This window comes from Scyliorhinus canicula, chromosome 10 (genome assembly GCF_902713615.1).
Source record: "Scyliorhinus canicula chromosome 10, sScyCan1.1, whole genome shotgun sequence".
Lineage (NCBI taxonomy): Eukaryota > Metazoa > Chordata > Chondrichthyes > Carcharhiniformes > Scyliorhinidae > Scyliorhinus > Scyliorhinus canicula.
Genome location: NC_052155.1, coordinates 97,904,291 through 98,048,469, shown reverse-complemented (window position 1 = coordinate 98,048,469; position 144,179 = coordinate 97,904,291). Strand labels below are relative to the sequence as shown.

The 144,179-nt window shown below is 45.8% G+C and overlaps 1 protein-coding gene and 1 long non-coding RNA gene across 2 annotated transcripts; one reads left to right on the top strand and one right to left on the bottom strand.

Annotated features, from left to right (window-relative positions):
- Nucleotides 1-62,348: 62,348 nt before the first annotated feature.
- LOC119972538 (inositol monophosphatase 3-like) lies at nucleotides 62,349-91,485 on the top strand. Its single transcript, XM_038809402.1, is given in 6 exon segments — nucleotides 62,349-62,950; nucleotides 79,024-79,185; nucleotides 87,883-87,978; nucleotides 89,418-89,558; nucleotides 89,561-89,578; nucleotides 89,842-91,485. Coding segments are annotated over 6 exon segments (1,044 nt in total). The 5' UTR covers nucleotides 62,349-62,598; the 3' UTR covers nucleotides 90,117-91,485.
- A 2,987-nt stretch (nucleotides 91,486-94,472) lies between these two features.
- Nucleotides 94,473-110,517, bottom strand: LOC119972537. Its single transcript, XR_005462070.1, has 3 exons — nucleotides 110,323-110,517; nucleotides 110,206-110,242; nucleotides 94,473-96,287 (listed from the first exon to the last, which is right to left on the bottom strand). It is a non-coding gene; the product is annotated as an uncharacterized LOC119972537 (long non-coding RNA).
- Nucleotides 110,518-144,179: the final 33,662 nt, after the last annotated feature.

Here is a 144,179-nt window from a genome sequence, read left to right as displayed (position 1 = left end):
GCGGAGCCAGCTGGCAGGGGCTACCGGCGAACCTGTAGTACAGGTCCTACCTTACATCCCCAAATACAGGTGTACAGTGGTTCACCACATTCACCCCCTGTTAAAAATGAGTCCGGCGGGGGTGGTGTGGAACTATATACAGTGTTGAGAATTATGTACAGTGTCTTAGAAAATAATTAGGGGAGGAAAACAAATGTCCATTTTGACGGTCCGGTGCCCGTTAGAGGTTCAGTCGATCAGGTGCTTTGACGATCCGCTGGGAGCGACGTAACGGAAACGGCGATGTCGGTGCTGGCGGTGCCAATGACACCGATGTTAGTGCTGGTGGTGCTGGTGCTGGCCTGCTGTCGGGAGACTCCGGGAGCGTGCCCCAACCGTAGTCTTTGTGCAATTGATCGTGCATCAATTTATTGCAGTCAGATTTTCAACAAGATGGATATCAGAATCAAGCCAGATCTACTGCAGCTGGATTTGTACTCGTCCGACGCCAGAAAGGACTTTAATCACTGGCTAGCTTGCTTCAAGGCTTACATCAACGCAGCGACCCCCACACCGACGGAGGCTCAGAAGATACAGGTCCTGTATTCCAGGTTGAGCTCAAGCGTGTTCCGATTCCGCCTTATGCGGAAGCCATGGCACTCCTAAAAGAGAACTATGCGCAGAAAGCGAACACGCTCTTCGCCAGGCACGTCCTCGCCACTCGCTCTCAACTCCCTGGTGAGTCCATCGAAGACTTCTGGCGGGCCCTAATCCCACTTGTCCGGGACTGTGACTGTCAGGCCATTACGGCCACAGAATATTCTAATCACCTCATCCGTGATGCGTTCGTTACAAAGCAGAGAGACCTTTTTGCTCAGGAGGCAACAATAACCAGCCAATAATTTCATTCAGCACTGTTAAAGGATTATACAGAAGTCAATAGCCACACATCAACATTTCAAAATTAATAGAGTCTTAGATAGCAATGCAGACTTTTAGAGTGAAGGCAATAATGAAGGGGGCATAACTGAAGCATATTTGCTACCCCATCAATGAAGGGCAATCATGGGTTAACAATGCCATTCAGCAGTGACCAAATAGGTTCCACTCATTGACATTGAGCAGCTGAAAGATCGTTTGTGTGCTACTTCAAAGACTGGAGTGCAGACCTACTTTAACCATTTCATTCACAACGTTTTACTCCCCAGATGGGTCCAGGTGTCCCATTTATGGAATGGAATGCTGTTCACCTCTGTGTGTGCTCGAGTCTCAGGGGTAAGGCTGCATCAGGGATAATGTAATCAAGCTACCCAAAATCTTAAGAATGGCATATGATCAGAGGGGTTGGGTTAAATGCAAGATTCCTGCGTACGTGAGCCTTCCCAGAAGGGCCAAAGGATACAGTAAGAGCAACATGATAGATGGGATGTCCACGAGAGAATGAGTGTTGATATGTGACCCCCATTAATGAATGTGTGAGATCTGTGTAGGGAGTAGCCATTTGAGTACATGATGCCAAGACGAGAGTTTGATATTGGAGGGAGCTGAGAGAAGCAGAGCAGATAAGATTGTTCATCTTCTTGCTGCACTGAGTGATGCTTCGGGAGTGGTTGCTAGCCATGCTGGACTCCTGGGCAACGGCCTCCCAGGCCAGAGAGGAGACATTGGGTGCTTTTTAGAGCCATCCCACTGAATAGAGCACCCAGACCCCATGGATCAAGGCATGGAGGGCTGAATGAAGGCATGTGGCTGAATTGGGATGCTGCCTTTTTCTTGAGGCAGGTAGCCTTTTGGTTCTGGCTTCCAGACATCATGGGTGGTTTCCTGGGAACATATGGGCCGGAGAGAATGATATGACTGTATTGGACTGGTGTTTAAATATAGCGCTTGGACCTTCAAAACTGCCAGCTCCAGCTGACAGGGGGGGATGAATCAACTCCTGACTCGGCTGGTAATTCGGAGATACTCACATGTGCATAAACAGTAACATAGTGGTTAGCACTGTTGTTTCACAGCACCAGGAACCCGGGTTCAATTCCCGGCTTGGGTCACTGTCCATGAGGAGTCTGCACGTTCTCCACGTGTCTGCATGGGTTTCCTCCGGTGCTCCGGTTTCCTCCCACATGTCCTGAAAGACGTGTTTGTTAGGTGAATTGGACATTCTGAATTCTTCCTCAGTGTACCCGAACAGGCACTGGAATGTGGTGACTATGGGCTTTTCACAGTAATGTCACTGCAGTGTTAATGTTAATGTAAGCCTGCTTGTGACAATAATAAAGATTATTATTAGTATTATAATTAATGAGGTTCCAAGGTGCGATTTCACTCCATTCCAACCAGCTGGCACGATGCCGCTGGAACCACCCGTCACCATACTGATACAGAAAAATAGAGAATTCTGCCCCTAAAGTGGGAAGATTGATGTGCTGACATCAAACAATGGCCTGGTCGGTTTTCACAATTTTGGGTCAAATTGAAATTCACCATCATTCATTGACTTGCTTCACCTAAAATGCTGTCAGTGCAATCACATCTGGGTGACATAACTTACCTGAAATTAAACATGGCTATCACACTTACAAATAGAATAACATAGTTCATTCACCTAGGGTTTAAATTACCAATGAAAAATTTATGCTGGATGGAAACTTGTTTTTTTTCATAATCTATTATGAACAGAAGATTCACTGCTGGTCCATCAGTGACTTGCTTGGTAAAAGTCAGTAAATTCTAATTTGTAGAGAGCTACACATATGCGTAAACATATATGTTGAATAAGCAAACTGAGTATAATTAGCATTACCTCTCTCTCGAATAGTCAGCTCATTATGAATTTTAGAAGGAAAATGTGGGAGATCTTTATGAAGTAATTTATCTTGATGCATAATCAGCTGCTCTTCAACTCCCACAGCTGAATCTTGTTTTTGTTACAAAAATAAAGCTTGACGCTCACATCCAAAATCTGGATGAAATGATGGCAGTGTTTATAATGAATGACTGCTATAGGTATCTTCTGCCCTCTGGAGGCAGAATAGCTGAAAGTATCAAAGAGATTTCCAGTTTGTGACAATCGTATGCATAGAAATGATCAGCTAGTACATCACTCAATGATGAGATGTTTAGAGATGAGGAAGGCCACTTGGCCTAGCCTAATTCATTCATTCAGAAAGAAACTAAAGCTTCTTCACTAGGGTTAATTGTTAAATGATTTCAGAGTTTTCACTGCCTCTGAAAAAAAAGACAGGCATTTATATTGCACTTTAAGAGCACAAGTCATCTCAAAGCACTTACAGCCAATGAAGTACCTTTCAAATATAGTTACTGGTGCAATGCAGGAAACATGGCAGGCAATTTGTGCACCACAAGTTACCACAGTGATTTCTTCATGAAAGAAAAGTTTGTTTTTTGTAATGTTGACCGAGGGACAAATATAGATCCAGTGGATCCTTTCAGTTGGGAATAGGCAATATTAGTAACATCTCAAAGCTGGTTGTATGTAGACGCTATACATGGCCATGAACATATAAGTTAAATATTTGCCTTCATAGTGAGAGGATTTGAGTATAGGAATAGGACGTTTTACTACAATTGAATAGCGCATTGGTGAGGACACACTTGAGAGTATTGTGTGCATTTTTGGTGTCCTTATCTGAGAAAGGATATTCTTGCTATGGAGGGAGTGCAGCAAAGGTTTATCAGGCTGATTCCTGGAATGGCCGGATTGTCATTTGAGGAGAGACTAAGTCGATTAGAATTATATTCATTGGAGTTGAGAAGAGTGAGAGGGGATCTCATAGAAATTTAGAAAATTCTAACATGATTTGACAGTGTAGATTCAGAAAGAATGTTCCCAATGGTGGGGGAGTCCAGAACTAGGGTTCATTGATTGAGGATAAGAGGTAAAAGCTTTTAGGACTGAGGTAAGAAGAAATATTTTCACCTAGTGAGTGGCAAATCCGTGGAATTCACTATCACTAAAAGTAGTTGAGGCCAAAACGTTATGTAATTTTAAGAAGGAGTTAGATATAGCTCTTGGGTCTAAAGGGATCGAGGGATATGGCGGGTAGGTGGGATCAGGGTATTGAACTCGATTGATTAGCCATGATCATAATGAATGGCGGAGCAAGCTTGAAGGGCCGAATGGCCTCCTCCTTTCTATTTTCTATGTATGTTTCTATGTAACAGTGAAGTTTCAGTGGCACTGTAAGAAGGGAGAAGGGACTTCATCCTCTTCTCCTGAGGAGTAGCAGGATAAAAGGCATTTGGATTCACCAGGGTAGTGGACATCCCTCTGGTTTTGTGGGCCCTCATGTCACTGTGGATTGAAGCAAACACCACAAAGGCTACCATGCTCTGAACGTACAGTCGCTGTGTGACCACACTGCAACATCTGCCCTGTTATCCTGGCAGTACCTAGGATGCATTTACTCTGTGCCGGTCCACAACACGACCTTCTGAGCTACCAAGATCAACTGGAGGATGGCTGCCAAGTGGGGCTGCAATTTACATGCTTGGCTTTCCACCATTATACTAAGGTCAGAGTGTCTTCACTATGAGCCATGGTGTGACCAGCAACACCATGGAGAAAGCCATTAACCTCCTTGAGCAAAGATTCAAATGCTTAGCTCACTCAGGCAACTTCTAGTGTACACGTCTGAGAGGTTGCCCATGTTTGCGACAGTGTGCTCGATGCTCCAGAACCTAGCCACTCTAAGGGCCCAGTCACTTTGTCCTGTGATTCAGGGGCCCTCTCAGGACGGGGAAACGGAGAATGAGGCACATTCATCATGTGCAATGTTTGCTGTGGGACTTTGTTTCAGCCATCTGTAAGAAAATATCCCAACCTAATATGGACAAACAATTCCCCAATTGTACATTCATGGCATGCTCCCTATCATAAAGTGCCCTTGGCCAAAATTAATCAACAAACGCCAACAGCAAAAATCATGACTCAACAACTTTATCCATCAGCAACAATGATAAGTTAATGGGCGGCAGTGTGGCACAGTGGTTTGTTCTGCTGCCTCACAGCTCCAGGGACCCGGGTTCATTTGGGATACTGTCCCTATGGAGTCTGTACACTCTCCCCGTGTCTGCGTTGGCTTCCTCCAGGTGCTCTGGTTTCCTCCCACAGTCCAAAGATAAGCAGGTTAAGTGGATTGGCCATGATAAACTGCCCCCGAGTGTCCAAAGGTTAGGTGGGGTTATGGGGATAGTGCAGGGGTGTGGGCCTAGATAGAGTGCTCTTTCAGAGGGTCGGTGCAGACTCGATGGGCCGGATGGCCTTCTTATGCACTGTAGGAATTCTATGATTAACAAAAAAATCTAGGGCACGATTTAACTTAAAAATTTCTAAGTGTCATTTTGGGCACAATTGGCTGGGTGCTTCTCGATGGCTGGGATGGCAAAATTGTATATTTAATGGCACTTCACCTCAGACGAGAGCTCCAAAGAGACCACCAGTAAGGTATCACAGCTTTCATCCCCACCTTCCACCAACATAGAGACACACAGCTCGGTGGGCAACATTAGTGGAAGCAGGAACATCCAAGTGTGTCAGAAGCCGGAGATCTGCTGGACCCCAGGACTCTGCTCAGTCAGATGTTGAGCATCTGGACAAGGTCACCCCAGAACTGATGCAAATACTAACTCACAGCCGTGAGATACAGGACAAGATGTCAGCGACATCTCAATGAGGGCATAGCTGATTGGAGGAGTCCCAACGGCTACATGCGCAGGAGATGATGCCGACAATGCGTGGTACCGAGGCCAAAAACTTCTAGGGTGGCAATCTCAGTAGAAGGCCTGGAGCACAAGGTCAGCATCTTGAATAGTGGTGTCTGTAATGTTCTCTGTATTCACGGATGGCAAGGTCTTTGTAGTTGAAGTGATCAGAGAACATACAGCTTTGTAAATGAACAAAACTGTTGATTAATTAACTAAAACACAAAAGAGTTTCTATGATGACAACTAAGATGGCAGTTGGATACGACGGCATAATACAAACAACTATGATTAACTATTATTAATTACTGTTGACTCAGGAGCTGTTCGAACTGTGACTGCACTCTGTGCCTGCTGTCCAGCTTGTGCCTCTGTGCTGTCCAGGTTCTGTGTCTTGATGCACAGTCAATTATCACAAGGCGAGAATGGTGGAACAATCGAGGCTTTATTGAACGAGATGTTGTGCCTCCTGTAGCTGGAACCAGAATGGCTGCAACATCGGAGAGCACACACATTTATACACTGCCTGCTGGGCGGAGCCAGCAGGCAGGGATTTACCAATGTACCTCTAATATATGGGCAATGCCATAATACATATAATATGCCACTAGTGGTGTTCACCACATTCACCCCCTGTTAAAAAAGAGTCCGGCAGGGGTGGTGGAAACATAGCAAACTAAGTCTGTCGGGGGCCTTGACCCTACTCCGCGATCGCCTCAGTCCTGGTGGTGATGTGGGCGCCGACGTGGTCACCTGCGACTCCGGGAACGTGTTGTCCTCATCTTCGTCACTCCTAAGTGGATCCAGTGGGGGGATGGATCCTGCTGGGGCGGGGGCTGCGGCGAGGTTCGCTGGAGGGAGGGTGAGTGGCGCAGGGGTGAATGAGGCAACCGGGGTTGGGGGGGGTCGGTGTCAGGTCGGGGGTCGTGGGTGGGGATCCAGAAGGTGCCAGGTCCCGGAAGGAGACTGTGTCTTGGCGCCCGTCGGGGTGTGCCACGTAGGCGTACTGCGGGTTCGCCTGTAAGAGGTGGACTTTTTCGACCAAGGGGTCCGACTTATGGGTCCGCACATACTTCTGACGGAGTACAGGTCCAGGAACTGTCAGCCATGTTGGGAGCGAGACCCCAGAGGTGGACTTCCCGGGGAAGGCAAACACACGTTCGTGAGGGGTCTCATTAGTCGTGGTGCACAGGAGCGACCGGATGGGGTGGAGCGCGTCGGGGAGGACCTCCTGCCAGCGGGTGACCGGGAGATGTTTAGACCGCAGGGCCAGCAGGACGGCCTTCCATACCGTCCCATTCTCCCTCTCCACCTGCCCGTTTCCCCGGGGGTTGCAGCTGGTCGTCCTGCTCGAGGCGATGCCCTTGCTGAGCAGGAACTGACGCAGCTCATCGCTCATGAAAGAGGATCCCCGATCGCTGTGGATGTAGGTGGGGAAACCGAACAGAGTGAAGATGCTATGCAGGGCTTTGATTACCGTGGCATAAGTCATATCGGGGCATGGGATGGCGAAAGGGAACCTGGAGTACTCATCAATCACGTTCAGGAAGTACGTGTTGTGGTCGGTGGAGGGTAGGAGCCCTTTGAAGTCCATGCTGAGGCACTCAAAGGGGCGGGAGGCCTTCACCAGGTGCGCTTTTTCTGGCCGGTAGAAGTGCGGCTTGCACTTTGCGCAGACTTGGCAGTCTCTGGTGACGGTGCTGACCTCCTCAATGGAGTAGGGCAGGTTGCGGGCTTTGATAAAATGGAAGAACCGGGTGACCCCCGGGTTGCAGAGTTCATAGTGGAGAGCCCGGAGTAGGTCCACTTGTGCGCTGGCACATGTACTGTGGGATAGGGCATCAGGGGACTCGTTGAGCTTCCCCGGACAATACAAGATGTCATAATTATAGGTGGCGAGCTCGATCCTCAACCTCAAGATCTTGTCATTTTTGACCTTGCCCCGCTGTGTATTATTAAACATAAAGGCAACCGACCATTGATCAGTGAGAAGAGTGAATCTCATGCCGGCCAGGTAATGCCTCCAATGTCACACAGCTTCCACAATGGCTTGGGCCTCCTTTTCGTCAGAGGAGTGCCGAATTTCGGAGGCATGGAGGGTGCGGGAAAAGAAGGCCACGGGCCTGCCCGCCTGGTTGAGGGTGGCGGCCAAAGCTACGTCCGATGCATCGCTCTCCACTGAAAGGGGAGGGATTCGTCGACCGCGTGCATCGTGGACTTGGCGATGTCTGCCTTGATGCGGTTGAAGGCCTGGTGGGCCTCAGCTGTCAGGGGAAAAACTGTGGACTGAATGAGTGGGTGGGCCTTGTCCGCATAGTTTGGGACCCACTGGGCGTAATAGCAGAAAAACCCCAGACATCGTTTCAGGGCTTTGGGGCAGTGGGGGAGAGTGAGTTCCGTGAGGGGGCACATGCGGTCGGGATCGGGCCCTAGGACTCCATTTTCCACTATGTAGCCAAGGATGGCTAAGCGGTTGGTGCAGAACACGCATTTCTCCTTGTTGTATGTGAGGTTAAGGAGTTCGGTGGTATGCAGGAACTTTTGGAAATTAGCGTCGTGGTCCTGCTGGTCGTGGCAACAGATGGTGACGTTATCTAGGTACGGGAAGGTGGCCCGCAGTCCGTACCAGGCAACCATTCAGTCCATCTCTCGCTGGAAGTCCGAGACCCCATTGGTGACGCTGAAGGGAACCCTAAGGAAGTGATAGAGGCGGCCATCTGCTTCGAACGCAGTGTATTGGCGGTCCTCCGGGCGGATGGGAAGCTGGTGGTAGGTGGACTTCAAGTCTACTGTGGAAAAGACTCAATACTGCGCAATCTGATTGACCATGTCAGATATGCGTGGGAGAGGGTACGTGTCGAGCTGCGTGTACCGATTGATGGTCTGACTGTAGTCAATGACCACCCTGTGCTTCTCCCCAGTCTTCACTACCATTACTTGAGCTCTCCAGGGGCTGTTGCTGGCCTCAATGACCCCTTCCCGCAGAAGCCGTTGGACCCCCGACCTGATGAAGGTCCTGTCCTGGGCACTGTACCGTCTGCTCCTAGTGGCGACGGGTTTGCAATCCAGGGTGAGGTTTACAAACAGGGAAGGTGCATCAACCTTAAGGGTCATGAGGCCGCAGACGGTGAGGGGGGTAGAGATCCACCGAATTTTAAAGTCAGGCTTTGGAGATGGCACTGAAAATCCAGGCCGAGCAACAGGGCAGCTCAGAGGTGGGGGAGGACGTAGAGCCGGAAGTTGCAGAACTCCACACCCTGGACGGTGAAGGTCGCGATACAGTACCCCGGATTTCAACGGAATGGGATCCGGAGGCCAGGGAGATTTTCTGGGTGACAGGGTGTACCAGGAGGGAACAGCGCCTTACCATAGTGGGGTGGATGAAGCTCTCTGAGTTCCCGGAGTCAAAAAGGCAAGTTGTCTTGTGCCCCTTTATCTTCACTGTTGTCGTCGCGGTCGCGAGGTTATGGGGCCGGATCCAGGGTGGTCGAGGCGAGCTGTGGAAGATGCTGGGGGTCCCGGGCTGGTCAGTGGTGGCGGAGGTTGCGGTAGTCGATGAACGGCCAGACGAGCAGAGATCCTGAAGCGCGGTCCAAAATGGTGGTGAAGATGGCGGTGCCCACGGGCGCACATGGCTTGCGGTGAGGAAGATGTCGGCACCCGCAGGCCACACGTGACTTGCGGAGAGGAAGATGGTGGCACCAATGGGCCGCACGTAGATTGCGGTGAGGAAGATGGCGGCGCCCACGGGTCGCACATGGCTTGCTAAAGGGAAGATGGCGGCACCCCCGGATCGCACATGTAGGGTTAGAAATGCCTGGCTTGGAAACAGCAGTGACCGATCGGGTCTGGCAAACAGAAACAAAGTGTCCTTTCTTCCCACACCCATTACAGGTCGCGCTCTGCACCGGGCAGCGCTGCCTGGGGTGTTTGTTTTGGCCCGCCAGAGTTGGCTGGCTGCCGCACGGTGCAGGTTTGCAGTGAGCTGGAGTCGGCAGCTCCTGGGGCCCACAATGCCCACGAGGGTGCCGCGTGGTCGGGGGTGTAGGACTGAACATTACGGGAGGCCACATCTAACAAATTAGCGAGCTGCCTAGTCCCTGCAAGGTTGAGCGTACCCCCTTCCAGGATCCGCTGGCGGACATACGCAGACTTCATGCCCGTGACATAAGTGTCTCTAATTAAAAGTTAGGTGTGCTGGACTGCCGAAACTGCCTGGCAATCACAGATCCTACCTAAGATGTGCAGGGCATGCCAGAAATTGTCCAGAGACTCCCCGGGGAGTTTCTGTCTCGTGGCCAGGAGGTGCCTCGCGTATACTTGATTCATCGGTCAAACGTAATGTCCCTTCAGGAGCACCGTCGCTTCGGAGTAGGTGGGCACATCCCGGATGAGGGGAAAAATATCAGGGCTCACCTGTGAATAGAAGCCTTGGAGCTGCTGCAAGTCCGAGGGTTCTTCAGCGGCTGTTCTGAGGTAGCTTTCAAAGCAGGCTAGCCAGTGGTCGAAGGTGGACGTAGCGTTGGCTGCTTCAGGGCTCAGCTGCAGGCGATCAGGCTTGATCCGGAGATCCATCATTTAAAAAATCTTGTTCAATAAATTGATGCACCGTCAATTACCACAAGGCGAGAATGTGGATCAATCGAGGCTTTATTGAACGAGACGTTATGCCTCCTGTAGCTGGAACCAGAATGGCTGCAGCGCAGGCGAGCACACACATTTATACACCGCCTCTAATATACGGGCAGTGCCGCAATACATATAACATACCACTAGTGGTGTTCACCATATATCTCACATGTGGGTGTCTTCCAGTGACATTCTCCTGTAACCATATCGCCTGTGGGCGGATGCTAGAATTGTAATCTATGCATGCAGGCACAAATGTTTACACATGGTTTGGTTATTATGTTATATACACATATATATTCTACATATTATTACATTGTCCAAGCATATGGCAAAGTCTGTGATGACCATGGCTGACAGTTTCGACATTGTGTCCCAGCACCGACCCCTGAGGTGCACCACTAGTCACCGGCTACCAACCTGAAAAAGGCCCCTTTATCTCCACTCTCTGCCTTCTGTCAGTCAGCCAATCCTCTATCCATGCCTGGATCTTACCGTTAACACCATGGACTCTTAAATTATTTAACAGTCTCCTATGTGGTAGCTTGTCAAAGGCCTTCTGGAACATGTCCCAATCACACTGGAACCAAATCCTGGCATCCACATATTCCACTAGCGCTCAAGGCGCGGTTGAATATCCTTGACTTCTAGCGTGTTTAACCCACGGTGATGTGCTAGTTACGTGTAGTACTCACCACACCAGCAACAAAAACATCAGCCATCTGCAAATGCATTTCTTCAATGGAGTCTGCAGGTGGTCCATTTGGATCAATATCACGCACCAGGTCCCGTAGCGTCTTCTTGCTTCAAACCGGATTGCCTTCTGGACTCATACGTACTTTTGAGCCCAGTGTTCCAGGACAAAGGTGTCTGAGAAATAATTGTCCTTCTTTCTGGCTACAGAAAAGGAAGGAAACAGCAAGAGCAGCATCCAGGCATCTGCAGCCATCAGCAGGAACAAACAGCAAATACAACCTATGAAGGGCTCTCATAACTAACAAGGTCAGTTCCTTATTAGTGATAGCCTTCAGCTGTGAAGCTGGAGGTTGCTCACAGTTAAAGGAGTTAAAATGACCTTCAACATATCACCAAGAACAGGGCTCTGTCCTGGAATATTTTGGTAGGACAGACAGGTAGCAGCTGCCATTGCCCCAGTTACGGGTCTCCATAATATTTAAAAATGGTGTGGAGGCCTCATGAACAAAAAGCCCCTCACCATCCCCCACCTCCTCCCCTGGCCCAGAGCAACCCCCCGACCTGGAACGCTTCAGCCCCCCAACCAAGTCCAACCCTCCTGACATGTCCCCCATGACAACCCCTTCCCCAAGCAGTGGGGCAGCAGATCCAGTGCCCTGGAGCTGCATGCCTGAAAATGGAAATGGCTACTCACCTCGGGTAGCAGAGGTCAAGATCACCGTAGGCCCCACCGCCACGACTGGACAAAGATGCCGGAAGAAATTGCACAACCTCCTCAGGGCGGCCAAGATGAGTAGGCAACACTGTGCCCCCGGCGCCAACCCCTGTCCCACATACCTGTAACCACCACCCAGTTACACCCCCCCCCCCAAGCTGGAGAGCGACCGTACCCCACCCACCAGCATTGTGCCTGCACCCCACCCTGCACCACATACCAGCACTCAAACTGCTCGCCGTGGCCGGTGCCCTTACCACAAAGGCCACCAACTGCCCTCCCACTGTGCTGCACGCGTCCGACTTCCTAACACTTGCGCTTTCTGTCTCCCCACCCTCCCAACAGGAGAAGATGGCGCATAAACGCAGAGATAGTTAGAAAGCCAGATGGGGCCACCGGACCTGCAGCCATCACCATCGCGGAGCGACGGGTATTGGAGCTGGTCAGTGGGCCCAGAGAGCGGGCAGTCGCCAAAGTGGAGGTCAGCATCGAGCACCTGAGTGAGCACCCGTTGTGTTGCGGTATCCATATGGCAAGCATGGCATGACCCCCACACCACCACCCTACACCAGCCACCTCCCCCACACCACCACCCCACACTACCCCACCTCCCCCATACTATCACACTTACCGCACACCACTCCACCTCCCACACGACACCCACACCAGTCCCACACCGCCCACCTCAACCCGCAATACAATCATACTCATGTCTTGTGTCTTGCAGGATCACCTGGGCCATAAGACCATGGAACATAAGAGCAGTATTAGGCCATTCGGCCCATTGAGTCTGCTTCACCATTCAATCATGGCTGATATGTTTCTCATCCCCATTCTCCTGCCTCCTCCCCGTAACCCCTAATCCCCTTATTAATCAAGAACCTATCTATCTCTGTTTTAAAGCCACCCAGTGATGTGGCCGCCACAATTTTTTGCAGCAAAGAGTTCCACAGATACACCACTCTCTGGCTGAAGAAATTCCTGCTCATCTCAGTTTTAAAGGATTGTCCCTTCAGCGTGAGTCTATGCATAAACAATTCTGTATATTAATATGTTGGACCTCCAACCAGCAGGTGGTAGTAGAACAACATCACGTGACACTGCAACCTCGAGGAGTCTGGGTGAGGAGTCGTCGAGGATAGTCTTGCTTTTGTATGAGCTTTCGTATTCTAGTTGTTAATAGTTTACAGTTTGTTAATAGTATTACTATTGTTTTCGACCCACGTTATTGAATTTAATAAATCTTAACTAGTCACCTCTCGATGTTCTTTGGTGCACTGACTCAATCATTGCAATGCACTATAACGTAACATGGTACCAGAAGTGGTGACCCACAAACTGAAGATCTGAAGTAAAGAGCGTGGGAAACGGTACTACTAAAAAAAAATCTACTAATCGATGAAGAGCATCAACAGAACACATCTCAATGCTCAAACGGTCATCGACGGAAAAGATGGATAGCTTGAAAACACCACAAGGTATTCGTGTAACTAGTAATGTAGATGCAAATTGGTGTGCTTTAAAGCAGCCTTTTACCTTGTATATTGCGGCTCTAGGTTTACAAGCACAGCCTGAGGAGCGAAAAAAGCGTCACTGCGCACTGTAGCTACAGATAATCAAAATCTTTAACACGTTTGTATTTGAGCGAGAGGCAGATAGTGAGAACTTTGATGCCATTGTTAAAACATTCGATGAGCATTGTACCCTGAAGAAGAACAAACCTTTTGAAAGGTACATTTTCAGAATGTGCACGCAGCAGACAGGCGAGTCGTTCGACAGTTTCCTCATGGATCTAAAATTAAAAGGTCCTGACTTGTAATTTTGCCACATTAATATCATCAATAATCAGGGATCAAATCCCCTTTGGCATAAAAAAAGCTAAATGCGTGAATGTCTTTTGAGGAAGAATAAGCTGCAACACGAAGATGAAATAAAAATTTGCCATCCCAGAGAGTTAGCAGTGCAGCAAATCAACAAATGAAGTTTAGGCACAGAAATCGGGAAAGAGGCCGACACCATAGTCGTCGTGATACACCCAAAAGGAAAACGTGGGGTTGGATTCTCCAGTCGTCGACGGCGAAATCCCAATCGGCGACTGGCCAGAGATTCTGAGTTCCCAACCAAATCGGGGGTGATGCCACTTACACGATTTCCGCCCCTGATGCTTCGCCCCTGATCTGCTGAGTTCCCGACGGCGTGGCACACGTGTGGTCTCACCCATCGGGAACTTAGCGTGACGGCGCAGACTCAGTCCAGCGCCGGCACAGTTGGGGGAAGGCTGATTCATGGGCGGGGGGGGGCATTATTTGGGGCTGGGGGCACTGTGGGACTGTGGGGGGGGGGGGTCCGGGGCACACAAGCCGACCGAAGCGGCGGACTATTTCACGTGCCGGTGCCATGCAGCACGGTGCGGCCGTTGCAGACCACAGCCTCGCGCATGCGCGGCCACGGACATTTCTCCGGGGCATATCAGCAGCTGGAGCTGGGATCTCTACAGTGTCGCCCTGCTAGCCCCCAGAAAAATGGGGAATCGGTGGCCGTTTTGCGCCATTTCTTCTGGCGTAACACATCACCATTCCCATAGCCCCAGAATCGTTGAATCCAGCCCGGGGTCACAACAGCAGTAGCTATTTTAAGCAATTACCAGATGCCACAAGTTTGTGCAAGCGAAATGGAAATAGGCACTTACAGAGGCAATTTGGGACAATTTCTGTGAAGTGCAAAGGCAGAAACCACTTTGCCAAGCAATGTGTTTCCAACAAAAACGTTGACTCACAAAAATCTATAAACACTGTTGAAGAATACATTCTTCATTGATCTCATTACTAATGAAGACAGAGCCTTCGTAGCTAAGCAAAATGAAAAGTCTTCGACGAACATAAGAAGCGGGAATAATGAAGTATTTCCTGTAAATAAAGATAACTGGACAGTTTCTACACACAGAAATCAAATGTTGAGAAATGTCAAACTTGACACAGGAGCGAGAACAAATATCATCAGTATCATGAATAGAGAGGTGATGGGAATCAAGCCCAAGATTTTGAACAGACCAGTATTTTATAAAGATTACAATGCTCAAAGGATTAATTCTTTAGGCGTGTGTGAGCTTGAAGTTCAAGTCAAAGATATAATCCATAAAGTGAAATTTTCAATTGTAGCTACAGATCGTGAATCGTTACTAGGTGTGGAAGTTTGTGAAATACTTCTATCAGTCAAGACAGTAAAGAGTGCTGAATATGCTTTTAATGGGCACAGTAGATCAGTGGATTCAATAGTACAAGCATTTCTGGAGATTTTTCAGGGTTTCTGTGTCTTGCCATTTACATACTGAATTCAACTAAAGGATAATTCCCAACCCATAGTACATGGTCCTAGGAGAGTACTAGCACCATTAAGGGATCAGTTGAAAGCTGAACTTGATAGAATGACGAATCTGGAGGTCATTAAGAAAATCAAAGAACCAACAGATTGGGTAAATTCAATGGTGTGTGTTAATAAACGCAACAACGATTTAAGAATAAGCATTGATCCTAAAGACCTCAATGCAAACATCAAGTGAGAACACTATTGAATACCAAAATGTGAAGAAATAACAAGCGGAATGTCAGGTGCTTCAGTAAACTGGATGCATCACAGGGTTTTTGGCAACTCCAATTGGATGAAGAGAGTACAAAGTATTGTAAGTTTAACACTCCATTTGGGTGCTTCAGTTTTCTTCGACTGCCTTTTGGGATAATATTCGCATCTGGAATCTTTCACAGGGCAATGGAGCACATTGTGGAAGGTATTCAAGGAGTTTGTCTGTATGTTAATTGTATAATAGTATGGGGTTCTACGAAGGAAGAACACAACGACCAACTCATCAAAGTAGTACAGAGTGTTAAGAAGTATGGGGAAAGGTTGAACAAAGCCAAGTGTCAATTGGGCATTAAAGAAATCACGTTTCTGGGGCTCAAGGTGTGCAGCCCGATCAAATGAAAATACAGGCAATAATGAATGTTTTGCTCCAGCTGCAATACTTATTGGGCCAGATTTTGCAGAAAGAATGTTACTCTGCATTTATCGGGGCACTGTCGGAGCAGCACGGTGGCGTAGTGGTTAGCACTGCTGCCTCACGGTGCCGAGGTCCCTGGTTCGATCCCTGCTCTGGGCCACTGTCCGTGTGGAGTTTGCACATTCTCCCCATGTTTGCGTGGGTTTCGCCCCCACAACCCAAAGATGTGCAGGTTAGGTGGATTGCCATGTTAAATTGCCACTTAATTGGAAAAAATGAATTGGGTACTCTAAATTTATTTTTAAAAATTAATTGTTCACCGTCTGAGTAAGAAGTTGATTGGCAGTCATTAACAATGATCAAATCATTAAAACGGTATTTTTGCTGTGAATTACTAGACTTGACATTATGGACTGGATTCTCTGATCCCCGCCGTTAAAATCGCATTCGGCGACAGGGCGGAGCATCCCCGATGATGTCGAAATCGGGGGCGGCGGCGCTTTCGTGATGCAACAATCCCTGAAAAACGGCATACTCCAGGAGTACGCCACACGCCGTATCCATACCCTCCTTATGTCCCCAACCGGCCGAGTTCCCGACGGGATGGGTCTCTCATGGTCTCACCCATCGGGAACTCAGCGTGGCGGCTGCGGACTCAGTCCAGCGCTGCCACAGTCGGGGGAGGGCCAATCCGCGGGCAGGGGGGGGCATTATTTGGGGCTGGCGGTCTAGGGCGCACAAACCGGCCAAAGGGGGGGACTATTTTTGCTGCAGGCCACCGCCATGTGCATGCGCGGCCATTGCCCGGCAATTCTGCAGGCCGTATCAGCAGCTAGAGCTGGGAGCTCTATGCTGCCTGGCTGCTAGCACTCCTCTCCCCCACACCGGAACAGGGAATCGGTGGCCGTTTTGTTCCAGTTTTCCTGGCATAAAACACCACCGTTTTCCCGTTGGCATGGGGATGGAGAATCCAGCCCTATGTTCTAGGTTTAATGTGCAAAGACAGCAACTTCATGAAAATCACAGGGAAGCTAAGCCAGGGGTTAATTTTCTTGAAGGTAATGGTGAAGCGGTAAATATCAGCAGCAAAATGATTTATCCTCCTGGCTTTAGGACATAGGCCACTTTGCACATTAGTAACAGTGTGCTATACAGACGCTGTTTCCTCTCAGCAAAATCTGGACCATCTCTCCAATTTGATACTTGAATTACCAATTATCTGCTGACAAAATTAAAAATTGCATGGATCCTGATCTTGCTGAGTCACTGAGCTGGGAGCAGAGAATTAGTCACATGTTTCTTTAATTAGTAATACCACAGAAAATCAATTATATTACAATGCACTGTGTGTACCACAGTATCTTGCTCCTTCCATGTATCTGGTTATGACTGCAGGTAATGGCAGCAGGAAGAAAACAATAGATTCTTTGAAAAAAATACAGACTGCTCCATGCATGTCGGCGACATTTATTATAAATTATCTTCTGAAGCACACGGCCATGTTCCTGGTGTGATGAGCAATCAGAAAAGTAAACTAAATAGACTACTTTACAAGTAATAACTGTAATAACTCAACTGTCTGATTGGAATGTGATCCACTGAAATATAGGCAAAAAATAATGGGACCTTTATCCAAAATAGTTCTTTGGCCTTTATTTTAAATTCTTGATGTACTGGAAGCCATGGGGACGCAGTAATGTATGGGAAACCGAAAGCAAGTTTGGTGCGCTTGTCAGTGTTTTTTTTTTAACCCAGCCAATGCATTGCCATTTTATTTCTGTGTTTTCCGACCAATTTGCTTGGGTGGGTGTGATGACAACCCTCATGAGTTGATTTCAACGTCAGTATTTAAAGGGATATTTCAAAACCAAAATTTAATAGAATCTGGATTGGGGAGAAGCACGATGAATTGACAAAATAAGTGCGTACCAGATTTTGGTGACGCCTCCCTGGATTGATGTTGGGCGTTGTAAGGGTCTGAAAGGGGATAGCTGTTCCTGAGAGATGGGAGGACGAAGCCGGCCAATGAAACCAAGAAGGCATCGCTGGAGATTGCACTAGATAAGCATAATGTATGTGGATTCCAGGCCGAAAGCAGTTTAATGGCACTAGAAAGGCAGGAAAGTTGAATAGACTGCAACATTCAGCCAAATTCTTATGTGTGTATCATACCAACTCCCTCACTCTACCTTTTCAAGCCTACACCAGCACATAATTCCAAATACCAACTTACTTGTCGAATACAACTCACCCCTCTAAGTCTATGCACTTCCTCACATCTCCATTTGTTGACCTCAAACTCACAGTCACTCTCCTTTTGCAATGTCATGTCTCTCCCTCATAGTTACTCTAAGTGTTCCCCATCCATCTGTGCAGACATACTGTACTCACTCTCGTGCAGGGTAAAATAACACAGGACATGAGGGAGACGCAGAGAACTGGAGGTGGTATTTAAACCATCTCACCAATCTCAGCTGCAGAAGAGGTGGTATTGAACATCAGTGTAGTCTCAATGTGCATGGGCTTCAGTGATGGCATCCTCCCAGCCACCTGGTGACAGAATACAATAGCAGTCTGCCAATATAGTGAATATTATTAATTTTGACTATTTTGTCATGTTGCCCAGTTTGGGCAAAGTAGGTCGAAACCTTTGCTCCTGCCAAGTGTTCTTTTCACTTGTGATGGATGACCAGCATACATCCCACACAATCCCATTCACAGATAATAATATAAACAGAGAGGATTCTTCACTGTGGTGGATGATTTACTTTCATTATGATGAGTGTTATGACCAGATTAGGAGGGCTGGGTTGGCTTCTCTCTTTGTCCCAGTACTGAGTTGATGCATTTTTTAAAAATGTGATACTGCCAATTGTAAGGGTCCTTTCAGTTTGTTCTTGTTTATTCTCTGTTTATTCCCTTATCTCCCTTTTGTTTTATTTTTGCTGCTATATTTCTCATCCATGGATGTTTAATGGACATGTCTCTTTAAGGCAACGCACCTGTAAGCAGCCTATACCTTTAATTCAAATAGCAGGATACAGAAGGCTGTGTTGTTTTAGACTGAGTGACATCAGTGATGACTCAGTTTGATTGATTTGGCTGGCGGTCAATTAATTGGCCCAAAGGCTGTGCTCTGCCTGGTAACAAGTGGTGATTGGGTGTGATCCCACTGGAATGTTTTAGAGTCATGAGGCTCCTGTTTGGTTTCACTTTTGATTCCTCAGCCTGGATGGAGAGTTCCAATTAATTATCTCTCAAAAGAGCCAGGTAAACTCTCTTCAGAAGGCCACTGTGAGGACCAACTCTCTCTGCAGCAAGACTGGGTGTCGTTCTCTGAAGACTGAAAAGGTTTGAAGTCAAATCACAAGCTGACAGAAATGTTTGATGCGAACTAAAGTGTTTATATGGAAAGACATAGGTCTGAATGTGAACCTTGAGCTGAAGGCCTAGCTTGTTAAGAAATAAAGCATTTCTCCAGAATTACCAGTGAGTACTAAATTTTCTAACCAGAATGAATGACTCTACAAAGAACTCTGTTACCAGCTTTAAACCAGATACTTTAATCTATGAGTGTGCTGTGAGGAAAGTGTGCTAATGAACCACCATTGGAAGCAAAGTCTCTCACACTTTGATCTTCATCCATATCGTTCTTATCCATTTTCCCATCCTTCTGTGTTTGTCTGTCTTATGTGTGTGTTTAGAGGGTGAAAGAGTTAAAGGAGGTAGTAGGTTAGCTTGTTGTTATCCATTTGAATTTACTACATATTTCATCATTATCTTTGGCCCTTGGCTGCTCAATAATTACAGTCACCAGGTTTGTAAGTTGAACAACAATTACTGTTACAATTACAAAGATAATGATGAAATATGTAGTAAATTCAAATGGGTAACATAACACTCCTCAGAAGTGCAGTCCCACTGAAGAGGAAACAGGATATTAGCAGAATTTACCCTAACTAAAGGACATCTGCACCGTGGCTTTTGGACCTCTCCATGGTTCTCCGCCCACTCAGGGCTGAGGCTTTACCGATGACCCCCATCCCCCAGGATCACCAGCTATCTCCTGGTGAAGCTGTCAGTGCTGACTGCCTCTACACCACCTCCCAGGTGCTATTCAGGAGGGTGAGCTTGAGTCTGCATCCACTCTGGAGAAGAGGATGTCCATCTGCTCCTCAGTGGCATGGAGCAGTGGGTTCAGCTCGGACTACTGACTTCGGGAGGCAGGTCTGTCTGCTTTTACTTTCACTTTGGGCTTGCAGCTACAGGGTGTGCTTAGTTTTGGTTTAGATTTGGAGAAGCTGCAGTCAGAGCAAGATGTGTATGAATCTCTGCAAGCTTATGAATGTTCATTTGGTAATTTCAAAGTGGTAACTGTTCTCAGTAGCAAAGTTAAACCTGATGTCTTTCTGTAAAAAGGGTTATTTTTTGTCTTATAGATGTTGCAAGGAAAGATTAAGAGTTACTTAGAGAGTACTGTATTTTTGTGGGATTTATTGGTGTTGATAGTTGTTAAGATGTTTACTGTGGGTTTATAAAGTGTTAACTGGTTTCATAAATAAACATTGTTTTAATTTAAAAGTACTGTAGATTTCTGTTGCATCACACCTGCAGAGTGTGCTCCCCATAACCACAATCTATTAAAAGTTGTGGGTCAGGTGAACTCCATCATACACTTTGGTGTTCTCGAAACCCTGGCCAATAACAATGTATTGTAAGTGGATCGCTTAAAAACAGCTCCAGCTGTCAGGTCCTTTAGGGAAAAGTCTTATCCCAGCAGTATAACACCCACTGGACCAGGAATTGCTTTCAATTTGCGGCAGTGCAGTGCTGGCCCATTTGCATGTCCAGATACACTTATCAAATAGCACCCCGAAAGGATATGCGAATCACACATTAGTATGGCAGAAGGGTGGGAACCAGAATGTGAACTTAGAAGGTGTAATAACTGAAGGGGAAATAGAGAACTAAAATAAAAGAACAACATCACCTTCACGCAGAGCAAAAAAGGTGACAAGTGTGAAAAGGGAGGTGGTCAACGCAAGTTTGAGGGTGTTGTACCTAAATGCGCACAGTATACGGAATAAGGTAAATGAGCTTGTTGTGGACATTGAAATTGCCCGGTACGATGTTGTGGGCAGCACAGAGACATGGCTGCAAGGGGATCAGGGCTGGGATCTAAATATCCAAGCATATGTGTCCTATCGGCAGGACGGGCAGATGGGAAAAGAGGGCAGGGTTGCATTGTGAGTAAGGAATTAAATTAAATTGATAGCAAGGAGCGATATAGGATCAGAAGGCATAGAATCTCTGTGGGTAGAGTTGAGGAATCACAAAGGTACAAAGACCCTGAAGGGAGGTCTGTACAGGCTCCCTAGCAGTAGTCAAGAGGTGGGGTAGAAAATAAATCAGGAAATAGAAAAGGCATGTAAAAAAGGCAAAATTACAATAATCATGGGGGACTTCAATATGCAGGTGGACTGGGAAAATCAGGTTGGTAGTGGATCCCAGGAAAAAGAATTTGTACAATGTCTAAGAGATGGTATTTTTGGAGCAGCTTGTGACAGAGCCGACAAGGGAACATGCAATTCTGGATTTGGTGATGTGTAATGAGGCAGACTTGATTAGGGAACTAAAGGTGAAGAAACACAGTATGGGAAGGTATTTAATTGGGGGAAGGGAAATTATACTGCTATTAGGGTAGCACGGTAGCATGGTGGTTAGCATAAATGCTTCACAGCTCCAGAGTCCCAGGTTCGATTCCCGGCTGGGTCACTGTCTGTGCGGAGTCTGCACGTCCTCCCTGTGTGTACGTGGGTTTCCTCCGGGTGCTCCGGTTTCCTCCCACAGTCCAAAGATGTGCGGGTTAGGTGGATTGGCCATGATAAATTGTCCGTAGTGTCCTGTAAGGTTAGGCGGGGGGGTTGTTGGGTTACGGGTATAGGGTTTGAGTAGGGTGATCATTGCTCGGCACAACATCGAGGGCCGAAGGGCATGTTCTGTGCTGTACTGTTCTATGTTCTATGTTCTAGAGCTGAGGAGCATCAAGTGGGAACAATTGTTGGGGAAATGCACAACAGTAATGTGGGGATTGTTTAAGGAGCACTTGCTGCGAGTGCTGAATTGTTTTGTCCCACTGAGACGAGGAAGGAATGGTAAGGTGAAGGAGCCTTGGATGACAAGAGAAGTGGAGCTTCTAGTCAAGAGGAAGAAGGAAGCTTATGTAAGGTTGAGGAAGCAAGGATCTGACTCGGCTCTAGAGGGTTACAAGGTAGCCAGGAAGGAACTCAACAATGACTGAGGAGAACTAGAAGGGGGTATGAAAAAGTCCTGGCGGGAAGGATTAGGGAAAACCCCAAGGCATTCTACACGTATGTAAGAAATAAGAGGATAATCAGAGTGAGCGTAGGACCGATCAGGGACCATGGAGGGAACTTGTGCCTCGAGTCTGTGGAGATGGGGGAGGCCCTAAATGAATACCTTGCTTCAGTATTCACTGGAGAGAGGGACCTTGTTGCCAATGAGAACAGTGTGAACCAGGTTAATAGACTCATACAGGTTGATATTAAGAAGGAGGACGTGCTGGAAATTTTGAAAAGCATCAGGATAGATAAGTCACCTGGGTCTTATGGGATATACTCCGTCAGATGTTTCAAATGTTCTGTCCATGTCTGGCTGAAAATTATCAGGTGTTTGATGTATACCGCACAATTGGGTAATCCTGAAACTAATTTGTTAGTTAACAGTTGAAATGTGGCTGGGGCGTTTTTCATGCCAAATGGCATAACTTTGAATTGGTATATACCAGCTGGAGTCACAAAAGCTGAACTCTCCTTCGCCCTTTCGGATAAGGGTACCTGGCAGTAATCTTCAAGTAAATCCAGTTTGGAATAAAAGCTGATTGTCCCACTTTCTCAATGCAATCCTCCAAACGTGGGATAAAAGTCAATTCTTGGAACTGCATTAACCTGCCTATAGTGTTGGGTGCCACCTGGTTTAGGCACCATCACTATGGGTGAGCTTCTTTGCCCGCAACCCACTGCCATTTTTAAGCATACTCTCAATCTCTTTGTTAACCTGTGCCAATTTTAAAAGCTTAAGTCTATATGGATGTTGTTTGATTGGAACAGCATTTCCCACATCTACATCATGTATAGCCATTTTAGTACTTCCCAATTTATCTTCACAACTTGCCCATGTGATATCAATAACACTTTCAGGTCAGTTTGTTTTTCCTCTGGAAGGTAACGCAATAATTTATCTCAATTTTTAAGAAATCCTCGTTTTCCAATTTAATTTGAAGTATGTCAAATTCACAGTCATCTGGATTTGGTTCGTCACTTTGAGTTAGAATCATTAAAACCTCCTCCTTTTTCTCTCCTTCCCTTTCAAAGTACCTTTTAAGCATATTCACATGACACACGGTGAGTTTTCCTTCTATCCGGCGTTTTACCACGTAATTCACCTCACTTAATTTCCTTTCACTCTGATAAGTCCACAAAACCTTTATTTTCAAGATTCGCCTACCAGCTTTGTTTGAATCAGTAATACCCACATGTCCTGTGGCCATTTCATTTGTTTAGCCACCTTCTCAAATGAAATGAAAAAGGCTTCTACCTCCTTCTCATCAAACCTTGGCAATGCTTGGATTTATTTAAATAGATTCCCACCAAGCCTTTGACTTTGACATTCTTTCTCACTATCCTCATCACTATCATCCAACTGTAAGTTTCCCTTTAAGTCTGCCAATTTTAACTGACTGTCATGTTTCATGGCCATTTTCTGAAGTTCAAACTTTCTCTGTCTTTTTCCCTGATCTGTATTTCCCTTTCTCTTTCTTTTTGATCTGCTAGGGCTATTCTTTCTTTTCTCCTTTATTCTCTCTCCTTTTCTTTTTCCTCTCTCTTTCTCTTTCTCTTTCCGTTTTATTTCTTTCTCTTTCTTTTTCCTCTCTCTCTCTCTTTCTCTTTCCTCTCTTTCGTATTCAAGCTGCTTTAATTTTTTCTCATGCTCCATTTGTTTAATTTGTAACGGAATTTTTGTCATTTCTAATGAGTCAAACTGTATCTCAGGCAACTTTAAATGCTTAACCACCTCCATAATTACCTCATCTTTTCACATTTTGTCAGGCAATGTTAATTGCAATGTTTTTTGCCAAATCTAACAGTCTGCTTTTAGTCTCTGTCCGTAAGGTACTGTGTGTGACCGTCTCCACCCCCAAAAACTTCTGAGCCTCTGAAAGAGCCATTGTCCACAACACACTCCCCACTTAAACTAAAATACCACACCTGAAAAGCAACCACAATACGCTCACCCCTCATTGTCTTTAAGTTCACTAAGACAATCCAATAAATAGACATTTATCCCAGACGAGCTCCCAATTTGTTATGGGCCAGAGTTTAGAGAACCCCAAAGTGTATCATGGAGTTGACCTGACCCACAACTTTTAATAGATTGTGGTATGGAGAGCACACAGCCCACTCTACAGATGTGGTACAGCAGAAATGGAAAAGTATTTTTTAAAGCAAAATAATGTTTATTCTATGAACTCAAGTTAACCTTCTTAAAACATACAGTGAACATCTTAGCAACCATCAATTCAAATACAACCCCCAAAGACTACAACACTAAGTACTCATTTGAGCTTTCCTTTTAACAGCCATACTACTTAAAAACAAAACCTTTCGCAGAAGCACATCAGGTTAAAGTCACTACTGTTATTAGTTTTAAATCACCAGGATCAATTTACAGTCTTTAGATTACAGAGAGAGATTCATACACATCCTGGCTGTGACTGCAGCTATCCAGCTCTGAACACTAAACGAAAACACACCCTGCAGCTCAAAAACGGAAGTAAAAAGCTGACAGACAGCCCAGTTCCACCCACTCTCTGACATCACTGCAGTAATAAACATCCATTTCTTAAAGGTACTCTCACAACAGATATTTAAATACACACCCATTTATAAACACCCATTTCTTAAAGGTACTCTCACATAAAAACAGGGGGATTGAGTTTGAGAGCTGCGAGGTTTTTCTGCAGCTTTATAAAACTCTAGTCGACCACATTTGGAATATTGTGTCCAGTTCTGGTCACCTCATTATAGGAAGGATGTGGATGCTTTGGAGAGGGTACAGAGGAGATTTACCAGGATGCTGCCTGGACTGGAGGGCATGTCTTATGAAGAAAGGTTGAGGGAGCTAGGGCTTTTCTCACTGGAGCGAAGAAGGCAGAGAGGTTACTTGATAGAGGTGTACAAGGTGATGAGAGGCATGGATAGTGGATAACCAGAGACTTTTCCCCAGGGTGGAAATATCTGTCACGAGGGGACATAATTTTCAGGTGATTGGAGGAAAGTATAGGGGAGATGTCAGAGGTAGGTTCTTTACACAGAGAGTGGTGGGTGTGTGGAATGCAATGCCAGCAGAGGTGGTGGAGTCAGAGTCATTCGGGACATGTAAGCGGCTCTTAGAAAGGCACATGCACAGCAGTAAATTGAAGGAGTGTCGGTTAGGTTGATCTTACATTAGGATAAATGGTCGGTACAACATCGTGAGCTGAAGGGCCTGTACTGTGCTATACTGTTCTATGTTCTAACCCTTAGGGAGCAGTGACCACAATACGATAGAATTTACACTGCAGGTGGAGAGGGAGAAGCTGCAATCAGATGTAACGGTATTGCAATTAAATAAGGGTAACTGCAAAGACATGAGGGAGGAGCTGACTAGGAGCCTAGCAGGGAAGACAGTGGAACAATAATGGCAGGAGTTTTTGGGGGTGATTCGGGAGGCACAACAGAAATTCATTCCAAGGATGAGGAAACGTACTAAGGGGAGGACAAGGCATCCATGGATGGCGAGGGAAGTCAAGCACAGCATAAAAGCTAAAGAAAAAGCACACAAAGGGTGAGGATTAGTGAGAAGCCAGAGAATTGTGAAGACTTTAAAAGTGAGCAGAGGACACTAAAAAAGCAATAATGGGGGAGAAGATGAAGTATGAATGCAAGCTAGCTAGTAATATAAAGGAAGATAGGAAGAGTTTTTTTTCAAAATATAAAAGGTAAGAGAGAGGCAAAAATAGACATTGGATCACTGGAAAATGTGGCTGGAGAAGTAATAATAGGACACAAATAATTTGGCAGATGAACTGAATAGTTACTTTGCATCAGTCTTCATGGTAGAGGACATCAGTGGGTTGCCAGAGCTCCAGGAGAACCAGGGAGCAGAGGTTAGTGCAGTGACCATTACTAAGGAGAAGGTTCTGGGGACATTCAAAGGCCTGAAGGTGGATAAATCACCTGGACCGGATGGACGACACACCAGGGTTCTAAAAGAGATAGCTCAGGAAATTGTGGAGGTATTGGTGATGATCTTTCAAGAATCACTGGAGGCAGGAAAGGTTCCAGAGAACTGGAAAGTGGCTAATGTAACACCACTGAAGAAGGGTCGGAGGCTGAAGACGGGAAATTATAGGCCGGTTAGCTTGACTTTGGTTATTGGTAAGATTTTACAGTCCATTATTAAAGATGAGATTGCGGAGTACTTGGAAGTGCATGATAAAATAGGACTGAGTCAGCATGACTTCCTCATGGGGAGGTCATGTCTGACAAATCTGTTAGAGTTCTTTGAGGAAGTAACAAGGAAGTTAGACAAAGGAGAACCAGTGGATGTGATTTATTTAGATTTCCAGAAGGCCTTTGACAAGGTGCCGCATATGAGACTATTATAGGAGACTATTAAATAAGTTAAGAGCCCATGGTGTTAAGGGTAAGATCCTGGTATGGATAGAGGATTGGCTGACAATCAGAGAGTGGTGATAAAGGGGTCTTATTCAGGATGGCAGCCGGTGACTAGTGGTGCACCTCAGGGGTCGGTGCTGGGACCACAACTTTTCATAATATACATTAATGATCTGGAAGAAGGAACTAAAGGTACTGTTGCTAAGTTTGCAGATCATACAAAGATCTGTAGAGGTGCAGGTAGTATTGAGGAAGCAGGTGGGCTGCAGAAGGATTTGGACAGGCTAGGAGAGTGGGCAATGAAGTGGCAGATGGAATACAATGTGGAAAAGTGTGAGGTTATACAGTTTGGAAGGAGAAGTGTAGGCATAGATTATTTTTTAAATGGGAAGATTCTTAGGAAATCAGGTGCACAAAGGGACTTGGGAGTCCTTGCTCACAATTCTCTTAAGGTTAACATGCAGGCACAGTCGGCAGTTTGGAAGGCAAATGCAATGTTAGCACTCATGTCGAGAGGACTAGAATACAAGACCAAGGATGTACTTCTGAGACTATATAAGGCTCTAGTCAGACCCCATTTGGAGTATTGTGAGCAGTTTTGAGCCCCGTATCTAAGGAAGGATGCGCTGGCCTTGGAAAGTGTCCAGAGGAGGTTCACAAGAATGATCCCTGGAATGAAGAGCTTGTTGGATGAGGAACAGTTGAGGACTCTGGGTCTGTACTCGTTGGAGTTTAGAAAGATGAGGGGGGATCTTATTGAAACTTACAGGAGACTGCGTGGCCTGGATAGAGTAGACGTGGAGAGGATGTTTCCACTTGTAGGAAAAACTAGAAGCAGAGGACACCATCTCAGACTAAAGGGACAATCCCATTAAAACAGAGATGAGGAGGAATTTATTCAGCCAGAGGGTGGTGAATCTGTGGAACTCTTTGTCCAAATTGAGTGTCTTTAAAACAGAGACAGGTAGGTTTTTGATCAATAAGGGGATCAGGGGTTATGGGGAGAAGGCAGGAGAAGGAGAATGAGAAAATTATCAGCCATGATAGAATGGCGGAGCAGACTCGATGGGCCAAGTGACCTAATTCTGCTTCTCTGTCTTATGATTTTATTATTCAGTCCTTGCAGGAACACTGGGCAGGATTCTCCATTTCTGAGTCTAACGCCAACACAGAATTCGTGGACTTTCACAACAGCAAAACTGGCGTCACACTTGGACAGATTCCACTCCTATTCAGGGGCTAGCATCAGCGCCACATTGAACACAATCAATTCCAATGAGAACGGTGCTGAATTCGCTGGTTTCACGAATGACACTCAGGAGGCATACAAGCTGCAGCCGCATATACACACTTCACTCCCCACACACACCACCCCAGCCAACAAGCTGCAGCCCCATATACACACTTCACTCCCCACACACAGCCAACAAGATGGCAATGAGGAGAGCAGCACCAAGGTTCACGGATGCTAAGCTGGAGACCCACCTGGATTCTGAGAGGCTGATGACCCTGAGCCCCAGCCCAGGAAGGAGGCTGCCAGTCGCCGCCATTCGCCATGACTGGGCGCAGGTGGCAGAGGCGGTCACCACCTTGGGCAATGTCGTCTGGACCGGCCAGCAGTGCCGTAAAAGCTGCACAACCTCCTCAGGGTGGCCAGGGTGAGTAGGCAGCAGAATGCCCCAACACCAACTCCCGTACCGCACACCCGTAACTTCACCCACTCCCCACCCAGAGGGCGGGAAAAACCCCACCCTGCACTGCATGCCGGAATAAAGTAAATGAGCTGATGGCACAAATCATCATGAATGATTATGATTTAGTGGCCATTACTGAAACATGGTTAAAGGATGGTCACGACTGGGAGTTAAATATCCGAGGGTATCAAACTATTCGGAAGGACAGAGTGGATGGTAAGGGAGGTGGTGTTGCTCTGTTATTTAAGGATGACATCCGGGCAATAGTAAGGGATAACATCGGTGCTATGGAGGATAAGGTTGAATCCATTTGGGTGGAAATCAGGAATAGTAAGGCGAAAAAGTCACTGATAGGAGTTGTCTATCGGCCACCAAATAGTAACGTTATGGTGGGGCAGGCAATAAACAAAGAAATAACTGATGCATGTAGAAATGGTACAGCAGTTATCATGGGGGATTTTAATCTACATGTCGATTGGTTTAACCAGGTCGGTCAAGGCAGCCTTGAGGTGGAGTTTATAGAATGTATCCGCGATAATTTCCTAGAACAGTATGTAATGGAACCTACGAGGGAACAAGCGGTCCTAGATCTTGTCCTGTGTAATGAGACAGGATTGATTCATGATCTCATAGTTAGGGATCCTCTCGGAAGGAGCGATCACAATATGGTGGAATTTAAAATACAGATGGAGGGTGAGAAAGTAAAATCAAATACTAGTGTTTTGTGTTTAAACAAAGGAGATTACAATGGGATGAGAGGAGAACTAGCTAAGGTAGACTGGGAGCAAAGACTTTATGGTGGAACAGTTGAGGAACAGTGGAGAACCTTCCAAGCGATTTTTCACAGTGCTCAGCAAAGGTTTATACCAACAAAAAGGAAGGACAGTAGAAAGAGGGAAAATCGACCGTGGATATCTAAGGAAATAAGGGAGAGTATCAAATTGAAGGAAAAAGCATATAAAGTGGCAAAGATTGGTGGGAGGCTAGAGGACTGGGAAATCGTTAGGGGGCAACAGAAAGTTACTAAAAAAGCTATAAAGAAGAGTAAGATAGAGTATGAGATTAAACTTGCTCAGAATATAAAAACAGACAGCAAAAGTTTTTACAAATATATAAAACAAAAAAGAGTGGCTAAGGTAAATATTGGTCCTTTTAGAGGATGAGAAGGGAGTTTTAATAATGGGAGATGAGGAAATGGCTGAGGAACTGAACAGGTTTTTTGGGTCGGTCTTCACAGTGGAAGTCACAAATAAAATGCCAGCAACTGATAGAAATGAGGCTATGGCAGGTGAGGACCTTGAGAGGATTGTTATCACTAAGGAGGTAGTGATGGGCAAGCTAATGGGGCTAAAGATAGGCAAGTCTCCTGGCCCTGATGGAATGCATCCCAGAGTGCTAAAAGAAATGGCTAGGGAAATTGCAGATGCACTAATGATGATTTACCAAAATTCACTAGACTCTGGGGTGGTCCCAGTGGATTGGAAATTAGCAAACGTGACACCACAGTTTAAAAAAGGAGGTAGGCAGAGAGCAGGAAATTATAGGCCAGTGAGCTTAACTTCGGTAGTAGGGAAGATGCTGGAATCTATCATCAAGGAAGAAATAGCGAGGCATCTGGATAGAAATTGTCCCATTGGGCAGATGCAGCATGGGTTCATAAAGGGCAGGTCGTGCCTAACTAATTTACTGGAATTTTTTGAGGACATTACCAGTGCAGTAGATAACGGGGAGCCAATGGATGTGGTATATCTGGATTTCCAGAAAGCCTTTGACAAGGTGCCACACAAAAGGTTGCTGCATCAGATAAAGATGCATGGCATTAAGGGTAAAGTAGTAGCATGGATAGAGGATTGGGTAATTAATAGAAAGCAAAGAGTTGGGATTAATGGGTGTTTCTCTGGTTGGCAATCAGTAGCTAGTGGTGTCCCTCAGGGATCCGTGTTGGGCCCACAATTGTTCACAATTTACATAGATGATTTGGAGTTGGGGACCAAGGGCAATGTGTCCAAGTCTGCAGATGACACTAAGATGAGTGGTAAAGCGAAAAGTGCAGAGGATACTGGAAGTCTGCAGAGGGATTTGGATAGGTTAAATGAATGGGCTAGGGTCTGGCAGATGGAATACAATGTTGACAAATGTGAGGTTATCCATTTTGGTAGGAATAACAGCAAACGGGATTATTATTTAAACGATAAAATATTAAAGCATGCCGCTGTGCAGAGAGACCTGGGTGTGCTAGTGCATGAGTCACAGAAAGTTGGTTTACAGGTGCAACAGGTGATTAAGTAGGCAAATGGAATTTTGTCCTTCATTGCTAGAGGGATGGAGTTTAAGACTAGGGAAGTTATGTTGCAATTGTATAAGGTGTTAGTGAGGCCACACCTGGAGTATTGTGTTCAGTTTTGGTCTCCTTACTTGAGAAAGGACATACTGGCACTGGAGGGTGTGCAGAGGAGATTCACTAGGTTAATCCCAGAGCTGAAGGGGTTGGATTATGAGGAGAGGTTGAGTAGACTGGGACTGTACTCGTTGGAGTTTAGAAGGATGAGGGAGGATCTTATAGAAACATGTAAAATTATGAAGGGAATAGATAGGATAGATGCGGGCAGGTTGTTTCCACTGGCGGGTGAAAGCAGAACGAGGGGGCATCGCCTCAAAGTAAGGGGAAGTAGATTTAGGACTGAGTTTAGGAGGAACTTCTTCACCCAAAGGGTTGTGAATCTATGGAATTCCTTGCCCAGTGAAGCAGTTGAGGCTCCTTCATTACATGTTTTTAAGGTAAAGATAGATAGTTTTTTGAAGAATAAAGGGATTAAGGGTTATGGTGTTCGGGCCAGAAAGTGGAGCTGAGACCACGAAAGATCACCATGATCTCATTGAATGGCGGAGCAGGCTCAAGGGGCCAGATGGCCTACTCCTGCTCCTTGTTCTTATGTTCTTATATCGGCCGCCATGGCTGGGTGCCCTGTGCACTGAGGCCACCAGCTACCCACCCCCGGGGCTGCATGCGTCGGACTGTCTAGCGCTGTTGTTTTCTGTTCCCTCCCTCAGGAGAAGGCCGTGCAAAACCGCAGGAAGTGGGAGAAGACAGAAGGGGGACCGCCAGACCATACCCTCACTGTGGCAGAGCAGAGGGTCCTGGACGTGGTAGGTGGACTGGAGGAAAGGGAAGTCATCGAGATGGAGTTGGCCCACGGGAAATGAAGTGAGACACCGCTTAGTTGTGATTCCCCCGTTACGCATATTTCAAACCCCACCAACACCACACGCACACCCACAACACCCTCACCCCCACACCACCTGCAAATCCACAGCACCCTCACCCCCACACCACCCGCACCTCCACACCACCCTTGCCCCCATCCTCACCGCCCCACACCACCCTCACCACCCCCGAGCCCCACCCACACCCTCACCCCCACACCACCCGCACATCCACACCACCCTCACCCCCACCCGCACCTCCACACCACCCTCGCCCCCATCCTCACCACCCCACCCTCACCCCCTCACCACCCCCCAGCCCCACCCATACCCTCAGCCCCACACTCCCATCTGTCGTCTCCCATCCTCGGATGGCAGACCTCCACACGAGACTCAGGAGGTCCTGGAGCACAAGTCTGAGGATGACTCAGATCTCCCATCACAGCTGTCTCCACACCCTCCACCATCCCAGGGACACTCACCTCGGTTGGGCATTTTAATGAAGAGGCTCCTGGGACACTATCTGATGCTCACCACACAGCTGATCCAGTAAAGCAGGTGGAGGTAGGAACCCCCGAGAGGTGGACTATCGGAGGGCGGGCTGACCCCAGGAATTATCTGCTGTACAGACAGGTTTCTGGAACAGACAGTCCCATCAATCGTGGAGGTGCAGTTGGAGAGTAAGGGACTACATGGGGGTTGTCGGCGAGCATCCAGGACCTGCAGGTGTGGTTGGAGGAGTCCAACTGCGTTCAGCAGCAGCAGGACGTTGTGCCGACCATGCGTGCCACCCAGGCCAACACCCCATAGGTGGAGGCATTGGGGATCGTTGGTTTTGGCTATGGATCAGCATGTCAAAAGCTTTTTGATTTGATTTATGATATATATCCATTCTGTGCAGGTGCTGGCCGAGGCCCAGGACAGAGTTGCCATCTCATAGGCAGCCATGGGCTAGAGCCACCTGGATATCGCAGCGTGCTCCTGAGGATGGCCCAGTCACAGCAGGTGGGAAGCATGAGGAACAGGGCAGCACTATGCCATTTGCAGGTTCTTGTAGGAGGACATGCATCCTGTCGAACATCCCCTGGACCTGGGGCATCCCGTCTATGGTGGCGATCCCCGCTGCCTGGGCATCTGGATGAAATGGATGTATTGAGCCGACTGGGCATAAAGGGCCTCCATGATGCCCCGGTGCACCTGTGCACTGATGTCTCTGAGATCCCGGACATGTCCCCACTCGGTGCCTGGAAGGAATCCGTGGCGTAAAGGTTCGGAGCGACCTTCACATTGACAGCCACAGAGAGCGTGTATCCTCCAGGGGCTGGTTTAGCTCACAAGGCTAAATCGCTGGCTTTTAAAGCAGGCCAAGCAGGCCAGCAGCACGGTTCGATTCCCGTACCAGCCTCCCCGGACAGGCGCCGGAATGTGGCGACTAGGGGCTTTTCACAGTAACTTCATTGAAGCCTACTCGTGACAATAAGCGATTTTCATTTCATATCCCTGAGATCATCTGGCAGTTATGTCACACTGTCCCCCTGCTCAGCCGGAGTCTTCGGCATCATGCCCGGTCTGGCAGGTCCTCAAATGGCAGGCGCTGCCAGTGCACGCGAGACCTCATGCGCCGCCTCCTTGGCACCTTCCCCTCCTCTGTCTGGTGGGCGGCTGCCACCTGTTCCTCTTCAGCACGCTCCGCTGCTGCACGCTCCACTGCTGCAGCTTCCTCTTCCTTGAGCAGCGCCAGCTCGTGCAGCCACAGGGCATCCCCCAGGGCTGCGGCGATTAGGAGGAAAGCCACCATTGTTAGTTGATTTCCAATATCCATTGTCTGCAAGGGGTGAAAGGCCGACATGTTTGCACGATGCATAATTCCTGTGCCCAACCACGCCCAATGGGCTGCACGGTGACCCCGGTTGGCACTGCAGGCTCTTCCCCCGCATGTCCCCCCTATCTCTGCACCCCTGACCCCATCATTGCCCAGCACGGTGGGGGCCTCTGTCCCTGGCACCTGTCTCTGATGCCAGGGGTACTGTTGGCTGGCACTGCCCTTGCCAGGGATACATTCTACAGCCCCTGCCCCATGTTCCCTTAGGGGCTACTGTAGGCATTGTCTTGGGTGGTGGCCAGATGGGGGGGGGAGAGGGTGTGGTGGAGGGTGGGGCTGTGGGGCACCCATATGGCCGGTGACATTCTGCAGAACCTGGGGCCAAGGTGGGTGGTCAGTGGGGTGCCCAGCAAGATGGCTGCACAGTAATGGCGGTCAATGCCTGGACACGAACCCACTCCTGTGGCCTTGGCCCGTTCCCCCGTCACCTACCTCCACTGGCCTAGGCAGGGCACCCCCCACCCCAACCAGCCCAGCTTGTGTCTGGCCTGGCAGCCCACAGTCGCGCCTCTCTGTCTCTCTCTCCTTCATCAGCCATGATGCTGGTTTCAAGGTTTTTAAAAGCCCAAGTGAACCACGGCTTCGGGACCTCGGCCCATCGGAGGAGGAGAATTGCAGAGGCCTGGAAGATATCGGGTCGGACCCGGTAATCACCATAGAATTTACACTACAGAAGGAGGCCATTCGGCCCATCAAGCCTGCACCTGTTCTTGGAAAGAGCACCCTACCCAAGCCCACACCTCCACCCTATCCCCATAACCCAGTAACCCCACCCAACAATAAGGACAATTTTGGACACGAAGAGCAATTTAGCATGGCCAATCCACCTAACCTGCACATCTTTGGACTGTGGGAGGAAACCGGAGCATCCGGAGGAAACCCACGCACACACGGGGAGGACGTGCAGACTCCGCACAGACAGTGAAACAAGCGGGGATTCGAACCTGGGACCCTGGAGCTGTGAAGTAATTGTGCTAACCACTATGCTACCGTGCTGCCGCAATGAAATGCAAACGGTGTTTACTGTACATGCATTCTGGACTACATTAACGCCGCTGTCGGTGTGACAGAGGAATTGCGATTTGGCATCAAATTGGTGGCAGCTGCGATTTTGGCATCGGAACCTATTCTCCACCCAATCGCATTTCCCGATTTCAGTGTCGGTCAACAGAGAATCCCACCAACTTTGTCGCGCAAATGGAGAATTCTGTTCATTACCTCTTCTTTCAGCTTGTAATGGTTCAGAAATATCAAGCATTCAGCATTCAAGAGCGAAAGACACAGCACCTTCTTTCAGAGCCTCTGGGCTTCATCCTTCAGCAGTCGGCAGCAGAGTAGAGGGAGAGAGCTGCTTCCACCTTGTGGGTCCCTTGGCATATGCCAGTTTCTCTCGGTGAAAACCACCTGGCAGCACCTAATTGCTGTCTGTTGCTGAGCAGGATACTTTCCCTGACCAATCTAATGGCCACCAGCCAACCAATGGAAACAAATTTCTCCAACTGCTGGTGCCATATAATCCGGGCTCTTCTGCCCAAAATACAAAACTTCATAACACACTGTACTATTTTGCAATTTTTGAGTTCTTTACTTCCTCTGCTCAACTCAATTAACTATCCGTGGACCAAAAACAATAAAGACAAATTAAAAGAAATAGGAACTAAGGGAATCAACTGGAACGGCCCTGACATCGGTAATGCCTGGCCATGGTAATATTTCTTGGCATAACACCAAAGTTGCTCTGAAAACCTTTGTGAATAATGCCATGGGAAATCTGTAATTTATTTGTTAAACTGACTGCAGGAATGTCTGAGCTTAAGTTAAACAAACTTGTAGAAGAGGGCTGGGGATATTAGTTCAGGCAACAAAGCAGATTTGTTGGTTGCCAGGTTTTAATATTATGAGGTCACGGCACAAATATGGATTAGGAAAACTCAACAATTTCATCTGTCATTGGTCTGCCCATGTTCGTGTTTTGTCAACTCATTCACTAAATTTTGAACTGCTTGATCTCATTTCACTGTCACTCTCAGTTTGTATATTTAGTGCCAAATTTCAGCAGTTTGCATTGAGTTCTGTATTCAAATATTTTTTACTAAAACGAATCATCAGCATAAGATGGACTATTTGGCCCAAATAGTTTACGCTCAGGTATATACTCCACATAAACCTCCTTCCACTCTCAAGAAAATTTACCCACCAAACCGTGGAACTCTTTGTTCCATTTTCCCTCAGATATGAATCAAGCTCTTGCTTGTGTAATTTATTAGATATAGAACATACAGTGCAGAAGGAGGCCATTCGGCCCATCGAGTCTACACCGACCCATTTAAGCCCTCATTTCCACCCTATCCCTGTAACCCAACAACCCCTCCTAACCTTTTTTGTTGGATACAAAGGGCAATTTATCATGGCCAATCCACCTAACCTGCACGTCGTTGGACTGTGGGAGGAAGCCGGAGCACCCGGAGGAAACCCACGCACACACGGGGAGAACGTGCAGACTCCGCACAGACAGTGACCCAGCATGCAATCGAACCTGGGACCCTGGCGCTGTGAAGCCACAGTGCTAGCCACGTGTGCTACCGTGCTGCCCAAATTGTGTAATAGTAACCCCATACAGAAGATGACAGAAGAGACTGTTCCCTGCTCTTCCAGCAACTGTTTTTACCCAAATGTGGAATGATGTGACATTATCCCTTTGAAGAATAGTTTGTAGTTTCCCCTCCTAGTTGCTCAGCATTTCTGCTTTAGTTACATTTTGTATTTATACCTGGTCAATTTACAGTTAGTTTGAAACAAGTAATTATTTTTGAAGTTTAAAAAGTCAATAAGAGCCTAAAAATGAATATTGAAAGTGTTTCATGCATGGAGCCACATCCAAATGAAAAGGAAAGCAATGTGTCATTTTTGTGATTAGTTTATCTAAGATTAATGAGAAGATACTCATTTAGTCGTGGCTTTTTAATAAACAGCTACAGGGAATCTTTGAATAAATGGTCTCCATATTCTTTTGATTCCAGCATTGTGGCAGTAAAACAGCAAACACTAAATAAGAGATATTGAAAAATTGCTTAGTTATCCACAGTACATAGAAAATGCTTCCAAGAGTAACTTATTGCATGATTGACCTGCACTCATAACGCATGAATGATGAAGTTGCAATTGCATTAGATTGGTCAAGGCGCAGCTGAAAGAGCTTTTAAAAACAATAAGAACCATGTGACATCCCATTTATTCAAGTCAGAACTGAGAAATGCAGATATAGTGGAAGCTTTATTTAATATTTTCAACCATTTTTAAAAATACTAAACACCTTCTTCTGCTGAATTTATATTCATCAAGGTCAGGAACACCAGTGCTGGGAAACAGAACAGTCTCATATTTGATTCCCTTTGTGTCGATATCAAGGATTCAAGAATCAAGTGGTTGGTTACAGGGTAAAGATCCCTGTACTTTTCCCCAACAAGTTGCCTTAATCACATTCTGATGTGTGATTCCTGCTGAACCTCCCAGAGAGTAAATATTGCATGGGGGAAAAGTAATAGGATTATGAAACCAAAATAGTTTGAGTTGGAAGGTTTGTTTTGGTGTCAGATTATCTGGTGTGCAATTAATGCACCATGGAATAGTTTCACACCAAGTTCTTCCCAAGAGAGGCAAATAGAATTCAACTAAATATTTTAAAATTCATCCCCAGCCATTTTCCCGTCATGCATGTAGTGCTTATACTTGTTTGCATACAATTTTTATCTGCCATTGGTCTGTCCACTTACATGTTTATTTTGACTCATTCTGTAATTTCTGATTACAAATCCTCTGATTGCATTGTCTGTCTCTCCAAGTTTGGATATTTGCATTGAGTTTCCCTCTTGTGGTCCAGAACGAACAGGCGCTGTTTTAAAATTAGGGGTGGCCTTATAGAACATAGAACATGGAACAGTACAGCACAGAACAGGCCCTTCGGCCCTCAATGTTGTGCCGAGCCATAATCACCCTACTCAAACCCACGTATCCACCCTATACCCATAACCCAACAACCCCCCCCTTAACCTTATGTGACCTTATAACCCCCTTATGTGACAGAGATGAGTAGGTTATCTTTTCTCAGTGGATTGTGTGACTTTGGAACGTTTTGCCTCAGAAGGCGATGGAAGCGGGGTCACTGAATGTCTTTAAGGCCGGAGTAGATAGATTCTTGTTGGGCAAGGGAACTAACGTTTATCAGGGGTAGATGGAATGTAGAACTCAATTCAAACAGAATTTAGGCCTGATCTCATTGAATGGCGGAGCAGGTTCAAGGGGGCGAACAGCCTACTTCTGCTCCTATATCGTCTGTTCATATGTATGCTTGTGTGTTCTGAATCCAAGTAATGAGATGATTTATAAGTAGCAATGGTCCCAACTCCAAGACCTAGGGCACCCCCTTAAGTTATTGGCATTTGTTTTTAATGATTACTTACCCTTCTTATTATATTTTACATGAACCCAGATCATCCAGATGAACATACCCTGGAAAATGCACTACTTGACCCCTTGGAAATCCCACAGCAAGGACTCCTTGGGAATTTCCTGGGGAGTTTGCATTTGGGCAATTCCCATGATCTCCGGAATCCTCTTACTCCCAGAAAATGTTAAACAGAAAAAAAACAGTCTAATTCCTGGGTATTTATACAATTGAACATTCCCCTCGATCACTCACACTGATCTTCCGACACCGCCTCCTACTCCCGCCAGACCTAACCTGACTAGCCCCCGCAACCTGACTTGACCCCACCACTTACCTCGCCCCGACCTGAGATGATTAGCCCATGACCCAATTATACTAGCCCCCTACAAGCTGATTGTCTCCCTGATCCAACTTGATTAGCTCCTACCACCCGACTACTGTCCCATTTGACCCGACTAGCTTCCGACCTGACACCCCTCCCGATTGATTGATTGATATTTATTGTCACATGTACCGAAGTACAGTGAAAAGTATTTTTCTGCGGCCAAGGGAACGTGTACAGTACGTACATGGTAGACAAAAGAATAATCGACAGAGTACATGGACAAATGATACATCAACAAATAGTGATTGGTTACAGTGCGGAACAAGGGCCAAACAAGCAATACATAAACAAGAGCAGCATAGGGCATCGTGAATAGTGTTTTTATAGGGAACAGATCATTCCAAGGGAGAGTCGTTGAGGAGTCTTGTAGCTGTGGGGAAGTTGTTCCTATGTCTGGATGTGCGAGTCTTCAGACTTCTGTATCTTCTGCCTGCTGGAAGGGTCTGGAAGAAGGCAAAGCTTGGGTGTGAGGGGTCTCTGACAATGCTGTCTGCCTTCCTGAAGCAGCGGGAGATGTGTACTGAATTAATGTGAGGGTGGCAAGCTTGCGTGATGCGTTGGGCTAAGTTCACCACACTGCAGTTTCTTGCGATCTTGGGCCTAGCAGTTGCCATACCAAGCTGTGATGCAGCCGGACAGGATGCTCTCTATGGCACATCTGTATTCATTTTTGAGAGTCGATGCAGACATGCCAAATTTCTTTAGCTTCCGTAGTAAGTAGAGAGGTTGTTGGGCTTTCTTGACTGTTGCGATCAACGTGAATCAAAGCGAGTGGACCAGGACGGACTGTTGGTGATATAGTGATTTTTACATGGGCATGTACAGAAGGGCTGATGAGTAATGGAAAGACCACTAGGGGGCAGCATTGGTGTGTATAAAAGGGGAAGCAAGCAGCCCTCTGGCCTGTTGGGTGGATTAGACTGTGAGGAGAACAGAGGCAGAGATTTAGCTCAGGGCTGCTGGTGTGGTCAGGCCTAGTTGTAGTGTATAGAAAAGTTGTAACCTTTCTACTAGTACAGTTCTTAAAGTAAGAACTCACACAGTTATTTAAGTTGTGTTGCTCAATAAACCTTCTGTAAAACATCTGGACAACTTTGAGCCTTCTTCCAAAGCCTCTACTGTAACTGAGTTAAGTAGCACAGATTACCTGCCTTACAGGTAACAAAGCATGGTACCAGATTGGCTTTAATTGGACAGTACTAGATAGATTAGGTTAGAGACCAGAAAGAACCAAAACAAGCAGCAAAAGTAACCGGTCCGCTCGACTGTGGACGACTTCGCAGCACTTTGATTCCAAACAACCTACCGAAGCGATGGACCACACTCCACTTCCAGAGTTGCTGAAAACTACCGGTAATTTAAATAGTAACTGGAAACTGTATCAGCAGCAGCTTCAAATATACATGGCTGCTACTGACTTAAATGCAGCTCCCGACGAGAGAAAGATTGGGATATTACTCACAACGGCAGTCTGGCAAGCTGTAGACATTTATACCTCTTTTACGTATGGTGACAATGAAGATAAAAATAGCTTTCAAGTGATAATGGCAAAATTTGATGAACACTGTAAATCACAGTCAAATGAAATCATGGAACGATTTAACCTGCGCAACAGATTCCAAAAAAACGGGGAGACTATCTCTAATTTTATCACAGATCTCCGATTGCTAGCACAAGGTTGTAACTATGCTGATGTAACCAACTCCGTCATCAGGGATCAATTAATCTGTGGTCTCTCAGATGAAAATATAAGGGAATCCTTAATGCAGCAAACTGATTTAACTTTAAAAACTACCACAGCAAAATGCTTACAGCAAGAACAGAAAAAAACAGCAGTACCTGGAGCTTCTTGAAAAAAAATCATGGAGAAAGTACTCCACGAGGTGGAAGATGTAAAAATGGTGGCCTCTCCTCACAGGCCTTCTTTTCTGCCCGCTGGCACCTATTACAGCATGTCTGTGCATGCGCGCAGTGAGGAGAAACGCGATCACACAAGATCCCGGTATGTAAAGTACCGACTCCAGCCAGAAGAGCGAGTCACGCATGCACGATCACTGCGGACGCATGACGTCACGGACGTTATAGCGTGCGACCGCTGTGGCACCGCCCATTTAAAAGGGAAATGTCCTGCACTCGGGAAAAGATGTTTAAAGTGCTCCAAGATGAATCATTTTGCTTCCCAGTGTCAGTCCACAGCCAAATATTACTCACCATTGCAAAGGCATGGAAACTTCAAGGTTCGCACAGTAGATGCAATGGACACTCAGACGCCCGAAGAAAACTTTTCTGACAACGAAGGGTTCAACTCCTGGGAGAACACATACGGCGTTGGAATCATAAATGCCTCAGACGAATCGCACGAGCTGACCACACAGCTCAATACATGCATACCATTGAATCCACAAGCGAATGGTGTGCCACGGTGCAAGTGAACAACTCCCCAATTACGTTCAAGCTTGACACCAGAGCATCCGCAAACTTGATGACAAGTTTCTCACGGTAGCATGGTGGTTAGCATCAATGCTTCACAGCTCCAGGGTCCCAGGTTCAATTCCCGGCTGGGTCACTGTCTGTGTGGAGTCTGCACGTCCTCCCCGTGTGTGCATGGGTTTCCTCCGGGTGCTCCGGTTTCCTCCCACAGTCCAAAGATGTGCGGGTTAGGTGGATTGGCCATGCTAAATTGCCCGTAGTGTAAGGTTAATGGGGGGATTGTTGGGTTACAGGTATACGGGTTACGTGGGTTTAAGTAGGGTGATCATTGCTCGGCACAACATTGAGGGCCGAAGGGCCTGTTCTGTGCTGTACTTATCTATCTATCTATCTATCTAAGCAAAGATCTCGCATCCATCCCAGGGACACACGAGATGATACCTGCTGCATGCAAGTTAACAGACTACAATGGGAACCAGATCACCTCGAGGGGATAAAGCCACCTACAAGTAGTTCATAAGAAAGTCACGAAAGGACTACATTTTGAGATTGTGGATGGCAAAAGAACGTCACTGTTAGGTGCTCAAGCCTGCAAGGATTTGCGGCTGATACAAAGGATTTTCATGAACACAGTTGACTCATCACGACTGGCCGATGCCATCCAGCTGCTTCTCAGTGAGTATCCTGACGTCTTTTTGGCATGGGAACGTTACCCTACAAGTACAAAATCCTACTCAAAGACGATGCAACACCGGTCATTCATGCACCAAGGAGGGTACCAGCTCCGTTGCGGGACGAGCTAAAAGGAGAACTCCAACACCTCCAATCTCAAGGCATCATCTCACAAGTCACACAGCCGACTGACTGGGTCAGCTCGTTGGTGTGTGTCAAGAAGCTGTCCGGTGAACTCAGAATCTGTTTAGATCCCAAAGACTTGAACAAAAACATTCTCAGGGAGCACTACCCTATTCCCAAGCGAGAGGAGATGACGAGTGAAATGGCAAAGGCTCGCATATTCACCAAACTTGATGCCTCACAAGGCTTCTGGCAGATGCAGTTCGATCATTCCAGGAGACTGTTGTGTACCTTCAACATGCCGTTTGGACAATACTGTTGTAATTGTATGCCTTTCCGGATTATCTCTGCATCTAAAATATTTCACATAATTATGGAGCAGATGATGGAGGGCATTGAAGGCATCCGAGTATATGTTGATGACATCATAATATGGACAACGACAGAGGAAGACCACATTGCTCGGTTAAAACAAGTCTTGCAAAGAATCCACCAATTTGGGCTGAAGCTCAACCATGCCAAGTGCAACTTCGCATGTTCATCTCTGACCTTCCTGGGTAACACAATATCAGAGCATGGGATGAAGTCGGACGCTGAGAAACTCGCGGCAACTCAGAACATGCAGCGGCCACGTGACAAGAAAGCAGTGCTCAGGGTTCTTGGATTCATCAACTTCCTAGGCAAATTCACATCGAACCTAGCAGCACGGACGACGGCGTTACAACAAGTGATAAGGAAGGACATGGAGATTGACTGGACTCCACGCCACCAAGACGAGTGGGTGGATCTGAAGCACCAATTGATGGCAGCTCCAACGCTGGCATTCTTTGACCCGGCAAAACCATAAAGATCTCCACCGACGCCAATCAACATGGAATTGGTGCGGTGCTACTTCAACAGAATGTCCAGTCGGACTGGGTCCCAGTGGTTTACGCTTCTCGAGCCATGACTACCACAGTGTGCAGGTATGCACAGATAGAGAAGGAGTGCCTGGGATTGATCACCGGTGTAACAAAATTCCACCACTATGTGTATGATCCTCCCACATTTCTAGTCGAGACTGATCATAGGCCACTGTCAACATTATCAACAAAGATCTCAATGACATGACGCTGCGCCGACAACGCATGATGATGAAGTTGTGGAGATACGACTTCACGCTGGTCTACACTCCTGGGAAGGACTTAATCATAGCTGACACCTTATCCAGAGCCATTGATGCTGACAGACCACCTCCGGCTTCCATTAATGATGTAGAAGCTCATGCACAGTGGTGCGGGGAGACACACCCGGCAATGGACGAGAGGCTGCAGCAAATTCGTTAGGCGACACGTGAAGATGCAACCCTGCTCCAGGTCATGCACAACCTTGCCAAGAGGGCGGTGCCCACAGTTCCAAAAACGTCCAAACTGAACTGTCCGTGGTGGATGGCATCATACTGCGGAATGACAGAATCGTCATCCCTCTGGCTCTCTGGGCGGACATGCTCCGCAGGATTCAGGAGGGACATCTTCGTGTCGAGAAGTGTAAAAGAAGAGCGAGGCAATCTGTGTACTGGCCTGGGATAAACGAGGACATAACGAACATGGTGCTCACATGTGACACGTGCCAAAAACATCGACTGGCACAATGCAAGGAGCCACTCCAGCAGCATGAGATGGCTATGCTACCATGGGACAAAGTTGGCATCGACATGTTTCATTCCATGGGTCAACACGATGTTCTTCTCATAGATTATTACTCCAACTTTCTGGAGGTAATGTAACTCCCGGATCTCACATCGGCGTCAGTTATCAAAGCCTGCAAAGAAACCTTCTCGAGGCATGGCATCCCACAGACGGTCATGTCCGACAATGGTCCTTGCTTTGCAAGCTGGGAGTGGTTGGAATTCTCAAAAAAATACAACTTCAAGCTCGTGATGTTAAGTCCACACTTTCCTCAATCGTGTGTGTGTATAGGGAGTACAGTTGAGAGCTGAGCACACATCCTTGCGGGGCCCCACGTGTTGAGGACTATTGTCGAGGAGGTGATGTTGCCTATCCTGACAGATTATGGTCTGTTGGTGAGGAAGTCAAGGATACAGCTGCACAGGGAGGGGTTAAGTCCAAGATTGCAGAGTTTGGTTATTAGTCTTGTCGGGATAATGGTGTTGAAGGCGGAGCTGTAGTCTATGAACAGCAGTCTTAACGTAGGTGTCCTTGTTGTCGAGATGTTTGAGTGTTGGTTGTAGGGCCAGAGAGACAACAGGTATGGATCGGTTGCAGCGATAGGCAAACTGCAATGGATCGAGACCATCTGGGAGGCTGCCGTTGATACATCACATGACTAGCGGCTCAAAGCATTTCATGTAACAGACGTCAGGGTCACCGGTCGGTAGACGTTGAGGCATACTACCTTGTTCTTTTTTGACCCGACTACCCTCCTACCCACTCACCCATCTGCCACCCTACCCAACTACTACCCTGCCACCCTACTCACCTGCAACCTTACTCAGCGACTACCCTGACACCCTACCCCCTGCCATCCGACAGCCCAGTCCATCTGCCATCTGGTTTAGTGGCTTGTTTAGCACAGGGCTAAAGAGCTGGCTTTTAAACCACACCAAGGCAGGCCAGCAGCACGGTTCAATTCCTGTACCAGCCTCCCTGAACAAGCGCCGGAATGCGGCGACTAGGAGCTTTTCACACTAACTTCATTTGAAGCCTACTTGTGACAATAAGCGATTTTCATTTCATTTTCATTTTCACATACCCACCGGCCCCCCTATCAACTATCACTGTATGCAATTGCCACTCTGCCACTCCACCCCCGTCACTCGATCCAGCTAACACCCCACCCAACTGACATCTTGCTATCTAATTAGCCTGCCACTCCATCCTTTTACCTACTTACCGTACCAACCCAACCCTCTTATCAATCCTGCACCTCTATCCATCCTGTCTCCCTTTCACACATATTAGGAAATTAGGATTCTGACCCTAAATGGACATTCAGGCTATGATGTGCAATGGTGTACATTCGTTATACTAAGTTCTGTTGATTTTAACTTTCATTTGACTTTGCCTGAAGTTTACAGTACTTTGAATGGAAAGAAGGAGAGATATTCTTTTTCATGGGGACCAGGAGGTCCGACAGACACAAGTTCAGAAGGAAATGAGAGCAAGCAGCCAACACCTTACTTCATAGTACTGTGGGAAGGACTGCAGAGGTTCATGAAGGTGATTCAAAACCAGCTTCTAAAGGGTAATTAAGAATCAAGGGCAATTAAGGACATCCCATGAAAGCCCACCTTAAATTTTGATAACTGCTGAGCTGCCTAATTCTGTGGCTCATCACAGTGTTCCAGGCAGATACCCCTCTGCCTGTATTCAAAGATCTCATGGAAACCCTCCTGTGCCAATAGGTTCCCATCCTAACCTCTCCATTTATTTCCCCCTTCTCCATCCTCAGTGCCTGCAGTTTTGCTTATTTTACTGTAAAACAGTCTGGATCATCTACTTACATGTGAGAATTGTTTTATACATGTGGCTGTACCACGATTCCCTTTGAAATTAGGATCAGTATTATTTTGTTTTAATATTGATGGGACAGAAAACAGTAACATGACAGTGTGATGTTATGGACTATGTTCACTGAGGCAGCTAATTGAAATCAATAGCTGATTTAGATATGGATATTGAAATGATGTAACACACTCAGCAAAGTATTTTTTTGAAAACAAATGGCAACTGTATTAAATATTGACACCAATGAGATACAGGTTGAAAATCCATTATCCAAAATGCTTGGGGCCGAGTGTATATCGGATTTCGGAATTTTTTGGATTTTGGAATGTGCGGCGCGCATTGGGAACTGCTCATGAGGCAGGAGTTTTTCCAGGCGCTGAGACGTAACCTGTTCGGGACCTCCCAGAGCTCAGTGCACAGGTGCATCTGTGCCGTCATGGATGCCCTCTATGCCCAGTTGGCGCAATGGATCCATTTTAATGTGGACCAAGCTCACCAGGACGCCCAGGCGGCGGGGTTTGCCGCTATCGCAGAGGTGTCCCGGGGGCGATCGATGGGATGCATGTCCCTCTACGAGCGCCTGCAGATGACTGGCCGCTCGACTCAAATCAAAAAGGGTTCCACTCGATGAACGTGTCACTGCTCTGTGACCATCAGGTGTGCATCATGTGCACCTGTGCTTGATACCCAGTCAGTGTGCACGACACCTTCACCCTGAGATGTTCGAGATGCCCTCCCAACCAGCTGGGGGTTTGGCTCCAGGGCAGGGAATATCTGCTGCAGTAGTGGCTGATGACGCCTAGCCAAAGCCCATAGACCAATGCCGAGACCCGTTACAACGACACCCATGCAGCAACCAGGAGTGTGATTGAGCGGTGCTTCGGCCTCCTGAAGATGTGGTTCAGGTGCCTGGACTGCTCTGGAGGGGCCCTTCAGTATGATGCTGAGAGGATCACCTGCATTGTGGGGGCCTGCTGTGTCCTCCACAACATCCTGCAGCAGAGGGGCGACGTACTGGAGTTGGAGGATGAACCAGTCCTCGTCCAATGAGAATGATGTGGGGGAGGACGAGGATGGGTGGGACACGGGCCCAGGTAGGCACGTGCGCCAGGGCCAACTAGCACGGAACGCTTTGATTGGCTGCAGGTACACCGGCGTTGGGGGGTGGGGCAGGGGGGAGCGGGGGAGACGGACTGGCCAGGGGCATAGACATTTACATCCCACCCCCACACACTCCCACCACCACCCCTGCCCATCCACCCGCCTGCAACTCCTCCATAATACATATCTGCTGCATTACAGGATGCGGGCCCTGAGCTGGCAGTAACCCTAGTCCATGGGATGGAGGATGATGACAACCTGTTCTGCGATGAGCTCTGGTGCTCCGCACCGTTTGACAATGTCTGACCCCTGCCCACGGTAGCACTTTCCAACATCCACCTGGGTGATCCCTGCATGCAAGCTGGGCATTCCATCACACGGTCCCATTGGATCCCTGGGGTGATGGTGGTGGGACTGTGAGGGGGAGCCAGGCCACCAACAACGTCTGCCCATTCCCCCCAACCACCTCATCCCCGCACCCCTTCTCTGGCCAGCCCAGCCCAGCTGTCCCCTCACACCCATCTGGCAGTGCACCGAGGCAGGTAGTAACAGTGTTAACAGATGTTTAATGTGCACAAATATTTACATATACGTGCCCTAGCCCCTATAACTAAATTCCGCCCTGCACCCGTGTCGACTTAACTGGTGTCTAACTTTCTGACCTTACGGGTCTTAACGCTACGTCTAGGTGGATCCCCAGATGGTACATCAGGAATGGAGGCAGCCTGCTGTGATTCCAGCCCTGCAACCTGGGTTCCTGTTGGCAGCCATCTTCTGGGGCGACCGGGCCTGGATGGGCCTGCCTGTTGCTCAGGATTTCCAAGTGGCGTCGTGCCACTCTGTTCTGCCCGCAGCCTACCAGATGTGCCAGTGACAGTAAGGAGGTGTGGGGGTCCAGAAGTGCTGTGGTGTTCCGCCACCTCCCCAGCGAGAGTCACCGAGCAGAGGACACAAGATGGACTTGCCCCATCAACAGCAGGTCCTGCAAGACACAAGACAAGATGCATGATTTGACCACGGGTCGGGGGCAAGTGGGGGTGGTAAGGGTGAGGGTGGGTGTGAGAGTGGTTTGGGGGTGGTGTTGGGGGGGTGGTTGACACACGTGTTACGGGGAACCGCAACTCAATGGGGTCTCACTTCCTCACCAGCGGCTGATCTCCACCCCGGCCACCTCCCTTTCTTCTGGGCTGCAGACCAAGTCCAGGGCCCTCTGCTCTGCCACGGTGAGGGGCCGCAGGTCCAGCGGTCTCCCTCAAGATTCCTCCCGCTGCCGGTGGTTATGGATGGCCTTCTCCTGGGGGCGGTGTGTGTGGGGGGGCGGGTGGGGGGGGAGGTGGAAACAGGGAACCTGGCCATGACGTCCAGAATGGGTGCCGACATGTGGTGCAGTGGTGGAGGTTCACCAGCCCTCCGGGTGGGGTTGGTAGGGTTACGGGTTTGTGGAACGGGGTTTGTGCTAAGAGAACAGTGTTGCCTACTCACCCTGGCTGCCCTGATGTGGTTGTGCAGATTTTTATACACTGTTGGCTGGTATCCATGGTGTTACTGGTGACGCTGACCACCTCTGCCACCTGCGCCCAGGCACGGCGAATGTCGGCGGCTGGCAGCCTACTTCCTGGGCCGGGGTACAGGGTTACCCACCTCGCCTCCACGGCGTTTAGCAGGGTCTCCAGCTCGGCGTCTGGAAATCGTAGGGCCGCGCATCTTGCTGCCATCTTGTTGGCTGGGATGGTTTGTGGGGGGTGAAGTGTGTATATGCTGCTGCAGCTTGTCAGCCTCCAGAGTGTCAATCAGAAATCCAGCGAATCCTGTCCTGATTCTCATGGGAATAGATTGTGTTCACCGTGGTGCCAGCGCTAGCCCCTCAACAGTCGCTGAATCGGTCCAGGTGAGGCGCCAGTTTTGCTGTCGTGAAAGTCCACAAATCCTGCGGTGGTGTCAACACCTAGTCTCAGGGTTGGCGAATCCAGCCCATGAGGTTGACTGCTCGATTAGATTGTTGATCAAGAAGGATTTTGGCTGTACTCAAACAGAAGATTGCACGGAAATGTAACCACAACTGCAGTGTTCGTGTACAGTGGCACTGGTGAAGTGAGAAGGTAGATTTTGGTAACACTTTCTTTTTAAAAGGAATTCATGTGATACCAACACAACGTTTGAAGCTTAGGCACAGAGTTCATTAAAGGGGCATCTAAATTTTAACTTCTTGCTCTGTCCTTGATTTTTTGATCTCCTTCTTTCAGTTCTGATATCGTTATCTGACATAGTCACAGTTTTTGCAGCAGATTATGTAATTTTGAACACCGAGGAGGGATATTTTGCTCCCCTATCTATCAAGATGTCTGAAACACTGCTTGAAGACGCCTTTTTAAGTTCTTGGTGATTGCTTGAGCTCCATGTCTGTCTATGGCTGTTGCAAGTGTCTCATACTAGGGGCTGGTTTAGCACACTGGACTAAATTGCTGGCTTTTAAAGCAGACCAAGGCAGGCCAGCAGCACGGTTCAATTCCTGTGCCAGCCTCCCTGAACAGGCGCCGGAATGTGGCGACTAGGGGCTTTTCACAGTAACTTAATTGAAGCCTACTCATGACAATAAGTGATTTTCATTTCATTTGCCAAGGATGAAGAGGAAGGTAGTCTTCGGCTGGATTTCTATGGAGGCGGGAAGAATCCACAGACATCTAAAAATGGCAGGCAAGGCCTGGATGAGAAGTTCCTCCTCCATTTTGACAGATCTGTTTTTTGCTAGCAGGGAGAAAGAGGGGAGAAATAATTTACACAGATAGGAAACCTAATTCATCAGGGCCATTTGAATTTTGTGCTTAGTTCAAACAGACGCTATTTTGGCTGGTCCAAGGTTCTGAACACATAATCAGGGAGTAAAAACTTGGGAGAGTAGATACAAATGCTCCTGAAAGATAGTTAAGTTTTGTTTACATGTTATGGTCTGAAGGTTTTTTAATCAACTGCTCTTTAAACTTGGAAAAAATACAGGCATGTGTTGTCAGTGAGCGTTTAAATAGCACCATCTGCTGGATTGCTTTTAGAATCATAGAATCCCAAACAGTGCAGCAGGAGATCATTCAGCTCATCGAGTCTGCACCAACCCTCCGAAAGAGCACCCTATCTAGGTCCACACCCCTGCCCTATCCCAGTAACCCGACCCAGCCTGTACATCTCTGGACACAAAGGGGCAATTTTAGCATTTCCAATTCACTTAACCTGCACCTCTTTGGACTGTGGGAGGAAACTGGAGCACCCGGAGGAAACTCACGCAGACATGGGGAGAAAGTACAAACTCCACGCAGACAGTCACCCAAGGCCGGAATTGAACCCAGGTTTCTGGCGCTGTAAGGCAGCAGTGCTAACAACTGTGCCACCATGCCTGGCTATCCATCCTATGTTCTTTTTAAAAAAATACCATCAGTTCATACTGTTTCATAGACATTTTTTTGTTGACATTTCCTAAGGACTATTATTATGTTGTGCTGAATGCTTAGCTAAGTTTAAAAATCTACAGTTTCCACTGCACAAAAGTTCTGAGTTCACAGTTTGATTGACAATTTTAAAGAGATTATTAAAGCTGTCTTTGATCTGTGGGCTGTGTAGAACAACTACTGACCGAGCTGCCCAAGTCCTAAAGGACATAGCTATTGGTTTGCGACAGGTGGTGAGGGAACCAACAAGAGGGCAAAATCCATTTGATCTCATCCTGATCAATCTACTTGTCGCAGATGTATGCTCTCTTGAATACCTGTTTCTGCCAGACCTGCTGAGGATTCCCAACAAATTAACATTGCTGCAGATCTTACGCTCTCCAAGGTACCCCAGAGAATGCACCGGGAGACCCCACCCTGGAAGCGCCATCCAAGGAGTGCACAGGAATTGCCCGTGAGGTTTAAACTTCCAATGGGAAATTGTCCTACACCTGGAACCATCCGGTATTCTGATCTGAATCGGATAATTTGAATGGTTCCAATTGTCTGTGCAGAATATTCATCCAGAAAATGTTAAAAAGAATTAAGAGCACTTCTAATTCCTGGCTAATTATGGGTGCTGATCCCCCAAACACTCAGCGCACAGCATGATGCCACTTCTGTAAATTCTCTAAATATTGGGCACCATATTACTGGGGAGTGGATGACTTTCTCTACCACTGCCACCAACTACACCCTCTCACAACCAACTGGCCCAACACCAGCCCACCCTGCAGCTATAAAGCGCCGTGGGCAGATTAAAGAGGGGAAGTGTTGGAAGGAAGGAAATCCCACCCTCAGGAGCTCCCAGCCAATCAAATTGTTCGGCAGCACCATCACTCCCAGAGGCACCAATAGCATATTAGTGGGCACTGTCAGGGCTGTAACAAGGAAGCAGAAGATGGTGAATCCTGCACAGTTAAGTCCAGGGTCTTGGGTAGTTTAGGGAGTGTGGGAGAGGTTGGGGGAGTGGTTTTAAGGTAACAAGTGGGGAGGAAGAAAGGGGGAGCGGTTCAAACTGAAAGGATTTGGCCTAAATCCACAAAGCAGCCCTTGAAAATAAAACTCTCCCCATATTTCTCACCTTTTGAAAAATGTTTTTTTTAAATTAAGCTGTCCTACTCCTGCCAGACCATCCGTGCCAACCCTTCGCTTGGCAGCCTTGATTATCTATTCAAATATAGCGGGTGAGCTGTCATTTTCAGCACCTGCTCCCATCTCCTATACTATGGGGGTGAGCTCGGGAGTGGGCAGGAGGGTGGTTGAGTGGGCACCTGCCCTACTGTACATGCCTCCTCTGCTGAAAACACGTCCAATAGGGACATTTAAAATGGAGCCCACTGTCTCTAAAGCTGCATTTCTAAATCAGTAACTTCCAAACAGAAAGGCTTTTTCGCACTCTCATTACTGTGGCATGGTTTCTCACCCACTGACTATGTGATTTTGAGAACACTTTGCTTGCTCTCTGTTCATTCTTTCACACTGATTGAATGTATGCCCCTCATTGGGGTGCTCTTTGCATTCTCACTTAACACTGAAAACGTTTATTTGTGTTCTTTTCAAAGGAGAAGGCTGCACATACCTCTTACCGAAAAGGACAATACTGGCCACCTGCAACACCTCAACCAATAAGCCTTTCAAATAGATAATGTGTAGCTCATCAAGTAAGTGAAAAAGACAGATGACAAGTAGTATCTACCAAAAGGGGCTGTGTTCTATCCTCCCTTCCTCTTCCTGTTCCTCCACTTCCTGATATACTTGATGGTGCTCTTCCTCATGTTTCTCAGCTTCTTGCATGATGGAGGTGGAGAGGACTATTCCTTGATAATAAACAAATTCGACAGCATGAAATATACTTAATTATTTGAAGGCGTGTTGCAGTTGTCATTGGTGGATTTTCATTGATAGTTCTGTGCAATGTAAGAACACAAGAAATAGGGGTAAGTTTAGATCTTTTGAGTGCTCACAACCGCTCTGTATTGAATAACATCATCGCTAATCTGGTTGTGCCTTCAACGTCACTTTCCATTTAAAAAAAATAAATTTAGAGTACCCAATTCAATTTTTCCAATTAAGGGGCAATTTAGCGTGGCCAATCCACCTACCCTGCATATCTTTTGGGTTGTGGGGGTGAAACCCACGCAAACACGGGGAGAATGTGCAAACTCCACACGGACAGTGACCCAGGGCCGGGATCGCACCTGGGACCTTGGCGCCGTGAGGCAGCAGTGCTAACCACTGCGCCACCATGCCGCCCACTCAACGTCACTTTCTTGCCTGCCATTCCCCCATCCTCCGATAACCCTTTACTCCCTTGTAGATCAAATGTCTGTCTAACTCGGTCTTGAATATATTCAATGATCTAGCCTCCTTAGCTATCTAAGCAGAGGATTCTGTAGATCAACAACTCTTGAAGAGGAAATTCCTTCTGATGGCCATCTTAAATGGGAGACCCCTCATTTTGAAACCCTGCCTCTAGTTCAAGATTCCCTTAGAAAAGCATCGGGCGGTATTTACCGGCTGTTAGTGCCGGCAGGAATTCTGGTCCCATGCCAGCGCACAGGTTTCCCGGCGATGAAGCGTGCTATCAACGGGAAATGCTCCTGACAACGGCAGGACCGGTAGATCCTATTGGCGGGCTGCCTCCCCCACCAAAAAGCAGGCAGCGGTGCGGTCGGTAAATCCTGCCCTACAATTAGCATCTGTCAAACCCCTCAGTATCTTATATTTTCAATAATAACACCTCACATTCTTCTAAACTCCAATGGAGTACAGAAGGAAGCCATTTGGCCCATCGTGTCTGCACTAGCTCTCTAAATGAGCATCATGACTTAGTGCCATTGTTATGGGCCAGGGCTGAGAAACTCCAAAGTATATTATGAAGTCCACCTGACCTGTAACCTTTTTGTTGAATTTGGTTAGGGTGAGCACAAAAGCCTTCCCTGCAGGTGTGATTCATCAGTCTTCCTACACACTGTAATCAAAACAAGCTTTATTCTAAGAACTTAGTTAAACACACAGCAAGGATTTTCATCAATTACAAACATAAAGACACCAGACAGCTACAGTAATCTATGTATAACACTTAATAAAGTCCCCCTTAACTGTTCCAATTCAAAAACAAAATGCAATAAACCAAAAAACCCTTTTAAAGGGCGTGGCGCAGCACTCTGCATTCTCATTTGAATGAGACTGGCTTTCCCTGAGATTCTGACCCTGTCTCACCAGCAGGTTTAAAGCCTTCTGGAAAGCAAACTATATATTTTAAGTTCCCAACCTCATAACTGAAGTTTCTCATCCCTGGAACCATTCTTGTAAACCTCTTATGTACTCTCGCCGATGTGTTCACATTCTTCCTAAGGTGTACACAGTATTCCAGCTGAGGTCTAACTAATGTCTTGTATAAGTTCAGCATAACCTTCTTGATCATGTACTCAATGCCCATATTAATAAAGCGCAGCATACTATTTGCTTTATTAACTGCTCTCTCCACCTGTCCTGTCACCTTCAATGATCTATGCACATTTGCATCCAGATCCCTCTGCTTTTGCACCTATTAAGAATTTTATCCTTAATGTTTCTCCATATTCCTCCTACCAAATGCATTACCTCAACTTCTCTGCATTGAACTTCATCTGCCACCTATTTGCCCACTACACCAACTTGTCTATGTCCTTTTGAGGTTCTACACTGTCCTCCTCACAATTTATAATACTTCCAAGTTTTGTATCATTCGTAAACTTTGAAATTGTCCCGTATAAACAAAGATCTACATCAGGAAAGGCAAGGGTCCCAATAACGACCCCTGGGGTAAAATCACTACAAACTTTCCTCCAGCCTGAAAAATACCCATTGACCATCACTCTCTGCTTCCTATTAAACAGCCAATTTTCATAGAATTTACAGTGCAGAAGTAGGCTATTCAGCCCATCGAGTCTACACCGGCCCTTGGAAAGAGCACTCCACTTAAGTCCACGGCTCCACCCTATTCCTGTAACCCAGTAACCCCATCTATCCTTTTTAGACACTAAGGGAAATTTATCATGACCAATCCAATCCAGCTAACCTGCACATCTTTGGGCTGTGAGAGGAAACTTGAGCACCCGGGGGAAACCCACGCACACACAGGGAGAACGTGCAGACTTTTCACCGTCAGTGACCCAAGCCGGGAATCAATCTTGGGACCCTGGAGCTGTGAAGCAATTGTGATAACCACTATGCTACCATGCTGCCCATGTTGATAGTGTCCCTTTGATTCTATTAGCACTTATCTCACAAGTCTGGCACCACACCTGAGTCGAAGAGGATTATGATCAGTGACCCTGCAATTTCCACTCTTGTCAATATCCTTGGATGCATCTCATCCGATTCCAGTACTGACTTAAACTTAAGTACTGACAGTCTATTCAACACTTTCTCTTTATCAATTTTGAACTCTTCTCGGGTCAGAATTTTCTCATCTGTCACGTACTGGGTAGCACCCACCTCCTTGGTAAAATGAATGCAAGGTAGGAATTTAATAACTCAGCCATGCCCCCAGCCTCCATGTGTAAAATCCCCTTTTAGGTCCCTAATCGGCCCTACTCCTCCTTTTATCCATCTTTTACTATTTATATGTCTGTAGAAGTATTTATCCAAATTGGATCTATGTCCCATAACGAGCACATTTAGCTGTGTGTTTCTCGGTACTCACAGCGCTGAGAAACACAACGCTATCTAACCTGACTCCGGTTAGATTTGGGGCCTCAGTGGGGAATCACCCTCCTTCATGCTGGAGTGACTTTGAAGTGTTCAGCTGGAAATTGATAGAATTTAGCTATCTTTGAAGTGGTTGATGTTTGTAAACATTGTGGTTAGAGCACTTCAGAGTTACTGAACCATGAAGATAAATGAAGCAAGGCTGCAGCTGTGTGTGTGTGTGTGTGTGTGTGTATGTGTGTGTGAAAGTTGTCAATCACAGCCCAATGAGGTAAATGAATTAATGACTTGCAGCTCAAGGATCTGAGGGGTTTAAACACAGGTCATTGGTTTTTCTTTCTGGAATTGACACATGGTGCTTCCTCGTCTGAGCCAGTAAGTGTATGCCCAGGTGACTGTTCCAACACTAATGTGTTTCACTTCCTCTGTCTGGACTGCTCTCTAGATTCCAGACAAGAGTCTTTTTTCTGGTGGGCTTCCTGACAGGCTTCTCTTTCTGGAGGGTCTGTGGGGAGTCTCCTTATTTAGGGCTCTCTCTGGGGGGGTTTGTGTCACCCCCGCACTTTGGGGGAAGAGGGTGGGGGGGTGGGGGGGGGGGGGGACCCAGAAAATACAGGTGTGGGGGGCTGAGTTGCGATGGGGGGGGGGGGGGGGGAAGTTGGGAATTCGGGGCTGAATAACAATGGGGTACGGATGGATGCTGCGGGCCCTCGCTATCAGATCGTCTGCACTAAATGGCCCTCGGGAAGCTCTCGTAGTCCTCGCCATGCATAAATTTGCATGGTGAAGGATAGTGAATTGCTTCCTGATCTGTGCTCCCAGCAATTTGGGAGAATATAATCTCCAAATGGAGAATTTTGTCAATTGTCTTCGTCAACCAAGATGTGAAAAATGGGAAATCATCCCTATCATCACTCCCCTATCCATAACAGATTGATGGCTCAGGGACAGGATGTGAAAGATTTGATTAAACGACTGAATTGGAAATGGGGGTAAATCAACCACTGAAATTATTAAAAAGAGTCACCTGACTTCTTAACTCAATTTTGTTTTAAAGTCCCTTTTCAGTTTTCTTATATATTTTTCGTTAGCGCAAAGAGAAAAAGAAGTAGGTGTGCTACGCTTTAAGTTCATAAGAACATAATCCAGGGTTCATTAAGCGATGTTGGGCACGATTCAGCGATTGCGTTGCACCTGGCGTGGAGCCGGGCGCACCTGGTGAATCCCGGGAGAACTCAGGCTGTGCACCAGACCAATCGCGAGTCAACTGACTCGCTCTGCCCCGCGCGATCTGCATCTTACCCTTGCTGGGTTAATTGTTGTTTTGAAATCCCCACATATTCTTACTGAACCATTCCATCTTTAGCACAGGAATTATTTTTTTTAATGTATTTTATTCCAAACTAAACAGTTACAAAACATAAATAATCCGGGGAGCATGCTCCCCAACTCATAATTTTACAATCTGTACACGTTTTTTTCCCATTTTGAACCCCGCCATCCCCTCTCCCCACCCCCTTCCGACAGATATCTCCTCAAACATGTGAACACTGGAATGATTGGTGTTGTCCAATCACTGGTGGTAACAGGCTCAATGACTCCTGTCTCAATTAGATTATAGAATTTACAGTGCAGAAGGAGGCCATTTGGAACATTGAGTCTGTCCCGCCCTTGGAAAGAGCACCTTACTTAAACCCACACCTCCACCCTATCCCCGTAACCCAGTAACCCCACCTAACCTTTTTGGACAGTAAGGGCAATTCAGCAATCGACCAAACCTGCACATCTTTGGACTGTAGGAGGAAACTGGAGCACCCCAAAGGAAACCCACGCAAACACGGGGAGAACCTCTCAAGTTCTTCCTCCACTTTTGGTCAGATGGCAAAGGGTACGGTATTTAAGATACTTAGGAACACTGGCTGCCTTAATTTTTAGTTTCACTTCCACTTCAGTCATGGATGTAAGTAATTCTTCAAAAGTCTTTGCGTACTTATTCAGAACTGATGGCCCAGTTGAGTTTTATTTTCCTCAACTATTATCTATCAAACTGTGGTGAATGTATTATACTAATAACCCACCAGTGTATCTGTATCTGTGCTGTCGCACTTGTATTTGTATATTTGTATCTGTGCCATACTGTTGCCCTTGTGGGCTTCTCCTATGGGCCATTGTACGGCATTATCCATAGGGAAATATGTTGGGGCATGTATGGGCTCCGCCCATGGCTCCTCCCGCTTGAAGGGAGGTATAAAGAGCAGTCGACCTGCAGGCAGTTCCCAGCATTGGTTGAGTCGCAGGCAGGCACTGTTCTAAGTTGATTAATGCCATGGTTTACTTCTACTCATGTCTCGAGTGAATTGATGGTCGCATCACAAACAATGTGGAGAAGCAACTCCACTTTTTGACCGTTATCTTCCATATTGAGAGCTTAAATTCTTTAAGCAGACTTGATACATTGCCCCTAAAGAGTTTTTATTTCCATTATTTAACTGCTAAACTTGCCCAGCAGACTGAGTTCTGTTTTTCTTGGTTCATGCATTTTGTGTTGATGAAGGTTGATGTGACCAACATGCCTTGCTGATGTGGCCTACTTTACCACAATTATTGCATTTATTCTCTTTACTCCAACATTCTGCAGCTGAATGTCCCATTCGAGGACAGCGATGACATGGTAGATTTCTTGCAGACCTGCTTCTGGTCTCCAACTTATCAACTTTTGCTTGGACTCCAATCAACAAAGCCTCTTTTGGTGCAAATTCCATGGAAGTAGCAATTTTCACAGAGGTTTTATGGGTTGATGCACCTTCAATCAACAGTTTCCTTTGGATTACTTAATTTATGACACCACAAACCAGTTTGTCTCGAAGTGTATCATCAAGTGTTCGACCAAATTCACAGTATTTGGCTAATTTACATAGTGTTGCTATGAATTGTGAAATGCTCTCTCCTTCCTTTTGCATATGACGATGAAAGCGGAATCATTCACCAACAGCAGCAGACGGGGAGAGAAATGTCCTAAGATTATCATTAACTCTTTGTAGGTCTTTTCTCCTGGTTTAGCTGGGGGACTAAGTTTTGTAACAATACATTTTTTTGCTCAATTGAGCTGAGGAAAGTCACACCAAGCAGGTGTGATTTCGTAAAAGCAAGCAATTGCCAAGTCCACAAGCAAACTAGTTCTTTCCTTGCTTGAAAAGTCAGTTTCTGAGCAATAGGTTGCAGTATTAGCAATCTTCTAGGTTCCCGTTCCCGTAGCCCATTTACAGCGCCACGTGTAGTCTCTGCAGCTTCTACCCACTACAAGTAGTAATTACGCCTAAAACTTTTGATTGTTTTGTTCAGAAGTTATGCTCCAGTAACTCTCAGTTGTGTCCTCATTAACTCTGAAAACCCTTATTTCACACTAAAGGCTGTCATGAACGATTGATTGTCTCACCGATGCCTCTCTATGATCTGAGTGGTTTTTTTTAAAGTCCCACAAACTTGATGATTTTCAGCTTGAGTGTCTACGATGGTTTTCTTCAGACCTCCAAATCTTCGTCGATGGCTGTTTACGGCCCAAATCTACATCACCAGTTTTCTCTTCTGTTATATATTTGTTGTTACCGTAAATGGAAAAAGAAGTAGATTTGTCACGCTTTAAATTCGTAAAAACATAGTGCAGGGTTTATTAAGAGATGTTGCTGCCACCGGGTAACTCTCACAAAATCCTGCGTAATGCTCCACTTACCTCACTGGGTATTACATGACATTTTATCTGCCAGTAGTGTTATTTGAATACATAACAAGTTTATCCTTCATAAGTCCATAATGTGTGAGTGTGACAGCATGTTTGGTAAATCCATGCAGCAAAGCTCTCTTCACCTGATTCCCACAACATTTGGAGCTGTATAAAATAACACGTTGACTGGAGCGCATTGCCTCCAGAGCAGCAGCAGTTTGGGCATCCATGAAAAATGTTGATTAAACTTAGGACCATGTAACTGAGGCAGATGCCCTTGAATTACTATGTATTTCATGAAAAATTGCAGTGAATCTATTATCCATGCCTACAAACATATGACTCTTTTCCCCTAGCCAGACCCAGCAATATATTTTGAACACATTTATGACTGTATTCTCAACAACAATTTTATGTTATTTACAGATCAAGTGAGTGCTGAATTTTCTTGCAATACAGCTGAAAAATAACCAAACTTCGAAGCAGTTCTGGTCTGTTCCTCTGCTATCATCGATTCTTGATCTTCCTAATCTCTGTATGCTGACTCGCTCAACAGTCTTACTTTCTAATTTAGCCTCTCGCCTGATTGCTTACCTCCAAGAATTACTTGAGAGTTGCTGCATCTGAATTTCAAATTATATTTGTGAATGAGCTAGCTATTAAGGGAAGCCCAGCAGACATCTTAAGATCAATGGTCTGATGCAAATAGGTCCTGAAGCCGAATATTGGTTGTTCCAAGAGCCTACACATTCAGGCACAAAGATTGCTCCCTGCAGCCAGTTCACACCAGCCTACCAATCTCTCAGCTGTTTTTGGGTACTACTCCAGTTTAGGTTTGTCCTGTTTCATCATAGAAGATTTTTTGTAATACATAAGAAATAGGAACAGGAGTAGGTTATTTTTTCTCCCGAACCTGCTCCGCCATTCAACTAGATCATGACTGATGTTCTAACTCAATGTCGTGTTCCTGCACTACCTCCGCATCCCTTGGTATCTATAATATCCCTATATCTATCGCTCTCTGTCTTGAATATACTTAAAGACTGAACATCCATAGCCCTCCAGAATAGTTAATTCCAACAATTCACAAACTACTCAGAGAAATAATTCCTCCTCATCTCAGTCCTAAATGGCCTACCTCTTATTCTAAGACTGTGTCCCCTGGTTCTAGACTCCCCATCGAGGGCAAATAACCTTCCTGTATTTATCCTGTTAAGCGTTGTAAAAATGTTGTATTCTTCAATTAAATCACCTCCTATTCGTCTAAACGCGAGCGAATATAGGCTCAGTCTCCTCATAGAGCAGTCTCACCTACACAGGGATCAGTCTGGTGAACCATTGTTGCATCCCCTTTGTGGCAAGTATATCGGGCGGGATTCTTCGAGCCTCCGCGCCGAAATCGCGCTCAGCACAGCGGCGAAGAATGGGGCCTCAGACTCGCGGTACCAGGACGCGATTCTCCATGGACCGGAGAATCGCTGCCAGCCGCATACGCACAGTCAAAGCGCCGCTGGCCGGGGGCCGTTGAAAGAGGTCCACACAGCGATTCTCCACGATCGACCGGCCGAGTTCCCGCTGAGTTCCGCCGGCGTGGTTCCAACCTGGTTCTACCCGGTGGGAGCTCAGACTTGAGGCCGCGCTGGCCATCCTGGTGGGAGGGTGGGGGGAATCAGAATCCTGGGGGGAGGGGTGTCCTCCATGGCTGACAGGCCCGCGATCGGGGGCTACCGATCTGGGGGGGCCTATCTTCTTCCGTACTAGCCCCCGCGCAACATGGCAGAGCAAACGGCCGCACTGCGTCTGCACGGACCTGCAGGGCCCCATTTCGGCAGCAGGAGCTCCACGGCGCATGCCGGGGCCCTGCTATCCCTCTTAAAACAGGAGAATCAATCCGGACTTTTTGAAAAAAGTCTGGAGTAATTTTCGCCCGTTTTCCGGCGGGCGTGGGGACATAGCCCCATTTTCAGAGAATCCCGGTCATCCTTTCTTAGGTTAAGGGTCCAAAACTGTACTATTATGGACTGGAAGGGGTTTAATTTAAACAGCTCTAATTTTGCCTCTCACCACCCATTCGTAAATAGAAAGGTGTTTTGATTTGCTTTCCCCTTTTGTAAGAGGAGTTTGTTTCCCAACCCCTCCGTTTCAGTGTGATCCAATTTCTATTAATAACCCCATAACATACTCGTGATAGAGTGATTTCAGAGGGTTAGTATATTTGCGCACACTAAAAACATGGTCGGGGATTGTTGTTGCATAATCCCTGTGCATTCATACAATAAACAAGGGATAGAGAAAGAAAGATTTGGAGGGAAAATACCATAAAGAACTATTGTTTTACGTGAGTCGAAGATCTATAAATGCCCAATGGTGAATTCCTTCAGAGGTCAGCAGGCTGAACTGATGCTGGACAATTCACTTTTCTAGTTAACTTCCGTCATGAGATAGCCAAGCAGATGTGAATTAGTCTCGTAGGCGATGGTTCAGAAGTTCCAGTAGAAACAGTGCGGACGGGGACTAGGCATTCAAACCTGGACACACCTCCTGTCAGGTGCTGCTGCTCAGTCGATGGAAGACTGATTTGCTGTACAGCAAGATAGTATTACTAGTTCTCCCAGCTAGTGTGCTAGTGTGTTTGTGCCTGTGTGTGGGGGTGGGGGTTGGGATTCATGTCACCTGACTCCCATCTCTCCACTTTGGCTTTGGCAAAGGGTATATATATTGCTTCGTCTGGGTTCCTCAGATTGTTAATGTTCCAACCGTTAAGAATTTGAAAGGAAGTTTGAAGGCTCCTTTGTCCAAGCAGATGACTCGGTTCTGGTTGGCCAGGCTTGGCTTATGAAAAGATGGCCTTTGTATAATTGCCTTTGAATTTGGTCTCTGCAGTCCACAGGGGTTGTCAGCATTTCTTCAGCGATAATGAGGCACAAGTCTTTAGGATACTGCCCCACTAGCCCTTTTGTTTAGGGTCACTGCCAGACATAGTTTGTCATTTTAAAAGGTCATTGTCCAGTTTTAAGATTTTAGAAATTAGCCATGAGGATATATATATATATATAAAATAAAAATTTAGCGTGAAGTCTTAGTCCCATTACAGTACACACTACAATAGTGCGGTCTCACCAAAGCTCTCAATTGCAGCAAGACTTCTTTGCTCCTGTACCCAAATTCTCTTGCAATAAAGGCCAACATACCTTTGAAGACTGCTCTGAAGAAGTCATATGGACTCGAAAGGTTAACACCATTTCTCTCTCCAGTGCTGCCAGACTTGATGAGTTTTTCCAGCATTTTCTGTCTTTATTCATTATACCATTTGCCTTTCTAATGGCTTGTTATACCTGTGTGTTAGCATTCAATAACTTCTTTAAGAGCATCTTAAATCTATGTACATCAAGTCAAGGAGATGACAGACGATGAGATTACAAATAGTGGCAGAATGCAATTCTGCAGCTGATGGCTCGCAGTGCATCAAGGACAGAGATCTGTGCTAAATCTATTCCATTTGGCATGGTCAAGTGTAGTGGAATGAAGGGTTAACAACATTTGTGCGGCCTGCGACTGCAAAATCCAAGCCAATGAGATCTGACATTTTCAATTTTCCACATAGACAGAAGCCAATGCATTTATCAGTCAATTTCAATTTACTTTTAGGTTTCGTATCTTATTTTGTATTTGGCATGACATCTTGTATTTTTGTTAAATAAATATTGATAAAAAAGTTTCTGATTTACAAAGCATGTGGAAATGTGCAAGTGCTTGTGCAGTCCCCTGCATGAGGTATAAACATCAGTCGTGGGAAATAACTGCCATCATATCTGGAACCTTGTCTGGGTAGTGCATTTCTATTTGAGTCATACACGGTGCAACACATTTGCTGTGATAAAAATTAGATCTTTTATTTTTTTATTATCATAACAGATTGATGATCTCTGTTGATGTAAAGAATTGGATTTTTTAAGAGCGTAAGACATTTTAAATAGGTGTAAATCTCGACTTCTATTGTGCTACCCAAAGAAGCCAAGTAGTTAAAAACTATTTCCAATAACGAGCGAGAAACGGGGGTTTGGGAGCTAACAGAATGGCATTTGGATTTATAAACATTCATTAAGGATAGTAACAACAGAAAGTGCGGAGTTGGAGCCAGTTATGATGAAAGATAACAGTTCTGAAAATGTCTACACAGATGCTGTCTGATGAGTATGTCCAGCATTTTCTGTCTTTTATTTCAAATTCGCAGTATTTTGCTTTTGGTAATATATATATTTTGGCAAACACGGGTCAGAAGTCCTCTTGAAAATAAAATCGTTTAATTTATTCGATGCTGCAGGAAAATGCCACCCATCGCAGTCACCCAACACACAGCCGTCCACCCACCCAGCCAACATGCACTGACAAACAAATCGGGCTAAATCTCATTTAAACACACACAGGGCCGATGATTATTTTCCACAGTTGTGCGAAAACACAGCTGCCATTGCGGAATGAACCGAGTTTGCAGCTGACCCAGAAACAGTTCCCGTTACCTTTACCCTGTGACCTATCGAGGACGTGGGTACGGAGCGCGGCGGTGGATTGTAGCAAGCGGAGGAAGTTGCTGTTTGATACTTGATGTGTAACAATTGTTGAGAAGGTGCGGGGCGGGCGCGCGCGCCGGGGGTCCAGTCTCCGGGGAGCTCGCTCTCTGGGATTAAAACCTGAGCCCGGGAAATACCTGCCTCGAGACACGTAAATCAGCAACAGCTGGGAGCAGACCTACCCTCCCTCCTGCCCCGGCTTCTGTACGGCCATGGCTCCCATGGGCATACGGTTGTCCCCGCTCGGCGTGGCCGTGTTTGCCTTGCTTGCTGTCGGAGTCCTCTACCATTTCTACTCGGGCTTTCTGGCCGGCCGGATCGCCATCTTCAGAAAGCTGCCCGGCACGGACAGGGTGGACCTGAGGGAACTGCTGGCGTTGTCGGTGGAAGCCGCCATGCGGGGAGGGGAGGAGGTGAAGCGAGTGATGGAAGGGGGTGAACTCAACGGGAAAAGCAAAGGGAAAACTAAGGAAGGAGTGGACGAGATGCTCACCACCGGGGACCTGCTGTCACATCAGATGATGTATAATTTGATTAAAAATACATTTCCAACCATACAGGTGAGCTCGGCAACAACAACCACGAAAGGCAATGCGGCAGAGAGAAAAAAACATATGGGAAAAGGGGGGGGGGGGGGGGGGTGCTTCTTGCGTTTCATTCATTCATTTCTTTCATTCATTCATTTATTTCTTTCATTCATTCGGCAATGTACTGCTTTGATGTTCCTCTGTTAATAGAGCATTCTACTTCCTCAGGTGAGTAAGTGTGGGTGGGAGCAACTTAAAACACTTGTATTTTGTCGGTACTGAGTGTAACAACTAATCACAGAAATGTTTTGAAAAGGTTTTCATTTAAAGTTCTCTACCCCTGTGATTTTTTTTTAGACACCCTTTCTAGTTTAAAATAGCCTCGACCAAAACAAGTGGATTCTTCAGAATGCATTAAAATTATTAGTTAAGCTATTCACTGTTGGCCATTTTGATTTGGCAAGCAGTAGTTTGATTTTTGGCTTGGATTCATTATATCCCAGGCCACAGCCATGACAAAACTATCTCCCATATTGTCAAAGGTACGTTGTTTTAGAGTCATAGAGTCACGGAAGGAAGCCATCTGGCCTAATGCGACAATACTGTCCCTCTGTAGAGTAATTCCAGTAAGTCGCATCTCCCTATTTTGTCTCTACTGCCCTACAGGTTTATTTCTCAAGTATGCATTCAATTTTCTTTCAAACATATCACTTGTCTTTGCTCCCAATATCTGAGTTGGCAGTAAGTCCCAGCTAATTCCCATTCACATGATTTTTAAAAATACATTTCCTCACATCTCTTCCACAAACCATAAATCCATATCGCTCAAGTTCTTGTACACTCAGCTAGTGGGAACAGCTTTTATTTGTCTACTTTATTTAAACCTGTCATAATCTTGTCCACCTCTATCATAACTTCTTGCAACCTCCTTTGCTCCAAAGAGAACAACCCCAGCTCCTCCAATCTAACATTGTAACTAATATTCCTCATCCGTGGAACCATATTGGTAAATCTCCTCTGCAACCTCTCAAGGACCCTCACACCCTTTCTAAAGTGTGGTGACCAACTTGGATGCAATACTTGAGTAGTGACCTAACCAGAGCTTTGCAAAGGTTCAGCATAACTTCCCAGTTTTGGCACTGAATAATTACTTAAGAAGCCCAGGATCTGATATGGTTTGCTAACTACTATCTCAATATGTATTGCTGCATTCAAAGATCTAGGCACATGAACCCCAGACCTCTCTGTCGCTGCATGTTCTTTAGAACTGCAATTTAGTCTGTATTACCTCTTCCCTATTCCTTCTGCCAAAAACAGTAGAATTGTCTGTCAGCTGGATCCTCCACTCTGCCGGCAGCGCATCCACGCCCACGGGTTTCCCGATGTCGTGTGGTGGCCGCAATGGGAAATCCATGGGGTGGAGGCATGCAAGAAAATGTGGCTGGTGGACTGGAGAATCCCACCCACAACATTTAATTACATCTGCCCGCTCTGCTAACCTAGCAAGGTGGTGTTCCAGTCGATTGGTTTTCTTAAAGTTTGATATCTTGGCAAATTTTGAACATGTTTCAGTGGCCCTACCACAGAACTTTGTCTGCTATCCTGCAGCCTGAAAGACAACCATTTACCATGCTTTGTTGTTTTCTGTCCTTGCACCACTTTCTTTCAAAGTTAGCACTGATCCTCCTATTCAATGAGTTTTAATTTTGTTAACCAGCCTTTTACGTGGTACTCAGTCAAATGATTTCTTAAAAATCTATACATCCACCACATTCCCTTCATCAACCAACTTGTTTATAAAAAGAGTTAAATTAGTTAAACATGATCCGTCTTATACTGAACAAATCTATGTTGTCCTTCCTTAATTAACTCAAATCTCTAATTGAATATTGCTTCTAAAACCTTACTCACCACTGATGTTAAACTGATTGGCCTGTAGTTCTTGGGAGTGGCCTTGCACCCTCTTTTGAATAAGGATGTCATATTTGTCACCTCACTTGTGGTTGAAATGTTATGGTAAATCCTTATACTCTCAACCCCACTCCCGTTGCAACTTGGGATGTTAGTTATCCAGACCAGAGGCTTATCAATTGTAAGCACGGCCAGCCTTTCTAGTACATGCTGCCTCTGAATTACCAATATTTTGTCAGGATTTTCTTCCTTGGTAAATAACTATATCAAGTGTACATTAAATAGTTTTGTCTAGCCTTCCCTGTTTGAGCATATATCTTCCCCCTTATCTATTACTACCTGCTTACTGTTTACGTACGGTAGAAGAATTTTGGGTCCCTTTTAATTCACTTGCTATTCTATTATATTCTCGCTTTGCCAGTCTTATTTTTCTTTTCACTTTCTCACTCAGCTATGTGACCTCGTTCAAAGACCAAAAATGCTGGACAATCCTGGGTCTTGGCTGTCCATCCATGAATCTGGATGACTCAAGTCATCCAGACTTGAAACACGATAGCACAGTGGTTGGCACAGTTGCTTCACAGCTCCAGGGTACCAGGTTCGATTCCCCGCTTGGTTCACTGTCTGTGTGGACTCTGCATGTTCTCCCTGTGCCTGCCTAGGTTTCCTCCGGGTGCTCTAGATTCTCCCACAGTCCAAAGATGTGCAGGTGAGGTGGTTTGATCATGATAAATTGCCCTTGGTGTCCAAAAAAGGTTGGGTGGGGTTACTAGCTTACGGGGAAGGGTGGAGGTGTGGGCAAGGATAGGGTTCTCTTTCCAAGGGCCGGTGCAGACTTGATGGGCTGAACGGCCTCCTTCTGCACTGCAAATTCTATGATACGTTAGCTCCGATCTCTCTCCACAATGCTGTCGGAGCTGATGAGATTGTCCAGCATTTTGTTTCCGATTCAAGTATCCGCAGTAATTTGATTTTATCTATGTGACCTGGTTCTTGCTTGAAGAATTTACCTGACATGCAGCCTCGCTCTTTTTGTTTAATCATATTCCCTGGCTCTGGGAATAATGCAGCTCTTACATTTTAATTTCCTCCTCAACTCCTCAAAGTCTTTACCATAGGAGCTCAATACCTGCTGTCTAAGTTGCTGGTACGGACGTACACCACAACTTCTGGCTTACTCCGTCCCAAGGCAGAATATACTGTACCCTCTCCGTAATACTCTGGCACCAGGGAGGCAGCACATATAGTTATAGAAACACTTCTCTGTTCCCTAACTATGGGATGTTCTAAAATGACTGCATTTATTTGCTTTTCTGTTCCCTATGCATCGCCCGTTGGCATTGCACTCCTTTAAGGTCTTGTTACTCCCAGCAGTCTCCAAAGCTGAGTATTGGTTTGAGAGTAACCCACACCCTGAAGTCTCCTGCACTTGCGACTCCTCTGGGTGGCCACCATCTACTGTCCTGAACACATTCTCCTGTAGGATGATCACCTCCTGGAACATACGATCCAGTAAATTCTTTGAATCCCTGATGTTCCACTATCTTTCAAGCTCGGAAACCACTTGAATGCCCTGAAGTTCTTACATGGTGCATGAATTGCAAGCAACAGGTCGCAGCTGTCTGCCCATGAACCTAAAAAAAAATCATATTCCTTCTGGTAGAATTTAGTTTGTACCTTGTTTAAACTATTAATTTTAATTATTGCATCTCGTCCAACTTTATGCTAATCTTATATATTGACTTACTGTTTATACTAACCCCAGCTGAATTTTAGAATTTCTGGCTCTTAGTTTAAACCAATGGCCAGTTTAGAGAGGGGAAAAAAAGAGAAATCTAAACCAACCAATATTTACCTGCTTTCCATCAAGTCAACTTTAAATTTTACTGGAATCCACTTTGATTCCTCCCAGGCTAGCTCTTTTTATCTCGGTCGGTCTCTCTCCTCGTCCGGGGTTCCTTCAACCGCTCCTCTACTTAGCGCCCCAGGTCATTTCAGTTCTTGCTTTTGGTCTCTGGCCCCCTCTACCACCACTCTTATTAACCACCTGCTCATCTCACTGGTTGTGAGCCTCCTCTGTCGCCACTCCATTTATCCCTGCTGCCTCGCTCCTTGTCCCAAAATAGAAGCTAATCCAACACCTGTTGAAATAAACCTACGTCCTGTGGTACTGTTCAGAGTCAACTTTTCTAGTCAACTTTCATTCCTCATCCAGTTCATTTAAAACAGAGTGACAGAGGTCATTCATCTCAGTTACTAAGTTTGAGGCTTTTCTCTGTACAGATTGTGAAGTTTTCTTCATATCATAGTAATCACAATCAATTAATTAATTTTAAAGTGTACAATGCTTTGAGATATCCGGAAGGGAAAAAAAAACTTTATTTGCAAGTTATTATTTTACTAAAGGTGAAAGTGGGTGTCTTCACACAGATGTGAAGTTTGCTACTACTGTAAATTGGAGTTGGAGTTCAGCCTGCTGAGTGAAATGGGGTAGATTTCTTTTCCTATGAATTGCTTCTGCCAACATTGAGTGTGAATGCATCCTTATATTACCAGGTTAGCGAAAATGTAGTTTAGTTCACAGGCACAAAATTCTTTTTAAACGATAAGTCTAGATTCTAATCCTTTTATCATTTGGGGATTTAAAAAAAAACATGGTTTGAAAGCAGATATGAAAAATACATGTTGTTTAATTTCTAACTTTTAAACATAAAGAAAAGTTGCAGGTTGTATTAAGATAATTTGTACAACATCAGAGCTCCAAAGTGTTCTATAGCCAATTAAATGTCTTTAAAATGTAACCACTGCAGTATGAAAATACAGTCACTAATTCCCACACATCAAGTTCCCACAAATAGCAATGAGCTGCATCCGGGACAGGTTATCTATTTTAGGATTGTTGATTGAGGGATAAATATTGGCCAGAATATAGCGATAATTTACCTGCCTTTATTTGAATAATAATCAGATCTTTACTATCCAACTGAGAGGGCAGACCGGACCTCAGATTAATGTCTAATCTTAAAGACAATAATACCTCTGATAGCGGAACACTCCCTCCGTGGTGTCAGTCTGCAACTGGTGCGTAACTTGAACCTCTGACCTTCTGAGACTTGAGGTGAGAATACTACCACTGGGTCAATAATGAGTTTTTCTTTTTTATTTTCAAAACCATATTTGGTATGCAGGGGTTAGTACATATATTTCCATTAATAGATTGACAACAGTTTCTGAACAAAAGTTCTAAGTTACAGTAGCCCAGATGAATTAATTATTATTGATCGTGATTAATGTCAGTTTGGTGCTTTTGCTAGTATTACTTTGGATTCAGCCATAGAAAACCTACCATTTCAAAGGGGGGGGGGAGGGGGGGGGGGCGTAATAGCCTCCTTTTGTGACTTTTAGTGAACTCCCTTTGCCTATGTAAATTACTAATTAATTTTGATTAGTGGTGTAACTGCCACAAAATGATCAAATATTGTTTTAAAATGTCCATTTTTAAAGTTACGAGGACACCTTAGTGGACACCTTAAACACAGACAATGAATAAATATTAAGTAATTTTATTTATGATGCATAATGTATTATGATATTGGCTTTTTACTTTCTGGCACAATAAGGGGTTAGATCTTGGCATTTTTTGGAATAAGCCCAAACACTCATGGATTTCTTTTTTAAAAAATAAATTTAGAGTACCCAATTATTTTGACCAATTAAGGGGCAATTTAGCATGGCCAATCCACCTACCCTGCTCATCTTTGGGTGTGGGGGTGAAACCTACGCAGACACAGGAAAAATGTGCAAACTCCACATGGACAGTGACCCAGGGCTGGGATTCGGATCCTCAGTGCCGTAGGCTGCAGTGCTAACTACTGTGCCACGTGCTGCCTTCACTCGTGGATTTCTAAGCATCTGGTTGGCCTCTGTGCCAAAGGTGCAGATCACCGAAAAATTCTTATCTAGTATTTTAAGAGTCTGACAACACAGCTCTCAAATCAGTCATGATCAAAAGGGCAGAATCTGCAGCATTAAATCACAATAACAAGTCGGAAAACTAACAAGAGGTTAATAAAATACTGACTCGGATCTAAATACTCAGTAAGTTCCATAACTCCAATTGCATAAATTCAATTGATGATTTGATCCAAGCATCTTTATGAGAATTAATTCCAGGATAAGTTGAATCATTCTTTTTCTTATGTACTGACTTTTGTAACTAAAGCAGTTTAGGATTTTATATCACTTGTATCTACTATATGTTGACAGAAGTGCCCGGTGTCCTTCCACTGCTCTGCTGCATATTGTAATTCCCAAACATCAATTGGCTCAGAATATTTATTTCAAATATAAATTGAAATGCTGCCGATGAAATAAAAGTTCTAGGGTTACTCTTTCCCCAGAACCATTTTCAGAATATGAAAAATGGAGAGTCACGTAATGTGAGCGCGGGAGTGGTTGTGTTTTCGTAATCTCTGCTCTGTTCACCTTTTAATTTTTTATTTTATCCTGATGCACATTTCTTATTTGCTTTCTGTTGGGTTACCTGATATGTCCCTGGAGTTCCTGATTGCTTGTTCGTGGTGGTCGGAGTGGGCTGGGGTTAAACCCAGCTTGCAGTGGTGCAGTTGCTGCCGAGTGGACTCTCGCTTCGGTAGTGCCGTGTGCATATGGGTGATGGCCGCCTTTAGAAATGTTGTCTTGATTGAATATCCCGACTCTGCAATGCAGGTTATTAGAGGTCACTTTGAAGAATTATGGGGTACCATTGGGAGAGCATGGGAGGCACATGAGTTCTTGCACTTGAAAGAGCACCTTCCCTGATGAGGGCCCACCTTCATGCTGTCGAGATCCTACTGCATGTTGTGTCGTTTATCCTGACCCATTTGAGAGGTAAGGGCTGGGAAAAGTGTGTTTGTGAGCTTGGCCCATCGTGTGTTGGTTGACATGTTTTGGTCATCTTGATTTGGAGACTGGGTGTATCGGATTCAATGGAGCACATCAAATTCGATCTTCGAGGCCAGTGTTCGGTTGGGCCCACAGATCGCTGGTCCTATTGTCCAATTCTCAATGCTAGTTCTTGGGGGTTGGCGGTGGGTGAGCAGGTCAAGTCGTACCCCCAGGGCCAGGGCCTAGGCTGTAGATCGCCTGGTATAGGAGAGATGGCACGGTAGAAGTGATGGTGCCTCATGCTTCGATCATTAGAATCAAGAGAGATCCTGAAGTGTGCTTGCTAATTGTGGTTTATCCTTTATCTTGTGCAATATGGATGGTGTATTTATCTTGCAATTAATCCTGCAATTATTCTGTACTCCTGACTGTTACTCCCTTGTGATTATGTTGTTGATTAAGGGAGTGCAAGATGTGAGCACGAGGGCAGGTGTTGTTGAATATCCTGTTCTAGCAAAAACATAGGGGCTGTTTAACACAGGGCTAAATCGCTGGCTTTGAAAGCAGGCCAGCAGCACGGTTCGATTCCCGTAACAGCCTCCCCGAACAGGTGCCAGAATGTGGTGACTAGGGGCTTTTCACAGTAACTTCATTTGAAGCCTACTCGTGACAATAAGCAAATTTCATTTTCATTGAGTCAAACATGTGGAGTGTGATCTGTGCATCGTTTACTCCATTTTGTTATTATATCTTATAATTCTTGTGGTTGTGAAAGGGGAGTGTTTTGTTTATGTCACCCCCTATGTTGTTTGAGGAAGGTATGTGTGTGTGTACGTACACTTGTACTCATGTATGCATGTATGCTGAGCTGTCTTATTACTTTGTGGCATTATTTTCTAAAATGTGAACATTAATAAAAATACTCTTTTAGAAAGAATGTCAAAAACAGCACTTGCAAAAGTCATTGAATGGTTCCAGCACAGGAAGGGGCCATTCGACCTGTCTTGTCCAAGCCAGCTGTCTGCAAGAGCCACTCGCCGCGTCCCATTCCCCGGCCTTTTCTTCATAGCCTTGCAATTTGTTTCTATTCAGATAATTATCAAATTCTCTTTTGAAATCTACAGCACATACCTGAGCAATTCATCCTACAATCCAACCATTTGCTGTACCAAAAGGTTTTTTCCTCATGTTGCCTAAATCAGTGTCCTCTGGTTCTTGATCCCTCTGCCAGCAAGAACAGTTTCACCATGTGTTCTCTCTGCTTGAACAATATTTGATCATGCTTGATTACTATTTGCTTCCAAGTGCATTCTTAATTCCAAAGATTTTGACCCAATAAAGTTGAAGGAATGATGACATCTGTGGAAATGGAATGCCATTAATGGGCTGTTCCGTTACATTGTTGTTCTTCCTTAGGTGTTCATTGAACAGCCGTGCTTGGCTTTCATGTTTTCTTTAACTTTTTTAATAAGAAGGAACTCTTTTCTCACTTGCTCCATTGTGCGTATTGTAGCAAACCCTGGGCGCGATTCTCCGCACTCACGACGGGGGGGAGAATAGCGGGCGGGGCAAATTTACGGCGACGCTGGTCCGACGCCCTCCCGCTATTCTCCCCCCCCCCACGCCCGTCCCCCGACCACGAATCGCTGCTCGCCCGTTTTTTTTACGGCGAGCAGCGATTCTCCCCTGGCTGATGGGCCCAATTTCCAAGGCCTTTACGGCCGTTCATTCACGAATTTGAATACATCTGCTATACAAGTTTGTGAAAACGGCGCCCAACGTGCCGTTCTGCACAACCGTGCAACCGATTGGCACGGCCGCGGTGGCATGGGCATGGGCAGCGGGTACTTACCCCGCGCACCGTTGTTACTCCGCCGCCCCGCTGGATCAGTCCGCGGGCGCGGCTGAAGGGCATTACGACCGCGCATGCGTGGGTCTAACGCATATGCGCGGATGACGTCATCCGCGCATGCACGGGTTGGAGGAGTCCAATCCGCGCATGCGCGGCTGACGTCATCAATGCGTCAGCCGTCGCTAACTGGCGCGCGGGCTTAACAAAATTTGTTAAGCCCGCGATGCCGTAGTTCACGGGGCCGCGATGCTAGCCCCGACCGGGGAGCAGAATCGTGTCCCGGGCGGGGGCTCGGAGGCTGCTGTGAAACACGGCCGTTTTCGTGGCAGCCTTCACGACCCGCCGCCCTTTGGGGAGAATCGCGCCCCCTATTTTATCTGCATAAAAAGGGCGTACTTCACAGACGTTACCATGTGGCACAACAGGAGAAACCCATAAGACATAGGAGCAGAATTAGATCATTCGGCCCATCGAGTCTGCTCCGCCATTCAATCATGGCTGATATTTTTCTCATCCCATTCACCTGCCTTCTCCCCATAAGCCCTGATCCCCTTATTAATCATGAACCTATCTATCTCTGTCTTAAAGACACTCTGTGATTTGGCCTCCACAGCATTCTGTGGCAAAGAGTTCCACAGATTCACCACCCTCTGGCTGAAGAAATTCCTCCTCATCTCTGTTTTAAAGGATTGTCCCTTTAGTCTGAGATTGTGTCCTCTGGTTCTAGTTTTTTCTGCAAGTGGAAACATCCTCTCCACATCCACTTTATCCAGGCCTTGCAGTATCCTGTAAGTTTCAGTCAGGATACCCCCTCATCTTTCTAAACTCCCAACGGATACAGACCCAGAGTCTTCAACTGTTCCTCATACATTCCTCTTCATTCCAGGGATCATTCTTGTGAACCTCCTCTCGACCCTTTCCAAGGCCAGCACATTCTTCCTTGGATATGGGGCCCAAAACTGCTCACAATACTCCAAATGGGGTCTGACCAGAGCCTGAACAGTCTCAAGAAGTACATCCCTGCTCTTGTATTCCAACCCTCTCAACGTGAATGCTGACATTGCATTTGCCTTCCAAACTGCCGACTGAACCTGCATGTTAACCTGAAGAGAATCTTGAACAAGGGCATCCAAGTCCCTTTGTGCTTCTTATTTCCTAAGCATTTCCCCATTTAGAAAATAGTCTCTGCCTCCATTCCTCCTCCCAATGTGCATAACCTCACACTTTACTACATTGTATTCCATCTGCCACTTATTTGCCCACTCTCCTAGTTTGTCCAAGTCCTTCTGCACTCCTCCTGCGTCCTCAGTACCACCTGTCCCTCTACATATCTTGGTATCATTTGCAAACTTAGCAAAAGTACTTTCAGTTCCTTCTTCCAGATCATTAATGTATATTGTGAGCAGTTGTGGTCCCAGCACCAATCCCTGAGGCACACCATTAGTCACCAGCTACCTTCCTCACTCTCTGCGAGGAACCTCGGTCAAATTGTGTTCACAGTATATATTTAAATAAACTTTTCACATCAGATTTGAATCTCCCATTTTTTTTTCCTGCATCCTTGTCAGAATTGGAAAGGAAATTGGAAAGTGAAGGAAAAGCAGTGAGAAAGCCTACTAGTATATCTCTGTTGGCATCTTTTCATTTTCTGAGATGATGGTTTAGGTCCTGGTGGTCCAACTCCATGTTAAACATCACCTGGCGGGGCTCAGGAGTTCACTCTGGCATAGCAACCTCTACTGTACTTGTTGCAAATGAGAACAATGGGCTCAGATTCAGATGATGAAGGTACCCCACCCCCCTCCTGCCCGAGTTCTCTGGGTTCTGATTAGACAGTAGCTTTTTTTCTTTCACCTCACCTCTTATATCCATCGAATCCCTGCAGTGCAGAAGGCAGGCATTCGGCCCACCAAGTCTGCACTGACCCACTGAAAGATGACCCTACCTTGGCCCACTCCCCACCCTAACCCCATAATGCCACCTAACCTGCACATCTCTGGACACAAAGGGCAATTTTAGCATGGCCAATCCACCTAGCCTGCACACCTTTGTACTGTGGGAGGGAAACCACATCAACCAGAGGAAATCCACGAACACACAGGAAGTGCAAACTCCCCACAGGCCGTCACCCAGGGGCAGAATTGAACTTGGGTCCCTGGCGCTGTGAGGCAACCGTGCTAACCACTAGGCCAGCATGCCACCCATAAGAAACAACAGCGAAGGGCTTGTCTGCGATTTGAACTCGGAACCTCTCACAAGTTCTCTGATTGCAACACCCAAAGCAAGAATCATATCCCTCGACCAATGAGCCAGCGCTCTTCTAATGGATCTCCAGACAGTGACCGTTTGACGTCACGGTCATCAGTAACTGTCTCCCAATTTCTGTGTCAAAATTCACCATCTTCATACTCGCTAGCTAATGCCCTTGGAGCAGAGGTATTGATGTGAAGCTGGTCATGACCTGGTGACCAGTTCACCACACAGAAGTTTGGGTATAAACTCTCATCCACCTGATGAATGTGGCTTGAGCCAGCGCAGACATCATTGGATTAGTGATGAGTGTATGCTGATGAAACTAGCATGCCCCAGGAGATGGTGCTACCTCTACTACACTAGCAGTCACGGGTTTGAACATTCAAATCTTGGAATGGTCCTCCAAGTCCAGTATTTGATCCAGAGGCTGGAGTGCTGCCAGCTGAGCCAAATTTTTCTTATACACGAGGCAATTGTCTCTGAATTCAGAAGTTATGTCTTCCTATTCCTATTTCCTTGAGAGGTTCATCAACTTGAACAGATTGTTTGGATTAACTTCATCAAATAGATTCATCATTTTGAATATTTTTGTTACAACATGTAAACACCCCATCTCTCAAAACAAGATTGAGCTTAGCTTCCTAGTTTTTCTCTGGAACTTGGGTTCCTAAACCTGGATGTTTCCTGTTTATCCTATTCTGCACCTTGGGGACTGCAATATCCACTACAATACAGTATTGCCTTTCGGTGGATTCTCAAACAAATAGCACCATCTTTATCTGACTTTTGTAAAGACCATTAGGTCTAGTCTTTTTTCCCAGGAATTAATTGATGGAGAGCTCTCCCCTCATATCCTTTAATTCTTCTGTAATTGAAATGTATTCGATTTTCTGGAACTAGTTTTTGCTGTCTGTTTTGGGTTCCAATTTCCTCATTTTAAGCTGAATTTATGTCTCAAAGTTATTTGTTTTTTTTTTATGTTTACTGCGTGCATTCTTGTGCAAATCTCTTACTTGGATAACTGACACTAACACATTATCTGGTCAGCAGCAATGCAGGAAGTTAAAAACACTGCTGATCCTTAACTTTTAATATGAATTTTCAGATTGTGAAATTAATGGTTTTATTTGAATGAAGACAGAAGCTAAAGTATCTTAAGCTTTCAAAAGCATTTGCATTTGCAAAAATTTGGATTTTTTTAAATTTAGAAAATAAATAATATTCCACAAATATAAAACCAGCTTCTCGGGACTAATAATTATAAATATTAATGCACCATTAAAACAACTAATTTAAAGGGTGCATCTATATAGTGTCAGTGACAGTAGTGTTAGATTGTTTGGAGACTTGAGTGGAGAGATGGCAGATGGAGTTTAATCCGGACAAATGTGAGGTAATGCATTTGGAAGGTCTAATGCAGGTAGGGAATATACAGTGAATGGTAGAAACCCTCAAGAGTATTGACAGTCAGAGGTCTAGGTGTACAGGTCTACAGGTCACTGAAAGGGGCAACACAGGTGGAGAAGGTAATCAAAAAGGCAAACAACATGCTTGCCTTCATTGGCAAGCATGCCGTATGCCTTCTTGATTACCCGAGTATAAGAATTGGCAAGTCATGTTGCAGCTGTATATAACCTTAGTTAGGCCACACTTGGAGAGATTTACCAGGATGTTGCCTGGTATGGAGGGCATTAGCTATGAGGAGCGGTTGAATAAACTCTGTTTGTTCTCACTGGAACGACGGAGGTTGAGGGGCGACCTGATAGAGGTCTACAAAACTATGAGGGCATAGACAGAGTGGATAGTCAGAGGCTTTTCCCCAGGGTAGCGGGGTGAATTACTGGGGGACATAGGTTTGAGGTGCGAGGCAAGTTTAGAGGAGATGTATGAGGCAAGTTTTTTTTACACAGAGGGTAGTGGGTGCTTGGAACTCGCTGCCGGAGGAGGTGGTGGAAGCAGGGACGATAATGACATTTAAGGGGCATCTTGACAAATACATGAATAGGATGGGAATAGAGGGATACGGACCCAGGAAGTGTAAAAGATTTTAGTTTAGACGGGCAGCATGATCGGCACAGGCTTGGAGGGCCGAAGGGCCTGTTCCTGTGCTGTACTTTTCTTTGTTCTTTGTTCTTTGGCATTAGCAGCGTAAAGTTGGAAGTTTTTGATTTGTTGATGACTTGGGGATTGTATGCTGAGAGAACCTCAGCAGCATATTCTTTGGAGTAACGTAGAAACACTAACAGAAACCTCTGGATTGCTGCATAATTCTGCACATATGTGGACTCCTGAAGTTTCTGTCCATCTCAGTGAAGGAGTGAAATTACAAGATCTGGACCATTGTAATAATGGCGCCCTTCCAGGCTAGATTTTCCTCTCCAACACAGTTCATTCAACCTTGTGCTCTCATGGATGGTTTTTACATTTGGAAATTGTGAATGTGGGATTACTCATTTTTTTCTGGTATTTTCCTTCCCGCTGAAAGTGTTTTTCATCTCCTCCCCAGAAGGTGCAACTTTACGCTAGTGTGCAATTTTCATAGGTAATAGCAATCCTCTAGAACTTACTTCAGTGGCCATTCTTCATGCAAGTGCCAAGATGTGAATTAAGCTACGTTCTTGCTTGTTGGAAGGCATCATGAGCCTGTCCTGAATAAAGAGTGAGATGTCTACAGTACAGAAGAAAACCATTGAACCAGATCTTGATCGGAAAAGGCTGCATCTGTGGGGAGGGGATGTTGTGGTGATTGTGGTGGAGTCTTCTTCAAGGAAGCCGAGAGTCCTTGCACAGTGTTTTTTTCGTGTAAGTTCCACACTGGAAGTCATTCTGGTTGACAGGCATGGCTTCCAGCTAGGAAAGGAGCAAGCCACAAAACGGGCAAAAAGCCTGCAGCTGCTACTGAGGGTGCATTTGTTTGGGGTTGGGGGGTGGGGTGGTGGATGATGGGCTGCAGTTGCAATCCTTAAATCCGTTAACCATCTGATTATGAGGTGCGGGGGAGCTTGGGGGGGGGGGGGGGGGGGGGGGGGGGGACATTTTCCATCGCATTGATCGACAAGCAATGCTGTAAAGATACTTGCCTTCTCCCTTATGCTGCTGGGCTTGTGCAATTTGACGGTCAGAGTTAAACTTGCCAACCAACTTAAATCTGGGGTTGCCAGTCTTGGTACAATATGAAATAGTATCCTGCTTCTTGGGAGGGGCTTGGTTGCCTGTTTCTTTTCCCAACTCTTTTGAACCTGTCATTCTTGGGTTAGGGTCAGGTTTTTAACATCGCGCCTGACGCACCTAATTTTTTGGGAATAAGATTTAGTCCGTTCTGTCTGGTGGCTAGAACCTTCTAATAATCGTACTGCCAAGCTTTCTCACCATTGCCCGATTGGTTTTCTCTGTTTGAATAATTCATCAATTTTTCTCTGGAGGAGTTCTAATTTATGGGGTTTATAAGATTATTATATTTTGCATTTTAGTCCTGCTTGTCCTCTCTAATCCTCTGCTCTATTAGTTTAAGAGCTGCTCCACTGCCCTGTGTACCCAATATCCTAAGAAGTTGAACCTTTCACTTATAACTTTGGGGCCTTGTTAGATTTCTTGAAATAGCTAGCATGTAGTACAGGTATAAGTATAGAGATTATCTTACTTGAACTCTTGTTTTTTTCAATCTAATGCCCAACTCCATAAATGCACTCTGCAAGACCTCCAGTACAGTACGTCTTTACGTATTTCATTGGTTCCAATGTGCAGCATTATTTTTGGTTGCTCCCACTCGATTTTTCAAAATGTTCCACCCATTCCATGATTTTCCTTCACTTTGTGCCAAAGCAACAGCATGCTTCTTGGGCCATCTTCTTTTTGTAGTCTACTTGTTTCTCATAAAATCATAGAATTTACAGTGCAGAAGGAGGCCATTCAGCCCATCGAGTCTGCACCGGCCCTTGGAAAGAGCGCCCTACCTAAGCCACACACCTCCACCCTATCCCCTTTATCCCTGTAACCCAACCTAATCTTTTTGGACACTAAGGGCAATTTAGAATGGCCAATCCACCTAACCTGCACACCTTTGGACTGTGGGAGGAAACCGGAGCACCCGGAGGAAACCCATGCACACAAGGGGAGAATATGCAGACTCCATACAGACAGTGACCCAAGCCGGGAATGAAACCTGGGACCATGGAGCTGTGAAGCAACTGTGCTAACCACTATGCAACCATGCTGCCTGTACTTCTCACACCCTGGGTAGTGTCCACTGTGTTATATTGCTCAGGACCATCACCTTCTAATTGCTGTCACTGTCTCACTCGTCCAATATTATTCACCTATTGAACGGATCAAGTTGCTCGGCTGTCCCTGCACCTGTGTGTCTTGCCACTCTCTGCTGCCCCTGACAAATGGTCACCGACTTCTCTCTTTAAATACAGCACTTGTGTCCTGAACCATCTACCACTTTTTTTTTTGAGTGTACGAAACCTTTTACGATGCTGCAGACTGGCTGGCTACTGTTAAATACAAGAGGTTTTTTTTTTGCTCAAGAGTATTAATTTTGGTGCACATAGTGCAAATGTGTTGATAGACTTAAAATCCATGATGGTACTATCACAATTCATTAAAAATCATGAGGGTCCCCAGCATTGTCATTCAAACATTTCTAACTTAAAAATGAAGATAGCTTGAATCTGAACTGCTAAAACACAACTGTTTAATCACTTCATATAAGCATGAAGAAAAAATCCTAACCAACCATACTTAAAGCTGAACTCCTGCCTCGGTTGCAGTCCAACGTCTCCTGGCCGTCTCTCACTACAGGATCACCTGAGAGTTTGAGTACTTCGAACAGAGATCATTGGAGTGGGATCAGCAGAGGCAAATCTGGCTCATTCCTCTAACCCCCGTCAAACTAACCTAGAATAACTGCAGTATTACTATATTGAGTGAGATATGCTAACTCATTGCAGAGCAAATCTCCATCTTCCGACTGTGTCACTCAGCATCATGTCAGGTGATATATTTATCCATTCAGCCAAAAGGGAAACTTGTTTACCCTTTAATAACATTGTCTTTGTATCATGTGACTTGAATTGGAGTACCCTCAACATGAAAAGTGATAATATTAGATTTTACTTTGTTAAATGCTGTAATGAAATAACACACGTTGCAAGACTTTTGAAATTGGACAACAAATCAATTTATGGAAATGGTATATGCGTTAGGTATCTCCGAAGAACGGACTGTTGGTGCCACACCAGAGATTGTTTCATGGGATCATGCAATTCCAAAGGAAATCCTAGACAAGGCATCTGCAACTGAAGAAGTCTCTTCTGACAGCATAACAGTCTGGATTGACCCACTCGATGCCACTCAGGAATATACAGGTACAGTATATATTATTGAATTTTGTGTGTCTCAAATTAAAAAGTGTGTATACTAATAAAGTATTTATTGATCAAAATTATTTATATTTCCTCTGGTATTCTGGACTTGTGTACGAAAATCGGACAATTCAAATGTGCTATTTGGGTTCTATTTATTTTCTTCGTGACTGAATTGCCTGACATTGCTCATGGTAATCAGGCTATTTTTGTTCGCTCCCTTCTCTTATCCTCCTGTTGTGTTTCTTTTGGTGCCTATTTCTCTTTCTGTGTGAAAGTCTACCCCCCCCCCCCCCCCCCCGCCTGTTTATCTTCTCTTGTAATCGCTACCAATTTGTTTGCATCATGTCATCGTTTGGTTACCCTTGTGTCTTTTTAAGGTGGGAGAAATTGGGTCATTTGTTGGGTAAGGAAGTATTTTGAATCGCAGGACATTAGAAGTGCTGGGATTTTGAGCTGGTATGTCATCTTTTGGATAATAGATTGCGACTGAGGTGGGAAAATGGACACACGATGGATTTTCTGGAGGAAAATGTGAAATGCTTTTGCGCTTGCTCTTGCGAGAGGTGGGAAGAAATGGGCAGCTAGGTTGGTAATTGCTTTAAAAAAAAATGAATGGAAGCATTGGAAGGGCGAGGCATTTGCGTGTTTTGGGTAGTGTCTGACTTGAGGGTAGGGGTAGGTCTTCAGCATGTGTGGGGTGGGATTTGATGAGCTTTATGTCAGGGAATAAGGGGGGGGTGCTGGGTCTGAGTCAAGATGGTAGCAGAAGCTGCGGAGGAGGATTAGCTGGAACCTGAGTTGAAGCAAGACGTGGAATAGGATTGAAGTCAGAACACAGTTGAAGCTCTATTCCACCTATACCATGTTTTTAAAGTTGGTTACTATACTAAGCTAAGAAGTAGCAATTTATTGACATGTACTACTATATGAAAATGATCGTGCTGTGGGCCCTTTGACGTTACAGTGATGATCAGTCAAACAGTCATGGAAATTCTGGGTGAGCATTAGGAAACCCGAGCCTCCACGCCACCTGGTGGCCAGAACATCCAGCTACACTGTGACAGACATCGCTTTGCATGTTTTTAAAAAAATCCATTATAAATTGTGCAGATTTTAAATTGTAATCTTTCGCCAGAAATTGTGACAGCAGGAGGCAAAGTATTTGTGGACAGTAACTGGCTGGTCTTTGCAAGATGTTTAATTAAGATCTCCATGGTATTAGTAGTGGGAATTGGAAGACATACTTTGAAAATTATATGGATTTTGCAAACTGTTCTTTTAAAGATTGTTTTTCAGCTTGGTAAAAGTTTTTGAGTCTTATAAAGCAGAATTAGATTTTTAACAAAGTAGTTGAAGTTAATAGCACAGAATGGACTTGCAAAGAAGAGCACAGAAAGCATTGGAGAATGGAGTTATTTAAAATGAATGAAAGCTTAGGGGAAAGGAAGAAAAAACAGAATTAAGACTGTTTAAAAGAGGGATTTTTTCCGTCACTTAATGCCTGCACAGAATGTAAATGAAAGCATATTTTGCCTGTATACTTAGCAGTTTGCTGAACTAATCCAATGTTAGACCAAGACGGGCTGCATGTGTAATTTGATTTCCCAGTTTGTCTGTCATGTTCTTAGTTCCTGCTGTAATCATTATCTTTTACTGCAAAGATCTGTTATTGAACAAACACTTCACTTCCTAAGGGTTTGAGGCAGAAGAGTTGCGCTGGAAGCCAGGAAATGTATATTTTTAAAATTAGGATAATGGGATTTGAGGCAGGAGATGATTTTTTGTTTGTTTGGGTCAAAAACAATTATGGCTGAAGCAGATAGTTTTGAATAAGGTTGAGTTAACCAGGCGAAGACCTTTTCAAATTATGACTGACTGTCATGTTCTGTTTCCTTGTAATACCCTACAATCAGGCTGAGGTCTGTCAGATCATATTTGTCAGTCCTGGCCTTCCCATGCTTGGTTTGTATCTGTCTCACGCTCTCAAATGTCTCCTCACTTGCTTTCCACTTAATGAGATCTTCGCCTTCAGCCCCTGTGACATCCAGCGGATATAAGAGGATCTGAAGGAGGCAGATTTCCAAGGAGGTGCAGTTTTTTTTTCATTCCACTTTTGTTATTATGGAGCATTTTTGGAATTTTATTGACTCAGCATTAGGGTTATCCGAAAGACCCTGGTTTCTATGACATGAGAAAACTGAGCTTTCCCGGAAACTGACATTTTTATGTATCCTCTAATAGAATGGCAAGGCAGCATCTGAAACAGGTAGAGCTCGCATTCATATTAATTGTGGTCATTCACTGCTGGAGCAATACTCCGAGTTTGTTTTATCTGCCCATGTCTGCAGTTTGGGCCGGAGATATGGTATAGTGGAGAAAGATTACAATTGTTCCTCGGTATTAGTGGCCTGACTTCTGACTTTAACAATGCAAAAGAATGGGATTCGTTTGATGTATGAAAGGACATGGGGCTGGGTTCTCCACCTGCGGGATGCTCCGTTTTACCGGCAGCCCGGGGGTTTCCTGATGGCGTGGGGCTGTCCCATAATGGGAAACCCCATTGACCGTCCGACGTAACGGAGCATCCCGCCGCCGGGATGAATCAGAAATGTGGTGCGGCGGGGCGGAGAATCCAGCCCATGGTCTATATGAGGGGCATGCCCATTGTTTAAAAATAATTGAGGTTATTTCCTGAAGTTTTGCTGTACTCCCATTATCTTTTGTGATGCACTTGGGAAGGGAATTTCTTTTTAATTCAAACCTGCATATTTTGGAAGCTGTCAGGGAGTGACATGATGGGGATAATTTCATTGCATGCAGCAATATTTTGTGTTTATTCCTCTTGTCTCAACTCTGAATGCCTGTGCTTGCACTGATACTTGCTACCTGAGGTTCTTTAGTTAAAGCCAAGAGAATGGGAGATGAGAAAGAATTGTATCTATTTACTGGTGAAAGAAGAACATTGGTGACCTGGGGGAAGTTTGTAAATGTAGCAGATGTGGGGCTCTAGTGTGGAATTTTCATCCACTTCCAACTACAAAGCTGAAGCCCATTCATCTAAATGTAATTCACAGGAATTCTCACTCCACTCGGTCAATGCCTTCTTTGTCCAGTGAGAGTACTGAGCAAGCATGCAGTTACAGTCCTACAATATGTGACTTCAGTGTCTGATATTGTCTCCTGAGAGGCAGCACCATATGAACCCTATTTTGCTGTTGTGAACTACACCCGGCATGCCAGTTCCAGCTTGGGGACTTTGCCCTTTGCTAGTATTTTGGCACCCATTCTGAACAGTTTGTGAGCAGCCAATGCAGCTTTTGTGCCTTTTGAGAGCCACTCTGGCAGCTACAAACACCTTGGATATTTTATTACGCTAAAGGCTCTATATAAATTTAAGTTGTTTTGACTTGCAGAAGAAGCTTGTTACTTCAATGTAATTAAATAGCTTAGCAAAGATGCTCATCAGCTTGGGGAATAGAATTTTGTTTGCAGAGACCGGGGAGCCCAATGACTTGTCTTTTATGAGTTATGAGAAGGAAAGCTAATGGTATTTCCTCTGCAATAGGTGTGCATTTGGCTAAAATGACTCAATAATATGAGGTTCGCCTACCCTGTCCTTTTTACTTGCTGTGTGCTTGTTTTTGCAGATGTATACTTGAGGTTTCCTGGCTTATGACCCTGCATATTCTGTGAATATTGTCTTGCATCAGAGGTACACCTCCTGCTAACCAGGCTGTTTAGCTTCTTTCTGGTTGACTGTTTTCTGTGGTGGGCCTGCAGTTCTGTTCATTTGCACTAGATTTTTCTGGCAGAGAAGAAAGCAATAATACAGACTCTGATATACAGTAGGAAAGCTGCAGAATTTTATTCATTCACAGGGTGTCGCTGGCTACACCAGCATTTATTGCCCTTCAGGTTGTGCAGAGCTGCTTTCTTGAACGATTGCAGTCCGTGTGGTGTAGGTACACCCACAGTGCTCTGAGGAAAGGAGTTCCAGGATTTTGACCCAGTGACACTGAAGGAATCGAACTTGGAGGAGAACTTGCAGGTGGTGGTATTCCCATTTGTCTGTGCTCCCCTTGTCTTTCAGAGTGGTAGAGGTCACGGTTTTGGAAGGTGCTGTTTGGTGAGTTATTACAATGTATCTTGTAGATGGGACACGCTGCTGCCACTGTTTGTCTTGGTGGAGGGAACAAATGTTTAAGGTGGTGGATGGGGTGCCAATCAAACCGGCTACATTGTCCTGGATGGTGTTGGGCCTCTAGAGTGTTGGAGCTGCACTCGTCCAGGCAAGTGAAGAGTTTTCCATGACACTCCTTGTGCCTTGTTATAGAGTAAGGAAGTGAATTACACGCTGTAGAATTCCCAAAATTCAACCTGCTTTTGTAGCTACAGTATTTATAAGGCTAGTCCAGTTTAGTTTCTGGTCAATGGTAACCTCCAGGATTTTGATAGTGGGGGATTCAGTGATGATAATGCCATTGAGTATCAAAGGGAGATGGTTAGATTCTCTCCCATTGGAGATGGACATTGCCTGCCACTAATGTTAACTTACCATGCAGCCCAAGCCTGAATGTTGTCCAGGACTTGGATGCTTTAGTATTTGAAGAGTTGTGATTGGTACTGTTGTGCCTAATTTACCCAAGAAAGGAGAGAGACCTGTGCATGGTAACACATCCCTGTGCACTAGATTGGGGTTAGGAAAATACACTACACAGTATTCTGAATTAAACTCTTTTACTTGTCAGCCAAAATGAGCAATTCACAAGCTCACTTGTAGAGAATAATACTACCCGTTCATGTGGGGGTGATAAGTCTCTCGTTACGGTTGGGCACTTAGTCCTCCTTTCAAATGTTGTTCCGAGGTTCTCATCCCCAAGTACTCAGAGAGCTCAATATTTATACCTTTTGCCCACGTGATTCTGTGTGTTCCTCAGTTTAGTCTCAGCTAATTGATTCAACTATAATCTTGTCTCACCTAATGGGATGTTATTTAACCTTGAACAATCCCACTTTCCTATTCTTAAACTGATTAACCACAGCTGGTTCGACCACGTATTTCGATATCATTGCTAGTCTACTTCAGCATTTCTACATCTAATGTTAGCTGTCCCAAAGCATGCTGGTTATATATCAAACTTGACCAAATTTCTAGGGTCTACGATACTGAGCATTGTGTAATCGTTGGCAAATATCCCACTTCTGAACTTGTGGAGAGAGGGTCTTTGAAGAAGCAGCTGAAGAAGGTTGGCTTGTGGACCCTACCCTGAGCAGCTTCGACAGCAGTGCCTGGGACTGAAATGATTGAAATCTAACAACCATCTTCCCTTTATGCGAGATTTGAGCCCAACCAGTGGTTTTCTCTCTCTTTCACTTTCTCTTTCTCTCACACTCTTTCTCTTTTTCTCTCTCTCTCTCTTTCTCTCTCTCTCTTTTCTTTCTTTCTCTTTCTCTCTCTCCCGCTTTCTCTCTCTCGCTCTCTCGCTCTCCCGCTTTCTCTCTCTCGCTCTCCCGCTTTCTCTCTCTCGCTCTCCCGCTTTCTCTCTCTCGCTCTCCCGCTTTTTCTCTCTCGCTCTCACCTTCACTCTTTTCTCCTCCCCTCTGCCCCGGATCCCCATTGAATTCAATTTTGCTAGGGCTTTGTAATGCCAAATGCTGCACTGATGTCAAGGGCTGCCAGTCTCTCACCTCACCTCTCAAATTCAACTCTTGCACTCATGTTTGGGCCATGGTTCCAATTAGATCAGGAGCTGAGTGGCCCTGGTGGAACCCCAACACTGAGTATTATTGGGCAGCATATGAACTGAGACACAGCTGAGAGAATAATAATTTTTGTTTTAAAAGTCAGTGTCAGGTTTGAATAGTGGATCAGTGAGACTGAGAAGATTGACTGCACAATCATATATGGAAATGGTCCCTATTTAGCAACTATTTGCTTGAGGTAGTTATAATAGTTTCCAAAGAATTTGTTTAAGGTGTTTAAAAGATGGAAAGGTTAAATTGACCTGAAATTCCTGTGAATGGTGAGGGTGTAAATATCAGTTCTGCTCCAAGGGAATGGGGTCAGATGAGATCAGGAAATAGGCCATTTATGGACCCTGCTACATTTCGACTAAACCTTGAAATGTTTACAGATCTTTGCTTCAAAATTCCTTTCTTTGTATCACGAATAGGTTGTGCAGAAACAATACCAATGGAGACATAGTGCAAGTCCATGTGAACCTTTTTAAAGGCCTCTGATCTGTACTCAAATAAGACAATTCATCTTGGAGACGATTAATTGGAGGTACTCTAACGAGAGAAGGCAATGCAAGATAAACAATATATTTTAGAAGTCTTCGACCCTGTGGAAATTTCTGCTTTGGATCAGCCTCCACTGTTGATCCCTTGCAAGCTCAGGCAGCGTAAATAATCCTGTTCCTGGAGTTTGGAATGGAATCTCCACCTTTGGGCAAGGGTCCCACTTTGCTGCACTTACATAAACAGAGCGGAACCCCAAAAAGGCTGTTGTTCTTTGATTGTTATGGATGTTTTCCTCAAGCAGCTCTCATCTCCTGAAAACCTCAGGGTGGAGGATACATTTAGGTCTCCTTTCATCAATGTGGCCTCCATTATGTGAATGAGGGGAATGATGCCGTGGGGCAGTTAATATAGTGGGCATAAACATTGAGAATTATAATCCATTCTTCCATTAGTCCCTCCTTTATCGGTGTGAAGCTGAAATTTTCACCTGAAGTGCTCATTTCCAGGATGAGTGGGTATTGGATACTTATTAATCCGAATGCTCTGTATTGCCATTTTGTGAATGTTGAATCTCCCACAAAATAAAAGAATTTTGGGTCGTGGGAGGCAGTGAGAGTTGTCACAGCAGTTTCTTGTTGCAAATCCTTTTGGATCAATGTAGTCAAATCATCACAATAATTACTAATTGGAAATGACTGAGGTTTGATATTTGAATATTGTAATTTAATCTGATTAATCTGTTGCACTGTCAATGTGTTCTCTATGACTCTTTTGTACATATCTTCCCTGGCCCTCCTCCAGCTCTCATTAGATTTTAACACGGTTGATCACACCATTCTGTTTTCTGTTTGACTTTGTGGCATTGCCCTACGATGGTTCCACATCCACCTGCTCCAACACAGAAATCGCGTCTTTCTGTTAATTCATGGGATGTGGGTTTTGTAGCTTGGGCCAGCATTTATTGTCCATCCCTAATTACGTGGCTTGCTAGGCTGTTGCAGAGGGCATTTAAATGTAAATCGCATTGCTATGGTCGCATGTAGGCCAGACCAGGTTAGGATGGCAGAGTTCCTTCAAGGGAATCATATGGGTCTTTACAACAATCGGCAATGGTTACATGCTCATCATTAGACTTAATTCCAGATTTTTATTGAATTCAGATTTTGCCATCTACCATGGTGGGATTCAAACCCGAGTCCCCAGAGCATTATCCTGGAATACTAGTGTAGTGACAGTATCACTATGCCAGTGGTTTCTCCCTCCATATTTGCAAAGTCACATCAGCTATCAAGGTTCTATGATTGATTGCTACCTATTCAATATGCAGATGTAGCGTCTTATTGATACCATGTGCAAATGTGGATCCAGCTATGATATGCTGAAAGCTATGATAAAGACGCACCTTTAAATTATTTGCACAGTAATATGCAGAAACCATAATCAGGCACTGAAATAGTTCTTGATGCAATCTTGGATGTAATCATGTTATGCATTACCTCGGGCTTAATCATGTGGGAATTAATTATCTGTCAGTCCGCGATGTAATGTATGCCACTAGCAAAAGCAAAGCAGAAATAGTATACCAGATGTGGGAAGAAGGTGGGAACCACTAATTTCTACATATTGCAGTATAACAAATAGCACACTGCATTCAGTAAAATATGTGAGTGTAATTTCTGAATTTGGACTTATTTTTATGACGTCATTGTTTTTGTTAACATAGTTTGTGTTCTGCGGTATACCAGAGGTTCCAGTACAGGAGAAAATTACTGCAGGTGCTGGAAATCTCAAATAAAACAGAAAATGCTTGAAATACTCAGCAGTTCAACCAGTATCTGCGGAGAGAGAAGCAGAGTTTCAGGTCAACGATGAGCTATGTTACTGGTTCCAGTGCCTGACAGAAACAGTACAGCTGTCACAGCCTTCACAGCAGTTATAATCAAGTAGAATCCTGGTGCGAGTATCCACCTCGCTAAATTTATTAACTATAATAATAATAATAATTGCTTATTGTCATAAGTAGGCTTCAATTAAGTTACTGTGAAAAGCCCCTAGTCTAATCTACTGCTACTTGATGAAGATACTACTAACTTTCAATGATACAACAGTCCAAGTAAAGTTCTTAACAGGACTGAGAAAATCAGGTAAAAATTTGTCTGTAAGGCTTAGAAAACAATTGGATTGCTTTTCACGGAAAATATTTTGGAGGTCTGAGCTCCAGTTCTCACGGAACTCAATTGAACGTTAAATCAGATTTTTCTGGAATCCTATGCTGAATTTCTCAACCATGAATTGGTTCATCTTGTTTCCAGTATTATCTTTAAAAGGAAGGGGAAAATTAACATGCAATTTCCGGCTGCAGGGGAACAAATTGTTATTCAAATTAAAATGCATTTTGCGGCACCAAAGAAAAATACAGTAACTTATCATTATGTTTTTTTAATCTTTGTGCAGAAAAACTTTTACATTATGTCACTACTATGGTGTGTGTAGCTGTGAATGGAAAACCAGTGATTGGTGTAATCCATAAGCCATTTGCAGATTTTACAGGTATGGAAAGTAATTATGTGAAAAATCATTCTATTTCAACTTACTTTATGCTTTTTTTCAATTCTTCCACGATTAATTTTCCCTACTACATTTGTAGAATAAAAAAAAAAATTCAATTAAGGGGCAATTTAACGTGGCTAATCCACCTACCCTGCACGTTTTCGGGTTGTGGGGCTGAGACCTACACAGACGCAGGGAGAATGTGGAAACTCCACATGGACAGTAACCCGGGGCCGGGATCGAATCCAGATCCTTGGTGCCGTGAGGCAGCAGTGCTAACCACTGCACCATCGTGCCATTATATTTGTAGAATTATAGATACCATTCCTGGATTATAAACATAGCAGAACTTTGGACTCAGTAGGCAAATTAAATATTTTAAACATTCCAGCAACTTGATATCATGTCCGGACAAATTGGCAAATACCATGGGCTGGATTCTCTGTATCCTCCAGCAGTATTTTTCTCGGCGGTGCGCCATTGATGGTGGCAGAATTCTCTACTCCTGCCGCTTGGCAATGGGTTTCCCATTGAAGCCACCCCATGCTGCCAGAATCTCAACGGCCGGAGCATTCCGGTCCATATATGCTCATGTAAAAGTCAAATTCCTGAGACCAATTTTTTCCGGTCAAAAGTCTTGGGACTACATTCTCCATCCCGCAGCGCCAGATTTCTGGTTCAGCACGCTGGTGGGATGCTCCGTTTCGCTGGCTGATCAATTTGCATATTGATATTCGCCAGTGTTCAATGCCGCCAGTTGGTATGCATTCTTCTAGATGTTGCACACCAAAACAATGGAATTTGATGATTTTATTGGCAAGGTCAGCTGGCAGTCTGTTTTTCTGACAGTAATAAATCGTGCCTTTTCACAAATCCTTTGCCCCCTCTCTGATCTATCCCTGAATTCTGAATGCCACCTTTTTTCGCTTTTCTGAGGGCGTTGAATCAGATGGCTCTGTGGGTGATGATACCATTTTACTGATGCATGTTAACTCATTCTGGCATTTTTTATTTTCCAGATCAGGACCACTTACTCGGGTATCCTCTGCTAATGCTACTTTTTCAGCAGCTTTTCTAATTAATGGGTTGCTTACTTGTGAGCCTTTCTCGAAGGCAAGCCAGAGATCATTTGGAACAGGTTGATTGAGATCAGTGCTAGAATTGGAGGGAAAATTTAAAGGTTTCCACAAATAACTTTAAATTACGGGTTGGAATTAATAATCAAAATTCAGTTTGATCCCTGAAAAGCTAGTATTGACTTTTACACAAGGTATATGAAAATTCATTTTTTTTAAGGCAGAAAGTAATGGGATAATGTTTACACAAGGTTGACTTTGACACAAATATACATAATTTCTAAATATTAGAATGCCATTATGTTACAAAATAGAATGTAATTTCTTGTTTGTCATGATGTTTATTCTTTCTTTGTCTGACAGCCTGGGGAATGGTTCATGGGGGATCAAATGTGAGCATGCGTAAATCATACAATGAGAAGAAACCAAAAATTATAATTTCCCGGTCACATACAGGCACAGCGAGAGCATTTGCCCAAAAAGCATTTGGAAATGACAGTGACATTAAGAAGCTGGAGGGGCAGGTAAGATTTGTTGGAAAATAAGAATTTTTTTTCGTCCTTATTTTGCAGTTTATTGTAATTCATTAAAGGTTTCTGGTACTTCATTGAAAAATGGCAAGTGATAATTCACTTAGTGAAATTTTAGTTATACAAGCAATGGGAGATGAGGCAAAATCCAAACCATTCAGAACTGAGGCATTTTTATTACATCTCCTTAAATCTTTTGAGCTTGTATTTAGTTTCCTGCTGAAATTTTTTTAACCAAACTCCTGTTTTTTTTTAAGGTTATAAAGTGCTGTCCTTGCTGAATATACCTGATGATAAGCAGCCTGACCATGCTGATGTGTATCTTCATGTAACAAATATCAAGAAGTGGGACATCTGTGCTGGCAATGCCCTTTTGGAAGCACTTGGTGGTCAAATGACCACTCTGGAAGGAAAAGCTATTGATTACACTGATACTGAGTTGAATGAAGGTGGAATTGTTGCTAGTATTGGTGTCTCCCACAAGACGTTGCTTGAGAGGTTGCCAAACTTGAAATCTATTAAAACCCAGTAGAATTTCCAAACTAGGTGTTGCAATGTAGAAGCAAAAAGAAAAGTGTTCATAATTGTCATGAATTAACTTTTATCCTGGTTCTCTTCTGGAATCGTTATGCTGATTTATGTGTGTGAAGGCCAGATTAGGTGTGAATGGCAATGTAGAGCAAGAAACTAGGTTTTAGTAGGACCAATCCTGACTTTAAAATTACAGGTTTGGACCGCGTTATGTATGAACTTAGCAAATTTCCATGTATTAATGTGAATGTTTATAAAATGTTTAAGTTAATAACTTATGGTTGCAGAATTGTGGAACCTATTGTTCCAGGTCCATTAGATTAGCCTGATGTTAATCTGCTGTTAAGAACTAGAATTCTTTCCCCCTTCTAACTCAGAAGACGACTGTTGAGATTTTAAAAAAAAACAATATTTTTTTTTTAAGACCTCTTTACAAAAACTGGAATTGGAATGCAACCACCGAGGGAGGTTGTTTCCTTTCTGTAGCGTACAACACATGCACCATAACTTTTGGAAGCGAGTAAAGGCTCATTAAGGCTATTCTATTGTTGGAACTATTCCCCAATGCATTTTTAAAACTTCTAGTAAAATCATGATATTCATGCTGAAATTGATTATTTATTAAACCAGTACTGCTTATTTAAAAGATTATTGAATAATAACACGTTCCAACTAGGCAATAATGAAAGATATGAGTACCTCGGCGAGGTCTTGGCAAACTCGGGTTTCTTCTGCTGTGTCCTGTACGTGCGTTTTGTGATTCATTCCAGATGAGCTGCCAGCGCTTGATACAGGCTAATCTTTTGTGGGTGAGCCTTCTTAGATTGTGACAGGTTATTAAACACTTTTACATGGCGCCTCTGAATAGTGAATAGTAGCAGGAACCCTGCCTGAACTTGAAACCAGCTGTCGAACTCTTATTATTTCCCCTACTGAAATCAGCCCACTCTGCACAGACTGGGTTTTGAACTTTGTACCTCGTGCTCCGTACCATTTCAGTTCAGTACTGTTTCAGGTGGCGCATTAACCCAGTAGGCCATATAGGGCACTCATCAGGGATTGTTTTACGTCGAGATTTAAAAAACCTTGCCGTATGGTCATTTTTTATATTAAAAAAAAGTCCAAACAGATGTAACTTGTAGTTCAAGCACAATTTTTTGACTTTGAATAATTGTTGAAAGTAAACGTTGAATGAGCAACTGCAAAAACAGACACACAGCTGGGAGAATTGAAATTTAGATCAAAACGGTTCTGAGTGTATGTCCTGGGAATTTTGTAGATCTATAATCACAGAGCAGAACATTGCTATTGTTTCTACTTCAGAAGTGTAGCCTTCAAGTAAATGCAGCAAATCTTGTTTTTTGACTTTATTGTTGCTTTGTTTGTATCTTCTTTCTTTGTGTTCCTGTCTGTATGCTGTTTGTGTTTTCCGACAAAGCTGCACATTTATTCACTTGTCTCGTTGTTCTATGTAGATTGAGGTATTTGTGGCATTAGGAATAATGCTTTCATTTGTGAGCTATTGCTAAAAATATAACTAAAGTGACCTCTCAATATTTTTTAAGATCTCTTCCATAAATATTTGTTTTCATTTGTTCTTAAAGAGTTCTAACATTGTGTTCTTGCACAGCTTAAGAACTCAAGAAGCAAGTGTTTTAGTTTTCAGCTCTATTTGAAATGGTTGCATTGTCATGCTAATTAAGTTCTCTACAGTTCGAAAATAATGTTTCTTGTTCAGGTTATTAACAGAGATGAATACTTCTAGTTTTGAGTATTCCACTGATTAAGAGTTCACATCTGAACCTTTTGAATGATTCCAAACTCATTCAGTGAAATAACCAGCATCAGCAGGTTCTAGGTTTGTTCCCCTTCTGTACAACATGACCTGATTTTAGACAGGTCAATGGTTCCAGCATTGCAGTAGGCCTTAGTGACTCTGTTGGAGAAGGGGCACAGAGCTAGGAATTCAGATGCCCTGCTTTTGGGTGAAGAAGATGCAATTAATGACCTGCTCCTCCCATTGAATCAGTGAGTGTGATGCGAGGCCTTACTCTCCTGCGATGCTCCTCTGATCTCAAAGCTGTCAGCAGCCTTTCCACACACAGGAAGGTCTGACAGCATTGTGCTGATCATCTAGGCAATCTTAAAGAACTCGCTGCCTATGTAAAGGAAGGCTTCACACCTGAAGTCATGCTGATACAAAATCATTTCTGAACGTTTCAAGGTAACTCGGGTACCGGAGAGGCTCCTGAGTTCAATACGCCAGGCTGAAGGCTCTAGTTGCTACTGGTGGAGTCCAGGCGGGAGGCAGTTTTCCTCTGGATGGAAGGAAGCCCTCCAGCACAGTTAGAAGGGGAAATGGGAACACATCACCCGAGAGGGTGATGCTGACATCTAGCTCCACTTGCAACGCTGAGAAAAATAGTGACCTCAAATTGGTGGTCATGCATTCTAACAGTGCATCACACAATCACCACACTAACATCTCTCTCTCAGCTCTATGTGCCAAACCCCAATCCTACAGTCAGCAGCATGCCCTTCACTGGCACCTAATGCTCACACACATTAATGCCAGCATTGCACCCACATCTCTCTGCCAACTCTTCCAGCTGATCAACTTTGGCAGGCACATAACCAAACACAATGCAACACCATCTCTTGCAGGATAAGGTTGTCCATACGAACAAGATGGGGATAAGGGGTTGGTGGGTGGTTTTGAGGCGCCTGGAGGAGTTTGTTCTACACATGATGCCAGTAGCAATGCAGCCCACAGGATTTGGAGTAGCAGTAGGAAGATGGTATGTGATATCTTTATATCCTTTTCAACTCCCTCCTCCCAGTGGAAGCTGATGATGTCAGCATGGAACTCCTGATTACCTCCCTGTTGCCCCCATCCTTCCCTCCTCCCAACTCTCCCCTTCTGTTTGTATGATTTCAGATACCAAGGAACTTGCACCTACAACTCCTCAGCAGAGGCAGGAGGAAGAGAAACCCCATGAAATTGATGAGGATGATTGTAACTTGACCATGCATTAGCAACCATCAGCTCAGGTAATGGCACTATAAGGAGCCATGAGGGTATTTGAGAGATGGGATTAGCACATAGTAAGTCACCGAGTATGAGTATACTGCAGCCAGGCTCGTGGAAGGTAGCTTGTTTACCAGTTTCCCTGAGGGTAAGGTCATATACAGGTTCTACCTCAGGGACCCCCGATGAGAACTATGATGGAGCAGCATAAAAAAGACTCCGATGACAAACCACAGTGGGACATTGGTGCATAGGTAGATGGGTTGAGTGCCACCTATTACTACCTAGGCATAGACGAGTCCAGCTACAATGTGGCAGAGGGCATCCTGCAGAGCCTAGAACCCTTACTTCCAGTACAAAACAAGACCGCACTGAACCATGAAGGACCATCTGGTAGCTGTTGTCTCAGCTTCCACTTGCTGCAGAGGCAAATCTTCATCGCATCAGTGCTGCAGTGAAAGTCCACACTGATGTCATGAGATCCATTGTTGCTAGTTGCTATCGACCCAGTGCAGACTGCTGCCATATTGGATGCGAACATCAGTACTCAAGAATACGCAGGCTCTCAGCATTCCAGTAATTTGATATATTATTGTCACATTTATTAGCATAGCATGTTTCTTGCATGCTATGCAGACAATGCATACCGTACATGGGGAAGGATTGAAGGACTACAAAATGTAATGTTACAGTCATAGATGGGGTGTAGAGAAAATATCAACTTAATACGAGGTAGATAGCAGCAGGGAAGAAGCTGTTCTTGACTCGGTTGGTATGTGACCTCAAACTTTTGTATCTTTTTCTTGACGGAAGAAGGTGGAAAAGAGTTTGTCTGGAGTGCTTGGGGTCCTTAATTATGGTGGTTGCCTTTCCGAGGCAGCGGGAATTATAGATAGTCAATGGATGGGAGGCTGGTTTGCGTGATGGACTGGGCTACATTCACGACCGTTTGTAGTTTCTTGTGGTCTTGGGCAGAGCAGGCTCTATACCAAGCTGTGATTCAACCAGAAAGAATATTTTCTATGGTGCATTTGTAAAAGTTGGTGAGAGTCGTAGCTGACATGTCAAATTTCCTTAGGCTTCTGAGAAAGTAGTCGTTGGTGGGCTTTCTTAACGATAGTGTCAGCATGGGGGGGACCAGGACAGGTTGTTGGTAATCTGGACACCTAAAAACTTGAAGTTCTCGACCCTTTCTCATTTGTTCCCATTGATGTAGACAGGGGCACGTTCTCCTATAAGCTTCCTGAAGTTGATGACAATCTCCTTTGTTTTGTTGACATTGAGGGAGAGATTATTGTTGTTGCAACAGTTCACCAGATTCTCTGTCTCGTCGTTGTTTGAAATCCAACCCAATAAGGTGGTGTGATCAGCAAATTTGAAAACTGAGTTGGAGGGGAATTTAGCCACACAGTCTTAGGTGTATAAGGAGTATAGTAGGGGGCTGAGGACACAGTTTGTTCTACACATGATGCCAGTAGCAATGCAGCCCACAGGATTTGAAGTAGCAGTAGGAAGATGGTATGTGATAGCTTTATATCCTTTTCAACTCCCTCCTTCAAGTGGAAGCACCGATGCTGTGGGGCACCGATGTTGAGAATGATCATGGAGGAGGTATTGTTGCTTATCCTTACTGATTGTGGCCTGCAGGTTAGAAAGTTCAGGATCCAGTCGCAGAGGGAGAGTCGAGGCCCAAGACAGTTTGGAGATGAATTTTATAGGAATAATAGTGTTGAAGACTGAGCTGTAGTCAATAAATAGGAGTCTGACATAGGTGTCTTTGTTATCAAGGTGTTCCAGTTTTGAGTGCAGGGCCAGGGAGATGGCGTCAGCTGGACCTGTTGCAGCGGTAGGCGAACTGTAGTGGATCAAGGCAATCCGTGAGGCTGGCATTGATTTGTGACATGACTAACATTTTGAAGCACTTCATGATGATGGATGTCAGAGCCACTGGGCGATAGTCGTTAAGGCACGTTGCTTGGCTTTTCTTTGGTACAGGGATGATGGTCGTCTTTAAGCAGATAGGGATCTCAGATTGTCGTAAAGAGAGGTTGAAGATGTTTGCGAATACCCCGCCAGCTGATCCAGGCAAGACCTGAGTGCTCATCTGGGCCAGTGGCTTTCTGTGGGTAGACCTTCGAGAAGGCTGCTCTGACGTCTGCAATGGTCACCTCCGATACAAGTTCATCCGAGGCTTCCAGGGTGGATGGCCATGCTCTGCAGCGCCTCGGCCATGCCACCTGCGACTGGGACAAGCTCCGCAACGCCTAGCCATTCCCATCTGAGAGCGTCCGCAGAACCTCTTTAAGGTTGGCCTGGTACTGGGTGATATACCCCTGCGAGTCGGACATTCTGCTGAGACCCTCCGTCATGGCCGTTACTGACTGCGCGATGCCTTGGACACCTTCACTCGTGATGCCAGTGCTGTGCACCAGGCTTTCCCCTGTAGCCGCTACCCTGGCAATGTTGGCCTCGGTGCGTCTCATTGCCGGCGCCATCTCTTACGCCCCTAGTCTCTGAGGACTCCTCCAAGCGGCTATGGATCTGCTGAAGTGACGCTGACATCTCCCTCTGAATGCCAGGTTGGTCCCTATCATCTCATCAGTTCCGGGAACCTCCGTTACCACAGGATCAGCATCAGGTTAGGACCTAACTGGGTACTTGGATCCAACTGCCTTCCGATGCTGTCTCGCCTGGGGGTTCCTGCCTCCATCTGATGTTGCTCATCAGATTGTGCCCCCGAAGCCTGTCCACTACCATGTCCACAGAGGTGTGTACATCTGCGCAGGTGGAGGGTGGGAATGAAAGCTGTACCCTGACTACGGTTGCATCCTCGGAGTCAGAGAGGGGGCCGCCCGGGATGGGCTGAAACCGTCGGCTGGAGGACCTGCGTGAGAATGGAAATGTGGTCAGTGGGAGGGATGGGTCAGTCACTGAGGCAATCAGTACTCACCTTTGACAGGCCCATCGGGTGGAGCCTGGTGGTTCCTCACCTCTGCGATGTCCGCCAGCCCCCACATGGCTGACCGATCTGATCTCTGCCATTCTGGTCACCTCCAGGGCCCTCTCTCGAAGGAGGTGAGGATTCTTATGTCTGACACCCCTCCACCAGTTTGGGCCCTCCTGACAATTATAGGGGAGCTTTTCCTGAGGAAACACAGAGGGCATCGTTAGCCACATGCGTGGTTCACAGTGGTGGGAGAGGGGGTGTGAAGGGGGGATTGAGGGAGGAGGGTGTGGAGAAAGGGCTGGGTTTTGCGTGGGGAGTTGGGGGGTGGATGCTCCCATGGGAGGGGGGCGTTGGTGTCTATTCACTCGCGCTGCCTGATGTAGGTCATTGACCTTTTTTTGTCATTGAAGGTCAGTCCTCCTGATCATACTGCCCACGCTGACAGCTGTTGCCACCTTATCCCAGGCAGCACTGGCTGCCTTGTGCCTGACTCTCCGGGACCCTCGGGGGCGGGGAATGGTGGGGGAGAAACAGGACATTCCTCCTGGCTTCCAGGGCGTCTAGCAGCCTCCCCAGGTCAGCATCTCTGAATCTTGGGGCTGGTGTCCTGGTCACCATTGTTGCGAGCTGGCTGGGATTGGCTGAGCAAGTGCAGCTTAAGTGCTGCTCAATCTTGTTAGTGGGGGGCTGACAGGCCTTCATTTGTGATATGGGCAACATCCCGAACATTCGACTACAGAGGGGCAACCTCTCTCTTTTCCCCCCCCCCCCTCCAAAATCACTAAATGTCTGTGTGACCAGCCACCACCCGACCATGAAGGTGACTCGGCCCCACACCCATCCAACCTTGTGGCATTCGCCCCACCAGCCCCCACCCCCAAATGAGCATACCCTGCTCTGGGGTTGCTGAGGGCCCCCCACTTCATTTGAATATGGTTCAGTATCTTTCCTCCATAAACTACCCGTTAAATCTTTGTGAAAGAGTGTTTCCTTGTATCAGTTCTGCAATTGGTTTTCACTTGTTTGTACTTCACAATGTCGTGCAGTCGTGATTTGATGGTTTTTTTTCCTGTTCTGCTCAGTATCTTTTATACCTCTTACCATGTCCCTTCTCTCTTGCGTCCTTTCAAGAGTTTTGAGTTTTAGAATTCACGTCTAAGGGAAAAATACTTGTCATTGAAAACTCTTGTTAAAAGGGCATTAATGACAATATTGCTGAATAATGACCTTTCAGCTCTGAAACATATAATCATAGAATCCCTACAGGGATGATGTTAAATAAAAAAAGCACTTTGAGAATTGAAGTGGAATGTAAGCTCACTCGCTGCAGGATGTGGACTGTACGAAGATTGGCAGGAGGTTTCGTGGGTTGAAGTTTCTCAATGGCATTTTAATAACGACATAAGGCCATTCGGCCCATCGAGTCTGCACCAGCCCATGGAAGGAGCACCAAACTTAAGCCCATGCCTCCACCCTATCCCCGTAACCAATTAACCCCCACCTAACCTTTTGGACCCTAAGGGGCAATTTACCATGGTCAATCCAGGGCTGCTCATAGCGGCGAGGACCCGAGTTTGATCCTGGCCCTGGGTAACTTTGGTGTGGAGTTTGCACATTCTCCCCATGCCTGTATGGGTCTCACTACACAACCCAAAGATGACAAGGTGTGTGGATTGGCCATGCAAAATTTCCCCTTAATTGGGAAAACAATTGGGTACTCTAAATTTAACTGCACATCTTTGAACCATGGGAGGAAACCGGAGCACTCTGAGGAAACCCACGCCAGACCACAGGGAGAACATGCAAACTCCAGATAGACTGTCACCTGTGGCTGGAATTGAACCCGGGTTCGTTGAGCTGTGAGGCAGTGCCGCCTACTGCCTATTGCACTCAGAGTACTGTATTACTGTGCACTCTTCAAGGACATGAGTGAACTTTTCAGATCTATGTGAATTGTCATTCAACTGGAATTTTAAATGGAAACACTATTTCTGGGACCTGATTAAAAATAATACAATGTTGCCCCTATATGTATTCATTCAAATGTGTAACCTATCCTGTGTTGGGTCACATTGCTCATTAACAAATACAGAAACGTAAGCAGAATTGGTACTTGATTTTAAGGTATTGATGGATTTTAAGTGAGACTTTGATGGAAGCTGGCTTGATTATTATATGGATTGTGTCTGTATTTCATTATGATGTGTGATAATGCAGCTAGCTTTCCTCAATTGTGTGTCAGCATAACCCCTCGCCTGGTAATTTTAATTTATGCATGGTTCATTTATACATTTTGCAATAAAATGCAACAAATCCCTATATCTGTTATAATAACTAGATCTGATTATCAATCAATAAACATATTTCAGTTTTTCCAACAGGAAAAAAGATTAGCTCTATTGGTTGTCGTATTAATATAATAGATCCCATAAATTGAGTGCGCACACAGCACAATAAAGGTGCTAAAGTGTCTGAGCAGGAATAAAATCAGCACTTCTCCAATGCCAATGTTAAGTGTGGAGAGTAAAATCCTATCAAGTAGGAATATGGTTTAACACTTGGGTTTTATGCATTTATGTATATCGAATCTAAGCATAATGTTAAATAAAAAAGCATCTTGAGAATTAAAGTAGTTTAGCTCACTAGCTGCAGGATGTGGACTGTATGAAGATTGGCAGGAGGTTTTCAGAGAATCATAGGATTTACAGTGCAATTTTGTGGGTTAAATTTTCTCTGGTATTTTAATAATGACATGAAGCTATATTTTAAAATCACTGTTCTGTTGCTTGTTGCTATTAATTTGAGTGTGAGGAGAAACCTTATTTCCCTAACTATTATGAAGGATTAGGAAAATAGTTTTATGCATTAGATATAGGTTTTATTTGCAAAGATCTATTTAGAAGCATTTATATAAATATAGGAAAATATTACCTCAGAAGTTATAAAGAACATTTTCTTACTGCATTCATATAATCCAAATGGTAGACTTAGTATCATCAATATTGCCCAAATCATGGCTAGAATTTATTATTTTACAATAAATTGAAGAATTTTGCATCACTAAAGTTTCATCAATCAAGTGTTTTTTTTATTTAGAGTACCCAACTTTTTTTTTCCAGTTAAGGGGCAATTAGCATGGCTAATCCACCTATCCTGCATATCTTTGGGTTGTGGGAGTGAAACCCACGCAGACACAGGGAGAATGTGCAAACTGCACACGGTCAGTGTACCCGCGGCCAGGATTTAACCTGGGTTCTCAGCGCCGTAGGCAGCAGTGCTAACCCTTTCAATTAAATGTTTTTAAAGAGACCCACGGTGCATCTCTCGAGAAAAGCACCTGGCAAGGGTGGTGGCAGACATCGGGTACAGGGGAACAACCAAGGGAAAAAACAGGGGAGTGGGGAAAGTCGCTGCAGGTTAGAGGAGGAAAGAAGATGGGGTGGGGTGGGGTGGGAGAAGAAACCACAAGGAGCGATAGGTAAAGAAAGGTTGAGGGCATTAGACTGGCTCCCACAGGCCACATATGGAGACTTTGAACAAAATGGGACTGCAAGCAACTATTTGGAAGGGTCTGTGAACAAAGGGAAAACCCTGGAGTGCATGGGCTCACCCACATGATGAACTCACAATTAGTGGCCATGTTGGGTGGCCCCTGAACAAGGGGAAACCCTGGAGTACAGAGGCCTGACCTCATGGGGAGAACGGTGTCTGTGGCCATCTTGGACCACCCCTAATAACGGGAAACACCAGAGTGCAAGGGCTGATCCGTCAGGTAAGTATGGTTCATCCCGCAAGAGCGGGGGCCAAAAACCCCCAATCAAGATAGTCACCTGGATCATCAGAGGACTGAACGGCCCAATGGAAAGCTCCAGAGTCTTAGCCCTCTTAGAAAGTATGAAAGCTGACATAGTCGTCCTCCAAGAGATGCACCTGAGGGAGAAGGATCGACTGTGAGCAAGGAAGGGCTGGGTGGGACAGGCCTACCGTTCCTGCTACGGAACAAGGGCTAGAGGGTAGCCACACTGTTAAATAGGAGGATGATGTTCATGGCGACAAGGGTGGTTACGGACCCAGGGGGATGGAATATCATGGTCAGCAGTGTCCTTCGTGGCTGATGCCATGGCTGGCTACAGATTTCTGCCCTAATTGATGAACAGTGCTATTTTGTGTGCTCTGTATCCTTTTCAACATTTTCCATGGCCAGCATTATGCCCATTGCTAATTTAAAAGTTATACTGACATCTCTGCATTGAATAGTGCCTTGTTGATGTCACAGACTAACCTATCCCACAACATGTCATTTAGGGTGACTCCAAAATCACAATACTCTGATAATTGCTTCAGTTTAGCAATGTAAGACGTGACCAATTCACCTGGGGCTCTCACTGTCGAATTAAATTTGTATCTCTGAAGTATGATTGATGGGTTGAGGTTGCAATTGAGCCTGACTAAATCTATGGGCTCACAAAATGATTTGGAGTTTGGTGTGCCTGGGGTTGTCAGACTGCAAATAAGGTTATAGGTCTGAGTTTGACAAACACTTAAGAAAATTGCTTTGTGTTTTGCCTCCTCACTTATTTTGTTTGCTTGAAAATAATACCCAAGACATGTATCCAGTCCTCCATAGAGGAGTCAAATGGGTCTATTCACCCAAAAAGAGGCATTCTGGTGAGTATAATTTTTTTCTTTTGCTCAGACTTTGGTTAAAACAGGATACTCACAAGTGTCAGGCCAGAGGAAGTTTCATATAATTTATGCTCATTCCACATGTAATAATACACTTTCAGAGACTTCACTAGTAAACAACAGAGGATTTATTTACAAGGATCTACAAGACCAGCAGCCTGCCTGCAGCTAGTTCTAGAATGCCTCTGCCGAAGAGAACCCCTCTCCTGGGGTGATTCCCCAAGCTGGGTTCCAATTGATCAGATAGGCCAGGTGACCTTTACTCTGCTGTGTTGCCTTAAAGGGACAATCACCACACATAACAAAAACAACTTACATTTAAAGTGTTAAGATACTCTTAGAGGCCGATAACTTAGAAAAATCCTAGTGACCTATGCAGTGAATTGAAGGTCAGGATTTCACGTTTTAAGACTTTTACTGTAACAAACCAACTAAAATTGACATTAATTAAACATTACTTACTAGGCAACTAATACATTAAACTGCAGAAAAGTTATCCCACTTTAACTTGTTAACACTGTGGAAAACCCAGCCCTGTGTTTAACTGCACTCTCTGTAGACGGGTAATCTTCAGTTTAAAGTCCATCTCCTGTCATTAACAGATTCCTTCTCCCTGCTTTGCCAAAGTGAATTTTCCTGTTGCCATTTTAAACCAAGTCCTACTCAACATTTGTGCATATTTGAATGGACTCCACATTGTAAGATTCTGTTTGAATACCATGATCTCTAACTTTTCATAATCCTTGTTTCCTCGAACATGGCTTTCCTCCTTAACAGCCCTTCATTTGGTGATTAACCCAAAAGCAGTTGATTTCTTCTGTTTGGCAGAGCAATAGCTACTTATCCCAAATCCTTCAGTTGGACTAACTCTTGAGTCTGCAGCAGCAAGGCCAAACCATCTTTTCCTTTGTGTTCAGCTGTTGAGCCTTGCACCTGACTTAGCCAAATTAAAACTTATTCAGTCTCCATAACAAGTAGGTCAAATGGGTTTGTCTCCAGGTAAAATTAGCAGGAGGGTACATGACCCTCTTCATTTTACCTTGATTAACAGAATTTAATTAAATTAAGGTTCAACCGTAACCATCTTATGTAGCCAATTCATAACAATGGTACCTTTAACGTCTTACACCAAACCTTAGAAGGAATGATAAAGAAGCTTGGTTAAAGATGTGAATTTTTTAGAGAATCTTAAAAACAGAGTTTTTTGGTTCAGAGGAGAATCCTGGGAAGTTGGTGAGTCAGGTGGATGAATGCATAGACTTCATTGATGGGTGAAGGCAGAATGAGATGATGGATCTGAATGAAAGCATGAGGCATGGTGGGAAGCTAAACTTGTATGGTTAAAGGAATTAAAAGAAAAAGGGATGAATGAGGTTACGGAGGATTTAAACATAAGGATGAGAATTTTACGTTTGAGGCTCTGAAAAAATAAGTGTAATTAGTGTCCATAGCGATGTGGGATGCAATTTGGATCAGTTGCAATTGATGAATTTCATCCAGGAAAGCACTGGAATAATCAGTTTTGGAGACACCAAATGTGTTGGTGAGGTTTGGCGTGAAATAGGATTGGAATGGAGCGATGATAAAAAGCTGGACACAGATGGGCTTTCAAGGAGAGAATTATAAGAAATAGGAAGGTACCCTGTGGGTTGAACAGCTACAGAGGTTACGAACAGCTTAATTCAGCCTGAGGTGGTGGCTAGGAAGATGAGATGGTATCGGTTCCAAGGATACAGAATTTTTACAACCCTCCTGTTTCCTTTGTGGGGTGATTAGGGGATGTGGTTCATGGTGCCCAGGACATGTTTACATAGATTACATAGAATTTACAGTGCAGAAGGAGGCCATTCGGCCCATCGAGTCTGCACCGGCTCTTGGAAAGAGCATCCTACCCAAGGTCAACACCTCCACCCTATCCCCACAACTCAGTAACCCTACCCAACACTAAGGGCAATTTTGGACACTAAGGGCAATTTAGCATGGCTAATCGACCTAACCTGCACATCTTTGGACTGTGGGAGGAAACCGGAGTACCCGGAGGAAACCCACGCACACACTGGGAGGATGTGCAGACTCCGCACGGACAGTGACCCAAGCCGGAATCGAACCTGGGACCCTGGAGCTGTGAAACGATTGTGTTATCCACAATGCTACCGTGCTACCATGCCATGTTGGTAACTCAAAAGCTTCTGATAAATTTAATGGCAGGATGTAATTTTAATGACAGCAAAATCAATTTCCTAGCTGGCAGCTAACCAGACTGAAAGAAAGGCTGACTAACATATGGGAAGGCCTGCAGTAGTGGAGAGGGGGAGAATTTAACTGGTGGGGGTATTGGAAAGTCCAGAGATCAGAGGATTTGCCTATGAGGACCTGGGGAAGGACTTTTGCTTCTGACTCCCAGCATTGCCAGAAATTAATCTGTCCTTTCTTGTCTCTACAGTGGCCAAGATCCCAAGTCTAGGAAACCTGACCTGGAAAATTTGTTAATAAATCTTTAAAATTATAGACCTACCTCCACATAGAGCATTGTAGTGCTCCCCCCTCCCATCTTACCTTCACTAAATTGTAGTGGATTGGTTGGACTCGGATTTCTAATTTTGAAATTTTAACCCCAGCCTTATCCTGCTCACCTTAGAAATGAAATTCTTTCCCTATGTCTTTGGTGTCCCAGTGTTTAGCTGAAAGCTGTAATGGCTCATCTTAGATTGGATATTGGGCAGGCAGCCTTAAACATAGAGTCACAACCTTAACAATAGAATCAGTCAAAAGACGAGAAGTGGTGGGAAGGTTATATGGCATTGGCATAGCTGTGGAAGTTGACCCCATAGCTTCAGATATTTTTGTCGAGCAGATGAGAGGGCAGATGGATACTTGGAACTCCCAAGTCATTACCAGAGAATATTATGACTGGGTAAGTTAAGAGTGTACTAAGTGTGACCAGACTTCAGCAGAACTGGAATATACTGACCTATTAAAAGGCTGAAGTTAAGTCGTTGAGGCCGAGAAAGGATAGTGCACCAGAATCACAGAGGTTCGGGCAAACTTGGTAGTGAGGGGAAGAAACCTGATTGGAGTGATTCAAATGCAATTTTGAGAAATGGTTATGGATTTGAGAGGAAACAATACATTCAAGAATCTTGGAGAGGAGAAGGTGGCAGTTTGAGAGAGTCCAATGTAGGTTTGGAGTGATAATGGTGGTTTTGAAAGATGGGCTGGATTCTCCGCCAGCGGGATGCGCCGTTTTGCCAGCAGCCCGGGGGTTTGCCGATGGTGTGGGGCTGCCATACAACGGGAAACCCCATTGACCGGCTGGTGTAACAGAGCATCACGCCGGCGGGGTGAGGCAGAAAAGTGGCGCGACGGGGTGAAGCATCCCGCCAAAGAAGGCTGTGCCTGAGGAGGAGAAATCATTTACCATGTTGACTTAATGATGGCTAGAAAAGAAATTTGGATGATCAAGACTACTGGAAATGGAGTTGAGAAAGCCAGAGCTGGTCTTGTGGATGAGATAGGTTTGAACAGGGCAGACTCATTTGGGAAGATGAGCGAGAGAGATAGGGAGAGACCGGGGCCCATTTTTGGGATGACAATACACTGCAAAAACAATCCTCAATTCATGATAGCTGCTTTCTTGCTTCTCCCCAATTTTTAATTCAGTTTACTATTTATTCCATGCACTTTGACCTCTAATGTGATGTCTAGTCAATGTTTCTAAAGCTCATGTACACTGTAACTATTGCATTCCTCCCATCTACTATGTCTGTTATCTTATCAAAGAATTCTGAATTTGTCAAGCATGATTATTCCTTTTAAAACCTGTTCTGGCTACTTCTAATTTTTGTTTTTTAGTAAAGCCTAAATATCACCCCGATTATCATTCATGCGTCCCAACTTGTTTTCAGCAATTCCCTTTTTAAATTATGCTAGTACAATACGGTTATTTTGATTTTTAAAAATTATTTTCCCCTCGTACACACTGTTCACTTTTTCTGGTTCACAATAAAGCTTTCAAATTGTAACTTTATTCTTTCAAATGAAGCATAATGTTGAAAGATGTCTTTGTTTCACAACTGTTAATAATATTTGCATTCTTCCTCACTGCCGACCTAGCTGGTACTAATCGATTTATAATTTAGGCTGTTTGATTTAAAATCCAGCACTTCTTGAAAAATGATCTGGCTTAAATGAGGAAAATGTCTCTGGGGTTAATGACCTTCATAGAATACAAAAGTAAAGCTTCAACAGGAATCAGTAATCTTTTTGACAATCCCAGCCTTGGTCTTTCTTCTCTAAAAATGCACATTCTTTTTTCATTGAACATTGATTTCATTTCAATTCAGCGTATAAAATTTGTCTGGCTTTTCCTTTTATAAATGATTGGAATGTTTCCTTTACTGTCTGTTGGTGCAGGTGGCTGGTTGTGATCCATTCTGGTTGATTCAGCATATTTCATTTGTCCGGACTGCATAATCCAAATCCTGTTCTGAGCACAGGGCAAAACTATCAAATCCAATCTATAATATAACCTTTATTAGTGTCACAAGTAGGCTTACATTAACATTGCAGTGAAGTTGCTGTGTTTGGGTACACTGATTGAGAACTCAGAATGTCTAATTCACCTAACAAGCACATCTTTCAGGACTTGTGGGAGGGAACCGGAGCACCCGGAGGAAACCCACGTACAGACTCCACACAGACAGTGACCCAAGTCGGGAATCGAACCCAGGGTCCCTGGGCGCTGTGAAGCAACAGTGCTAACCACTGTGCTACGGTGTGCTCATGTCGGACATTAGCAAGAGACTGAATGCTAAACAAATCTTTAATGAAGGCATCAAAAGACAAATAAAATAATTTCCAATGGATACACTTTATGATGTTATTGTGAAATATGGATTTTTAAAAAAATCAAAACTTTCATTTTGGGCATTAGAAATTTTAGTTCCTAAAAAAGAATGATGGATTTTTAAAAATCCACAAAACAATTTTGAATGGTTTTTGAGAAGCTGATGCCCAGATAATAGAAACACAATGCTCATTATAAAATAGCAACTGTAAAATAGCATGTATGAAAGGGGATTGAGACCCTAATATTAGAATTAATAAGCACCACCTGCCGGAGAAACCAGGTATTGCAGGCATTTATAATGAATTTTTGATCAAACATGCTCTGTACCAGTGTTCTAAGTTGGGGGCACGACCTGCGGGTGGGTTGCGGGCGGGTGTCGGGAGGGTCTGGGAGCCGTTGTCCGCGGCACACCCGACCGCGCAAATCCCAGTGCAGCAGCCGGCTTTTCATAACGCCGGCTGCAAGCGGCCGTGAACATGTTTTTTAAAAAAATAAATTAAAAAATGTGGCTGCATTGCGCATGCGCACTGATAATTGGGCACGCATATGCAGGGCGGCTGCTATATTTTGTTAATGGCTGCAGCTTTTTGTTTTAACAAGTTCTGTAGTGCTTTTTTATTCATTCATTTTAATTTTTATTTTTTTCATTTATTTTACTCATTTTTGTTTTACAAGTTCGGGAGTGGGGGGTTTATTTGATAAAATTTTAGAGGAAAAAAAATTCAGAACTTTGGACAGATGGAGACTCCATACTTTCCAACACCGGAATGCTTCACCTTCATCCAACAGGCTCCATTGGAGGAATGTGTACGAGGACCAAAGGGACACAAAACAATTTCCTTCATTTTTGGCAGCAGCAAACAAGGTAAGAGAAAATGGTGGGTCGCAAAGGTCAGCCGGCGTGGGCCGCAAAGGTCGGCTGGCATGGGTCGCAAAGGTCGGCTCTAATTTACTGTAGAAGATACTTCTTGAGTAGTTATTTTGGTATTTGTCATGAAAGGCATTGGAAAGTCCTCAGAAACAGGATCTGAACTTGTCGCTGTCTCTGATCTCTGTTAGTATTACTCTCTAGATCTTCTAAAGGTAGAACCCTTTGAGATGTTCCTGCAAACTCTCTTCATGCTGCAAGTAACTGACAGCATGACACCAACAAACTCTTTCATCATTCGTCTGTATGGTGTATGATATTTCTCGTTGATGGTGTAATTCTGAGCTAGCACTCTCTCTCTCTCTCTCTCTCTCTCTCTCTCTCTCTCTCTCTCTTTCCCTGGTTGCATACTCGCTTTTTGGAGATTTTCTCCCTCCAACCAATTTGTATTTGTTGCTGTCGTTTGACAATCTCTGAAGTATCAGGTGGAATTAACAAATCAAACTGTGTTTATAGTTTCCTCTTAAACAACAGCAGCCTGAACTCTTCATGAAAAGGGAACTGCCAAAAGCCACTTCTGGCACCCAGTTTTGCTCTTTGGAGAGTTTATTCAGGTTTTTATTTACAGAGGACATGGGATGTACTTCGGTGACTGCAGCTTTATTGAGCTGTGTCAGGTCGACACAGATAGGGATGGATACATTTGGCTTTGGGGCAGTGTCCATCCAGAAACACTTTGCAGTTAATTGTGTAACTGGGGAGATGTCTCCCATGTTTGTCACCTCATCCAGTTACTGCTGCTTGTGCTTCATGAGTGGGTGGTGTTATGCAAGGGAGATATTAGGAAATTGAGTCCAGAAATGGAGCCTCAATGTAGCAGGTAATTTCTGAGTTCAACCGACTGAGGGAAAATACTGCTAGCACAGAGTCAGGGGGAAACGCCCACACCTGTCCGAGTTACATTATCCCAGTCAGACGTAAACTCGTTAGTGGGAATACATAAGATGCCCTGGATCCAATGTTCTTCGGGACACTCTGACCAGCTATTAGCCCATTACAGAGTCTGATGGCCTGTTTGTCCGTCAATGGGAGATTATTTGCATATGAATAGCATGGCTCTGTTCTTTTGTATAAACGGGAGTGGGCAATCAAGTAGCCAAGATAACGATGCTGGGTCTAAGTCCGCTGGGTCCAAGTCCAGAAACCACACAGAACCTTTGTTTGAGGGGCTGGGCAAAGCTCAAAGTGAAAAAAGAATCCTGTTTGAACAGGTACAGGAGAAAGCTTTAGAAAACATCCAAGGAAGGTCATGAAAGTTGCAACCGAGACAGACTTTGGAAAAGGATTCTGAACGAATGTCTCGAACAGAAGAAATATTGACTTTGCCTGTTAGTGTAAATGGAACAAGAACTGCATGTTTATCTAAAGTGCTTAATTGGAACTAGTGTGTTAAGGTTAAGAAACTACATTTAATCTGCAAGTGTTAGAGTTGAAGTTTTAAAGTTTACGTTGTCATGTGAGAGTACCTTTAAGAAATTAGTGTTTACTACTGCATTGATGTCAGAGAGTGGGTGGAGCTGGGCTGTCTGTCAGCTTTTTTACTTTCATTTTAGGCTGTTTGCTGCAGAGTGTGTTTTAGTTTCGTTTTCAGTGTTGGAGCTGAAGCCAGACCAAGCAGGTGTACTGCTGTTCTCTCTGCCATCAAAAGACTATCTATTGATCATTTGGTGAATTCAGAATTATAAATGTTCTCAGTAGTGAAGTTAAGCCTGATGTCTTTCTGTTTTGAAGGTTTTTTTAAGTCTTAAAAGGACAGCTTAATCATTACTTAGTGTTGTATTCTTTGGGGGTTGTATTTGAATTGATGGTTGCTAAGATGTTCACTCTGTTTTACGAAGGTTAACTTGAGTTCATAAAATAAACATTGTTTTGCTTTAAAAAGTACTTTTCCATTTCTGTTGTACCGCACCTGTAGAGTGGGCCGTGTCCTCCCCATACCACAATCTATTAAATGTTGTGGGCCAGGTGAACTCCATGATACACTTAGGGGTTCTCTAAACCCTGGCCCATAATATCGTACTGTTTATTTTATTTTCTTTTAATAAGTTTGTTTATATAATAACAAAGCCCTATTTCTTGTATTATCACTGATGGAGCGAATCATCTTTCCCCATCGTCTTAAAACGTTAAAAGGTCATGGCCCTGGTTCAGTCTCATAGCCACTGTTGAGAGCAGACCGTACCAGTGGGGTGTGAATAGGCACATTGGTTTAGCATCCTCTCTCTCTCTTACGGGCTTATGGTCTCGACATTATTAATGATCTTTGGGCCTTCTGTGTTTTTCAGAGTTTTTGCCCTACACAGTTTGCTGTTGTATCCGATCCTGTTACATTGGCTGAAGTTGTACGACACCGAATTCTCCTGTAGGGGTAATTTGCTCCAAGCATCGACTTGCTTTCTCTGAATGTTGGGTTGGCCTCTGTACCACAGTTTATTTTCCATCTTTAAAATCATTCTGTTCTGCTCATGAAGTTCTGAATGCCTCACTGTCTGGATTTTACTTTCCAGGGTTAGACCTTCCTGTGCTTCCATGAGGTCAGAGAAAGCGTCATCTGCCATTCAATCCTCTATTCAGTCTCCCATGAGTTCAGATTTAAGTCTCCATATTCGCAATGTATTGTCATCCTTATTACAACCTCGAACCAGACCCAACAGTTTCTAGGATACCGGACAGAAACCCTAATATTTAATTTAATTTGTAAGACTATGTGGAAAGGATAATTCGCTCCATGAGTGATTCCACGTACAAGTGGGGATATGGTATATTAAAATAAACGTTATTACTAACACATACAAGAAAATAGTTTACAATTACCTGTTAAACAATGCTAAACACTGAAAATGAAACATTGTCTCCCAACTGCTATCATTTATTTCCACTCAAGCAAAACCCATCTCTGGCCAGCGCAAGCCAGCCCACCCCTCACACCCATCTGACAGAGCACCGAGGCAGGTTGCAACAGTGTTAACAGGTGTTAAATGTGCTGACCTGGATGCGGGCTGACCCCAGGAACAGGATGGTGGAGGTGGATTTAATGAGTGACTCCTTACAGTCCTTGATATAAAATTCAAGCACACTTGTCACAACTGATGTGAGCACAGAATAATAGGGCATCCTGTGAGGTTTGAGCAACATTTGACAAAGGATTTTTGAGCTTTTGGTTAGGTTTATTGTTATTTCCTCTCATTGCTGGTAATAGAGAGTAGAAAGATAGGTAAATAAGAAAATGGAATGAATAGATATGTATTGGACCAGATAGTCTGTTCTTGGGCTAGGTCTATAAGCAGCAAGAGATTTTCAATGCATTAACATGGCTATTTCAATTCCAAAACCTAGAGTTGAAAATACATTAAACTCCTGTATCAATGAATTTCCCTTCTCCCATATTAATCAATATCATTACTGTAATATTGGGGTCTGGCACATAGAAGATTAATGTGAGGCTGAGTATAGACCTTCCCACACAGTGATGTGAGAGGGTATATCACCTGCACCCAGGGTCAGTCGAGTGATGGACAGAGCCTTATGTACCAGAAGAATGGAGACAGTCCCAGTTTGTATCCTTTACTCCATATTTGTAAATAGTTTTAAGAGTCAATAAAGACTTGCAGTTTAACCTATGTAAGACTAATAAAGACATCTTCAAACCTACCGAATTGTAATCCAGCATCCTACAACATGGTGGCAGACTGTGGAAAAATCCAAGACCTCACATAAACTGCAGAACAAAACTAAAATGCAGAAAGACTGAGAAAAAAAGCAAGCTGACCTGAAATGAAGCTCCAGTGGCAGAGGCACAGTGGAAAATTTGCACAAGAGAAAGCTCCAAAGAACGGCTTGCAAGCTTAGGCAGAAATTTAAATTGTCTTACTGCAGACTTCATTGCAGCTCCTTTGGAAGTCCAGCTTCAAATCCCAGGGTGAGCTAAATCTTTTAGCAGAATCAGCAGGGTGAGCTAAGTATCTTAACTCCAGGCTACAACAACCACTGAGAGATATTTAAATCAATTAGAGTCAGATTGCAGGAATTTTCACAGTAACTTCATTGTCGTGTAATGTAAGCCTACTTGTGACAATAATAAACATTATTATTATTATTTGAAAAACCATCACTAAACCCTAATTCCCAAGTAGCTTGCACTGAAATGGGGAAAAAAAAATAGTTGTGATCCGGAACAATTCTGACTTCTAAACTCAGTGAAGTGAAAGCAAATTCACGGATTCATGGTTTTAAAGTAAAACACTCAGCAAGATGACTTTGCAGACAGTTGATCTATGCAGCTATCATTAGGAAATTGCTGTGGGTCATGTCAATTGCCACATTTTGAGCATGAGATGGCGGTTCCTGTCATCCGCCTAAAATGGCCACTCTCACTGAGACCACGGGCTGGATTCACCAATTTTGAGACTAAGTGCTGATGTCGGCGTGAAAACTGTGGTCTTTTATGACAAAAATGGTGCAACAAGTGCAACATTTCATCAACTCTAAATGGGCTAGCACCGTCGCCATCTGAAACGCAACCATTTTTAAGCAAAACGCAGCAGGATTCGCCAGGTCCGTGATTGCTGCACATGAGACGCGTACGCTGCAGCCGCATTTATACAATCCCTCACCCCCCCCCCCCCCCTCCCCCCCCATACACTCCGTCCCAACAAGATGGCTGGAAGGAGCGCAGCACCATGGTTCCGGAGCACTGAGCTGGAGACCCTCCTGGACGCCGCGGAGGAGAGGCGGATGACCCTGTACCTCGGCCTGGGTCGAAGGCCACCAGGTGCCGCCGTTTGCCGTGCCTGGGCGCAGGTGGCAGACGCGACAGCGCCATTGGCGAAGTTGTTGGGGCTGGCATCAAGTGCATGAAGAAACTGCACGACCTCAGGGCAGCCAGGGTGAGTAGGCAGCACTGTGCCCCTGGCACCAACCCCCCACATACATGTAACCTCCACCCTGCTCCACATGCCTGCACCCATGCCAGCCACAATGGCTGGATGCCATGGCAACTGAGGCCATCATCTACCCAACCCTTGGGCTGCATGCAGCGGACTGTCTAACGGTGTCATTGTTTGTGTTTCCCGCCCCCAGGAGAAGGCCGCACACAACCGCCGGGAGCGGGAGAAGACCGGAGGGGGACCACCAGACATGCGTCCCCTCACCATGCCCGAGCAGAGGGCACTGCACATGGTCAGCGGGCCAGAGGAAAGAGAGGGCGACGCGCGGAGGTCGGCGGCAGGTGAGGAATTGAGACCGTCTGCCTAGTTACGGATCATCATGACACATGTCTGCCGTCTTGTGTCTTACAGGACCTGCCGGAGCGGGGCCCTGATCATCCGGGTCCTCACCCCCCTTCAGCCAGTGCCAGAGCCGGTGCCCCCCAGACAGCCGAGCACTGACGGGGAGAATAGCTGGAACACCAGCCCTCTGCCTGAAACCCAGGACACCACGGAGTTCAGGTCAGAGGAGGACACAGACTTTCCGTCACAGCTGTCTCCTGCACCCTCCACCATCCCAGAGACTATCACCTCGGTCGGGCACACTGGTGAGGAGGCTCCTGGGACACTATCTGGCGCGCACCACATTCGGTCCGGTACAGCAAGTGGAGGTTGGTGCAGCTGAGGGGCTGGACGATCCGAGTGCAGGGTGGCCCCAGGAACCAACTGCCATCCAGATGGGTCCCAGGCTTCTGGAACATCCAGTCCCACCCACAGTGGGGATGCAAGCAGAGACCCAAGGACTACGGGAGGGGATGACGGTCGGCGCCCAGCACCTGCGGGCGCAGGTGGAGGAGTCCAGTCACGTGCAGAAGCAGGATTTGGTGCCGGTCACGTGTACCACCCAGGCCGAAACGACATGGGTGGCGTGTGCGGTGGAGGCAATGGGGGCGATGGTGTCGGATATGGGTCAGCATGTCCAAGGCCTGGGGCATTCTGTGCAAGCGGTGGCGAAGTCTCAGGACAGGGCTGCCCCCTCACAGGCAATCATGTGCCAGAGTCACCTGGACATTGCAGCGGTGCTCTTCAGCGTGGCCAGTCACAGCAAGCCACAGCTGAGAGCATCAGCAGCATTGCCCAGGCGCGGGCCGACATGGCGCAGACTCAGAAGGAGGTGGCCACACGCATAAGGATGTTGCCCACACCCAGAGGGACGTGGCCCACTCACTGGCTGCTGTGGCACAGACCCTCAGTGTGGTGGCACAGTCGCAGCGTGATGTGGTGCAGTACCAGACAGAGACGATCCACTCCCTGTGCTCCATGTCCACGAACATGCAGACCCTTGTAATGTCGGTGATCACCGAGTGTGCCAAGATGAATGAGTCATGTACCACGGCCGGTGTCCGAGCCGGAAGCCCGCAGTCACTCCTCGCCATTCCCTACCTCCTCTCTCGCTCAGCAGCCAGGACGCCAGGTTTACGATTTTTAAAACCACAGGTGAACCAGCCTGTTGGGAAATCAGCCCATCGGAGGCGCTGAATGATGGAGGCCCCGGAGTATTGGGCGTCAGGCCTGCTAATGATGCGCCTACTGTACTTTCAGGCCGCGCAGCGAGCGCCGCATTTCCGCCACTTTGATTTGGTGTTCAACTGGCATCTACCTCGATTCTCCGCCTGATCGCTTGTTCCAATACCAAATCATCATCCAACAGCAACCTCTCTCGCAGCAGATCATTTAATTTAATTTAATAATCTTTAGTGTCACAAGTAGGCTTGCATTAACACTGCAATGAAGTTACTGTGAAAAGCCCCTAGTCGCCACATTCCGGCCCCTGTTCGGGTACACAAAGGGAGAAATCAGAATGACCAATTCACCTAACAGCACGTCCTTTGGAACTTGTGGGAGGAAACCGGAGCTACCACAGACCGGAGCACCCGAAGGAAACCCATGCAGACACAGGGAGAACGTGCAGACTCCACACAGGCAGTGACCCAAGCCGGGAATCGAACCTGGGACCCTGAGCTGTGAAGCAACAGTTCTACCCACTGTGCTACCGTGCTGCCCTTGATACACCAAGGACTATTTGGTCGCAGATCAGAGAATATTTCAAGCTACTGAAGTTGCAGGACTGGGCCTTCAGCCTCAAGGCAGTGACAAAACTGTCGAATGAGTCGCCTGGTTTCTGGGTATGCGTACCGAACATTATCTCTCAATGTCTCATTCTTTTTGAGGGAGCAATATCGGTCAAAGTATCCAATGACTTCATCGTATCTCTTGCTGTCCTCATTGTCAAAAGCAAAAGTATTATATATTTCAATTACTTGTGGACCTGCCACTGTCAGCAGAAACACAATTCGCCTTTCGTCAGGCTGTGCCTGCAGGTCAAGGGCTGAGACATAGAGTTTAAACTGCTGCTTGAAGACACGCCAGATTTTGTCTACGTTACCGGATACTTGAAGCTGGTAGAGGGCTTTCAGTTCCTCCATTTTGAGTTTCAGTGTCTTTCACTGTTGAGTCGCCAATGGTTGCAGTTCACCAGGTTGGTTCTTCCGCCAAATTTTAACTTTGTCCTTGCCAACATTACCTTCAAAATCTTCAGCACTATGGTGCCATGTTGTGCTCGGTGTTTGTTGTCTAGCAAGGAATCTACAGAACTGCAGGTGACTTGTCCAAATCCTGATTTTTATTAAAGCACACGTGATAATGTAACAATCAGACACAGAGCAAGTTATCATAGAGTTTCTTTCTACTCCCCTGGAACTACCCCTATGCACGACTGGCCTCATGTACGTCTTGCAACCTTCTGAGGATCACCGGATCTGCCCTGACATATATCTGACGCCACCTGCTGGTGGGAGGTCATATTGCTGCATACATGGCCACCTTCTGGTCGGAGGTCACACTGCTGAGTACATGCAATATTATCTACAGGCATATCAGCACAATGAGAGTGTCATCAAGGTACGCGAGTACTCTGTGTAGGCCCTGCAGGATGTTTTCCATCACTTGTTGGAAAATCGCACAGTCCGATGAAGGCCTTAATGGCAGCGGGTGTATTCCTACAACCCTCTGTGGGAGTTGACTGTGACAAACCATCGAGAACCCGGACCTTGGACCAGTTGTAGATACGTATGGCTCATGTCCAGTTCAGTTGTATAAAACTTTAGTCAGGCCACATTTGGAATAATGCGTGCAGTTCTGGTAGCCACACTATCAGAAGGTCTTGGATGCTTTGGAGAGAGTGCAAAGAAGGTTTACCACAATGTTGCCTCTTCTAGAGGGTGTTAGCTATGATGAGAGATTGAATAATACGGATTGTTTTTGTTGGAAAGGCGAAGGCTGAAGGGAGACCTGATTGAGGTCTACAAAATTACAAGAGGTATAGACAGGGTGAATAGTCAGAAGCTTTTTCCTGGGGTGGAAGACTCAATTACACAGGTTCAAGGCGAGAGGGGGAAAGTTTAAGGGAGGTGTGCAGGAAAAGTTTTTCATGCAGAGGGTGGTGGGTACCTGGAGGTGGTGAAAGCAGGCATGCTGGCAGTGTTTAAGATGTATCTTGATATACACATGAACGGGCGGGGAATAGAGGGAGACAGATTGGACAATAAATAATAGGTCTAAATAAGGAATCTAGATTGGCACGGGCTTGGTGGACTGAAGGGCCTGTTCCTGTGCTGTAACGTAATGTTCTTAATGTTATTTGTTCTGTGAACATTGTTCCCCACTGAGTTTGGAGTACAGGTCCTCAATGTGAGGGACCAGGTAAGAGGCGAGGCGAGAAACCAGATTCACTGTCATTGTCCCCGCAGAGACGCACAGACCCATTGGTTTTAACACCGGGACCACTGGCGCAGCCCAATCGGTGAAGTGGATGGGGCAGATGATGCCCAAGCGCTCCAGCTCTCCGTCGACCTTTGGTGTAGTGTGCATGGTACTGTGTGGCACTGTAAATAACGGGGTTGTGCTTTGTCTTCCACACTGATTTTGGTCACCGTGGCTTTTATCGTGCCGAGGCCTTCGGTGAAGACTCCAGGAAATGTTGTCAGCACTCCTTCCGATCGTGGGGGTACACACAGCAGACATGCTGCCAATCCAATTTTAAATGGCGCAGCCAATCACGGCCCAATAAACCGGGTCCTCCACTGTGGACTACCACCAAGGGAGAACATGCCGAGTGGTCCCCATATGTCACGGTCATTGGTGTGTGCTCTCAGTGGTCAAAGGCTCTCCTGTGTATGTAGCCAACCGTGCATCTGGGTCCCGAAGCTCCAAGGTTTGGAGACTGGCCGGGATTGTGGCCAATTTCCGGCAGCTGATCACCGAGACTGCCGCTCCAGTGTCAAGCTCCATGCCAATGGGGTGTCCATTCACCTTCAGTGCGATGCTGGGGGCTTTAACACATTACAACTGCAGGTATGCATCCTCCTGGTCCTCAACATAATATGCATGCCACTGCGGGTCGGGAATGCCTGGGTGGTTGGTAAGGAATGGCGCCTTCATGGGCCAGTCTGGCATCTCGTCGCTGGTTGTGTCGCCTAGCCTGTTGCTGCGGCCTCCATCATGGGGAGTCCAGTTCAGGGGAGTCATCTTGGTTACGCCTAGGTGTGTCATAGCGATGACCTTGGGTTCCGTGATTTGCAAAAGCTTGCGTCTTTTGGGCATGGGTACTGCCAGTTGGCGGTTGTTCCAGTGACTGATTTCAGGACCACCAGACTCTGAAACTCTTGGATCCTGAGCTCCATGCTCTTCTGGGAAATGGTGATGTCTACTGCCCATTGGAGGGTTAAATTGGGTTCCATAAGGAGTTTCCTCTGGGTGTCAACATCTCAGAATCCACAGAAAAAATGGTCCCTTGGAGATTAGGAAAGTGCAGTCCTGAACGCTCATGAGACAACGAGCAATGAGGAGGATTATGTCAGATACAGGGGGCTCAAAACAGTGAATGCCCTAGAGGCATATAGAAAGTGCAGTGGGTACTTGGGAAAAAGGAATTAGGAGAGCAAAAACCGGATTCCCTGTAATAATACTATTCACAACCCCTTTTGTTGCTATTGCTCTGACAGTGCCAAAATTCCAGCTGGGCAGTACCAAGATGCCCATGTTCCAGCTGGAGGGCCAAGAGGCCACCCTGCACTTATCCTGACCACCCAGGGGTCTCTGGTGGATCGGGAGACCCCCCCCCCCCGGGTGCCGTTCCAACTGGTCCACGTTTGTGTGGACCAGCACTGACTAGTGCCCGCCTGCAGCCTCCCTGGATGGCTGAAGAATCGAGGGAGGCCGGATCCCACTCGGGTATGTCGTAAGTAGGTCTGTGACTTACTTCCGTGAGCGTCATTCGGTCCTGCCATTTGCATTTTGCGGAACTTCCGAGAATCTCGCGAGGCGCGGAGGCTGTCGGGAGGTCTCTCCCAGCATTCTCCAGCTGCATTGTGCTCTCCCTTGAGCGCAACATGGCTGGAGAATCGTACCCTATGACTCCATTTCCTTACCCGCATTGTTAGTTCAATTTTTCCATCAACCCTGTGCTCACTGATTTATACAGGGTCCCAGTTAAACAATGCTTTGAAGTTAAAATTCTCATCCTTGTTTCCATGGCCTCTCCCCTTTATGTCTTTATAACCTCCAATCTTCCAACCCTCCGAGATACCTGACTCCCGATTACAATTCATAAAAAGGGCATAAAAGGAAGAGCGAAGTGTTAAAAGACTTAACATCCTTGACAATTGATGAATCACCAGGGCAGACTTAAATGTACCGCAGTCTGTTGAAAGAAGCCAGGAAGGAAATTGTCGAGCGTTTGACCATAATTGTCCAATCCTCTGGATTGGAGGTGAGTTGCCGGAGGTTTGGAAGTCTGCTAACATTATGCCTTTGTTTAAAAATAAAGTAATGGTTAGATAGACTGAATAATTACAGGCTGGTTAATCTAACCTCCATAGTTGGCAAATTATTGGAATCAATTCTGAGGGACAAACTGTCACTTAGAAAGGAATGGATTAAACAAGGACAGTCAGCATGGATTTTGTAAGGGAAGATCATGGCTGACCTTTCTGAGAAACTAACATTAAAGATTGATGAGGGTAGTGCAATTGATATTCTCTACCAGGATTTTAACAAGGCTTTGACAAGGGATGCGATCCACGCCGCATTGTGCCCAGCGCGGATCGGGACGCTCCAGGTGATAAGCAGGAAAGGCCAAAATTGAGATTCATGCTGGACGTGAACTATTTTGCAATTCACTCGACCCAGTCCCAATGGTGAGTTCCGTATTACGCTCCAAAATGGCGAGAATATCATTAATCCTAATTTGCATTAATTTCAATCCTCCCGGGAATTACCCGTCTCGCCAGCGGGAAGTCACGTGGGCGTCTTTCAGTACTCCTTTTCCAAAACAGAACCCTGGCACAATGGCTACTGAGGAGAAGTGAGGATGTGAGTAGCAATTTTCATTTGCCGATATCTTCATTTGCCGATATGCAGCTCAAAGTAACCACAGCTACTGCCCCAGTGCTAGGCTGGGGGATGGCTTTAGGGGGTGCTGGGGTTGCGCTTGGTTGAGGGCTGAAGCCTCCTAAATCGGGGTTCGCCCCGAGCCAGGGGGTGAGGGGATTTGTCTATGAGGCCATCAAAAAGCCATCTTTATATATTGTACAGATCCATAACAGGGGTAATGAGGCAACCACAGCTGCTGTCTGTCCTACCAAACATTTCCAAGACCGAGCCCTGCTGCGGCTTCTACCCTGAAATTCAATTTCACTCCCTTTGACTGTAAGCAGCTTCTAGCTTCATGGCTGAAGGCTATATAAAATGAGAAATTAGCCTTGTTGTGATAGTAGTACTTCACACTCCTCAAGTACCTGCTCGTATCTCAAACAATGGTTAGTGCACTGCTTGTTCAGCCACCTTTCATGCCTGATCAGTGTGTCTGAACTCCAGGAGCATCAGCATCACAGAGGTAGCTGCCAACAATCAATTAGTAAGGGCTTGAGCAGTGTGGATCTCCTCGTGACTAAAGGGTAAGTGTGGGTGAGCAGAGGGCAGCTAATGTTCCCGGCAGAGGTCTGGGATCTAGGCGCTCCTGATGTGGCCGGGGGTGAGTGTGCAGAGTGAGGTTTTCCAGCACAACTTGATTGCTGGATGGCACTTTCAGAGAAGGCGGGACACGTAAGTATGGAGAAGGCTTGGAGGATTTGAAGGTCCCAGGGTGGAAGCCCAAACTGATTGTCGGTCTCCATGTTTCTCCAATCCCTTACAGATATAACAAATTCTGCTGGAATTTGTCCCGTGGAGACTGCACTTGCATTGCTTGTGGCAGCCGAGGCGGGTAGACGCTACCGTCTGCAGCAAGGCTGACACAGGCTGCAGGTGGCTCCACATGTGCAGGGTCATTCAATGAGCTAATGGACGCAATGTGCCGCAGAAAACTGTGTCTCAGCAAAGAGAAAGTGCGGCACCCGTGGCACGTCCTCACAGACATGGCACCCTGTGAAGGAGGAGGACACTCGTTTCCAGTGGCCATGAAGGTCACCACAGCCTCTAACGTTTGTGAGCAGGTCAGTCCAGGGCGGGGACCTGTGTGGCATATCCCAATCGTCAGCCGACAGATGCATCCGGGAGGTTGCGGATACCCTGTGAGCTTGAACAGTCAACTATATCACCTGCCAGGTGTACCAGGCCCACCAACATGACTGGGCTGCAGGATTTGCCACCACCACCATGCCTCGGGTCCAGGGGACGATTGATGGCACGCATGTCACCCTGTGAGCACCAAGGCATCAGGAAATGCCTTGTATTAATAGGAAAGGGTTCCACTCCATGAATGTTCATATCATGTGCGACTACTGCCTCTGGATCATGCATTTGTGTGCCCGTTACCCAGGGACTGGACATGACAGCTACATCCTGGGGCACTCCGAGATCCCCTGTGTCTTCGAGGATGGTTCGTGGGGGACAAGGGATGCCCGCTGAGGTCATGGCTGAGGTCAGTGCGGAAGCCTGAGACCGAGGCCCCCCCATGCTGTCATTCGGCAGTGCATTGGCCTGCTGGAAACGGGCACCGATGCCTGGACCGCTCTGGTGATGCCTGCAGTACACATTCTCCCCCCCCCCCCCCTCTCCCTAGAGGGTCTCTCGCTTTGTGGTGGTCTGCTGTGCCCTTCACAATCTGGGAGAGCAGCATGGCAACATGCTGTAGTAGGAGAAATAGGAGGGGAAGAGGGGCATGCGGCTTGTCTGAGGAGGTGGTCCAGGAGTGGCTTCAGGATGAGCCCGGGTCAGGGCTGGGGAATGGAGGACAGGCCGTGGCAAGGGTCCGACATGCGAGGAGGACCAGGGAGGCCCTCATCGTCTCCAGATTCTCTTAGGGCAAGGCTGTGCCCGTCAGCTTAACCACACCCCCCATTTCCATCCCTCTTCCTTCCACTATTTCCCTCTCTCGCCCCCATTCTCTGCGCTTCCATCACACCTCTCCCACCGCAGCCACCCTGTTCTACCCTCCCAAGTGTCTGTGTAACATCAGTCCCGGGTGATGGGTCTGTGTTGTTTCCGTGTCACCGTATAAGGTAGGAGAGTGATGATCACTCGCTGTGAGGAAAGCTCTAGTGCTTCTGCTAAACTCTGACTCGTGTCTTTCTGCTGGCGGCGTGCTCACACCCATCCTATGAGCCGGATCTGCATCGGGGGCTTGAGGTCTTGGACCATTGTGGCCAGCAGGGCGGAGGAACAAGGGTTGGGGATGCAGGCTGATCCGCTGTAATGATTAACATGATAGAGGCTTCAATGTATCCAGTGTGTGACATATTTTAATAGGGAACATTTTACTGTGACAGATTTTCATTCCCCCAAGCTACAGATAGTGAACCCCTCAGTGCTCCTCATTCATTTTGCCCCCCCCCCCCCCCCCCCCCCATTGACCCTTTCTTGTTTGTGATGGGCTATCTTCTTCTGCGGTGACAGGGTATTGTGAGCAGCACGCTTGATGGATCAGGGGTCTATAGGAAGTGGCATGTGTGGAAGTTGTGCTGGTGGGTGCCAGGGGGTTCTGAGGAACAAGCATGAAGATCGGATGTGCGGAGGGTGCGAGGTGTCAGCCAGTGATTTGGGAGGGGGGTGGAGGGGTTTGGCAATTTGAGGGATGGCAGGCAGAACTAATGCCAGAAGAGAGGTGGTAACTTCCTTGCAGCTTATTGTAGGTCATGTTTCTTCTTACACTGGATGACGGTCCTCCTTGTAATGCTGCCCACATTGACAGCCGCTGCCACACTGCCCTGGCAGCATTGCTGGCCCTGCTGCTTGCCCTCCGACCCCCTCGGGGGAACAGGGTAGCCTGCCTCTCATCCACAACGCGGGAAGCCTGGCCAGGTCGCCAATCCCCAAGCGAGGAGCAGGTCTGCGCGCTTCCATACTCGTGTGTTGACTGGAGGAAGTTGTGAGGGAGCTTTTAAAAGCAGCTCCCCCTTGTTATCGGAGAATCAGACAGTGAGGGAGCCAGTAATGCCGAGAATCTCGTGGGGGTTTATTTTTGGCACTAGGTGCCATTGAATGGGACTGCAATCTTGCCAATCGGCCGTCGTGACACACCTCACCAAACGCGCACAAAACCAGACTTTTTCCATTCATTGAATCGCGTCCAAAGTCTCACATGGCAAACTGGTTAAAACGTATAAGCCCATGAGATTCGGGAAATGTAGCAAGCTGAATACAACATTATCTCAGTGGCAGGAAAAGGTGAATTATTGATGGATGTTTTTGTGACAGGAAGCTGGTGGGGTTCTGCAGGGCTCAATACTAGGTCCCCTGCTTTTTGTGGTTTTGTCACAACTATTAAAGATAATCACAGATTAACATCCAGATGTATTGAACTTTAAATAAGACCTGTGCCGGTTTTTTAAGCCAAAGATGGCTGAGGATGGAATGACAGCCACAGTTTGAATTGCTGATGAGTGATACACTGAGAGGCAATGGAACCACACCCTGTTTCCAGCCAAGGTAATTCTAAAACATCCGGAAATTAGTTGTCAATTCCGGTGGAGACAATGGGACAAAATGGAAGATGAGTTCCATCTCATCAAGAGAGACCCTGTGAGTCAGGTGCAGACGGATTTTGTGTGATGTGCATACTCGTACTAGAACGCATGTGACATCAAAGAAAAAGCCAGCTCTCTCTGACTGTTGCGGTAAGTCAAGTCAGCAAAGACCATGGGCTGGATTCTCCGTCCAGCCACGCCACATTTCTGCCTCACCACGCCGGCGGGTTTCTCCGTGACGCTGGCCAGTCAATGGGATTCCGGTCCCGCTGCAGGGAATGGGAGATTTGGCTGAGTGCCAAATTCTCTGCCCTTGCTAACAGTGATAAACAGGGAAGCTTCTCCACCAAACTGCAGAACACCGGCATCTTAAAACCAAACATTCACGTGCTGAAGCCAGCAAGACTGGAATCTCGAATCGCAATGACCACAATGCTCAATCACTTACTCCTCATGAGTGTAGCCATGCTGGCCACGCAAAATGGACACTGAGCCAAACTAAAATGGAAGGCTGCTGGGAAACAGACAGTTCAGCCAGAACAGCAGTCTGCAAAGAGCAGTTTGCATTCTGCAGCAGCAGAAACCAGTTTGGGCTCAGGTGAAAAGACCTTAGCTAGGTGCAAATGGCAAAACGCTTTGCATGCTAATGAGGCCATCAGACTTGAACACCCACACAATAGATACATTTGGTTCTGAATGGACACATTCCAATCAAGACCCAGACATCGAGGCACCAGAAACCTCCGAACAAAAGGACATAAGAAACGCCCCCTCCATCACGGAGACCCCCTCGCATTGGGGAATTAATCCAGTATCGATAAGAAATTGATCCAATAGGTAGAGCCCGCCCGAGAAGAGGGAAGGACAACGGAACCCCTATAAAAGATAGGGACCTCGTGTTGTCCGGTCTGTTAAACCCGTGCTCCGGCCCCGACTGACACCTGGTATCCTGACTCCAGCCGTTGAGCACCAGCCGCCGAAACCGTAAGTTCAACGCTCGCTACGCGATCCAAGCCCGCTAGACTCCCAAGTGCCAGAACGCTTGCTGAAGGCTGCAGACAAAACCAGGACGAAGGCCTCGTTCTCTGACCTTGCCTGTTCCTGTTAGATAAGTATTCTGTTTGCTTATGTTTAGTTGTAGCTTAGTCTCTTAGTGTGTGCATGAGTATTTATTATTAACTGTATAATAAATATTGATCGTTTGAACTTGACTAATCGGTGTATCGTCTTTATTACTTTGAATTTGACCTTGGAATACTTGTGACGTTGCCTATACGGCAGCTGGCGACTCCAGAGCTAAATAATTACATAGAACAGAGCCTAGCAGTGTTAAGCACACGTCGAACTCGGAGGCGTGTTAATACACTCCAATAAACGCGTTTTACGCCCATAGTAAAACGTGCAACATTTAGTGGCGACATCCGCCGGGACCCTGTTGTAAGTGGAAACACCACAGTGTCCAGGACCCTGAAATTTGAATTAGAACTCCAAATTGCAGAGAAAGAAAAAAATCACAAGTATTCAAGGTGTTCAAAATAATAAGCGAAATTCGGAAGTGTGTTTTAGTGCATGCGTACTAACAGGGCTGTAAGGTAAAACTGAAAGCTTTTTGTTGCGACAAACTTTCGGTAGTTTTGTAATCGGAAAATAGCGTAAGCCGTACCCTTTTTCGAAACACCACCCCAGCAACCCCCTGTTCCAAATTATAAAAAGAGAGTCAGAGGAAATGGCCATGCAGGCAATGGAACGTCTGATGGACCCAGAAAAGTTTGTGGTCGCAGCGACCAGCAGCAGTAGCAGAGTAGGCCAGTGTCCCACGTGGGAGCTGGAACTCCGCAAATATCTGCAGGGAAAGGGATGGCCCCTTTGGAAAGAGTTTTGTGCAAATGAGGAGACAGGTCCCGGAAGTATAGGTCATACTTGGTGGGAGAACCTCTCTCAAATACACAAAAAGAGTTTAGGTAAAGCACGCAAGCCGATGGCGATTGTGTCCTGCTTGGCACAGTTGCGAGGCGCAGAGGAGGTCATCAGGACGCTCCGGGCAGATTTAGAGGAAAGGAACCGAATGAGTAAGGTCGATGTCAGGGACATCGAGAAAGAAAACCTGGATCTTAAAGGGAAGTTGGCAGAGAAGGGTAGAGAGGTGGATGATGCCAAGAGGGCTCACCAGTCTTGTCTAGCTCATCTGAACAGTTCCCAGACCCAGTATGAGAAAGCCTATCAGGACGTGCAACGTGCCGTTCTGATAAGACAGGAATCGGAAAAGCAGGTGGAGGCATTGCAGAGGCAATGTTCCGATCTCAAAGCAGCTTTGAGAGCACTCCACGCTGCAACGACCGAACAAAGACAAAGCACAGTTGACCACGCGAAATGCAGGAAACAGATTGCGGAATTGCAATCTCTGCTTTCGGTGCAGAATGGCTTCCAAAGCACCTTTGGAGCTCAGTTAGATGGGGAAAACGCCCCAGATTGGCAGGAATTAAGCGAGACAGCGCAGCGTTATGTTCAGGGAACATGTGCGCCAGCAGCTCAGCAGAAACGACAGGCACCCCAACCCCCCACAGCTCAGATCATAACCGCACCCATGAATCCCGTAACCACACAGAGGAAAGCCGAATCAGAAGGCGCCCCAGACATAACTTACACCACCCCGTTAACAGTAACCCAGCTAAGGGACGCTTGTGAAAAGATCACTCCGTTCCTCCCCACCGCAGACCCCCACCAGTTTTTCGCTAAAGTAAAACAGCAGGCTACCATGTACGGCCTGGATGAGAGAGAGCAGGTTAAGCTCACCGTGCTGAGCTTAGACCAGAGTGTAGTGGCAGCCCTCCCTGACCCACAGAACGTGGCAGGAGGCAGCCTAGAGGAGATGCACACTGCCATTTTAGATGCCATCGGGTACAATAGAGGTGACCCCGTAGAAGGGTTGAATAAGTGCAGGCAGAAGAGATCCGAACACCCCACAGCATTCGCAGGAAGGCTGTGGATTCATTTCAGCGCAGTTTTCGGACAGCTAGATAGAGCGCATTTAACCCGCGAAAACATGGTTAAGCGGACGCGCACAATTATCTCACACGCAACAGAAGCAGGACAGAGCGCTTGCAATAGTTACGACCCCTCAGAAGAGGCCCATAACGAAAAATGGGTCCTGAAAAGATTGTCCCGCGCTTGGGAGCAATCGCTTCAGGGAAAAGGAAAAGTTAGATCCCCAGAAGAGGCTCAGGCTGCTGCAGATATCCAAGCAGTCAGAGAGCACCAGAAGCCCGCATGGGTAAATGAAGGCAGGAGCAGCCCTCAACAGAAAGGACAGGAATGCTATAACTGTGGACAGTTAGGGCATTGGGCAAAAGAGTGTAATGCACCCCAGCGATCTCAGAGAGGCCAGCAGACAGGCACTCTGAACCGCAACAAGGCAAAACCCATCCACAATGTAGCAGTACAGTCAGGACCCACCAATGTGGACGAGACGAACTGACGGTGTTCGGGCTCCCCCACTTGGGTCTGTGACACACTATGGGACTCATCAGGGAGGCCCGTAGTCACGGCAAAAGTCAAAGGGAAGCCCATAGAGTTACTGTGGGACACAGGAGGATCCCGCACCACCATTAACTCCACAACCACGGCACACGCAGACACGTGGCCGACCACCTCCACCATTACACTTAGCGGGTTCACCGGACACTCGCAGCAGGGACATATCACAGCACCCGTAGCGATCCAGCTAGGGAACATTAGCACAAGGCACCCCGTAGTTTTAGTAAATCTTCCCCGGACAGCAGAACACATCCTGGGGATAGATTTTATGAACGCTCATAGCTTGTCGTTCGACCCAGTGAACCAGTGTGTCTGGCGAATGGCTAGATCAGACAGAGCCCCAGCCACCCTCACAGTAGGAGACTACGCTAATCGGATTAGCGCAGTGGGAGAGTACTCATTCGACCTGACTACACTCCACACCGACAGACAAATTAAGGCCCTACTAAACAAACACAGGACAGCATTTGCAAGTCACCGTCATGACTGTGGCAGAATGACTGGACAAGTTCATGTTACCGGACAGGACCCCCGACCGCAAAAGCAATATAGATTTCCCCTCGAGGCAGAGGTGGAAATAGAAAAAGTTATAGGCAGCTTGTTGGAACAAGGTGTACTGAGAACGGTAGCCTCCACCAACAATGCCCCTATTTGGCCAGTGAGGAAGCCCGATGGATCATGGCGTCTGACCATCGATTATCGGGAACTCAACAAAGTAACCCCCGCAGTAGCCCCAACGGTAGCTACTAGTCCCGAGACCATGCTCAAGCAGGGTCTCAACGCCAAGTACTTCACGGTATTGGACATCAGTAATGGATTCTGGTCAATACCATTGGCAAAAGCGTGCCAATACAAATTCGCATTCACTTTTAAAACGCAGCAGTACACGTGGACATGCCTCCCACAAGGATTCCACAATTCACCCTCCATTTTCCTCCGACAGCTGGCAAGTGGATTAGAAAAATTTTCCCGACCCGAATGTCTGGTACAGTATGTAGACGACCTACTACTGCAGACAGACACAAAGGCAGAGCACATTTCGCTTCTGGCCGAACTCCTAGAACTCTTAACTGAAATTGGCTGTAAAGTTAACCTGAAAAAGGCCCAAATATTGGAAAGTAAAGTGATGTATTTGGGATCAGTCATCACGCACGGCAAACGCGAGATCGAATTCAAAAGAATTGATTCGATTGTCAAATTGCCCCTTCCCCAAAATGTATCAGCCCTCCGGTCGTTTTTAGGACTGGTTGGCTATTGTCGGAACCACATAGACGGATTCGCGACAAAAGCCGCCCCACTTTCAGACCTCCTTAAGAAAGGAGCCCCCTGGGAATGGCTTCCGCAGCATACCGGCGCTGTGGAAGAGTTGAAACGAGCCCTTAGTGCAGCACCCGCGCTGCTAGTCCCCGACCAACTTTCACCGTACGCAATCGAGGTAGCGAGCACCGATCTGACCCTCTCGGCCGTGTTGCTTCAGGAACGGCACGAGCAGCTAAGACCAGTGGCTTATGCCTCCCGACTGTTAGACCCGGTAGAACAAGGATTTTCAGCCTGTGAGAGGCACCTCCTTGCTGTCTTCTGGGCAGTGCAGTATTTCTCATACATCACCGGACTAAACCCCATTACTATTCTGACCGAACACACACCCACACAGCTACTACTAGACGGTCGACTGAAGGACGGTTCAGTTAGCCAGATTAGGGCAGCTAGGTGGACCCTACTTTTACAAGGACGGGACATTACAGTGAAACGGACACGCACCCACACATACTTAGCAGACAACCTCCAATACCCCGGACAGCCCCATGACTGTGAAATTGTAGCTCCCCTGCATAACACAGGACCCTTTTTAGCAAAAACACCCCCCCAGGAAGATAGGGAACCCGAAACAAAGCCCCCAGCCCACAGACACGTGTGGACCCTTGAGGATTTATGTAGACGGTTCCTCCACAGTTTTAAATGGTGAGCGTATCACAGGATGCGGCATCTATGTAGAGGACGCGCAGGGGCGCGCTCTCGAAGAGATAGCTCTTAAGTTACCAGGTCACTTAGGCGCGCAGGCAGCAGAGCTAGCAGCCATAGCGTACATAGTGGACCACCCCGATTCTTTCCCCAGCCCAGCAGACATATATTCAGACAGCTTATATGTCTGCAATAGCCTGACAGATTTTCTGCCCCTGTGGAGGACACGAGGTTTTGTCTCCGCAGACGGAAAACCCCTTCCATCAGCCCCTCTACTCCAGCATATTTTAGCAAAGGCGAAGGACAGGACCTTCGGCATAATAAAAGTAAGAAGCCACCATAGGTCATCACCCCCTGGGAATGTAAAAGCCGACGCGTTGGCTAAGGCAGGTTCCAGGAGAGGACACTTATGGACCCCCCCAGCTAGCGCACCAGCTAGCGCCCCTGTGAGCGCAGTCCAAGTCTCACAGACTGATATTAAAGATCTCGTGGCAGCACAAAAACAGGACGGAGACCTCAGGGAGGTTTTCAAGGGAATCTTTATGCCTGCTTACGAGCACTTTAAACACGCACTGACCACACATGAGGGTGTGATCATTAAGGACCAACTTTATGTGGTCCCACAGCAGGACAGGAATCAGATGATTGCCTTGTTCCATGACGGACACGGGCATCAGGGAATTGATGCAACAACGAGGCACCTCAGGCAACTCTGTTGGTGGCCTAATCTCAGGAATGATGTAACGCACTACATAGAGAATTGCCTGATTTGTGCTCAGAATAACCCGGAGCGGTATTCTAAGAAAGCACAACTTCGGCATACTCGCCCAGTTAACGGCCCTTGGACAAACCTCCAGATCGACTTTATAGGTCCATTGCCCCCTTGTCGGAATGGCTATAAATACGTTCTGGTGGTGATAGATACCTTTACCAAATGGGTAGAGGCATTTCCCTCGCGAACAAACACAGCTAAGACAGCTGCAAAGATCCTGACCCACCACATCTTCACGAGATGGGGTTTACCCCGAAGTATCGATTCGGACCAGGGATCTCACTTTACAGGACGGGTCATGAGGAACGTCCTGACAATATTCGGCATCAAACAGAACTTCCACATTGCGTATCATCCACAGTCCAGCGGGATTGTGGAGCGCATGAATCGGACCCTAAAAACTACCCTTAGGAAAATGGTTCAAGAGAACAATTCCACATGGGATTCAGTGCTCCCATTTGCACTTATGTTCATAAGGAACACTGTCTCCACATCGACAGGATACACACCACACACACTCATGACCGGACGCCCTATGAAAGGTACAGAATTCCTTTTAGGACTGGACATGACAAGCCCCGAAGTGACGGCCCTCACACATGAAAAGGCAGTTAAAGATCTAGTTGAGACTGTGAGGTCTGCACAGCTCGCAGCCGCAGTCCAGCTAGGGAAACGCCGACAGCAACGGACTGCCTGTTTCAACAAGACCGTACACACCACAGAATTCCAGGTTGGGCAACAGGTAATGTTATCTGTTTATAACCCCAGCAGTTTTTTTGGCTCCAAAATATTCCGGTCCCTACTCAATTTCGGACAAAATTAGCCCCTCCGTTTACAGAATAAAGTATCCTAATGGAAAGACCGCGTGGTTCCATATAAACCAGTTAAAGGCTTATGGAACACAGGCCAACCATGCTCACCATGTCCTGCTGGATGCAGCAGAACCCTTCACCCCGCCCACCAGAAACACTTTTCCACCATCCCCCTCACAGACCAGTTCATCAACGGACTCGCCCACGACTCCGCCCACAGACCACAACAGACCACGCCCCGACACGCCCACAAGCTGCCACAGCAGAGACAGTAGGACAGACACTGACTCTGAAGACAGCGACACCACACAGCCATACAGCCCACACTGCACCAACTACGACCCCGACTCCAGTGACCCCATGGAAGTCACTTACCTCAAAAACCCCGAACCACCACCCGACCCCGACTACCCCGACAACACACTCGACACTACACAATGGCACAGGGACAATTCCTACAGACTTGTCCGCAATGATGAAAGTGACCCCCGGTCACACAACTCCAAAATAGCATGCCTGATCCACACAAGGGTGTGGGATCCGGGAGAGCAGGACGACACGGTGTCTGACTCCCGACACGGCAACCCCTTTGTGACCCTGTTCACAGAGGCAGAATCAAAGTGAGGTGTCCAGATGATGTAAGATAGGAATCGTTTGAGGGAAACGATGTCCTTTCTGATGGAACCTGCACGTATGTTTGTCTTCATTTTATGTTTGTTTGTTTTCAGGAATGTACATTGTTCAGCTGGAGGATGGACATCTTCTTTTCAGCTGAAAAGATTGTGACCACCTCACATACACGTTAGCTTGTCTGCCGAAACTTTTGAGAACTTCGGTTTGATTGGAGATCCTTTCCAAAGTTGTAAGGCCACACGCCAAATAGCTTGTCCGCAGATATCTCTGAGAACTTCAGGGATGTCCTCAGTTGGAGCATCTTGGCTCCCTTGGTTTTTTTAGGTGCCCCTCTATTCGGCGCAATAGAGGCTGCAAGTCATGGTAAACACATTCGTACCCGTTTTTCCAGGTTGCTCAGGCAGTGGACAAACGGCACTGAGGACCCGCCCTGTCTGAGAACCAACCCTTGGTCAGCCAAGCTCGGGTATGGCACAGCACGCCCTACCCGGGGATCCCATCCAACTCGTACCCGTAGCGGCCCATACGCAACTCATTCGGATGTTTGTTTCCAAATTTGTTTTCATTTTACGTTAGGTAGCCCTTCGGCCACCATCCCACATGCTATTTACATCCGGGAACATTCGGATGGTAAATCAGCAAAGCCTGCGAGACGGCTCGCAGAAGGAAGGATTGTTAGGTGTATGCTGGTCTTTAAATTCGCTTTTTGAAAAAAAAAAAAAAATGAGGGGAGTCACAGGGTGTGACTTAGCCAGTCATTTTAAAGGGTCAATTGGGTTTTGAAAGACAGATGCACTAACAAGTAAAGGTCTTAAACTGTGTATTGACAGATACTGTGCTTGATCCCAAAGGTTTCAAAGGACGAGACAGAGGTCGAAGCCAGGATTGTCAATACCGGAGGAAGAAGGAAGAGAAAGAAGAAGAACAGCAAAATGATGGAAGCCCACTTATTACTATTTAATGTCATATGTATATGTGTGGAAACAAGACACGTTTCCCCCACAACCCCCACCGTAAATGTTTCCACTACAGCAAACCCCCAGTGCTCAGCTCTGATCAGCGAGGTTCAGACCTGGTGTACTAAATTCATGACGTGGTACTCCATGTCCTACATAATCGAATCACTGTTGGTGATCGCGATCCTCACCATCCTAGTGCAGACCCTCAGGTTGAGGAAATGGAAGAGGAGAGCCTCTCGTTCCAGCACCTCACCCATCTATAGAGTGCAATCCCCCATCTTCGGATTCCACCAAACCCCTCAACCCCTCACTGATTACAACACTCTGTAAATAAAATTCAGCCATGTATTATATTGTTCCATACTCGACTGCCGAGTTGGGAAGTGTGATGTTGTGGTGTGAATGGTTAAGGTTTAGAGTGATTAAATGTTTAAGTTAAGGTTAAGGTTAATAGTGGTAGGTAGAGGTTCCCAATTGTAGTAATGCATGTCCCTTTGACATAGGGCCAAGTAGAAATGTTAGTTAAAATTTTTTTTCTCTTCTTCCCATAGTTTAGAACAGAGTAGAACAGGAACTGGCAAGAGGTCAGAACACAAGGAGGCAAAGTACATAGGTGATCCTTCACAATAGTACGATTGTGAGGATCACAAGGAGGGAATGTAGCCATGCTGGCCACGCAAAATGGACACTGAGCCAAACTAAAATGGAAGGCTGCTGGGAAACAGACAGTTCAGCCAGAACAGCAGTCTGCAAAGAGCAGTTTGCATTCTGCAGCAGCAGAAACCAGTTTGGGCTCAGGTGAAAAGACCTTAGCTAGGTGCAAATGGCAAAACGCTTTGCATGCTAATGAGGCCATCAGACTTGAACACCCACACAATAGATACATTTGGTTCTGAATGGACACATTCCAATCAAGACCCAGACATCGAGGCACCAGAAACCTCCGAACAAAAGGACATAAGAAACGCCCCCTCCATCACGGAGACCCCCTCGCATTGGGGAATTAATCCAGTATCGATAAGAAATTGATCCAATAGGTAGAGCCCGCCCGAGAAGAGGGAAGGACAACGGAACCCCTATAAAAGATAGGGACCTCGTGTTGTCCGGTCTGTTAAACCCGTGCTCCGGCCCCGACTGACACCTGGTATCCTGACTCCAGCCGTTGAGCACCAGCCGCCGAAACCGTAAGTTCAACGCTCGCTACGCGATCCAAGCCCGCTAGACTCCCAAGTGCCAGAACGCTTGCTGAAGGCTGCAGACAAAACCAGGACGAAGGCCTCGTTCTCTGACCTTGCCTGTTCCTGTTAGATAAGTATTCTGTTTGCTTATGTTTAGTTGTAGCTTAGTCTCTTAGTGTGTGCATGAGTATTTATTATTAACTGTATAATAAATATTGATCGTTTGAACTTGACTAATCGGTGTATCGTCTTTATTACTTTGAATTTGACCTTGGAATACTTGTGACGTTGCCTATACGGCAGCTGGCGACTCCAGAGCTAAATAATTACATAGAACAGAGCCTAGCAGTGTTAAGCACACGTCGAACTCGGAGGCGTGTTAATACACTCCAATAAACGCGTTTTACGCCCATAGTAAAACGTGCAACATGAGTAAAGACCTTTTATTTACCTTTTAAAAAAAAATGTACCTCCTTTGCACTCAATTCTCACTTCTAATCTGTGTGAATGTATATGTATGTGTCTTAAAATCTTGATGCCTTTATTAGTTAATACACTCCTCTATCTTTAACTCAAGAAAGCCCGGTTAAATTGGCTCCTTCTTTAACATAAATATTGGGACTGGGAAAAGGTATCCGTGACATGGAAGGATCCTTTTTAGATTAATCCTTTTGCGACAAACAGAGAGTGTTGAGCAAAGCAAGGGAGCCAGTTCATCTCTCCTCACCCAGGGTGTAACAATTTGAGGGTATCCCTCAGCCACCTTTGGCTTAAAAAAAACTCAGGCCTTATTTAAAGTTCAATATTTCTGTACGTAATTCTATGATTCATCAACAATTCACCTTTGTTTCCTGCCAGATGGTAATAAATTGAGGGATCTAAACAAATTTGGGGAACCTCACCTGGGGCACAGTTGTAACAGTATATTTTAATGATTTAGATGTAGATGTAGGGGAAATGATCAATATGTTTGCAGAAGAAACAAAAATAGTTCACGCAGTAGATAGAGGATTACTATAGGAAGCAGGAAGATATCAATGGACTGATCAAGTGGGCAGAAAAGTGGAAAATGGAATTCAGTACAGAAAAGTGTGAGGTGATGCATTTGGGGAGACCGGCAAGGGAAAGGATTACACAATAAATGTGAGAATTCTTAGATGGGTGGAGGAAGTGAAGGATCTTGGAGTGAATGGAAAGAATACCTGAAGGTAACCGGAGAGGCTAATGAGATGCTTAAGAAGGCATATGCAATCCTTCCATTTTTTATCTGCGGGATACACTTAAGATCAAAGAGATTATGCTGAAACTATATAAACCATTAGTTAGGCCATAACTTAAGTACTGGGCGCGATTCTCCGAGCCCCGCGCCAGGCTGGAGAATCGCCTCAACCGCGCCACGCCGCCCCGACACAGGCCTGCGATTCTCCAAGGTGCAGAGAATTGATGGCATTTGCGCCGGTGGTTTGGCACAGCGCCGGTCGCGGGCCGCTGTCCGTGGCCGGGCCCGCATGGGCCCAGCGGAAACGGCAGAGTCCCGCCAGTGCTGTTCACCCCGGTTGCTGCCAGAGGGAACTCTGCTTGAAGGGTCGGGGGGAAGGGGGGCTCCGATGGGGTCTGGCCCGCGATCGGGGCCCACCAATCAGCGGGCCGGCCTTTCCCCACCCACCCCCTCACCCCGGGCCTACTTTGTTGCACGGCCGGCTCCTGAACCCCCACGCCATGTTGCGTAGGGGCCGGCGCGCTGATGAAATCACACGCGCATCCGTGGATTGGCGCTGCTGAACTACGCATGCGGGTGGGTGCGGCGCCCATTTGGCGCCAGGAAGGGAGGCTGGAGCGGCGTGAACTGCTCCAGCGCCGTGCTGGCCGTTCCCGCGCCCGTTTCACACCGTCGTGAAATGCGACGGCGCAAACACTTAGTCTCCGTTTTGGAGAGTCGCGCCCACTGTGTGCAGTTTTGGTCACCTCATTACAGAAAGGATATAATTGCATTAGCAAGGGTTACTAGAGGTTTATTAGAGAGTTACGACCATGTTGCCAAGCCAAAAATTGCAGCTATGGGGAAAGATTTAATAGACTGGAGTTGTCCTTCTTGGAACAGAGGAAGCTAAGGGAAGATTTGATTGAGATGTTCAAAATTGCGAGAGGCCTGGATAGAATGGATATTTACTTCAGCGAAGAGGTCAGTGACTAGAGCTTTCAAGTAATCGGTAGAAAGATTAGAGGGGATACGAGGAAAATGTTTTTCATCCGCAGGGTTGTGGGTGCCTGGAACTCCCTGCCGAAAAGGGTAGTGGAAGCAGAAACCATCAGCTCATTGAAAAGTTGTCTGGATATGCACCTCCTGTGTCGTAACCTGCAGAGCTACGGTTCAAATTGTGGAAAGTGAGATTAGGCTAAATGGCTCGGTTCTTGGCTCGTGCACACATGATGGGCCATGTGGCCTCTTTATTTGTCGTAAACCTCCTGTAATTCTATGGTCTTTTTCCAGCCTGAAATAAAAGTGTCTTAAACTGCAGTTCCAAATATAGTCACAGAGAGGCAGCAAACTTTCATGAAGCATTGACCAAGAAGAGGCTCAACAAGTAACCCTGCCTTTACACAATTCTGCTTTTGTTGTGAAGAAATGGGGCAAAGGAAGGATTTTGTTTCTGGATAGTATAATTAAATATATTAAATCCCTCAAGTTAATTAACATATTTCAGTGGATTTAGACATGTATTTTCAGATCGATAATTTGTTTCCATTTTGAAAAATAGTCTTGTATAACTTACAACAATAATCAGCCATAAAAATAGCTGAATTTCTAAAACATTGTGTGATCATGTACTGAGTGGGAATTGTTGCATGAGTGTAATTACGTTGACAACTATAATTCACTCACACAAGAAGAAACTAGTGTGTCACTGAATGAATCTAATATTCTTTCTCATATCAGTTGAAGTGAAAGACAAAGCTGGTCTCTTATTGTCGTAGAAGTTTAGGAATTTAAATCACACCATACTGAAAAATGTTGCTGAATGAATTTATTAATGCTTGTTTATATTTGTGCTGATAACACTAAACTCTATCTCTTCACCAACCTTTTCAAGTTTTTCACTGCATCTAGACTGTTTGACCTCCAGCCTTGCATTAGATGCACTGCCCTTCATCTAAACATTGAGAAGACCACTTCAAGCAGCCCCCTCCCCGCCAACCCATGGCCATTGTCTAAGACTGAAGCAGGCTGTTTGCAACCTCACATACTAATTGACTCTGAGCGAACCTTCTGACCTGATATAATTTCCATCACAAAGATTGGCCATTTATACCATTAACATTTCCCTCCCCAGCCTCTATCACTTCTCATCTGCTGCTAAAGCTCTGATGTACACACTTGTCACCTCCACATTCAACTACCACAATGCTCTCCTGGCAGGCCTCATTCTAAACCCCATCCCAGTAAGCTTCAGATCTTTCAGAGCTCTGCTGCCTTTATCCGACTCCCATCCAATCCAGCTCAGTCATCACCACGTTCCATGCAACTACCACGTAACTACATTAGCTTCACCAAGCCTTAAACCTTAAACTCTCTTCCTTGGGTTAAAATCAGATCTGTATATGGCGTTGCCCCTCCTGGGCTATAGAAACTTTCTCAGTGCTACAGCCCTTTCTCCAAATTTGGGTGTTTTGTGTATACCCCTTCCTTCATTACATTATTGATGCCCATGCCATTAGCTGTCTTGGACCAATGCTTTAGAATTTCCACCCTAAATTCTGTATCTTCTGCTTCTAAGATCCTCCTTAGTCAGATCTTTAATATATATATTTTTATTAACATCCATTTCTTTGATTTTTGCATCTGTGAAGTATCGTGGAGATATTTCTCTTTCTTCAGTTTCTCACATTTTGCTCCTTTATTTTTATTTATCTTCCAACTCTTTCATTCTTATTCATGAATTGCTAATATTGAATGATTACAGTAAAATCATATACTTTGATATACTTTTTTTATTTGTTCATGGGACAAGAGCATTGCAGGCTGTGCCAGCATTTATTGCCCATCCCTCGTTACTCTTGAGGGGGCAATCAAGAGTCAACCACATTGCTATGGGTCTGGAGTCGCATGTAGGCCAGACCACTTAAGGAGAGCAGATTTAGTTCCCTGAAAGACATTAGTGAACCAGGTGGGTTTTTACAACAATTGCCAATAGTTTCATGGTCATCATGAGACTTTTAGTTCCAGATTTTTATGGAATTCAAATTTCACCATCTGCAGTGGTGGGATTCAAACTTGGGAGAGATTTTTTTCAATGTATAAAAGGTAAAAGAGAGGCAAAAATAGAAACTAGACCACTGGAAAATGTGGCTGGAGAAGTAATAATAGGAAACAAAGAAATGGCAGAGGAACTGAATAGTTACTTTATATCAGTCTTCACAGTGGAAGACACCAGTGGGATGCCAGAGCTCCAGGAGAACCAGGGGGCAGAGGTGAGTGCAGTGACCATTACTAAGGAGAAGGTCCTGGGGAAACTGAAAGGTCTGAAGATGGATAAGTAACCTGGACCGGATGGACTACACGACAGGGTCCTAAAGGAGATAGCTGAGGCAATTGTGGAGGCATTAGCGATGATCTTTCAGGAATCACTGGAGACAGGAAGGGTCCCAGAGGACTGAAAAGTAGCTAATGTAACACCACTGTTTGAGAAGAGAGGGAGGCAGAAGACGGGAAATTATAGGCCAGTTAGCCTAACTTCGGTCATTGCTAAGATTTTGGAGTTTGTTATTAAAGATGAGATTGCGAAGTACTTGTGAAGACTTTAAAAGTGAGCAGAGGACACTAAAAAAGCAATAATGGGGGAGAAGATGAAGTATGAATGCAAGCTAGCTAGTAATATAAAAGAAGCTAGGAAGAGTTTTTTTCAAAATATAAAAGGTAAGAGAGAGGCAAAAATAGACATTGGATCACTGGAAAATGTGGCTGGAGAAGTAATAATAGGACACAAATAATTTGGCAGATGAACTGAATAGTTACTTTGCATCAGTCTTCATGGTAGAGGACATCAGTGGGTTGCCAGAGCTCCAGGAGAACCAGGGAGCAGAGGTTAGTGCAGTGACCATTACTAAGGAGAAGGTTCTGGGGACATTCAAAGGCCTGAAGGTGGATAAATCACCTGGACCGGATGGACGACACACCAGGGTTCTGAAAGAGATAGCTCAGGAAATTGTGGAGGTATTGGTGATGATCTTTCAAGAATCACTGGAGGCAGGAAAGGTTCCAGAGAACTGGAAAGTGGCTAATGTAACACCACTGAAGAAGGGTCGGAGGCTGAAGACGGGAAATTATAGGCCGGTTAGCTTGACTTTGGTTATTGGTAAGATTTTACAGTCCATTATTAAAGATGAGATTGCGGAGTACTTGGAAGTGCATGATAAAATAGGACCGAGTCAGCTCGGCTTTGTCAAAGGGAGGTCATGTCTGACAAATCTGTTGGAGTTCTTTGAGGAGGTAACAAGGAAGGTAGAGAAAGGAGAACCAGTGGACGTAATTTATTTAGTTTTCCAGAAAGCCTTTGACAAGGTGCCACATAGGAGATTGTTAAATAAGATAAGAGCCCATGGTGTTAAAGGTAAGATCCTGGCATAGATAGAGGATTGGCTGACTGACAGAAGGCAGAGAGTGGGGATGAAGGTGTCTTTTTCAGGATGGCAGCCGGTGACTAGTGGTTTACCTCGGGGGTCTGTACTGGGACCACAACTTTTCACAATATACATTAATGATCTGGAAGAAGGTACTGAAGGCACTGTTGCTAAGTTTGTAGATGATACAAAGATGTGTGGAGGGACAGGTAGTATTGAGAAAGCAAGGGAGCTGCAGAAGGACTTGGACAAGCTAGGAGAGTAGGCAATGAAGTGGCAAATTAAATGCAATGTGGAAATGTGTGAGGTTATGCACTTTGGAAGGAGGAATTTAGACATAGACTATTTTCTAAATGGGGAAATGCTTCAGAAATCAGAAGCACAAAGGGACTTGGGAGTTCTTGTTTACGATTCTCTTAAGGTGCAGGTTCAGTCGGCAGTTAAGAAGGCAAATGCAAAGTCAGCATTCATGTCAAGTGGGCTTGAATACAAGACTAGGGATGTACTTCTGAGGCTGTATAAGGCTCTGGTCAGACGGAATGTGCAGTATTGTGAGCTGTTTTGGGCCCTATATCTAAGGAAGGATGTGCTGGCCTTGTAAAGAATCCAGAGGAAGTTCACAAGAATGATCCCTGGAATGAAGAACTTGTCGTATGAGGAACGTTTGAGGACTCTTGGTCTGTACTCATTGAGAATTTAGAAAGATGAGAGGGTTTCCTGACCGAAACTTACAGGATACTGCAAGGCCTGGATAGAGTGGACGTGGAGAGGATGTTTCCACTTGTAGGAAAAACTAGAACCAGAGGACACCATCTCAGACTAAAAGGACGATCCTTTAAAACAGAGATGAGGTGGAATTTCTTCAGCCAGAGGGTGGTGAATCTGTGGAACTCTTTGCCACAGAAGGCTGTGGAGGCCAATTTACTGAGTGTCGTTAAGACAGAGATAGATAGGTTCATGATTAATAAAGGAATCAGGGGTTATGGGAAGAAGGCAGGAGAATTGGGATGAGAAAATATCAGCCATGATTGAATGGTGGAGTAGACTCGATGGGCCGAGTGGCTTAATTCTGCTCCTATGTATTATGGGTCCTGGGGTGCACAGTATTAAACTCTCGTTCCCACGTGATTATGTTGCTGAGGTGCATAAAACAATTGTGTGCTTCAATAGGTCAGGAGTTGTCCAGTTACTGGCGGTTGACATATTGAAATTACAGATATAAACGTAAGGCCAGATTTACTAGTGCCTTGAACACAGTAGAAAAGCAGCATGGCATTCAGCCATGAAATTACAGTTCCACATTTTGAATACGCCTTCCTGGAGATGCTATTAAAGATGCTGGTAGCCCAAAGGAGTGCCCTGTTTCTGGACAGTGGCAGAAGGAGGCCAGGCAGTCCGAGAAAGCAGTCATAAGAACTAGGAGCAGGAGTAGACCATCTGGCCCCTCGAGCCTGCTCCATCATTCAATGAGATTATGGCTGATCTTTTGTGGACTCAGCTCCACTTTCCGGCCCGAACACCATAACCCTTAAACCCTTTATTCTTCAAAAAACTATCTATCTTTACCTTAAAAACATTTAATGAAGGTGCCTCAACTGCTTCACTGGCCAAGGAATTCCGTAGATTCACAACCCTTTGGGTGAAGAAGTTCCTCCTAAACTCAGTCCTAAATCTACTTCCCCTTATTTTGAGGCTATGCCCCCTAGTTCTGCTTTCACCTGCCAGTGGAAACAACCTGCCCGCATCTATCCTATCTATTCCCTTCATAATTTTATATGTTTCTATAAGATCCCCCCTCATCCTTCGAAATTCCAACGAGTACAGTCCCAGTCTACTCAACCTCTCCTCGTAATCCAACTCCTTCAACTCTGGGATTAACCTAGTGAATCTCCTCTGAACACCCTCCAGTGCCAGTACGTCCTTTCTCCAGTAAGGAGACCAAAACTGAACACAATACACCAGGTGTGGCCTCACTAACACCTTATACAATTGCAGCATAACCTCCCTAGTCTTAAACTCCATCCCTCTAGCAATGCAGGACAAAATTCTATTTGCCTTCTTAATCACCTGTTGCACCTGTAAACCAACTTTCTGTGACTCATGCACTAGCACACCCAGGTCTCTCTGCACTGCAGCATGCTTTAATATTTTATTATTTGAATAATAATCCCGTTTGCTGTTATTCCTACCAAAATGGATAACCTCACATTTGTCAACATTGTATTCCATCTGCCAGACCCTAGCCCATTCACTTAACCTATCCAAATCCCTCTGCAGACTTCCAGTATCCTCTGCACTTTTCGCTTTACCACTCATCTTAGTGACATCTGCAAACTTGGACACATTGCCCTTGGTCCCCAACTCCAAATCATCTATGTAAATTGTGAACAATTGTGGGCCCAACACGGATCCCTGAGGGACACCACTAGCTACTGATTGCCAAACAGAGAAACACCCATTAATCCCCACTCTTTGCTTTCTTGTAATTAACCAATCCTCTATCCATGCTACTACTTTACCCTTAATGCCATGCATCTTTATCTTATGCAGCAACCTTTTGTGTGGCATCTTGTCAAAGGCTTTCTGGAAATCCAGATATACCACATCCATTGACTCCCCGTTATCTACTGCACTGGTAATGTCCTCAAAAAATTCCACTAAATTAGTTAGTAAACGACCTGCCCTTTATGAACCCATGCTGCGCTGCCCAATGGGACAATTTCTATCCAGATGCCTCGCTATTTCTTCCTTGATGATAGATTCCAGCATCTTCCCTACTACCGAAGTTAAGCTCACTGGCCTATAATTACCCGCTCTCTGTCTGCCACCTTTTTTAAACAGTGGTATCACGTTTGCTAATTTCCAATCCACCGGGACCACTCCAGAGTCTAGTGAATTTTGGTAAATTACCACTTGTGCATTTGCAATTTCCCTAGCCATCTCTTTCAGCACTCTGGGATGCATTCCATCAGGGCCAGGAGACTTGTCTACCTTTAGCCCTATTAGCTTGCCTATCACTACCTCCTTAGTGATAACAATCCTCTCAAGGTCCTCACCTGTCATAGCCTCATCAGCCACTGGCATGTTATTTGTGTCTTCCACTGTGAAGACCGACCCAAAAAACCTGCTCAGTTCCTCAGCCATTTCCTCATCTCCCATTATTAAAACTCCCTTATCATCCTCTAAAGTACCAATATTTACCTTAGCCACTCTTTTTTTGTTTTATATATTTGTAGAAACTTTTACTGTCTGTTTTTATATTCTGAGCAAGTTTACTCTCATAATCTATCTTACTCTTTATAGTTTTTTAAGTAGCTTTTTGTTGCCCCCTAAAGATTTCCCAGTCCTCTCGTCTCCCACCAATCTTTGCCACTTTGTATGCTTTTTCCTTCAATTTGATACACTCCCTTATTTCATGGTCGATTTTCCCTCTTTCTACCGTCCTTCCTTTTTGTTGGTATAAACCTTTGCTGAGCACTGTGAAAAATCGCTTGGAAGGTTCTCCACTGTTCCTCAACTGTTCCACGATAAAGTCTTCGCTCCCAGTCTACCTTAGCTAGTTCTTCTCTCATCCCATTGTAATCTCCTTTGTTTAAGCACAAAACACAAGTATTCTCACCCTCCATCTGTATTTTAAATTCCACCATATTGTGATCGCTCCTTCCGAGAGGATCCCTAACTATGAGATCATGAATCAATCCTGTCTCATTACACAGGATAAGATCTAGGACCGCTTGTTCCCTCGTAGGTTCCATTACATACTGTTCTAGGAAACTATTGCGGATACATTCTATAAACTCCTCCTCAAGGTTGCTTTGACCGACCTGGTTGAACCATCGACATGTAGATTAAAATCCCCCATGATAACTGCTGTACCATTTCTACATGCATCAGTTATTTCTTTGTTTATTGCCTGCCCCACCATAACGTTACTATTTGGTGGCCGATAGACTACTCCTATCAGTGACTTTTTCGCCTTACTATTCCTGATTTCCACCCAAATGGATTCAACCTTATCCTCCATAGCACCGATGTCATCCCTTACTATTGCCCGGATGTCATCCTTAAATAACAGAACTACACCACCTCCCTTACCATCCATTCTGTCCTTCCGAATAGTTTGATACCCTCGGATATTTAACTCCCAGTCGTGACCATCCTTTAACCATGTTTCAGTAATGGCCACTAAATCATAGTCATTCACGATGATTTGTGCCATCAACTCATTTACTTTATTCCGAATACTACGAGCATTCAGGTAAAGTACACTTATGTTGGTTTTTTTACTTCTGTTTTGAATCTTCACATCTCCAGTTTTATTCCTTTTAGTATTACTGGGTCTATTCACTGACTCCCCTCAGTCACTGTACGTTGTACTGTCACCCTTTTTGATTTTTGACTATGGCTTCACTGCCTTACACTTTTCCCCCTTACTTCCTTTTCCTTCTGTCCCTGTTTTACTACCTTCCAACTTCCTGCATCGGTTCCCATCCCCTGCCACATTAGGTTAAACCCTCCCCAACAGCTCGAGCAAACACCACCCCTCGGACATCGGTTCCTGTCCAGGTGCAGACCGTCCGGTTTGTACTGGTCCTACCTCCCCCAGAACCGGTCCCAATGCCCCAGGAATTTGAATCCCTCCCTCTTGCACCATCTCTCGAGCCACGCATTCATCCTATCTATCCTGACATTCCTACTCTGACTAGCTCATGGCACTGGTAGCAATCTTGAGATTACTACCTTTGAGGCTCTACTTTTTAGTTTAACTCCTAACTCCCTGAATTCAGCTTGTATGACCTCATCCCGTTTTTTACCTATATCGTTGGTGCCTATATGCACCACGACAGCTAGCTGTTCAGTCTCTCCCCCCCACCCCCAGAATGTCCTGCAGCCGCTCCGAGACATCCTTGACCCTTGCACCAGGGAGGCAACATACCATCCTGGAGTCTCAATTGCATCCACAGAACCACCTGTCTATTCCCCTTATGATTGAGTCCCCTATCACTATAGCCCTGCCATATTTCTTCCTGCCCTGCTGCGTAGCCGAGCGAGCCACGGTGCCATGAACCTTGCTGCTGCTGACTTCCCCTGGTGAGCTATCTCGCTCAACAGTATCCAAAGCGGTATATCTGTTTTGCAGGGAAATGACCGCAGGAGACACCTGCACTGCCTTCCTACTCTTGCTCTGTCTTTTGGTCACCCATTTCCTATCTCCCTCAGTAACTTTCACCTGCGGTGTGACCAACTCGCTAAACGTGCTCTCCACGACCTCCTCAGCATCGCGGATGCTCCAAAGTGAGTCCATCCGCAGCTCCAGAGCTGTCAAGCCGTCTAACAGGAGCTGCAACTGAACACACTTCTTGCACGTGAAAGAGTCATGGACAGTGGAAGTGTCCCTGAGCTCCCACATCGCACATGAGGAGCATGACACGGGTCTGGGATCTCCTGCCATGTCTTAAACCTTAGGTAAACTTATGCAACTATAGTTGGAGGTAGCTCAGGAGGTGAGCAGCCGCACTTTGTCAGCAGTTCATGTGTGCAGTGCCGGAAGCACTTCAGTGACCTTCTGAGGTCTGACGAGGTGAATGTAATGCCACGCCCTCCACCTCCGAGTCACAAGCACACCTGGGAGATGAGCAGTCCCGGGGCGCGCACTGTTCAGAACCAGCTATCATATGTGTGCCCAAGTGCACATCTGAGCCATGAGCATAACTTACACATAGAACATAGAACAGTACAGCACAGAACAGGCCCTTCAGCCCTCGATGTTGTGCCGAGCAATGATCACCCTACTTAAACCCACGTAACCCGTAACCCAACAATCCCCCCATTAACCTTACACTACGGGCAATTTAGCATGGCCAATCCACCTAACCCGCACATCTTTGGACTGTGGGAGGAAACCGGAGCACCCGGAGGAAACCCACACACACACGGGGAGGACATGCAGACTCCACGCAGACAGTGACCCAGCCGGGAATCGAACCTGGGACCCTGGAGCTGTGAAGCATTGATGCTAACCACCATGCTACCGTGAGGCCCTACACAGCAAGCACTTGTGAGGAGCTGACCCTATAGCCATGGACATTACAAGCAAGTGAGCTGCTGAATTTAAGGGAGATTACCATGGTCTTAACTTTCTCTCACTTGACTTTGCAGGAAGAAAATAACACGTAACACATGGAAAATGAATCATTCAGTGATGGAGTGGAGCATATTGCTGTACTGACATCCGTGGAGGAGGCCCATAACTTTTGCAGAGTTGGAGGAAGTCAGTGAGGCTAAGATAGAGTGAAAGGATCAGACTCCTTCCATGCGACAAAACAGGATCTCAATGCTTGTTTTATTCCATGGCAATGGGTTGCTTAGAGAGGTGAGTTTTCCCACTTAAAACCTTAGGTTTACCACAGTGCCAATTATGGATGGGCAGCCTTGACATAGCATTGTGCTGTTAGTCGCACTTTTAAGAGCATGGATCCGAAGCATCACTGTCTGAGCAGTCAAATGTATTCTCCATCAATGCAGAAACACTCACTTCAATACTATTTCAAATGAGTTTAGAATGTTTGGTAAATTGTAACCAGTGCTTCACATGTTTGCAGGGTGAGGTGACAGAGGCAGAGGAAACTATGGACAGTCTCACTTGGAGGATGGAAGTCAGGCGCAGCCATGTTTAGCTAGGTGAAGATGCAGGGTCTGAGGAGTTACACACAAGGTGGGTTCCTCTGTAGCAGCAATAGAAGATGTTGGCATTCCCTGAGGCAATGTGGAGACTTGGCAGAGAATACAGTCAGGGACACTGTATGGCCAGTGGCAATGTGTCTTGCAGGCTTTGTGGGGAAATGAGATGGCTCCATATAGCAGGTATTTTGGATGCACCAGTTCTTTGTGGGAAAGGCCTGAAACTGGACGAAATACCATCCAAGGTGAGATGCCCCCTTGAGAATCATGCCTGTATTAGTGTTCCCTGACCTTCCCTGCCACCATGGTCAGTCAGTTGGCATCTCAGCCAGACATTGGGAATGTCTTGTGGTGCAGGATCATCATATTCCACCATGGCTTCCTCCTCTGAAGAGGAAATGTGCCCCTCTTTTGTATCTCGTTCAAGGTTCATAGCTCTCTGGAAAACCTAGTCTAGCATGCAGAAAAGCACAGTTAAGGTCCAGGGTTTAGAGAACCCCAAAGTGTATCATGGAGTTCACCTGAC